The sequence below is a fragment of the Echiichthys vipera genome, assembly GCF_963691815.1.
Source record: "Echiichthys vipera genome assembly, chromosome: 6".
In the NCBI taxonomy this organism is placed as follows: domain Eukaryota; kingdom Metazoa; phylum Chordata; class Actinopteri; order Perciformes; family Trachinidae; genus Echiichthys; species Echiichthys vipera.
Window position 1 is genome coordinate 23,516,434 of NC_139831.1, and position 111,288 is coordinate 23,627,721.

Sequence of the window (111,288 nt, forward strand, 5' to 3'; positions counted from 1 at the left end):
GAAAGGAAGTTGTAATAACCTAATGGTGTATGTAGTATATAAGTATAAGAGTGTAGGTGTGGGTGTAAAATACAAGAGTGAGTATATGACTCTATCATTCTCCTTAATAATAATAATAATAATACAAATAATAACAATAATAACAAGAATAATAATAATAAAATATAATAATAATATTAATAACAAAAGTATAATAAAACATAATCAAAAAATAATAATAACAACAATAATAAAAAACAATAATAACAACGTGTGTCATGTGTAATGAATGAAGCAGAGTTTAGTTTGACTGACTCTGACTTTAAGCTTCACTTTGAATCAGAAACTAACCAGAATAACATGAAAGCATGGTGAAATCATAGATCATTATGTTTATACATCCATAGCATGTGGTGGAATTAGCAAACTAGCCGCCAACTGAGCAGCCACTCTTGTCACAGTGTCACTGGTTAGAATTCAGGAATAAATACTTTAATTGTTGCAAAAGCTATTGTACTAGTATCAGAGTAGTAGGAGGAGACCAGACCAGAGGAGAAGAGACCAGAGGAGACCAGACCAGACCAGAGGAGACAAGACCAGAGGAGACCAGACCAGACCAGAGGAGACAAGACCAGAGGAGACCAGACCAGACCAGAGGAGACGAGACCAGAAGAGACAAGACCAGAGGAGACCAGACCAGACCAGAAGAGACAAGACCAGAGGAGACCAGACCAGACCAGAGGAGACGAGACCAGAAGAGACAAGACCAGAGGAGACTAGACGAGACCAGAGGAGAAGAGACAAGATCAGAAGAGGCTAGACGAGACCAGAGGAGGCGAGACCAGAGGAGACCAGAGGACACAAGACCAGAGGATACCAGACCAGACCAGACCAGAGGAGACCAGACCAGAGGAGACCAGACGAGACCAGAGGACATGAGACCAGAGGAGACCAGACCAGACCAGAGGAGACCAGACCAGAGGAGACCAGACCAGAGGAGACCAGACGAGACCAGAGGACATGAGACCAGAGGAGACCAGACCAGAGGAGATGAGACCAGAGGAGATGAGACCAGAGGAGACCAGACCAGAGGAGACCAGACCAGAGGAGATGAGACCAGAGGAGATGAGACCAGAGGAGACCAGACCAGAGGAGATGAGACCAGAGGAGATGAGACCAGAGGAGACCAGACCAGAGGAGACCAGACCAGAGGAGATGAGACCAGAGGAGATGAGACCAGAGGAGACCAGACCAGAGGAGACCAGACCAGAGGAGACGAGAAATAAGTCTATTTCTCAGGTAAAAGGTAAATATAAAAGCATTTTGTCTCTTAATAAATATAATTTTAATTAATATCTCTTTTTAACTGTTTTCTGTTGTCTGCATTTGTCTTTTCAAAGAGAAGAGGGGAGAGGCAGGTTGAGACCTCTCCCATTAAAGCTAAACATCAATTTAACGTTGATTTTTAAGAAAGAGAGGAGAGGAATGTTCAGTTTGGACTCTTGAAAAGATGAATTTGAATTGAGTTCTTGTTTAATTACAGCTGTAGTGATAAACAAATAACATTGTTTTTTACTAGGACAGCACTTTGAAGATTGAGCCACATCTCGTCAACCACTTTTGCCGTGATCGACAGTTTTAAGAGGAAGTGTTTCAAATAAAAGGTCAAAATGAGAGGAAATGTCTCAGTTTGATTTCTATGGTTTTTGTTTTACCTCCTGGTTCATCTTTGCAGTTGATTTTGTCTGTTGGAAAACCAAAAATCACTGTATGTTCATATTGTTTCATCATGATGTTTTGTACGGAGCACACGTTTTAAACAAAGCTGCTTATACAGCCATCAAGGCCAAAACCAATTCCAATAGCAGCACAAGTGATATTCTAAGGTGCAGTTTCATATAAGAAAAAAATGAAATGAATGGGTCTCTGTCTCCCGCTGGAGCTCCAGCTGCAGTTTGACGGTTGCAGTGTGTTTTCTTACGCCATGACCGCTGCAGCTCGCTGCTCCTAACCTCAACAATGAGATGACAGATTCTGAAGCTCAGAGGAAGCAGAGTTAAGTTTGACTGACTCTGACTTTAAGCTTCACTTTGAATCAGAAACTAACCAAAATTACATGAAAGCATGGTGAAATCATAGATCATTATGTTTATACATCCATAGCATGTGGTGGAATTAGCAAACTAGCCGCCAACTGAGCAGCCACTCTTGTCACAGTGTCACTGGTTAGAATTCTGCCCATAGTTTTTTGGTGTAAGAGGAAAGCAAGAACAAATGAACTGTCTCAGGATGTAAATTACAGAAAAAGCAGTTAATATTATTGTCTTTTTTTATTTTTGTATATAATGATTAGCTGGATAAGCGGCCAAAATGGGTTTTCTCAGGAGGGTGGCTGGAGTCTCCCTTAGAGATAGGATGAGAAGTTCAGCCATCCGTGAGGAACTCGGAGTAGAGCCGCTGCTCCTTTGCATTGAAAGGAGCCAGTTGAGGTGGTTCGGGATCATCTAGTAAGGATGCACCCTGGGCGCCTCCCTAGAGAGGTGTTCCAGGCACGTCCAGCCTGGAGGAGGCCTCGGGGAAGACCCAGGACTAGGTGGAGAGATTATATCTCCACACTGGCCTGGGAACGCCTCGGGATCCCCCAGTTAGAGCTGGTTAATGTGGCCCGGGAAAGGGAGGTTTGGGGTCCCCTGCTAAAGCTGCTGCCCCCTGCGACCCGACCACGGATAAGCGGTTGAAGATGAGATGAGATGAGATTAGATGAGATTTCGCAAGAAACCCCCCTAACCTGATTTGTAATTTAAAACTTGTTCGGAAGCATCCAATTTTTCTGTCCAATCAATGTGATCTGTGAAACGATTCCAATAAACAGAAATATTAAGGGTAGCAACAATATCTTTTTGGAGTAAGACACATGCTTTTTATTATTATTCTTTTGGGTTAGTGAGAAGACATTACATTCCCAGAGACCCTTAAAATAGTGATTTCCTAATACAAAAGTTAAATAAGCAGTGATACGCTGCTGGCTGTTTAGGGCAAATAAACAGGAAAGGTCGATGATTCCTTTTGCAGTACTTTGAATGAAACAGCCTGGTATGTGTTTCTACAGGCAAAAAAAACAAAACACTTGTGTCCCACCAATCCTGACATCGGATCTGCACCTGTGGTTGGACTATAATATAAATTGAGGACAGTTCAGATGATGTGATGACTTTAATTCATTGTTAATATCTAATTCAATTCAATTAAATTGTATGTATAATGCCAATTCATAACAAAAGTTATCTTAGGACACTTTACAGACTATTTATGATTTACATAGACCCAACAATTCCCCCGTAGAGTACGGTGGCAACGAAAACCTTCCCTATAACAGGCAGGAACGTCAGACAGACCCAGCTCTGTGGAGGACGGACATCTGTCTGCACCGGTTGGGGAGGAAGAAAAGGAGAGAGAAAGAAAAGAGTAAAGATGGACACATGGACAGAGAGAGACAAAGACAGACACTAAGACAGAGACAGACACACTTCCTTAGATAAGCCTGTGAATGTTCTCATTCGTCCAGATCATCGTTATCCTCAAAGCAATTTCAGTCAAAAGCAACTGGACTTGGTTATTTGTCTTGGAAGACGTTTCACCTCTCATCCAAGAGGCTTCATCAGTTCATGTACGCATCAGTCCCAGCCTGGTCAGATGCGTACATGAACTGATGAAGTCCCAGCCTGGTCAGATGTGCACATGAACTGATGAAGCCTCTTGGATGAGAGGTGAAGCGTCTTCCTAGACAAACAACCAGTCCAGTTGTTTTTGACTGAAATTGCTTTGAGGACTTCCTTAGATGCAAAGACTTCCCAATTAAGCTACAGATATTTTAAATAAGCAATGTTTTGAGGACACGTGGTTTGCTCTTTTTTTAATCACTCAGCAGCAAAACCATAGACTTTATGAGTAAAACCAGCGACTTCCCCATCATTAACCTACCGGGAATACATCCATACACTCAATCTGAACACACGCATGCGCGGTAAACCAGCGTTAACGTCGGCTCTGCCAGCGGCCGGTCTGCAGCATACCTTAAGGGCGCGGCCTCCCGGAGAGTTTCAGGGCACGCCCTCTCAAATGACCTTTCACTCGCCCTGTTTCCATTACAAAAAAAGGGCCCTAGAGGGATTTACGAGACTCGGAGGTGACGTTTCTCTCTGAATGGGTTTCAATCGCCTGTGATCAGTGATAAAGCAGAGCGCCAAAGTCAGAGATCCAGAATAGGTGTAGTGTGATTTCAGGTGGCCCCTATTATTCACTACGTCAACTTATGTACAAGTTACATGAAAGAAAAAACTCCACCTTAAAGATTCGAGGCGCTGTAAAAGTGTTTGTTGACAGACAGGCTGTCACCCCGCTGCGCTCTGTGTGTGTGTGTGTGTGCGTAAATGGGAGAGAGAGGTGTGGAGCATGCAGCAAAGTACCACAGGTCAGAAATTAGATCCGTGCACAGCTGATTTTCTGCGCTGTGTTCTTCTACACCACTGGATTAAGTGTCTGCTCTACTTCACCGTGTTGTGGTGGCGTCTGTCCGACCACACGTCACATCCCGCTCAGAGCTGCATCCTATCAGAAACCGGCAATTGAGTGTCTTTGATCTGCAGTCAGGGGTAAGTGCCGGTGTCCGTAGATGTTTGAGTGGAGCCACAGGTGACACCTCGGAGGGGAGCGAGGCTGGCTGACCGCAGTGGACGGACGGAGGTCAGCTCTGACAACGAAGCCCCGTGTGGGTTTTCTAACGGTAGTAAGTCACTGCTTTTGTCCGGTTCTTTCTTTACTTTCACTTTCACGGAAGCCTAACCTCATGCGTTAAACTCGAGAGAGACACAGTTAAGTGTCCTCTTTGAGAGCCAAACGGCCTCATTTGCATTTCAGAGAAAGCACGGCTTTAGTTCACCTCCAGCCGGGACTGTCACGACCAGCGACCCTGTTGGTCCAGTTCCCGACGGACGCTTACACTAGCGCTGCATTCCTGAGCATTGGGAAGTGGGTCTCATCCGAAACTTGGGATCTCCCACGGCACTGGAACGCAGCATTAACGCCTCCTTAAAAGGAAAGAAAGGGTGAAATTACATTTGGTATGTACAGTTTTTTGCCAATTTTGTATTTTATTATTCTTTACATTTCATTTGTTGTTAGAAATAAGTACTGGAAACATAAAACGTTTATAGGCTACCTTATACACATGTTCGGGCACAATATATATGACTGTTCTAAAATGACATATTGAGCCTGTTATGTGCCTCATAGTTGGTGTTATGTGTTAATAGAAATGATTATTATTACTTATATATATATATATATATATATATATATATATATATATATCATTTGCATTTCTATGGACAGACATATTCCTAAATGGATTTGTTTCTAATGGTTATTTCCCCCTGGGCTGTAAAGCTTGGTTATTCCTCAATCAATTAAAAGTATAATTGACTCTGTTGATAATTATTAATTACCTACTCGAGAAAAAGCCAGATTTCACGATGCCAGCTGTTAATTATCAAATGTTAGGTGTTCTGCTTTTCACAGATGTTTAAGCCTATAACAGGAAATAGAAAATCTTTGAGTTTAAGATGGTGAAAAGACCCATGAAGACGTCACCCTGGGCTCTGAGAAATACTGTTGCACATTTAACAATAAAATACACAATCGATTCATTGAAGAAAGAAAAATGCATTGCATCTGATTTAAGTAACTTTGTCTTCAAGTCATGCTGCATTAGCACTGAATGTTTGTTTAAACCAACACGGCTCTGTACCTTTGCTGGATCATGTGTGTGCTTCAGGAGCTCATGTGCCATGTTCTGCTCCTGTAGCCTGTTTTTGCTTCATGGATATTTTTCTCATTGATTTCCACAGCTACTTGAGCCTCAGGGGCTGCAACTGGTGTGAGCACAATGGCAGAAGCAAGGTGCACAGGTAGTATGTCCACAGTCATCTCATCATATGCCTGTTACTCACTGAGTTGACGTTAGGTCAAATGTAAACACAGAATCTGAGTGGAAAACTTATCTCCTCATTTTCTACATAGCTGAACCATGGAAGCATTAAACAGGTTTATGTTTATGGAGGGGTTTCGTAGTTCAAGTTCTGACGTTAAATGCAAAATAATACCAGCTGAAATTGGAGAGCTTTTAATGAAATTCACTGTTTTTCGCTCTTTTTTTCACAGTAAACATTGTATGTTTTTTTTATTCCTCTACAAATAACAGTTAGTTAAAGTTGCGATCTTCTGATATTTTTATTAGTCAAAAGGCATTTGTAGCATAAGAAGAAGCATTTTAGTTTGCCCCATTTTTAAACAATGAAATATATCGTGATGCATATTATCTCTGAACAAAAGACTTTGGTTTGTGTTTCTTTCCCTCTTTCCTCAGTGCCCTTTGTAGACAGACATCGAGTCCAACTAATCCAGAGAGTGAAACGTATCGGTCCAATTCTGGCTGAACTGCTGGCACATAATGTTATCAGTAGAGAAAGTTATGATGAGATCATATCCATCCCTGACTCTCGGGAGAAGATGAGCGCGCTCTTCAGCGGGCCGTTGGAGTCGAGTGGAGATCGAGGAAAAGAGGTCTTCCACAAAATCCTGGAAAAATATGAGCTACATCTAATGATTGACCTTTATGATGATTATGAAATGGAGCAAGTGAGTATATCCTTATTTCTAGAAGTGTGGATATCACAGGTTGTAGCTCTCATGCATATAATTACTGTTTTTGAGACTCAATTGGTTAATACAATTGAGAATTAACATTTTATGTGAATTTATATATGAGTTTAGATTATTTAGAATAAACTACACTGAAGCCATAGCGTATGATTCACATCATTTTAAGTATTTTGGAAAAATGGAAGTTTTTCCTTTACGAATGTGTAGATGTTTTTTAAAAAATATGCAAGCACAGTGTGTATGTTAGGGCGCACTCACTGTCCAACCAGTGCCGTACCCAAGCACGTTTCACAGCTAAAGTCTAGTTCGTTTGACCAGTGTGAGCAAGCGTACCGCGCCTAGGCGTCATTTTATGTGCACCTGTTCGAACATAGAAAAAAAGAAGGACGGACCATGCGCAGACATTTAAAACAATGGCAGCGAAAGGTTCACGTTGGTGTGATGCGGAGGTGGAGTGTTTACTGCAGATTTGGTCGATGAAAATATTCAAAAACAGTCGATACAAGACGCACAAAAATGTCTCTAACTTGGCATTACTTGGCATTAATGAAATGCAAAGAGATTAGACATCCTACCCTGAATATACTGTATGATATGGCCTCTCTGTGTTCCAGGTATACACAAGGGTGTCTCAGATGAGGCGCTCTAAATCACTGGCGGGTTTGAGTTCAGAGGAGTTTGACAAATTCAAGTCACTCATTGCATCGGAGAAAAAAAAGGTTTTAACGAGCATGAACAGGACCGATCTGGTTCAGAGTTTGTCAGACATGAGCTTAGAAACCGAAGGTAAGGCAAAGAAGACAGAGTATGTGAAATATATTATCTATTTTGTTCATATTGCAACTAGTCTGGAAAACCAGACCTAAATCTATCCAGACGTAGGAGCAGACCGACGAGCGATAGACCTTCCCAGCTCAATGGGCGGCACCAACACATGCATTTCAAATTACCACTGCATGCAATTGGATAGCCCTACGACCAATCAGAGCAATAAACAAGGTGATGATTTTAGCGGCGCAGCACTGTCACCATCGGTTACTTCCCACGGTTACTACTCACCCATAATAGATACATTTGATGGGTGAGTTGTGATTTTCTGACATAGTTAATGAGCTCCAACGGCGCAGAAGCGGCTGCAGAGCGAATTGAAATTTGGTAGCGATGCGTCTGGATTTCCAGGGTATATTGCAACAACAAATGCATCTAAAACCACTGAACAATGTTGGAAAACCTTAAAGTAGCTCTACACTTTCCATCTTGTCACTGTTACAGATGCTTAAGTAAGATGAAATGATTTGTATCATTAATGTTCATAAATCCTGATAGATGACTTGCTTGTCTTACTAATGACTTGTCTTTTCCTGTGTCCACAGAGCGAGACGGGGACACTGAGAGACACAGCTGCCCACTCCTCTCACTGGTGCCTTTTGTTATTCTATTATTTATATCTCTATTCTATCTCTATACATTCTTTATTTTTCTGACTTTGATAGAGAGAGACACACTATAAATTATTATTGGTGTTTCTTGCTTTTTTATATTAGAAAAAAAGTTGGACTGGTTAAAAAGCCACACATTGTTCAATCAAGAGGCTCCTTGCCGTTTTTGTAGCAGTCTATAGAAGAGTTATGAGAGAATATGGCTGATGTACTCTTACAACATCCATATTTCAACAACAGAGATGTGACTTTTGTCCCTTAAACATTTCCCTTGAATTTCCCAGGTGGATACGAAGGTGTCTGATATAGAGCTGCTTTTAAAAACACTGAAGGATTTGAGTGACCGCGAGTTCAAGAAGTTCACAGGGATCCCGGAGAGAACCCACCTGCCCGGTTATCAATACATTACAGACAGGCAGGACACAGTGCTGTGGTTGGTGCAGAACTACGGCCAACAGTATGTAGCGACGACCAAGCAGGCTTTAAAGAAGATAAAGCGGACTGATCTGGTGCAGAGGTTGTCAGACGGCAGCTCAGGACCTAAAAGTAAGACAATAGATACAAAACATCCTAAAATAAACGGACTTCTAACATGTCCTTAATGTATGAGCTTTGTTTTCCTTATCAATTTCTATAATGTGATTATTTTAATATGAAGTATGAAAAAACTATTTGATGTGATGGCTCAAAATATCTGATAAATGATATGCAACTTGACAGAGTTTGAGAGTAATTCCATGTTGACTGTCTTTTTCTTTTCTTTTTTTTCTTTTTTTTACAAAGCAGTATTGCCTGAATTACTCGTTTTTATTTATTTTCTCAGAGAAACACTCTGGGGATGAAGACCGGTCTGCGCTGATCCTCAAAGTGAGCATTGTCATATCTGTGTGACCATGCAGAGCACAGCTTTTTATTTAATAACACTTAGACTTCTCTTTATTGATCCCTTTGCGATGACTCCCGCAAGGAAGTCGAATTTCCAGCAGCTTACAAAAACACGAGGGAGGTATAAAAAAATACAGTATAGGATAAGCAATAAACACCTCAGCTAAATAGATGCAGAAAGTATACAGTATAAACAGTAAACAATAAACTCTTAGTCAAATAAATATGAGGTAAGATGCATCATCAACATTAATTATGATAATGTTAAATTAAACCAAACTCATGATTTAATTTGAATGTTTCTCACAGAGTTAAAGCTCGGTTAAGACAATCAGAATCAGTAATAATTAATAATCCCAGGGGGAAATTGATACTAAAGAGTAGAAGGACAAATGAATCATCCTCTGCTCGAGCAAACATAATCCCCAAATGTATCAGCAGTTTAGGTGACCCTGAAGAAAAATGTTTCTTAAAACATTCACATGCCTGAATACTTGATAAATTGCAAGCTGATTAAATATATATTTTCTCATATGCATATACTTGTAATGTTCCAGGTGGCAACAATGATGGCTGTTAAAGAGCTGCTTATGGAAACGCTCAATGATTTGACGCACGACGAGCTCCAGAACTTCAAGTGGTTTCTGCTGTTCACGTTCTTCCGGAGGAGCTTTGCCGTAGAGTGCATGTCATGGAGAGAATTGCAGACGAAAGACACAGCCAAAGCACTGATGGAATTCATGGTGAAGAAATGTGGTCGGCAGTCTTTGGAGGTGACCAAGGAGGTCTTCATGGACATGAACAGGACTGATCTGGTGCAGAGGCTGTCAGAGACCAGCTCAGGACTCAAAGGTAAGAGATGGACGATAACAGTCTCATGAATCTTTACATTTAACATAGCATATCAAATATACAGTTGAGATCAAAATTAGAGAACAAAGTATTCATTCTTGATTTAATCTGAAATACTGTGATTTTTTGCCCTTCATAATTTGATAGAATATCCGCTGTGGTTATACCACTGCTGCCCTAGCGTGTTTTTGGAAGTAACCAACTCACCTATACAAAAACCTTTATTTTGTAAAATAATGAGCAAAATTAGAGAACACTTTCAGATCCCTCCCAGTTATTATCTGGCACCTGTTGACAATGGACTTGTCCAGATGAAGGCCAAAAAGATGACCCTCTCAGCCACTGCAAGAGAGGTTGGCGATCTAAGTCTGTGATTTCAAGAATATTGAAACTTTACAGTCCCTCGGTCGTCCATGTGAAACAAGTGCAAGAGAGGACAGGGTTATGTGAGGATTCTTAAGGTTCAACACTGCAGCTGGAGTTGCTCGCCAGTTCAGTGCTGAACAGGGCAAGGATCTGTCTCTGCACAGAGTGTCTCGTTATTTAAGACTTTTTGGACTGAAAGCCCACTCTGCAGTGACCAAACCTCTTATCAGCAGAAACAATGAAAAGGCTAGATTTGCTTTTGCTGAGGAGCATGCTGTGTGGACAGAGGAGAACTGGTCCAGAGTGACTTCAGTGATGAGAGTACGTTTAATTTATTTGGGTCTGATGGAAACATTATCTTTGGCGTAGAACTAGGGAAAGACTGAACCCAAAGTGTGTGAAGAAGTCAGTTAAACTTGGAGGAAGAAGTATCATGGTTTTAGAGATGTTTTCTGCAGCAGGAGTTGGGCCTCTTGTACAGCTACATGTCAGCCTGAATACAAATGTTTATGTGAACCTCCTTCAGCAACATGCAACACCTTCACGGCAATTGTCTCCCAATTAGCTGAAATTTTCATGCAAGACAATGTCCCCTGTACAACAGTCGAAGCAGTTCTTGAAGCTAAGAATGAAATGAAATGACCAGAACTGAGTCCAGATCTAAACCCCATAGAGAATCTTTGGAAAATTGTTGGCAACAAAGTAAAGTCTAAGAAACTCACTCCAGTTAGTGAACTGTGGAAGAGACTGAGTCCGAATGGACCAAGATCAAACCAGAGCAGTGTGAGAAACTAGTGATGTCCTGTGGGCGCAGATGTGCTGAAGTCATTCAAAGCTGTGGCCTCTACACTTCCTGTTCATTTTTGATGCCTATAGAAGAAAACATTGTTGAAATTTTCTCTTCTGACACATTTTTTCATAAAAAAAAAAAAAAGGTTTTGTTGAAGTGCCTTGGTTATTTAAGAAAACATGTTAGTACAGCAGAGGTATAGATGCAGAGAAAAAGACTTCATCATTAACACTGAGTTTAGTAGCAATCAGGTGAAACTGGTTATTGATTTTTATGATGTTACTAGTAAGAGTTCTTGAGATTCAGAGCATTAATACAGCACTAAACTTATATGTGCTATGTAGAAAAGGAGTACTTGTTCATGCATGTGTCTGAAAATGTTGGTATTTATTGTATTTGGGAACGTTCTGTGAGAACTGTGGCGGCAATCTCAGCCCACATGTCAGTATTTCCAGTAACGCTCCTTTTAAAATATATTTTCTGTTCATTTTTGCAAAGAATCCTTATTATTATTATTATTATTATTATTATTATTATTATTATTATTATTATTATTATTATTATTATTGTTGTTGTCTGCTTATAAATCCTCATACATTTATATTGCCTGTCTCCTTAGAGAAACACTCTGTGGATGAGAATTGGCCTGCACTGAACCAGAAAGTGAGTAATTTCACATTCGTTTGACTTTAAACTAAAGCTGAAACAACTGATTACTTAAACATAAAAAAAAAAAGTTGCAACTAATTGGATGACTGATAAATCATTAAAGATTGTCACCTTGGACTAAACAATATTGTGCGACATTTATCAAATTGTTTATCCCTCTTGTTCTTGGGGTTGCACTGGGTGGGGAGGGGTCAGTGAGGAGCTAAGATTTAGTCCTACATCTGATTGTTAAGTTGCGTGTCCTGCCCCATGTGCCTACAAATGTTCATTCATGGAAAAAAGAAAAGTGAATGAGTGCTAAATGAGTCAAATCATAACAAACGTTATCTCAGGACACTTTACAAATCCCCCAAAACACAGTGTTGAAGAAAACCTTCCTCTTAAAAACTGGTAAATGTTGTCAATTGGACAAATATCAATTATATCGTGACCTTGTGTGATGCGGCTGATATACTCTTACCACATCAACAATCTATAACCATCTCAGCAGAGCGTCTTTTTGCACTTTTGCTCTGTTCACCTTGCCTTTTGAATTTACCAGGTGGAAGGGATGGCGTCTGTTATAGAGCTGCTTTTGGAAACACTGAAGGGTTTGAGTGTCAGGCAGCTCCAGATGTTCAAGTATTTCCTGAGTGTGTCTGACTTCCACAATCATTCCCCGAACATCCCAGTGTTTCTAGAAGAGACAAGAAGAAGTGACGACACAGTGTTTTCAATGGTGCTGACCAGAGGCCAAATGTCTGTGGAGGAGACCGTGGAGGTTTTAAAGGCGATGGACAAGACTGATCTGGTGCAGAGGTTGTCCGGCAGCAGCTTAGAACCCAAAAGTAAGACGACAAAGGCAAAACCGTGTTAACAATGTTAAACTGATCTATAGGTGTGTGTCGTGTGTGCCAGAGGAATTATGTTCTTTGTCTGTCCATCCGTCCGTCTACATCCGTACCTCTGTCCCATTCTCGTGAATGCGATATCTCAGGAACTCCTGGTGGGATTGTCTTCAGATTTGGCACAAATGTCCAGTTAGACTCAGAGATGAACTCATTAGGTGTTTTAGGTCAAAGGTCAAAGGTTATACCATGACCTCACAAAACACACTTTTGTCCATAACTCAAGAATTCATGCCCTAATTATGACAACCTTTCACACAAATGTCTAACAGGATACAATGATGAAGTGATGACATCTTATATCCAAAAGGTCAAAGGTCACCTTCACTGTGACATCATAATGTTTCCCACCATTATTCAACGCCATAACTCAGGAACAGAAGGGGAGACATTTGATTGGATACTGAACTGGTGACGTTAATCTTGAAACTGTGCTGATTGTTTAGCTCTTCTGTGTTTCCTGGTTAAAGGTGTGTGTGTGAAGCGTCCACACATCATTTTATTAAATTCCTTCAAAGTCTTCACTACATATTTTACCTAAGTCTGAAGAGTTTGGATGTAAACTGGAACTTGACACATTGATGGAGGCAAACTGTGATTCTAGATCTTCTTCTCTTTAGATTCTGAATAAATATTATAATAATAATATTATATATAATAATACATTTCTAATTCAGAGAAAAGACACATCTGGTATACAAAAGTATATTTGATGACTAGTATGAGAAATATTCTGGGAGAGGAGGTAAAAATGACTGTTGTGGAGGTTGAATTGTAATTTCGTGTATCATTAAAGCGATTTTTTTTTTCCTGATACTGTTTATTGTCTGATGTTAAATGAATCACTCATGACTGCCACTTTTCTCCTCAGAGAAACAATTGGATGAACGCCGACCTGTACTGATCCAGAGGGTGAGTAAAGTCACATCTGTCCGACCCGATACACTTTTAATTCAGCAGAAGTAGGTTAAAAAATCGCCATCTTGAACGTTAAAAATAATGATACAACACAAACTTCTGTAGTACACATTTATTTATTTTTCACAGAACTGAAGCAGCATTCAGACTGAGCTCTTTAATATAATTTAATATATCACTGAGGATGAGATGAGGACGTAGGAAAAGGGAGTTTCCTTTAATTAGTTGTGTTTCACAAACAAACAAACAAACAAAACTCAGCAGACTCATCAACAAAACAATTAACTTACTGATCAAAGCAGCACTCTACACTTTAATGAATTACATTCATCATTAATAACATGCAAATAGATACATTAGTAATTGTTAAGTGAATTTATTTCCCATGAATGTTTTGATTATATCAGGTGGCAACAATAGCGGCTGTCAAACAGCTGCTTTGGGAAACTCTGAAAGATTTGAGTGAAGACGAGTTGGGGCATTTCAAGAAGTTTCTGAACTGGATTTTATGCCGGAAGTACATCCCAGACACCTCATTGGGTGTCAGAGCAGACGCAACAGACACAGTGGATCTGTTGGTGGAGGTCTTCGGCCTGCAGTCCGTTGAGTTCACCAGGGAGATTTTCAGGAAAATGAACAGAACTGATCTGATGCAGACGTTAACAAAGCCCGGCTCAGGACTCGAAGGTAACAAAAATGAGACCAAAAAACTGTCACAAACATAATCACACGTCTTATACATGTCTAAGAAATATATTATAATAATACATGGATAAATAAAAAAGGGAATCTGCTTGAGTACAAACTCTGTCATCGCCAAAGTAAACAATAAAAACTGGGACAGGGATCAATGAATTATTAATGAAACTATTAATGATAATCCCCCTCCACTCACTTTTGTTTCTGTCTCCTAAAATATTGAGTATAGGAGCAAATTTTGTCCCTACAGAGGTGTTTTCACATTCCTCTCCTGGAGGAGGAGATGTCTGTGCACTTCTCTGCAATTTGAAATCCAAACGTATCCCAGCCAGCTGTATCATTTTGCAGGCTTCCCTGTAACCTCAGGCCTGCCCATCAACCTCTGGTAGAAGCTAGAACACAGTTACCGAAGAGTCTCAAGTTACCGCAAATACGTGCGGGAATGCATGCACCAGCAGCAGAGGGGGGGCAAGGCCAGATGCAAAATTTGAGGAATATATTATATATAATATATCTATATAATATAATATTGAGGGAGAAAGAGTAGATGTGCTGGGTTTTTTGTGTGTTTTTTTTTACTTTCGACGCAGGAATAAAATTTAAATCATGGCAGTGTAGTTTTTAAATTAGGGCTGGTACTTTAATGCGTTAATTACCCTTAATTAATTACAGAAAAAATAACGCAACAAAAAAAAAAAAAGCGGAACATTGCTTATTGCACAAGTTCCCGCCCGCACCGTAATATGACGCAAAGGACGCAGAACGAGAGAAATTAAACCGATGAGAAGCGAGATGAGTTGTTGCTGGGTTCAGTGGGCGGACATTTTTAGTTCTAGAAAACGACCAAGTGGAAACCTGGACAAGAGCACGGTTGTGTGCAAATTGTGAAAGAAAGAATTTGCCTCCCACCTCAACTCCAAACATGCTGCAGCGAACATGAGCACAGACAACGCTCCTAGTAAGGACTGTCATTAGTTGATGGATCATTTTTGTTTCTGTGTTTTAGAAAACATTGGAGAAAAAGCACTCTATGTTAAACTGTTTATTTTAGGCCAAGGATATTATTCTTAATATTGTTGCAATGTTAGGTTTCCACTTTTCCTGAATATACCGTACTAAGCCCAGTTTTATTATTTTAAAAACAAAAACAAATGTGTTTAAGACGTAAAAGTTTACAAAAAGTTAATGCTCACTTATAAATAAATAAATATGAATAAATGTGGCACTGTGTGTTAAAAGACAGATAAATATTTGCCCCCCCTTTAAATTTTGTGAAGCTTAAGTCTAGAAACATTTAAACTAGTGTTTCGATTGTCCATAGTAGTCTATAAATCTGGGTGAATGTGCTTTGAATGGGTGATATTAGTGCTGCATAACTCAGCTCCATCAGCAGAGGGCGCTCTAAGCTTAACACTTTGTTGGGTGTCAGTAGAGGCAGGAGAGCAGAAGGAGTCGTCGTCAGTACGTGATGAGCGAGTTTAAGTGTATGCTACAGCGTCGATTTTCACTGCACTGTTTTCATATTTCCTACAGGAAATAAATGTGTTATTCCAAGAGTGAGCTACCCCTCATCCTTAAACGTGGAACATAAACACATTGTGTTGTTTTAAACTCATTTTTGTGTCTTTTCATTGATTAAGTCATTTACCAAAATCAATCTAAACTGGAAGAAGTTGCTTCTTGTGTCAAATATTGATATGCGATTAATCGTGGTTAATGAATTACAAAGCCTCCAATCCATTAGACTCATTTTTTTAATCTTGTCCCTCCACTATTTTAAATACTTAAAACGCGTCTGGAGTGGGACTTAAAATACAACAGCTCTCTCACAAAGGCTCATTTACTTTGAAAAGAAAGTAAACCTACTCAAAGCCTGCCAAGGAAAACTGAACTCATGAACTTCCATTTTCTTTGGCGGGCTTTTTTGTATGTTTATTTCCTTAATTGAGCCTTATTAATATTCTGTGAAATTAGATTGAAATCATTTTCCGCGTACTTTCTTTTCAGAGAAATGCTCCGTGGATGACCCTGAACCTTCACCGTCGGAGGTGAGTCTCACTTTACACATCACAGCTTTCATTCAGTAGATGCAGGTGGAAAACCCTCCTGTTCTTCAACATTATTCATGCGGATACAAATGAAAGCAATTGTTTTAAATTGGATGGTTCTCACAGCATTATGGTTGAGCTCTTTATAATAATGTCAGCATGAACTTAGATGACTATTTTTGAACTTTTCCAAAAATGACCTCCATAAAGACAGATATTAAAGGCTGAATATGTAGAATCTTTATTAAACGCTATAACTTTTTTTAAATAATGCACCCACGGGACGTTTTGAGAGGTACAGTATGAAAGTATTGCTTTTCCATTAAAAAAATATACGGGTTTGACAAAGACTTTCTGTCACGTTCTGTTTACATCGTCACAGCCAATAGCGTTGGGCTTTGCGGGTTGCCAGGTTTGTCTGTTGTCAGGCTACCGAAACAAGGAATCATTTTGAGTTGAGAGCTAGCTAATCGATGACACACCACTCAAAGAAAGACTGGCTAACGTTAAATACAGTTGTGAAATGAATTGATTAGTGTAAATTAGTCATTCCCCTGTCTGATTCATCACGGACATGGAGGAGGCTGATCACTGACACAATCGACAACAAACCTGGCAACCCGACTGCTGGAATCATTTTTTGTTGTTGCGACTACGATCTTGAGACACTAGATTGTGGTGTTCTCTCCATAGTCAACCTTTAAGTTATTTTATTTGTAATATTTAACTATGAAACCATGGTGCTACCTCGAGCAACTCATGAGTCACTGTTACGGAAACAAGAACATATATTAGATCAGGTGGCAATAATCAGTTTACAGGAAATAAGGGAATCATGTTTTGCTTGGCTGCTGCTAGAGAAATGAATACACATACAATACTCTGTATTTGTAAATAAAATGAGGTAACAATAATTAGAGGAATAGATCATCTTGAGTGATCATGGAGAAAAAATCAAATAATAAATCTTAACATCCACGTCTTAAACACTGTCACTGATGAAATAGCATTTCAGCGATAAATTAATTAACTGTCCAATTTCAGAAATGACACATGCTTTTAATTTTTCAGTATGCAGTGAGGGCAGCTGTGCAACACATTCTTTTGGAAACACTAAAGCAATTGAATAGTGAGGAGATTGGGAAATTCAAGTGGTTGCTGCAGTACACACAGTTCGTGAAGGGGCTTCCAGGATTCTCATGGAGGCAGCTGCGTGGAGCATCGAGTGCAGAGGCACTAGTGAATCTGATGGTGAAGAACCAGCAGGCTGCGCAGGTGACCATTGAGGTCTTCATGGACATGAACAGGACTGATCTGGCGAAGAGGTTATCTGACACCTGCGCGGTAATTAAAGGTCAGAGAAAGAAGACAAAAAAATGCTACATACACAATTATTTGTTTACAAATGTCTACTAAATACATTTTAGAATTCATAGTAAAACTGGGTTCAAGCAACAACCAACCAGAGCTGAGCAGTCTCTGACACGGTGTCAATAACTGCTCAGCTCCAATCAAACTGAAACCAGTCAGCACTGATCAAATATGAATCAAGATCCTGTTACCGTACCGCATGTTCCCACAAAGGGTTTTCAACACTTTAATGTCTTGTTTAGAGGTTAAATGAGAAAGTTTGTGCGGCTGCTGTGCGGGGCTTGCTTTAGCCTTGACTTGGTCACACAAACTAATTTTTCAGCAGTCAGTCATAAGTAATTTCAAATTTTCTTTCCCCTCAGAGAAACATCAGTGTGAACTGCTCCAGAAAGTGAGTATTGTTTCATCAGACACACTTTACACAACGCCTAAGCCTCTGTTTAATTGCAACAGGTTGAAAGTGATCCTTATCTTGGCAGTGAAGAGGGGGAAAAAACTAAACTTAAAACATCACATGACAGAGTTAGAGACAGGAGTCAATAAAGCACAATTACTGATAACTGTAGTGACAAATTAATGCAGCGAGTAAACTAATCTCTGTTTCACCCTAATCTGGAACTCTGCCTGACCCTGCCTTATATTTAGGTCAGTACCCAACGGATGAGGGGAATGAGGATTACTGTGAGTCTGTTGTGCGCACGTACAGTTTCCTCATTTGATTAGAGAAAACTGGCACAGCCTAAAAGGAAACTGCGGGACTTCCCATGTGTTGCGTCCCCAGATTAGTGAACTTGATAAAAGAAGAGGCCCATTTACTAGAACTGTCAAGATTGACATCATTTATCACCTAAAGTAAACATAGGCCCCCTCATGCTTTGCCTTTATACGCCACTGTAACACTCGTTGTCTTTTCAATGCAGACTTTCTGTCTACGTTCACACACGATTTCTTTCGCTCACGCGTGACCCATATCTGATTTGCTTTTGACAGTGTGAACAGCACAAGTCGCATTGAATCTGACATTTTCAAATCCAAATTAGGCCACTTTTGAATGTGCTACTGAGTCGGATATGTATAGGATTTTTTTTTTAATGCGACCACAATCTGAACAGCTAGGCTGCATTTAATGTGACTTTGACATCATTCTGACCCGCACTGCACTTTTTTCTAAATGAATTACAAATAAAGTTGATTGAAAAAAAAGCCAGGGACATAATCAAAACAAACATGGAGGACAGCAGTGAAGCAGGAGGCCAGTGGAGGGATTGTGAAGTTTTAGACCTTATTAGTATTTGGGGTAGTATTTCTTTCTCGTCTTCCTCCTTCGTGATATCACCTGCTCACAAATGTTTCACCTGCCTCCACAAACTGTTTTCAGCATTAAGCCACAATGTCCTACAATACCGGTTGCGGTTGCCATGTTCGCCTCCGTAAACACGGTTGTGGCGTGATGTCATCGATGATCAACTGCACATGTGGGTGACTTCAGGAGCGTGAGCTTGTCCCACAGCAGTCTGTAGACGGGCCACATTTAAAGACATAATGAGAGCAGCCAACCAAAAAAAATCGAAATAAATAAATAAATCGTAATTGTGCATTAAGACCTGCAGTGTGAACGTAGCCCCCGTGACTCCGTATTCTGTCGGCCGCTTTCGCAAAAGCTTAATTTTTTAAGACAAAGACAAGGTTCTCTTTATTGTCGATTGTGTGTTCAGGTTTTTCCACCACAATAACCAGTTCATAGAAATGCAAGTGCTTTGAAAAAGTATTTGCAAAGTATTTGGGTCACTCTAAGGGCTGACTCTTTGGACTGACTTGCCTCTTGAACTCAATGTAAGAATGAGTCAGAAGAATAAACTTGTTTAATGACCCATCCACCTCTGCTTCACATCCAGCAGCAGAGTGGTTTGAGGCTCACTTGATCCATCAGACCCTTGATGACTTACTGCTGTTTATCCATCCACCTGCTTCAGACTGTACCAGTGTCATTTACATCTGAATCTAGTCCCGCCCTCCATTCTCCAATTCAAATGCAGGGGTTTTAGTATCTCTTGTAAGGGTCCCTGAACATCACATATATAGAGTGTGTTGATGCTGTTGCACACGTGAAATTTCGTTTTTTTATAAATTTGCTCAAATTTTGAAAAATCTGTTTTTGCTTTGTTGTTATGGCGTATTGTGTGTAGATTGATGAGGAATATGATGGATTTTATCTATTTTTCATTGAGTCTTTAATGCAACAAAGTTTGGAAAAAGTGACAGGGGCAAATACTTTTCACAGCACTGTACATGACATTAATCCCACTGTGCTGCTGCAGAAATGCAAACACATGGAAATCCGAGAAATCAAATGTATGATTGTACCTAATGTGGTTTATTAGCTGTTACAGTACGCTCTTAGTGACTTGAATGCTTCCATTGATAATTGAATACATTGATTTTACATCACTTTCACATTAATCCCCTCTGACTACTTTGAACCCATCAGGGAGTCACCATGGCGTCATCAATGGAAATTCTGAAAATTTTAAGTCACAGAGAGCTGGAGCAATTCAAGGATATCCTGCAGCACAGTAGAAAGAAGAAAGGCCTCCCAAGAATCTCAGGACACCGACTTGAGACGGCAGGCAGCGTTGAAATAGTGGATCTGATGGTGGAGTTCTACGGCCAACGGTGTGTGGAGGTGACCATGGAGGTTTTAATGAAGATGAACAGTAGCGATCTGGTGCAGAGGTCGTCAGACATCAGTCCAGGATTCAAAGGTGTGTCTCAAAACTTTGATGATTTACTTTGTCACTTTTTTTCTTTATCCTGGCAGGAGGCTGTTTGAACCTGTGTATTTTTTGTTTGTTAGAATCATATATAGTGTAGCTGACCGTTGGCCTGCTGTCAGGGCCTTGGTTATCTATCTATCTAGTAGTTTACTGCGAACCATTGGTTGCCAAACTGGGAAGTATGCTAAGTTACATCGAGGGTATGCAAAAAAATAATATTCATATAAGAGTTGGAGGGTGATGTTCTTGTAAATGTAAACAGCATGGAGTACACACTACATGGCAGTAAGCTGGCTAACTTACTAATAGATAGCAATTGTTAACATCATTTAGCGTATACCTAGCTTGAGCCGTGTGCATGTGAAATTGTAACATGGGGGGGGGGGGGGGTCTGTGGGGTGTGCACGAACAGCTCTCACACAGCCCTGCGCTGAGTGGGCAGGTATGATTTGTTTTGTTCTATCGGCGCATAGTTTCAGTCAATATGATAGAGAAAATGTTGCTGCCTTCAGCTTTAACATATCGCTCTCATATTAGAGATGTAGCACAAAATGCTGTGACACAGAGGTTACCATGTGATTTTGTGAAAACGATTAAAATGATTTAAAATGAATGTGTTCACAAGGGCCGTCAGGAAGCTCGGAGGTTGAGGGTTGTGGAAGCATTACGGTAATCTCTTTCTTTCAGTCATTCACTTTATCTGTCCTTCATTTATGTGTTGCAAACAGATGAGTTTCTTATTTGCAAACATGATTGTCCTGTGCAGCAGGCCTCCAGTGACTGGACTAAACTGGAACCTGAAGTGAACAGTACAGATGCAGATGAGGCCCCAACTTACAGGTAAAAATATACTGCATCACAGCAAACTGGAACTACAGCAAACACTTCAGCTTGGTTCTAAAAAACTGAAACATGTTTGATGCAATAATAGCGCTAATGCTACATTTTGCACCAAATAACATGAAAGCAGATACTGTCTAAGTTTACATTTATTCCGCTGCATCACTTCAGAATATGCAGACTCACTTTGTGTCATTTACATTTTAGCCTACAGTCTGAAGGAGGGACCTTTGAATGCAGTGTCTCTCGATTGCGCTGGGTCTGTAAGGAAAAGGTCAGCTTTAAGTACAAGTTTTGCTCCTGGGAGGAACCTATGGAGAGGATGGAGGACATCAACTACATGCCTGCCGGGCCCATAATAGACATCACAGTCATTACTGGGAAGTTCCTTGAAGTACACCTGCCACACTGGATCTGCATAGGTAAGTGGACATGAAGAAAATAATCTGATAAAATGTACTAAGAATTGATGCAATCCCTTTCTCCTCACTGATTGTGTGTGCTTGCGTTCTTTTGCAGAGGATAACCCTGCAATATTAGACAAGTTTGCAACCCTACACATACTTGACTGTGGAGATGTTGTGGAAAAAGTGTCTGAGGTGACACAGTCTCATGTCAAGCTATCCGAACCAGTTTTCTCTCCAAGAGCCGTCCTCGTGAAACTCGGCCTTCCTGTGAAAATAGACTGTAACGTCTTAATATATAAGACCAACACAGCATTCCTCACACTCCATGTTTATCTGATCCCATGTGATACTGGCCTACAACAGGTTTGCTGAATACCTTACTGTTAACAATGACGCTAACCATTACAATGATACACAATGACACCACATAAAAAGATAAATACACAGCACAGACTTCGGTGTGCTCGGTTGTTTTCTACAGGAAATGGACAGAAGGGAATTATCCTATGGCTATAAAATCATCCGAAAGCCACACCCAGAGAGGTCCCTGAAAATGCTTGATCGTTTCATCCTAACCGCAGATTTGATGGGTGCAGAAATTTCTCCTCAAGTACGTTGAACTGCTTTTCAATCTATGGAAATGATTCAATATTAAACAAGAAACTTACATACTGTCTCATCAAGTTGATGAAATCTAGTCTCATGTCAAGAGAAAAAAAGTCAATATTTTACCAATATGTGTTAATTTACATCAGGCTTATTTTGTCCTGTTCCAAAGTGAAAATATCTCCACGGTTTTGGATGATCGCAGTTGAAAAGCTCTAGTACACAATCACTATCTTTCCCTTATGTTTTTCTATTTGTTTCACAGGCCTTAAAGCTCAAATATAAAAGCAGAAACCCAAATTTCTTCGAAGTGTTCATCGATAATCCAGACAGGAACTTTGTGCTCAACCTCAAACAAGAAAATGAGCTTCAACCAGTGTGGACCCATGCAATTCGAAAAGGTCAGGTTCAAACTATACAACGAGAATATATCTACACTGCTTCTGTTCTACTTTCATTTTATTAAAGATGGATCATTAGTGAAGCAGATGCCTACTGTTAGATGAAGACAGAAAATCAGCTACATAGCCATATTTTCTTTACCTCTGCTTTTTTTTCAGAGGAATACCAGAAGTCTAACCATAGACAAGGTAAGACATTTCACATTTTTCATTTTTAAGAGGTCAGAGTGTGGAAAATTTCCAATGTGCTGTAAATCTGCTCTGAGATGGGGAAACACACCCAAAAAAAACACAAAGTCAGGACCAGTGCAGCGTCTTCTGTCACAACTACAGTTGAAATAAAGAAGAAAGGTTGAAAGTGAATGTACAGTAATCATGTTACTGAATGATACCCCCGCTGCACGTTTATGTGGCTAATTATCAAAGGGGTCAGATACACTGAGTTTACAATGCAGCAGCATTGAAGACTTTAAATTTACATTTTGCCGTTGGAAAATGACTCGAACTATATCTTTAGTTTATTGTTTTTTTCTTTAAAACAACTTGATGTAACCACATATGAACCTAAACAGATCCATCTTTCTGCCATCAGGGGAACACTTTGTGGATAAACACCGGTACCGTCTGATCAACAAAGTGAGCAACATAGGACCGATCCTGGATAATCTCATGAGAGAGGGCGTACTCCAACAAGAAGCATATGACACAATCTCTGCCAGCCCGACCACTCAGGAGAAGATGAGGAAACTCTTTAGTGGTCCCCTGAACGCTGCTGGACTTGCAGGCAAAGACATCTTCTACAAAATCATCAAGGAGAAGGAATCATATCTTGTTGCCGATCTCAAAAGAGAGACGTAAATGTGAAATGAGACCAAAGACACAGTCTACCTGAACGAAACGGATGTTTTTATACCTTCACGATGTGGATACATTAATGCTATGTCTCTGGGTTTTTTGTTTAAACAGAGCTGACTGATAAATTAAAACTGAAAACTAGATTCAGCAAATGTTTACCAGACAATCATGTAAGAGGTTTGTGTTTTTATTCAACAAATAATGGACTGAATCTGTTTTTATTTTCCATATCATTTTATTTGGTTTTGTCTTGTTTTAATCACTTTTAGTCTACCCAATAAGAATATGTTAACATTTGAATGGTCATTTAAAATGCTTTCTATTTTGAAAGTTCTATAGATTTATATGTAAATGTTCAGATTGTATATAATTTTATAGGAAAATATTTCAGTTGTATATAATTTTAAAGGTATTTTTTTATAGGTATTTTATGGTGCAAATATATTCATGTAATAGTTTAATGTGTGCTCGTATTTCCAACAAGGTTTTTTAAAAATGTCTCAACATTCATTTAGTATGTCATTGTTCAGGGACACACGTCTGTACTGACACTGAGGTGGGCGTTTGCCAGTAAGTGCATAGTCAAGTTTAAATGCACTTTTATTCAAGGGTGTTTTTTGCAGAACTTTGTGCTCAAAAACTATTTCACAAATGCCTATTAGAACTGAATGTTTCCAGTAACCAACTACCTCAATTTCTATGTTTGTATTGTAATATGACATTTGGAGGCAAAGCTGTGCTGCAGGTTCTCTCTGAAATGTTATGAAGATAGAGATAGAGTGGTTATGAATGTAATTGTGAGGGGACCTTGAGTGCCATGAAATACACCATTAAGTCAAATGTTTTATTATGGTCATCTGTCTTTCCTTTTGCCTGACTGAGAAAATGTTACTGAGGTGGTCTGTGTCCAGGGTTTTATGTGGAGAGCAAATGTTTTTTTTCACATACTTTTGACTGGTTTTGTCGACCCCTTGGTTCTCTTCTTAAATCACCTGAAAACAACAGCAGTCTGCTACAGTTAAAACACGCAGGACCCCCCCCCCCTGTGAAACAGCCATGTCCGGTATCATGTCCTGTGATTTACAAATAATGTCTAGGTGTGTACTTAACTTGCAGCTTGTTACCGTTTTTTTTTTTACTGACTTTCTTGTATTCAGGTGCATCATATGGCATCACGATCATCCATTGAAGTGAATATTTAGTAGCCATGTGGCCAACCAGTCTCTTCACAATATGATTCCATCCGATCTTATATGTACAGCAAAGTCAGCACCTATGCACAGTCCCATTATGTTTTACTGACATTTGTAGTTATCTAATAAGGTAAAACATGTTTATTCTGCATTCTGCTGAAGTTTCATTCAGCATGGCTTTCTAGCCCTCAAAACAGCCTAATTAAGCCTCAAAGTTGATCTTATATGTAGGAGATACTACCTCCTGCACACGAGATAAACTTGCCACAAAAAAATTGCCTTGCCTTTCAGGGCTTCCGTAGGTACCAATGAATGATCATAGCTGAAAAAATATGTCTTTTGGAGGTAGAAAGAACTCTACCTAAGGGTCATCTGCCAGTTGAAGTAACAGGAAATTAAGTGGTTCAAAGTGATGCTTAGAGAAGAAGAAGAATTACTTTATTTATCCCGCGGCGGGGAAATTGAATTTTTTCACTCGTATTATTAATCATGTTACACACACACAGGCCTGAAATACACACACATGCACAGACAGGACCTATACGTGCAATTAAGGAGAGATGTTAGAGCGAGGGGGCTGCCAGTGACTGGCGCCCCGAGTAGTTGGGGGTTCGGTGCCTTGCTCAACAGCACCTCGGCAGTGCCCAGGAGATGAACTGGCAACTATCCACAGAGGGACTTGAACCAGTGACCCTACAGTTCCCAGCCAGACAGTAGTCATGTTATTTCTATGATATGATCGGTGCGCTCTATATGTCACAAATGTACCTTTTTTTATCAGCTAAACTGAATAACCGTTTCCCCCAATCCTTCAGATAGCACTGGATTAAGAACCATCATTCATCTATAAGAAACGTGTACGAAGGTCAGATGGATCAGTATTCCAGGTCTTTTTTTTGAAGAAATGGATGATGTGTGCCCTGGACTAAAGAAGAGAAGGGTCACCCAGCCTGTTAGCAGCAACAAGTCCAAAAGCCAGAGTTGAGTTAGTGCCCTTGGCAAAGGTAATTTACACCCAAAATAACACCAAATCTCTGCAGTAGCATGATAAGAGCCTTCGTTTTCTGTGTAGGGACTCTTCTCATGCTACTGCAGAGGTTTGGTGTTATTTTGAGCAGTATTAGTGGTTAAAAAAGCCGCTTTAATGCCTTCAGCATACTGCCCCGAGCTAATCACTGTTAGCTCTCGGATTTCTCCGTTAACCAGAATTACACTTTCAAAATTGAAATAAGTGTTTATTTCAAATTCAAATTCATGAGGTAAAACATCAAATAATGTGCTTTTGTATTGTTTTCCATGTAATACAGGTCATGAGTAATTCAACAAATCACTTTCATTTAACATACTGTCCCAACGATTTGGGGTCTTACATCATGACATACAGTGCAACAACCTATATACTAATGTGTGATAGCATGTATTTACATTGTACCCAACTCCTACCCCCATGCAGCCACATACTGACACCCAGTGGTGAAATGCAACATTACCATCATTTAATAGAACTTGCAGCAGTGTATTGACCAAATGCTAAAAAAAAATAATACTGAAATTGAATTTATCCACCTCCTGAGTCACAGGTCAAGTGCTGAAGTCAAGCTGTCAGGTAAACCTATATATGTTTTATTTTAAAAATGCATTAGCACGTCCAGCTAAGAGGAGTCCTTGGGGAAGACCCAGGACTAGGTGGAGAGATTAGATCTCCACACTGGCCTGGGAACGCCTCAGGATCCCCCAGTTAGAGCTGGTTAATGTGGCCTGGGAAAGGGAAGTTGGGTGTCCCATGCTAAAGCTGCTGAACCTGCAACCTGACCCCGAAGATGAGATGAGATAGCTCAAGTGGCATTCATCAGTGTTTCCCAAACTCTGCCCCACTGCACTAGTGTTGTACCTTAGGTGAATTAAACATTAAAGTGGTTTTGCTGTGAGATTTTCTCATGCTAACAATATGCAAGGGGGTAAAAAAAAAAGAACCCTGGCTTCATGTGTTGATTGCCGTTGGGTTACCTGAACTCAGGCATGTACCTGTAACTGGCATGTTAATTTGGGTCGCGGAGCAAAAACGGTTGACACAGGTTTACTTTTAGCTACATTCTTGAAGTTCGTTGAACACATTAAAGCTATAGTTTTCATAAGCTTCTTGAAGATCTGCATTCAGCTGGAAGCCAAAGTGGGAGGTAGAGTGTTGGATTGAGTGTTAGGTGCCTCATAAGTGTGCAACTCCCCATTCCCTCGCCCATTCATTACCTTCGTGTACTCCGCTGACATAAAACAAGAAAAATAAATTGCGGTTTTATTGTCTTTCTTCACCTTTTTGTTTTTATTCCATTCAGTGGAGGGTGTGTGTCACAACAGTGCCACACTTTGAGGAATTTGTAAACTTGTAAGTCATTTATACTGGCTTTTTTTTAAATCTTCTTTAATCAGGTAGGACAGTGTAGAAAGATAGGAAGTGTTAGAGAGAGAGAGAGAGTTGGAGTGGGATCCGGATATGACCACAGGTCAGCAACTGGCCCTGCTGAGGTGCAGTAGGTCACCATGCAAATACTGACAGTGGAGAAATGCAGCATTACCAGTATTATATATAATTTTACAGCAGTGAGTGCAACAAATGCTGTTGGGTTTCAATTCCTAAGATGCTGTCAGATCTGACTGAATTCCTCAGGAAAACAGAGAGTGTGCGAGAATCCTGCCAAATAACAGATTTTAACTCTTTTTCTAAAATAAAATAAAAACTCAGAAACATTGTGTGTGATATGCTATTGAATTTATTCCAAGTCCTGGTTCACAGGTCAGGGGATGCAGTAAAGGTGTTTCCAACACCAACAGTGAGTTTTGTGCGTGTGTGCGTGTGTGTGTGTGTGTTGATCCTTGGAGTTGAAATGGATGACATAATTCGTCCTATAAATTAACCACATTTCAACATAAACAGAACAGGATTACTTGAATGAATTACAACATGTCTATAAAAATACCATGTCATGCTGATTGATTGATTTCACACTGGAAGAGTTCTTTAGAAGTCACCGACCATGAGGCTAAATGGGAGGATTGCAATGACAATCGATCTCACACACATACAGCCATGCTGAGGATTATTGAACAGAACACACACATCTAAAGTATTCAACATACACACACGCACAAATGATTTTACTTTAGCTACAACCTGGAAGACTTCCAAACAATTCAAAGTTATTGTTCTGATAAGCTATTTGGAGATCTGTATTCATCGTATTAATCCCGCCAGTTACCGGGTAAGTGTGCAACATTCCATTCCCTTGCTTATTCATTTCCTTCCTGTACCCTAACGAGATCAATTTATTATCGTTTTTATCTTGACAACAGAAAGCTGTCCAGTATTCACTTGGGATATTCACTCTTCCATTAAGTTGATTTTGGGAAGGAATGACCCCAGTCACCACATAGGCATGATTGTTTTGATCTATTTTGCACATTTCCAGGATATTGTCAATTACCTGACTCTCTGCCTCATGGTACCACATTTTGTTGTCCTGTGACCACTGGGGTGCAGTGTTGGTGAGGGTAAAGGTGGAATCTGCCTGCAATTTATCACGGGTATGGGAGATAGGGTACAAGTGACCCCTCTCATAGCAATGTGGTTCAACGGCAAAGTTAGTAATGTCATAGTCCTTGTCAATAGCCTGATGGCCCCCTTGGCCTATGACTTCAGAGCTCATTGCTCCATTTCCTTGTCCGTCGAGCTGCAGTTCAGATCAAAGACAAAAAAAGGGCAGAAAAGAGTCAGAAGAATCAGATTAACCCCTCAACTTTTGTCTCTTTTTTCCTGCTGAATGTGCAGTGTTATTCACAGTGGGTTAGACATTCATCATCAGAATCACTGCGGCCAAAATTCGAACTACTCAGACGTTGAAAACTCACATCATGATGAGAAAGGGCTGAAACACATTTTGATTTTAAATGATTTCTTCCAGGGTCCAGAATACTATGAACCCCTTGGCCTTTGGAAATTTAAACATCACATCACATACCGTTACACATGGGAATCACATGCACTTCATCAAGGTAATTGTCTGTTAAGGTTACAATCTATCAAAATTTGAGTTAAAACAATGGTGACTGATATATTAGTCACTAATGAAAGCCCCTAGTATTACAATCTGAGTGTCTCCCTAGATGTAAATAAGCTGCCATGTTAGTGACTCCTCTGACAGCGGATGGTCTGCTGGATGAAGACGTCACTAACGGTTATGCTGCATTCACTTATCGGGAACTTCCAAATTGAATCAGGCTTGTAGCAAGGGCAAAAGTATAATAGGAATGTGTTTGTGGATTTTAGTGCGTAACATATAGGGGACGGACTGGAAGTACTGAGGTGAACGCGTTTCAATAAAGTTTACAGAAGAGTTGAGAAAAAAAGTCGGCACACATAGCAACTGTGAACCTGAACGTGACAGGATGGAGGCCCTGAAAAACTGGATCGCCTGCAGTTACATCTTATGCCAAGGAGGCCGCTAGAAACAGGATATCTCAAATATTACGGAGTACGACTTTCAAGCACTTTGGAGTCTTTCATGCAATGATTCTTCAGGGCACACACACAGGCTTTCAGTTCTCTGTGCGTTCTTGGTGTTAAGACGATATTGGCCAATCATAAAATGGTATGAAATGTTTAATGGTATGCACATCTATATTAGTGGAATATTTGCACATGCATCAGTGTTAAATGCACCTGCCAGATCAAATATCATATATATGGAAGAATCTTACACGTAAGGTAACTTCGTTTTTCAAGATATTGAAAATGGTCTTATTGGTCTGATACTTACTGGTCAGTAGGTGGTGCTTTTACAATTTTAAGCACTAGCATAACCTGCTCATGACCTAAGCTGCGTTTCATTAGTTGTTCAACGCGCCCTCCTTCACTTCCCCTCAGCCCTTCGTATTACGTTACAGCACAAGTCACACGAAGGCCACTTGAAGAGCAGAGGGAAATTGGGCCGGGGGAGCAGCGTAGGATGAAATGCACCTGCCCTTGTTCACTTCAGCCAAAACACCAGGTGAAGGTTTAGAGCTTTACTGCTTCTTACAAACAATCAAAAATACCTTAAGACTCATTTCAATGAGATGAAGGTGTTTTCTAGGGATGATTGCAAGATATCTGCACCGTGGGCCCAGCTGCATCATCTTTGATTCAGAATCTTCTGTCTGTGAACTATATCATGATAATCATCATTATTGCTATGATATGTTGCAAATAACTTTTATTCCATGCGTTTACAGATAATGTTGAGAAGAAACCACACAAGTCAAGTGTGTAGCTATATATAATCTAAGTAGACTGAATATACACTGCAGCTAGTCATTTTTCAGTAAACTAAAGATTATGAGCTATATGAGATTTTGTAAGAAACTATCTGCTAAATAGGCGAACAGCCCATTCATGAAGCGCACACAGGAATACAGACTTATAATAAGATATTATTTATAGAAAACTGAAATAGAAGAGCATGTCAGATAATGACATTTTTTAATGATGATGAAAAAGTTGCTTTATTTTTGCATATTGTTCTTTAGTGGTGAGCAATCACATAGTTGTACATCCTTTACTGCCACCTAACCATGGTTAGGTTCCTGCACCAAATGCATAACTACAATGCATTGTGGGTGATATCCAACTCTGGGGTGACCATCCTTGTTTACCCGATCACAGCCCTCTGAGGGTAGATCTCATCAAGTTCACTTCAGTTTTTCAGACAATTGGAACAACACTTAAGATGGCGGCGGAGATTCCCCCGAGTGCAAGTGCTGAGGTGAATTGAACGAATTTTGAACCACTATCCGGCTGTTAAGACCAGGTCCTCGATAACGGCACTCTCGTCGTATGCCACCCCGGGGTTAGCGGCCGAGCGTGTTGCTGCAGCACTCACTTGTTTGTATTTTGTCCTAGTGCCCAGAAGCACATTTGCACATTCACTCCCACACATGCGGGGAAGAGGATATCACCTCCAAAATCAATCAATCATAAGGCTCATAATTATCTTAAACCCTCTACTAGAAAAATGTAGGTATGCATAATTTTAGACCCTACCAAAATGGAGATATGGGCAGGAGAAGGAGTGTACGCAAATAAAAAGAGCCGGAGTGGATAACATTCAGCAGCAAGGCTCCAGCAGAGATACAACTCTTCTGCTCAACCTTTTTGTGCATTGTGTCCAATGTTATTTCTATTGTGTTTCGTGCTTGGTGCTCAGGCATGGACTCCAAAGTTTTTTACGACACTGCACTGCCGACTTTGAGCGTGCAATACACCTCACTAGCCCACTAATGAAAACCAAGAAGGTAATTTGCATCAAAAAGCAAAAAGGAGAATATCGAAACAAAATGAAAAAACTCAACCCACCTGGGGTTCGGTCATCCAAGCGTGTCTATGGTAATTCTTTTTTTCATTTGGTCCAGTGATGAGGTAGGCGGAGTAGACGGGGATCCTGCGCTGAGTGTCGTAAAGGGTGGCGTAGCGGGCCGGTGGCAGTTCTGCGGCCTGTTTTTGTAGCATTGCAGCACCTGCCAATATTGCATTTCGTCGCGATTGTCGTAGTGATGCTGCTGCTGCCTGTATACGTCGCTGTGCCTGTTGTTGTATACCCACCCGTGTTTTCGCATCTACCGCACTCTCGTACCTCTGGCAGATCCATTTGTAGGTGTTTGGATTCAGGTAACCTGGAGCAGGTGGGGCAGTATGGGGGGGGGGGAAATATTTAGCACAGTTCTGTCCAAAAGGATTGCCGCCGGTGACTTGGGCTTGGTCCACCACCTCCCCCTCCACCAATGAGACAAGAGCCAGCAGCACCAGCAGACCAATCAGCTTCATGGTGATGATGAAGGTGATGATGATGATGATCAGTGTTCTCCGTCAGCTTCAGCAGGAGAGTGAGGAGAGCAGCTCAGAGTGGCAACTTTAATACACAGCAGACACACACACACACACACACACATACATAAGCACAGGCATGACCATCGAGGGTTGTCCCTGCCCACAACTGAATTTCATGGACAAACGTTTGACACCTCAGCATTCAGTCACCCCATCACACCAAATTTCCATACTCCGACTTTGTCTGATCTCACTGTAGAGAGGCTAACGGACATCAGATACAGAGAGAGAGATGGAGGGAGGGAGAGAGAAGGGAGCGAAAGAAAGACATAGAGAGCCAGAAAGAGGCAGACGTAGAGCCCTTTACACCAAATCTTCTGCCTGACTTCTCAATATGTCTATGATTATATATCTATTTTCTTTCATGTTTTAAGTTTTGATTATCTGTGTAATTACTTGTTGCATAGTGTGATTGACAATAAAGTTCACTTCGACTTTGACCTTTTGCTAGGGCAGTGAGCTCATCCATGCAGTATCACACTACAACTGGTTTTCGTACGTTAACCACGTCTGAGTGTGTGTGCGTGTGTGACAGAGAGAGACAGAGAAACAGGGCTGCAATCTGTCCCCTACTCTATTTAACATTTATATTAACGAATTGGCTAAAACGCTGGAACAATCTTCAGCGGCTGGTTTCACACTACATGACTTAGAGATCAAGTGTCTGCTGTATGCAGATGACCTGGCACTAATGTCTCCTACCAAGGACGGACTACAGCAGCACTTAAACCACCTGCACACGTTCTTTCAGACCTTGGTCCTAACAGTCAAACACAAGACAAACATATTTCCAAAAAGGTCTGGGTATCATGATCACAACTTTTAATTCTATTTAGATAGAGTTGAACTAGAACATACAAAAAATGACAGATATTTAGGCCAAAATATCAGCAGCTCATGCAGCTTCGACACAGGTGTGAATGACCTGAGAGACAAGGCAAAGACAGCTTTTTATGCATCCTGATTAACATTTGGTTAAAACTCTAGACCCCATACCTCTGTACGGCACTGCAGTGTGGGTACCACTTTTTATATTTTTTTAAGATTGTTTTTTGGCAGTTTTTCAAGCCTTTATTATTAAGGGCAGATATGAAATGGGGTGAGAGAGAGGAGGAGACATGCAGCAAGGGCCGCAGGTCGGAATCAAACCTGTGGCCACTGCCTTGGGGACCTTCAGCCTCTTTACATGGCACGACTGCCCTAACCACTCAGCGACCAGCCTCACCAAACATCTGAACTTTGACAATTGAGTGAAACATCCAATAGAAACACTTAATGTGTATTTTTGCAAAAGTGTGTTACATCTTCTCAGAAACGAATTACACTGTGAGTGTCGATGAACGGGTGGATGTGGGTGTGCGTTTTCGCCAGTAGGGGCACTATGACTATGAGTCATTATTGAGGTGGGGTTGTGTTCAGGGCAGAGGTCTTGTCATGCATGAGAAATGTGTGGAAGATTGGATAATATATGCTCAAGTTACAGCTATTTACTGTTTGTTGTGAAAAGGGTATATTTGGCGCCAAGCCCTGCCCTCACGGTGCAGTGAAAACTCAAAGTTTTCAGTATTGTTTGGTCAGATATGTCTTTCGAGGATACAGGCTGATTTTATAATTAAATCTGTGTTAAATCTCTTGGAGGAGTTTGTTAAAGTATGAAACGTGCATATATCAAAAAAATGAATTGGGACAATACCCCCTCCAAATTAAAAACTGTAAAAAGAGCCATCAAATTCTACAACAATTGAAAAGCAAGCGGTGGCAGAATATCTGACCATTGTGACTGATAAGACTTTAAGAAAGACATGGACTAAGTACAGACTCAGTGGACACAGCCTGGCTGTGGAGACTGGGCGTCACAGACAGACCTGGCTGCCCAGGGAGGCAAATTATTCCTTCCCAAAAATTCTACACAATTGTCAAGAATTTGGAAAGATCAGAAAAGAAATAATCAAAATACCTATTTGGCAAAAAACAGAATTGCTGCATATTAGTAAATAAAATACCTGTTGTCCTGCCACGACCTGAGGGACATCACATTTCATTATTGTTCTTTTATGTGTATATTTGCTGTAACTGTATTTTGTTTTGGTTTGTGATAAATAGCTCATGTGTATCATTGTTGTTGATAGTTTTTTACTTTGGAAATAAAAGTGCTGTCTTTCCATGTCAATAAAGCGCATTAAATTGAATTGATTCTCACCTTCTGTGCATACCCAGGTGCTAACAGCCAAAGCTGTGTGTGTGTGTGTGTGTGTGTGTGTGTGTGTGTGTGTGTGTGTGTGTGTGTGTGCGTGCGTGCGTGTGTGTGTGCGTGCGTGCGTGTGTGTGTGTGTTTGTGTGTCCATATCTTCTCCACATTGCCTTATGTATCATCAACATCAGCGCTGATCATCACATCCCTTCCTATGTGTGCGAGTGTGTGTGTGTGTGTGTGTGTGTGTGTGTGTGTGTGTGTGTGTGTGTGTCCATATCATGACCACATGACCATCTAGATAGAACTGTCCCACACAGCTGATTTTCATAGACAAATGTTTGACACCTCATCACACCTGATTTCCATACTTTGATCTCACTGTGAAGCTAACGGCCATCAGATACCGACCTGAAGCGTGTTGGGTTAGAGAGAGAGTGCCTGCGATCAACCATTTCATGAAAGGGGACATATGAAGTAAACGTGGTTTCATTTTGTTCTACCTCGGGTAAAGCTGACAAAAGCACTTTAAAGTGTTTGTGCCTATACTAACTGTGACCCCACATTTAAAATTGAAATTCCACACCTGCATGTTTTACCTTCAGCAGATGGCGGTCGGCACATCCCCACATTAAGCAATGTACTGCTGTGGACGGGGGGAAAGAAAATCTTTATCAGTGTAAGTGCACGATAAATTTACTTTCGATTGCCGTCAGACAATCCTGTCCTTTGGGACTACTGTACATTTGCTCAACTGTAGAACTTCCATCTTCTTATGAGTAAGCATGCGCACTGCAACAAATAGGCTGTTGGGCTTCTGCTTTCATCGCTGTGTCCTGCTTTTAATACCTGTGTTATTGATTTGTTTCTTTTGTGAAGGACATTGAGCTGCATTTGATGTATTTTATGTATAAACAAACTAATATCTTATAATCTTTCCCAGCCCCCCTGGCATGTGGTGTCTCTCTTTCTCAAAGACAGCGTCTTGTTTGATATGGATCATATATCTATGAGATATACCCCACCTAAACTTCTCAAATGGTTTTAATCTTAATTTTTTATGAAAAAGTTATTCAAATTTTGCAGAAAAGTCCAAAAATGCCCACATGGTGCAAGCACAGACAGAAAAATTGATATATGGCTTATTTTTTCCCCTCAGATATCCTGCTCACAGACTAATGACAATGAAACACGACTACAAACAAGAATAACAGACACTGTCTTACTGGAAAATACATTTATTGTACATGTCTGTGCAGTTGGTAACGTGATACTACATCATGATTATCTATGTACTTTATCCTGTAACCTCACTGGAAGACTCTACACTGTTGATGTAGAGGCCCAGTCTGGTACAATACCTACTTTACTCCTGCTGAGACGACCTTCTCAATTTGTTCCACACAATTTCGAACCATTGCACTGCACATATCAACCCGATCACTCACAGTCTCAGTATCTGACCTTTTGAAAAGTGTAGGATGTGTGTAAAACACTGGAAGTACAGCAAACAAGTTTCTACCTACAGTGATCTAATAATAAGCTCACTGAGCCTGAAAACTCATAGAACAAGAAAAGCGGGGTGACCCCTGAGAGCGAAGAAGAAACTATGTAAGCACTGAATCTTCAAGCACGTAAGCACAAAAAGTCTCTTAAAGCTGGTTAAAAAGCAACAACGACTCCAATCTTTGAATCAAGACACCGGGAAAAATGCCTAGTTCATCAAAGGACAGACATTTTTTTTATATACAGTAATACTTTACCTTACAATTAATCGTTGTGCTTTTTGTTGCGCGACGAGAGGATCATTTCACGAAGGTTATAGTAACATAATGCGTCTGTATCAAAATAGCACAAAATATCAGACAAACAGGAAAATACAGCGTTTTGTAATCTGAGAGAAAAATACTACTAAAAATACCTTTTTGGGTAAAGTTCTGTCAGATTGTTATAGTCCATAGATTGAACACACCCAAGCAAAAATAAAAAGTAAACCTGTTCTGAATAAAGCCACCACAGCTACCTTAAGAACTATTACATTGATATGATGTGTTACACAACAACTACAGAAGCCTGGCATTCTCCGACAGCACTTGTCCTACTTCCTAACATGTTAAGTGCCTACAAAACTATTCCACATATTGTACATTATGACCCTTTTATACAGTATATCACAATTTCACATTTATGCATATAAAACAATTATGGACAAAAAAGTTCTAAAATAAATTTCAACTGGATGATTGACAACATGTCTTTGACGTAATGTTGGTCCTTTTTCAGTGTCCAACACTTTCGTCAAAGAACAATGAGTGCTTCTACCACAAGCTAACATTTATTTCAATAGCAGTACACAATTCATGGATCAAAATCTAACAATCCTTAACTAGATAACAGATTCCCATTACTTTATATCTAAAACCCACTCATACAAACCTGTTTAAAGGGATGGTTTGGATTTTTGGGAAGTGTGGTTGTATGAGGTACTTGATCATATTATCTACAGTAGATGGCGGTCGGCACGCCCCCAGTTTGGAGAAACAGGCAGAAGAAAAGGCACAGGAGCAAAGCAACCACCAGCTGTGGTACAAAAGCCTTTCAACGCTCTCTTCAAAGCCTCCAGATGCCATTGACAAAAACAGTTCTTTTTCCCCGCAGAACACAGAAGTTGCTGGTCACAGCTAGTTTCTTTGTATTATTGTGTTTTAAAGGATTAGGATCTAATAAATATCACAAACAACCTAATCGATCGAGGCAGGAATAGACCGGTAAAGCTTGTGCTCTGCGAGGTAGTATTACTGTTTTTGGTGGCTTTGACAAAAACATACAGCAGCTTCTGTTCTCCTCGTGTAAACTGGGCTATCTGACAGCAATATAAAACAAGGAAAATATTCTAAATATAACGTTAACATAAACTGATATTTATTTTTTTAGGTGGCTAAAATATGTTATGTGCAGTACATTTATTAGATTCCTTCTACCTGTTTCTCCACACTAGGGGCTTGCCAACCACCACCTACTGTAGAATAATAATGCACTGACTATGGATAAGTGCCTCATGCAACCACACTTAAAAAATAAAAAACAATCTGAACTGTCCCTTTAAAATGTAACGATTAAGAGAAAAGACAAAATGTGTCAAAGTCCATAATGACAGATGTGTTACTGTAGTCCTGCATTATCTGCTTCAATGATAGAGGAAATGAACATCACTCTCCAGTGTGTTACCTGTCCTTTCATTTCTGCCTCCATGCTGTCCATGAAGCGCAATGTGACCTACAGGTTGTGGTTCCTTCACAGTGACGGAGCGGCTCTCCATCATGAGGCCGCTGATACAGAGTACTGACGCTGCCTTCGCAGGCTGAATGTGCTTGTGACCTAGGCACACGGTGGTGAAGCTGTATAAACAGGGGCATCAAGGCAGAGCTGCTGTGTGCTTTTATGCATCTGTTGCTGCACAGTCTTTCACTTTAACACTGGCTGGTCTTTTCTGGGCAGAAGAAACCCTCCTGGTCTTTCCCTACTGCACCCATATCGACCTGCTTCTCTCCGCCGGCCTTGTTGTGTTCCTTGCTGCGCTGGCGCTCAACACTGTGCCACATGCCGTAGCCAAAGTAGATTAGGAAGCCTGAGAGAAGTGTTGGAAGAGATGTGAGATACTTGAAAAATACTGGCTAAGGTATTACATCTTTGAGGGTAAAGTACCACTCATATCTGTTTGCTAAATATGAAGCTACAGGCAGGATACAGATAGCTTAGCTTGTCTGAACAACCAAATCCATCTACCAGCACTTATTAAAAGTTCATTCACATGTTCTTTATTGGTTTAATCTGCACAAAACATATGCTATTGTGACCATTTCTTGGTGACAATCACTGACTTCTTCAAGTTTCCAATGGTTGCCTGTTGAAACTCACCTACAGCCATCCAGACAGAGAAACGTACCCAGGTATCTCCACTCAGCTGAACCATTAGGTAAATATTGACAAATACGCTCAGAATGGGCAGAAAAGGCAGAAGGGGAACCTGTGATGGCAACAAGCAAAAAAAAAAAGCCAAAAAAAACCTACCATCAATTTATTTGTATTGGATTGGTCTCATCCAATATTGCAGGACTTGGTTATGAAATTGTGCACTTATTGAGCTGCCACGCACCATGAAGGAGACCTTCTTGCTAGTCTGAGGCTGTCTGCAGACCATGAAGACGCAGCAGCTGAAGATTAGGAGACACACGCACAGCAATGCCAGGATCCACACTTCCATACCAAGGATGGAGTAGATGTGGTACGTTGTGAGGTAGCTGACCACGCACACTACCAGCACTGTGGTTTAGAGGAAAACACACCTAATTGTGACGCCTTTTGTCACATGATTAAAACAACAAAGAAATATTTAAATCGACCTGCTTACCGAGCACAGAGATGGACATGTTGACCACACTGGAGGAATGCTCAGAGGGTGCTACAGGAGGGTGCAGGGCAGCCTGCAGGGTGGAGCTGCCACCCTTCAGCATGTTAAGGTGGGACTCTGACTCTGTCAGGTCAGACTCACCCTCCTCAGAGGACAGGTAGCCCCTCTCACCAGTGCCTGCCCGCTGTTCTAGGGTTCCATCTGGCTGGTACCTGGACCACAGAGGCATTAAGGGTTAAAGGTAAACCTACAAACCACTTTTATTTTGAAAAATATTGTAAAAAGTGAGATTTTCCCTTTACATTTTTGTCCTAAAGCATGTTGAGCCTGTGCTTTTTTAAACAAGCCATCAGGACTTCAATACATCTGTGATGTCACAACTTTACTATATAGAGGGTAAAATACTGCTACAGTCCTGTTACAGTCATTCCCCGTCTGCAATGAAGGTGCAGAGAGCACAGATGGGGAAGATACAAAAACGCTGACCAATCAGATCAGACTGGGCTTTAGTAGGTATGCCAGGTATATTCAGACAAAAAGTAAAAGAAACATAATGTGTTTTTCAAACATTAAATAATGTAAACATGTTCAAGGAAAAGCCTAAAAAATGTTGTACAAGAATTAACCTGAAAATGAGCATAACATGAGACTTTTAAGGTGGTTGGGTTTTAAAAAACAACTGAGGTCTATACTGCCCTACAAAGCCAAAATGCAAACAATGAAATGATTTAAACAACAAAAAAATGGCTCTAAGATTGTTTCATGACCCAACAAATGAATAGTTGGCAAATCTATGATAGATTATGGTCTACTGGTTTGACTCAGTATATTTTTTATCCAAATCAATCCTACCCCCCATACTATCAGGCCCAAATCTGTGCTGAACTCATGTAATTAATGATTTCTGCACTTAGGCTTTGTAGGGCAGTATAAATCCAGTTCAAACCAGAGAACGAACACTGTGTCCGTGTTTACTGCGTCTGCGGTGATGAGTCACCTTGGTGCAACCAGCAGAAGTGTACAGCAGCTCCAGAGTTTAGAAAGTACAGAAACCTAAGTAAACGCCTTATTCACTCAAGCAGCCGCTTGACATCCATACAATGGGAGCATTCACAGCTCTTACATCACCAGTGTGAAGCAATAAGACAAGGCGTATGTTACACCAACAGGGTAATCATACCTGTGGGCTTTTAGAAAAGCTATAAAGGGAAGCTATTTCACAATGTTTCACAAATAAGATTACTTAGTTATTTATAAACGTACCCACCTGAGAATCAGTACACACACAGCAACCAGTGAGTAGGCCAGCAGAGTACCAATGGACATCATGTCAACCAGTGCTTTGAGGTCAAACAGGAAAGCCATGATGGCTACAGCACGCAAAGAAAATGCAGTTAACACAAACACTCCTCCCTTTTAAAAGAATATTTACAAGAACTATGGTCACTGCTGTAATCATTCTCACAAAAACACATGAAAACATTTACACCCACCACAATATTCTTGCAATTATAAATGGGGAAGCTGTTTCCTTCAGGTGCAAATTAAACTCCATGCATTCATGTTTCACAACGAAAAGAAACAAAAGAGTTAAAAGTTCCCCCGGGCAGACAGCTGCAATCATCTCGGCACCGAGTGTCGTTTGATGTGCGATACACTGTGGTGTTCCCTCTCTTGTATCACAGCACCAGACTCCGGTACAGAGCTGATCTCGGCAGCACAGTTCAAACATATTAAAACAAAACCAACAAAGTAAGCTCCCCTGCCCCGCTCTAACAGTTGCTCAGTACATAGCCTGTGATCTGGGATAGATGGTGTGCTGGTGTCCCTGCCAGAGTTCACATCTGCCTGCCGCTTCACCATCCACCTGACAGATCTTAGCCCAGACACCTGAGCACAGCGACCATGATGCAACCACATAAAGGACTATACTTTAGAAGTAGACATCTTTAACAATGAATGAGCTCCACACCAGTCCCCAAAGGCCAATTGTTAGTATTTCCTTTACTTTGAATATCTAATCAAAGTCGACTAATTTTACTAAAACTAGTAAGTCTATTGTCTGTTTTGAGCATGTTTTCCCCAAGATTAATGACTGCACACTGCATCGATCTTCTCAACTCTCCACAAGAAATTGAATAAGTTCCTAAAATGTTTAGCCTTTCTCATAAAGATGTCAGAATGCAGTCAAAAAAGAAAGCATATTTTAAAAAAAGCTACAGTGCTCGAAGTGACTAAAGCGAACCCAGATAATGTCCATGAACTTATCAGCCTTAACTATGTGTGTAATGTTTTCTCACATGCTTTTTGGAAACACCATCACCGAGTTTAACATGCAGTCATTACCACCAACGTGCAGAGACAAAACAAAAAAAACCCAAACAAGTCCACGATACAACCACATGATAGTCGAGTCCTCGTCTCAAGAGCTTACCCGCGGTGGTACCTGCCGCCATGGTGGCAGCCACAGGAGACTGCCGTTTACTCACTTTGGACATAAATTTGAACAGAATACCGTCTCGTGCCATGGCAAAGAGAATGCGCGGCAGAGGGAACATGGAGCCCAACAGGCTAGGGAGAAGAGGGTTCATGGTTAAGTTGAGGGCATTCTGGGAAAGAAAACATGACACCTGCACAAGTGTGAAAGAACAACATGTGTATATGGAGGAAAAACCTCCTACAAACTGGATCATTTAAAGAAGAAAGTGTTTGAGGATAGGCCAATTTCCAGAAGGAAGAAACAAAATGATTATCTGCATCTTTGGCTGCGTCTTTCACAGTTGATTGGTGGGAAAAGATTAGCAGGAGTAATGTCACTGGACGCTCCCCCGGCTCTCACCTGCTACTACACCGGAGGTCATAGTGGCAATAAGTGGGGTCTTCGTCTTAGGATTGATTCGGGCTAAGACTTTGAAAAGCACCCCATCCTGTGCCATAGCATAGATTACACGAGGCATGGGGAAAATGGAGCCCAGCAGACTGCATGAGACAGCAGAGACATGCAAGACCAACACGTTAGTCAAAAGCCCCAAACACAGACACACACACACACACACACACACACACACACACACATACACATTTTTACACCAACAATCACATCATAAAAGCTTCAAGGCATGCTTAAAGTCAAGTGTGTCTTTCTTTCCTATCGGCACTTATCACATACATTTAAATAGAGAAAAGTTAGATTGTAGCTGCTTTTAAGGGCAAATTAGATGTTGCTAATGTCTTTAAACAGTCCAATTTGTCTGTTTGAAAATAGATTTTAGTTTGTGGTTTTTTCCAGGTTTGAGTGCTGGTTTGGAGTTGAATTTAGGTGCCCTTGACTCCTACCTTTACTTCTTATCCAAAAAACTGTAGTGGTTAAAGTGGAATTTGATGAGATGGTGACTGTGAATGGAAAACTGAGGGGGGAAGTGATACAGTAAACCTTCAGGGAAGAAAGACAGAATTAAGTCACACCAATATATTTTTTTATAGACAAACTTGTCCACCTTATTTATGATACTTTAATTATAAAGGGATAGTACATTACACATGCAAGAATCTATAAAAGAAATAGATTTAAGCACTGCGCCCGCTACGTCCCATTGCACAACATGAATCAATCCAATAATAAGACAGATAGACAGAGATATGTGGTCAGAACTTTTGACCAAATCTCTTTCACCATTATAAGCCATTTATAGCACATCATTGAGAAATTAAAGTCACATAATAGATTCTGCTGACTCAAATACAGTTAACATCTAAATGGTGTCATCTATGACATGAACATTGATCTCTTGTCCTCAACTTATTTATAGACAAAAGGAAATCCAGTGGGTACCTGGTGGAGAGGGCGCACAGTGAACCTGCGGCGACCACATATTTGGCAGGGCCCCAGCCCACATATTCAAAGGCCATAGGCAGAGGGCTCTTCTCGTCAAGCAGGTAGTAGGGCATCATCAGCGTGAGCGCAGCTGACACACCAAAGTACGCCAGGAAACACACGGTCAGTGACACCACGATGCCGATGGGAATGGCTCTCTGTGGGTTTTTCACCTCCTCACCTGTCACACACGCACAAACACACACAAACAGTGGTGGAAGTACATTTACTCAAGTGCTGCACTTAAGTATAGATTAAAGGTATTTGTACTTTACTTGAGTATTCCAATGTTATGCTAAATCACACTCCACTACAATACAAATATTGTACTCTTCCACTACATATGTCTGACAGCTTTATTACTTTTTCATTACTTTTACATCCATTTCCTGTCTTAAATATTAGCACAATCCTGAACATCTACGGCAGGAAAATGCAAAATACAACATTAATGCAGCATTAATATAAATCCAGAAACACCGTATATAACAGTAAAACACTGATACTTTAAGGATATTTTTTTCTGATAATATTAATAAAGTTTTACTTTATTAATAAGGTTTTGAATACAGGTTTATTATTTTTTTCACAGTCTGGTATTAGTACTTTTACTTAATTAAATGAACACTTTTTCCTCCACTGCACAAATATCTTTTCATTTAGCTTTGGAATCACTCTATATCCAACACCAATCAATGGCTCACCTGTAGTTGCAATGCAGTCAAATCCAACAAAAGCATAAAAGCAGGTGGCAGCTCCAGCTAATGTCCCACTGAAGCCATAGGGCATAAAACCTCCAACTCCATAATCACTGCTCACGTTGGCCGTCACTGACAAGTTCCTGAAACATACAGAACATGTAGACATCAACAACAGCTTTGCAAAAAATGGGCTTTGCAAACACATAACTGTAATGGTTAATGAAAGCATTACCTTGTAATTATGGTGACATTTATAAGGGATTCTTCAGTTATATCCCAGTTGTACGTGTCTCCTTTAACAAAGCCGGAGATGATGACGAACAACAGTACGAGCACGTTGATTGAAGTGAAGACTTTATTGACCCAGGCCGATTCCTTCACCCCGAACGACAGGAGGCCTGGGATGAGCAAAAAGGCAACCAAGCTCAGTGCAGTAGTTTGATGTTTGATGTAGTTTAACTGAAATGCTGGCACATTTTCAATCAATACTGTATCAATGGGTGTCACTTAACCAAAACAACTCAATTGGATTTCAAATTAAACAGCTTCCATATGAACAAGGATCTACAGTCGTGATAGCAGCTCTGTAAACTGTATTCAGACACAAGGGTGCTTTGAGCTAAATGCTAACATATTGATGCTAAGCAGGTTTATTGTTTTCCTTGTTCACCATCTTAGTTCAGCGTGTTAGCATGCTTCCATTTGCTAATACTGTGTATTTGTTCATAAACCAACGGATTGGACAAATTACATTTTTAACCTGATGATTGCGTTGGATAGAGCCTAGGATGAGAATTTCCAAAGTTATTATAATTTATCGTGACAGGTACATGAAAGTGTTGCATATCTGTAAGCAGATATGGTGGAACCGTGTGTAATAAACATATCAATTTAAGAATTTGTTAACAAGGAAAAAAGTCCCCAAAAAGCAGAGTTTACAATCCCCTATTTTTTTCTCTTTTTTTCAGTAAAAAAGGAGCTGATCTTTTTTTATATGTTTTTATGAAAATATTTTGCAAAAGTTCTACATCTGTGTAGCAAAAAAACAACCAAACACTAGTGGATTGTTTCTGGATCCCACTGACCTATAATGTAATCATTGGGTTGGCAGGCCGTTGGATATAACACATGATAAAGATTTCAGTTTTAGCTGGAAGGTCATAAAGATTGAATTTAACCAAAACAAGTTCAGTTTAAAAACTTGGACTGTAATGAATTCAAGGAAATGAAAATGTAGTACCCGCCAAGTCATCAATAGCTACTGACTAAACCCTCGGCTACTGTGGGGCTTCTCAGTGACTTGAGGTCACTTGAGGAAACAAGTTGCACCGGACTGTTCCCAGAGAGCCAGTGCGTTTACATGAAGTTTAAAAACCCTCCTTGTATTTGACTTTGGGAAAGAGAAGTGGGGTCCTGCTGAAGACCAGCTGGGTGATCAGATGGGGGAGGGGGGTGGTGTTGTCTCCATGTGGACTCTGATAGGGACCCTGCCCTATTAAACACATATCGCAGTGTCCTGCCATCACTTAATTGGATTATGCCGTGCAACCGTGGCTCATGAAAGTTGGCTGTGTCGAACATGATTTCCTAATTTCCCTTCTTTTTCCGCAGCCCCTGTACCGATATATCGACTTTATGATTTTTAATCTGTATTTGTTGTTATACCAGAAAGCAGCAGTATCAGGCAGACGGCAAAGAAGTCGGGATACTGAGCCAAGCCAGGAGAGTTCATGCTGAAGTAGGTTTTACAGAAAACCTCTATGTGCCCTCCTATCATTTCATCAAATGTGCCACTCCAAGCCCTGGCAACTGAGGAGGTACCTGCGAGAAAAGTGAAAAAAAGAGAATCCATGAGTCAGCATCTTCTTTAAAGGTCTCGTATTATAATACAGAGGGTGAATAGCGGTAAATTCAGACAGCCAGTATGAGAAAAATAATGTTTTTGGACATTAAAGGATGTAAATATGCTGTGGTAGAACCCCAAAATACAGGTGTGAACCTGAAAATGAGCATGATATGTCCCCTTTAAACAACGTGATTCAAAGACTGCCTTTAACTCACCAATCACATAGGAGAGAATGAGGTTCCAACCAGTGATGAAGGCCCAGACCTCCCCTACAGTCACATAGCTATAAAGGTAAGCAGAGCCAGTCTTGGGGACACGTGCTCCAAACTCAGCGTAACACAGGCCGGCCATGACGGAGGCTAGGGCAGCGATTAAGAAGGAGATGACGATGCTGGGCCCTGAGTTTCCCTTGGCCACCTCGCCGGCCAGAACGTAGACGCCAGCGCCCAGAGTGCTGCCAACACCCAGGGCGATGAGGTCGACGGTTCCCAGGCAGCGGCACAGCTTCGAGTCGTCCAGGCTGTTCATGTCAACCACTTTCCTGCGCACCAGAGAGCGCCCGAATGACAGAACCTGCTCCAGCATGTCGGCAACTGCTGACAGAAGGAAAGAAAGAAGAAATGGCTGAAAATACCTGTGCAGCAGAGGTCTGGCCAAGATACATTTAACTTCTAGCCAGGCCATGAACTTAAATAATTCATGCTCTGTGGTAGAAGCGGATAGTTTGATTAGATGAATAAAAAATGTGTATGTGAGTAGGTATAGGTGTGCAGCACAGGTAACACACGTAAAGAAGAAATATTTGATCTCCCCCAGCCAATAGTACTATCTTTATCTCAGCATCAATATTTGCACTTTTTTTAAAACATTCAATAGAAGGTGCAAGAATTTTGAAACCAAAGGTCAGGTCTGTGAGCACAGTTGTAACTCCACCTGCGTTGCCTTTTGAGTGGCTCTTGAAGCTTGTTCTCCAGACAGAAACTGCTGAAAAGTCAGTTGCATAATGTGAGGAAGAAACAAAGGTTGCATTAGGACTGTTGAGAGAGAGAGAGATGTTCTACAAACTATGACATGCATTTTTAGGAATGCTGCCAAGTGCTGCAGCATGGTAAGGCTCATACAGTAAATGTCCCATTAAAATCCATTGTTTGGCGTTATGGTGCAAATCTAAGGGCTCAAAGAGCTGCATTCATAAGAGGACCATGAATGCACCGCTAGAACACAATAAAGACATTCCAGTACCTTTCTTTACTAATTACATAAAAAAGACAAACTGCAAAGTATTCTTTGTTTTCATTGTCTTGTGTCTTAAAATGTCTCTTTTCATTAGTGAAACTGAGGATCCTGCCTGAGACGCTTGCATGAATACAATAAGATGAATGAGGAATGAGACATGCCCTCCAATGAATAGTTTCTAGCTTGCTTTTGAAGTTAAAGTATCTTCTTTGAACCAAAACTTTGATTATCTCGACCGTAAATTAACACTGACGACCATCCAAATATGCATTGACCTCCATTTAAGCGTGGTGGAAATAAGTTTTGGATCTGACAGCTCATTTACATTACAATGTGGGCTGTATTACAGCGTCCCCAAGATTGCAGTGAATTAAAAGGTGACAATTGCAAAGAGCAAAATCAGATTTAAACAAGTGAAGATTCAGTCTTGGAAACTGACAATGGTAAAAGGCAGTAATTTAGCATTTCATCATTATTCCAAACATATGTTTTCCTATGTACAGTGACAGCAACATCTTGGGCATATCTTAAACTGACATGTTGAACTTCTCTGCAAATACGAAGTGAACAAAAGGTCACAAACAGCTCACAGCTACCGCACAAGTTTGACCAATAAGTTCCAGCATTAGTTATTCAAGATGTTTCCCCAAACATTGTATTTCACTGGACACATGCACCTACCTGTTAGAATGACACAGTATGGATATGACGGGTCTGGATTCAGACACTGAAAGAAAAAAGGCTGTCAGAAATCAGAAGTGTTTCTTCCAGCTTGCACAGCCGATCAGCTGCATGTGAAGGGCAGGTAAAAAGTCAAAGATCCCCTGCTCCCATGAACTGCTGCCTCAAACCTCTGCTTTAGCACACTGCTCAACACTGATTCATATGCTGGCATGTGCACTGAGCAGAGCAGTACTTTTTACGCCTCCCCTCTGTCGACAGTGTTTCTTCATAGGATCTGCCCTTGCCCTAGACTCGAGCCTCACGGTCCACCACTGCCAGGGGAGTGACCTCCCCTCATGTCCCCTGAACGGAGACGTGAGGGGAGGAGGGGGCCCCAGGGAATAACTTTGTGTGTGTGTGTGTGTGTGTGTGTGTGTGGGGGGGGGGGGGCTCACCTCCATGCTTGAGATTTGAGGGAGTAAATACTCTGTGGAGAAAACATTGCACCATAAGCCCTCACAGCAGGTCTGAGAGGAGAGGAGAAAGGAAGGGATCTTGAAGGTAAAATTTGTTATTTCTAATGCACATAGATCCCAGCTGCCCAGATGCTTACTGACTACTGATAAATGGTTAGGCAACTGGCGTTGACAAACATTGAGGCAGACACTTGTGTTTACCCAGTGCAGCCCACAGGAGTGCTGCTAAAAGCATGGGTGCTGATTGGTCAATGAAGGGTGGACGAGCTACAGTACTGGGGGGTTAAGTCCTCCTAATGGAAGACAGGTATTGCTCAATGTTCCCTGAGTTATTGGACCCATGGACATAACAAAATCAATAACACAGCTCACTGTGGTACACCACCAAAAGCCTGGCATCTCCACGGCAACTTCAGTTACAAGTTTGAACTCCCAGAGGGAATAAAAGGCACATTTTTCCATTAAACACTGCCCGTGAATTACAACTAAGAATGAGTTTGCAGTGGAGAGAATTTCTGCCAAGACCAGCTCAAACCAGCTTAAGACCTCAGTGGGAAGGTGGCAGCTGGCCGTCCAATCCACAGACCAGAGACTTGACGGCATGACAACAGCCAGCCCTCTCTCAGTTTGTCCATCCAGCCAAGCAGTCAAATATCATGGCCCACCGCCCACCAAACCTCAGCTGCAGGGCTGATTATCTGACCTGCATGCTGATGGGAAAGAGCCAAAGTTTTCCTTCACGGTGTGGGCAGACTGGAGACACTACTGTTAATGCAGGCTGTTTGTCTTAAACACACACACACACATTGATCTACAAAATGAACTAACTACATTTATCAGATTTAACGCAAATACAGCGAAGGTCTGCACTGACAAGACAATATGGCTGCCACCAAATGACTGAGGGGCATGAAATTGAGAAATGGCAGGTAATTAATATTATCTTTAGCTGCCAAATAAATCCATTAACATGTCAAATATTTACCAGGTGAAATGTGCCATCATGCGGTGAGTTAGCTAGCTAGAAAGCTAACTAAGCTAATGGGGACAGGCACTTTGAGAATTTGAACAGTGTGTAAAGTGGTGGGTAGGTGGCCCCTCTGCTACTTTCTACACCGCAATTTCCGGCGCCCTTGCTAGGACCACGACCATCGTTGAACTCTGCCTTCGTTTTGATCTCCTGCTTAAACCACCTCTTTGTAAGTTCCCGCTACAGTAGGTTCTTTCTGGACAATATTTTTGACGTGACGACACACACACACACAACCTCAAAAGTTAAAAACAATACCGGCGTGGCTGTTGTGGCTGGCAAAAACTCAATTGCATGCTCCATCAAGCTACATCCCAAATGGCTAGCAAAAACTAGCAGAAGGAGCTAACAAATTCTAAACTGTGCACTTTGCTTTAGGCTACTATGTGGTGGTAAATCAAAAAATCATTAAAACAAATGTAGAATATATATACCCCAGTGATATGATCAATCTTAGATAAAGAGTGCTGCTGAATGAAATTTAACAAACACTTGCCATAAGACCTATTGCTTTTTTATGTGTATTTTCTCTTATTTTATGTGTATAGGTTCATGATTAAAAGGTAGCCTAGTGTTAATGGCTTGATGTTTAATGTCAAATTAACTAGGCCCCATACTATATCTGAAAGCACCTTCTTACATATCATACATTTTTTGTAGCAAAAGAATATTACAAAAAAACGGATTACATATGATCTGCCACACGATCCTCCTTGACCACAAACTACCTGCTTTTGGAATGAACATTAAGTCTTTATACATGCAGGTAGTCACTGTAACCATGGAAATGATGGAAAGGAGTCACTGGCTCACCGTATCTCATTGTTGACATGCGCTAATTCTGTGAAGCCAATTGAATGCATTTGCCCTCCAATGGCTGAATGACCTAGCTCCAAAAACGTGGATATGCTCAACAGATTGAGTGGTGTTTGCCTTGCGGACACCGGGGCTGTTCGCTCCAGTTAACACTGGTGTCACCAGGAAATGTTAGAGTGAACAATTACTGATAAGGCGGACAACAGCTCTGAGAAGAATCAAGACAGCAAGAGTGACCTCCAGACTAAGAACAGCAGTCTTTGGGGCAGGAAGATATTTAGACTTCAATTTGACAAGAATGTACCAATGTGATGTAGATGTACCAAAGTCAAGTAAAATACACTGATAACACAGACTGCAGTGCTCACTGGGGGAAAAAGCAGCAAAATGGGTTTAAATGTGTTAAGGCCAGTAGCTATTAGCCATGGTTTACATGTTGAATCTAACGTAATGGCACAAAGTCTCTTCATATTACATTTTAAGAACCGTCTGGGGACTGAACCCTGAAGACTTTACCTGTTTGTAGTTTAACTTAATACTCTTTTTATTAAGTAGGAGGATAGAGTCCAAACTGATTTCCTGTCTATCTAGGTCACTGTACAAGCATTGTATACAGTACACTACTTGCAGGCTTTTGTGTTGTGGGTCTAAAAAAAACTACTGCATTTTAAATGTAATGAAATTATTGTTTAGGAAACTACACAGGCCAATGGTTTGGATGTGAGTCAAGGTACAATATCAGCGTATTATAGGGGAGACCAGGGGTGGTTGATGCATAGTTTGCATGTTTAGTCTAAAACACAAGGAGTGAAAAAAATGTGTGTGTGTGCATGCGCGTGTGTGTATGTAATTTGGCTTGCGCGCATATCTTACGCTAACATTAGGCTACAAAACTGAACAAAATGTTGTAGCATGCACTGGCTTCAACAATTTAAATCTAGTTTAAGTGTGTCTTACATTACGCATTTGAAAATAATTACAAAACTGAAGAAAATGTGCAGCTTCAATTATAAAAGTTTTTTCCTCCCAAACTTGGCTGTGTTTGCCACAAGGTACTATTTCTTCATATGTGGACAGTATATTGAATGCTATTAATCTTTTTGTTTCTAAACATTTGGCAACAGTTACAGATTCCTTTTAAACAGACTATGATCTGTGATGTCCAAGAATATTTTGGGCTGCGGGTTAATTGTGGCCTCAGGCTGACTTTATAACAAGTCCCTCGGGATACACTGACTTCCAAAAATGAATTCCACACTGAAGACAAACATGTGGGTTACAGTAAAACTGGCTGGATATGTGTGTGTGTGTGTGTGTGTGTGTGTGTGTGTGTGTGTGTGTGTGTGTGTGTGTGTGTGTGTGTGCGCGTGCACGTGTGTGTGTGTGTGTGTGTGTGTGGTTTCAAATCGACCCTCTGCACTGTCATGATCATTTCATATCTTTTGGTGGCCTTTTATGAGGCAATCACACCTTCGAGACACGTACTGGCGGTAAAACAGATATCCCCCATGAACAAACATCAGTTCAGTCATCGAGGCTGGATTGTTTTAATTAGTATAGGCACATCATATGATTACTCATGTAAACAGTGGAGAGTTATCTGATCTCTGTGATACTATCAGAACCAAATTGGTTTGTATAATCATTAGACAATCAAGCTTTTTTGGCTTCTCATACATGAATACAGCGCAGTTGGAGTGGGCGGGCAGCAAGGCTGTCAGGCGTCAGTAAGTCAATCACTTCCGCTTAGTTTAACTAATTACTTTTATTGTGTTTTTTTGTCTACTGTCCTGCAACAGATGGCTTCTTTGCTCACTGGTGTGCAAAATACTGATCAATACAAAAATACATTTGATATTTGGTGTCAAAACAAAACAATGAAGGAAAAAAAATGAAACATTTTGGTGCAGGTGTGCTGTGCAGATAAAACAAGTGTATAAACTTAATTTCATCATATGCGATCCATCAGTGTGTTTGTACTGGGGAGCTTCTCAAGTGAGCGTCACACTGTTTAACAGTGCACATTTAGTTAAGTAAACTCAGGATATGTTATTTTATGCTCAGAGTTTACAATACTTTTTCCACCCAATTTTGCCTTTATATAACACTTCAAACCATCTGCTGCCCTACTTTGTGGCACACCCATGAACATTTTTTTTTTAAAGTACAGAGGGACTCATTTTAGGCCAGATACTATCTCAAATATAAGCTGTGTCTCTGAATGTCTCCTGCTGACAGCTTTTACAGAAATTGCTGGGGGGTTCAAAGGCTGTGGGCCTCCCCGCAGACAAAGCCTGTAAAAATAGCACTGCCTCACCCCTCCTTAGTTTACATGCTTAGTTTAGCTCAATTCATGGATGCATGAAAAGGTGCTGGAAGCACATCTACTCTGTCTCCTTTATTGAGAAATGATGGAACCACCCACCACCACTGCTTGTGCTAGGTTGAGACTCGTTCGCTGATTACATTGTAGCATCTACCCGAGTTTGACTGGCGAAAGAGCAGCGTGCATCAAGATGACGAGAAACATTGAAGAGATTCAGCCATAGACCTACATGTTTGAGCCGGCTTCAGACCGGAGGCAGCGGAGCAGCCGTCTCGCAGATCCCCATGGGTGGATGGCTTTCTTACGAAGCTTAGCCAGCGGACAGTCTGGGCTCAAATCCCCACAGGCCAACGGCCAAAGAGCCCAGACTGCCTGCTTGCCCTCTGAAACTATTGTTTTGCCGTCCTGAACCTGGTGTCCGACACACCAGACTCAGGAGTCTGTTGTCGTGTAGTTAGCTTGTAACTCACAGTGGCATATCAGACACAGGCATACAGTTTTTTAAGGACATACCAACTTCCCTTTCAGGAGTGAAAAGACCTCTCTAGTGACACACTTGTACGTTCAAGTCAATATAGTCAAGGTCAGATGTTTTAGGGGACTTAAACATTAAAAAAAAACTTGCTTATTTATAATTTAAAAAAACACTAATAATTTCAATGAATATGTGCAGTATTAAACATTTTCCTCTTGTCATGTCTTGAGGTCAGTAAGTAGTATTGACTTACTTTTATGTGAAGCACATTGAATGACCTTGTTGTTGAATTGTGCATAACAAATAAGCTTCCCTTGCCTTTCTTTTCACACGAAGTTCAGGGTTCATCAGCCTGAACCGCCCTGGATCACCCCCACAGGCCACGGCTCTGCACGGGGCGGGCTTTAGGACCCAGCGGTGCAGCTCCGTCCTCAGGCAGCAGCAGCAGCAGCAGCAGCAGCAATATTATGGCAGCGTTTACCTGCGCTACTGACGAACAACCTTAACCAGGTTGGCCTGACCAACAGCATACTGTGGTACCATTGCACACATGTGCGGTTGGTAGTTGTGTGGTGACAGGTTCAGTGGTAGGAAAGCTGCGGCTCATCTCTCAGCTGCCGATGGAGCACATCCGACTACCAAAGGTAACCGCGGGGCTGGCTGCAGTGATTAGCTTCAATTTCCGCACTGTACCTCCAGTGTCCCGTCAACAAAAGCAGCCATAAGCGCTAACTATGACTGCAGAGGGTTAACGCAAATAATGAAACCAACATACCGGTTTAATGAAAGGGGATGTGTTGTGTCGGCCACGTATGCAGCCAGGGTCCTCTGGGTGTGATTGTGTATCAGTGCAGTAAACTGTAATGAGTAGAGATGTGTCAGAGCCGACCGTGTCCTGAACATGAGGCTGTCCGTGTTGTTGTTCCTCTTCCTCCAGGTGGAGAACGTCAGGCTGCTTGACAGAGTCTCCCCCAGAAGAAGTAGGGTGGGCACCTTGTACCTGACAGCCACACACACCATCTTTGTAGAGAACGAGGCTGGAGTGCGCAATGAGACATGGGTGAGCTCAGTACCCTCACAGAGTCCACGCAAGGAGCCAGAAACCAGTGATTTGAATCTTTATTGAACATAAACAATACAAACTGAATAAAGCGAATGAGCAGTAAAAAGGAAAGCAAAAAAAGACATGTCTCAAATAATAGAGTTCATGTTCAAAAGGGATAGGAAGAAGTTAAACACTTTTCAGGTCCTACCCCCCCCCCCCCCCCCCCCCCTTGTTTTTTTGTTTTTTTTATAATTCTTAATAATAAAGTTAAAAAAAATCAGTTTGAATCAGTAGGTATTTGATATTTGGCTTGTGGGTTCAAACCAGTAACAGCAAAACAGTGACAAAGAGAAGAACAAGAGATGGCGTTCTGAGATTTCTCCACCCTGGGGCCCGTTTTCTGAAAATAACGTTTTCCCCAAAAGCCACAAATCCACCAAAACGATATAAAACTTTTTCGGTTACAGCAAAACGCGTCTCGTGTGGACGGCCCCTGAAACACTCCTGCCCCCCCCCTCCTGAAAAAGTACTCTACTGTATTGCACTTTACACACATACACACACACACACACACACACATACATATACAGTATATAAATATACTCATACATTTGTAAGATCCCGACCGTACAGACATCCTGACGACTCGCTGTTTCACTTCTGTAGTCACTGTGTGCGTCCGTGCTGTGTCATGTGTTTGCAACCTAAAAACATACAGTTTTTATTGATCTTACCAGGTGCTTCACAGTTTGGTGTGTAGTTCAGAGAAACAAGCGGCCACAGCCTCAGGATGTTCTCTGCTCATCCACTGCAAGAACTTCCAGCTTCTTCACTTTGTTGTGCCTAAAGAGCGAGAGTGCCATGATGTTCACCTGTCCCTGCAGCGTCTCTCCCAGCCAGGTAAACACTAAAAAACTTCAAAAGATCAATTTGGTCATGTTATTGCTCAGAATCTGACTTAGAACCAAACCAGTGTGTCAGAATTTTTTTTATAGCTATACCGATTTTTGTTCATTCTGTGTTTCACTTTGGTCTAACTCCTACAAACTGGAGGTTTTGTGTTTTGTGTTGTGTGTTGCAGAGCGTTATGAGGAGCTGTATTGCTTCTCCTATAAGCCTAATGTTGATGAGGTGGAGAGACAGCACGAGTGGGACTTCTTGGACCTCAAGGCTGATTACAGCAGAATGGGACTGCCTAACTCCCTGTGGAAACTCTCCCCTGTCAACCAAAACTACAAGGTCAGTGAGTCGACAGCTATGACCAGTTGAACTTATTTCATCCTAATATGGACATGGTCCAGGCTTAGACTTCTTTTATGTTGTGTTATTTTCAAAGGTGAGTGACACGTACCCCGCTGACCTGTTTGTGCCTGCGTCTGCCACACCTCCGATCATAGTGGGGAGCTCCAAGTTCAGAAGCAGGGGCAGATTTCCTACTCTGTCCTACTTCTCCAAAGAAAATCATGTAAGTCGACTGCACACATTAAAATGAAAGACCAGAACCGGTTTTTGTACCAGGTGTTAAACAAGATTTGTGTCTGTGGTGATTGATACGCTTTTGGAATAAGTCGAAAGTGGGCGTTCAAGAAACTGCCATTATTAAACAAAATTGAAAGAGAAGCCGTGCCATACACAGGAGATCATTAAGGTCCTAAGTCGGGCTGTTGGAGAGCATCTGTCACCTGCGTTGTGTCCCATACTGTTGGCCCTCGGTGGCAGCTTTTCGAGCGATTCAGCATGTTGAATCGGCGGTGGAGCCCGTCGGTGGGGGGTTTGAAGGACGAAGACTAACGCCACCCGCTGGTATGGAGAGTTATTTCCTCTCACACAGGTGCAGAACATATGTGCTAGTTCGTCGTCCCTGCGGTGTGCTCAAGTGCAACTTTTTGTACAAGCATTACAATATAATGATAATAATGATATATATATATTTTTTGTGAATGCGGTCTTTTGGCTAGCAGGCACCACGTACTGTAATACGTATGTATTTCTTTTTTTGAATGGTGCTTTCTATTTTGTGCTCTGTTGTTTTACCTTGCTACCTGTTCTGTTTGATGCTGTAGAGTTTAGTCCTGCTTAAGTTGTTGTTCTTCATCTGGTTTATTTGTATTTTAGAAAGCCTTTTTTTCACATGGATGTCGGGGGACTGCAGATGAAAAAAAGGCCTTTTGGCTTATCGGGCATTTTTAACCCATGTATGATCATGTGTTTCATTAATTTGCACTGCCCCCTCCTTAAATAAGCTGTATTGAATCGAACTGAGACATAAGGGACGTGAAGCAGTCAGTCTTCGTCACCGCTAGTTCTTTGATGTTGGTTTGTTGTATCTAAACAGATACTTTATTGGGTTTACAAATGTCCTCTTAGGAGACATCCATTCTGTCATTAAGTCATTACCCTTTTCTATATCTGAATCAGGAATAAGCCTGAACATTCATAATCTCTTCTATTAATCCTTGATCGGACAGCTGGGAGTGCTTTATGTGCGTGAGGTCAGCTTCCCAAGGTTGAAGGACCCGTGTGTGGAGCTGGGTTCGTACCAAGGGGCTCCTCTCTGGTTCATGAGCCAGAAGGGAGAATCACACAACGACCTCTGGCCCTCTCCCTTGTGGCTACTAAATGGAAATAAGAGAAATTGTGTGGTTGATTAATTTAAATTGAACACGCAAGGAAAAGAAAATGTACTGTGAATTTGCATTCTCCCTGATTCTCACATATTGGTTTTTTTTTGTTCTTTGGCATCCAAAGTAATGAATCACTTCAAGTTCAAAACAGCTGTCACACAAGCAAACATTCCTATATGAAGCCTGATGTGTGTATAAAGTATGAAGTGCCTCTTGCCTCCTCCCAGGCTGCCATCTGCCGCAGCAGCCAGCCCCTGTCAGGTTTCAGCGCTCGCTGCCTGGAGGATGAACAGATGCTGGAGGCCATCTTGAGGTCCAATCCCCGCAGTGACTTCATGTATGTGGTGGACACCAGGCCTAAGGTAGGCCCGGAACAGCCTGCGAAAATACAAGTCTTACAGTACTATGCTGTGTATTCAGGTGGGCTTTATTTTCCATTCTGTGTTTCACCAGCTGCATGTGCTCACAGCAAAAGCCTTGAAAACATCCTGGCTATGTGCTGGTGGAACCATGATTAAAATGATCATTGAATGACATTTGTGTATTGTGTATTATTTTGCTTTTGAAAAAGTATGTTCTGACCATGTATCCATTATCCGTCTAGCTGAATGCAATCGCAAACCGAGCTGCAGGAAAAGGATACGAAAATGAAGACAACTACTCCAACATTAAATTCCAGTTCATCGGCATTGAGAACATCCACGTCATGAGAAACAGCCAACAAAAAATGCTGGAAGGTAATTATGAAATGATTTCTCACACTGATTTCAGATTAATTTACAGTAGCGCATTCATCACCGTGTCAGAAATGTTTCACCACATCAGTGTTTGTGGAACAAAATGTATATTTTCTGGCATCAGCCTGTTTAAAGTCTGCTGCTTCTTCACATTACAAAAGCAAAGCGCGACCCCATGCTACCCCTGTGGCTTTCATATGCACTCATGCAGACCGGACTGTGCTGCAATCAGGCCTCAAATGAGCCCACAGGAGAATTTCTGGGTATTGTGCAGGGGTGCTCCTAGGAAGACTTTGAATCCATCTGGATTTTATTTCTGAGCTATTTTGGTTTCCCGGAGTGGACGATCCGGGACCTTATCCCCCAAAGAGAGACTGAGGGCGTGAGAATGATGTGATTTCAAGTCTGAAAAGTTATAGCTGTTCTTAGTTGTGATAACTCTTTGCCCCCTGGCAGAAGAAGGGAAGTCTTTAAACTTTAGAAACAGCGACTGCCCTTCAGAGCCTGCCTGACTCTCTCTCCGCCCGATTGCACACTTCAATGAGATTTTTGAAGACCCCCTAGCCTGTCAGCATTAGCTCAAAAATGTCTTAAGTGGAAGTCCCCCCTACAAGTGTTATAAAATGTTGAACGAACCCACTCACCTGCTTGCTCTCCTATCTGTGACCCCAGGAGGCTTTTATAGGTCAGCACACTCATGGAGGAGTGAGCAAATATTTTCATTCAGTTATCTAAAAGTGTGTTTGAATCATGACTGTTAATGTGGTAAAGGGTCCTTAGCAAATGAAATGTCATCTGAGGAAAAACGAGTTCATGTCACTCCGCCCCTCAGTCAACTTGCAAATATTTATGTTGAACCCTGAAGATGGAAAAATGAAAAAGCTTTTGTTTTTTACAAGGTAAACAAACAGAATGCAGGAAACCATATGTAACAGAAATGGATACGTATATAATTGCCCTGCCTGTGTGATTGTGTTTGGGCCTTAGACTGTCATTGTATAAAAGAAGTGGAAGTAGGCACCGTGACACCCATTGGTTTGTGGACTACTGTTTCATATCTGCAGTGTTGGGCATGTTACATTAAAAAAGTAATCAGTTACAGTTAGTAGTTACTTCTCCCTTAAAGTAAGTGAATTAGTTGGTGAGTTACAAGTTATAAAAGTAACTAGTTACTATGGAAAGTAACTATTGTGTTACTTTCAAGTAAATTTTAAAATTCTCCAATGTGTCAAAGAATTTGGACCCCACCTCCACCCCTAGTTAACGGAACATAAAATACATGTGCATGTCGGATTATTTATGATAAATCTAAACATTATAATGGAATGGATACTTAATACAATAAATGCTAAACATTTTAGCCCATCCCCTCTAAAACTTCCTGCTTTAAATGACGCAAAATGACGATTATGGCGGCATTTAAAGGTATAAGAGGTGGATACGGCTCTCTCCTGTCTCAGGGGAAAATGAGGGAATGCACGACCATTCAAAAATATAAAGATGCAAAGCTTAATGCAAATGGGTGAAGTATTTCTTCAAGTTTCCAACATTTATGCTAGCTAGCTTGCTTGGTTAGAAAGGTGCAACCAAACACTGAACAAGACATTTTTAGGCAACCAGAATTTTACGATTATTATTATTATTACTGCAAAATGAACATCATGCTGTATTTAAGAATACTTGAAACTAGTGATTGAGACCATAAACTCATTGGGACAATGTTTTCTGAGGTAATAAGTCAAGTGAAAAGTACAGTCATTTTCTCATTGACCTCTCTACAATAGGAGGTCTTTTTGCAGACAGTGTAGTCTCCCCCTAGTCCTGAACATTAGAAAGAATGCAGGTTTAAGACACTTCCTCGTTGGCTTCACTTTTCAGACCCGGAAGCTACGTTCGCTCCTTTTATACAATCATTGGTTTGGGCATGGCTTTGTCTTACATTCATATTATAATATACACAATAACACAACTAACAGTTGTGAAGTGAAAACGTTTACCTGTTGATGGGTCTAGACTCTAGAGGAAAAGTCAGGGGATCTCCAATGTCATTCGGATTCATTCTCTGGGGAACATGAAAATCTGTTTCAAATTGCATGGCAATCCATTCAACAACTGTTGAGCTATTTCCAAAGTGTTGGACAGACGGGCAGACATTGGCTGGGGTCTGAATTAACCATCATGTGGGAAGCTGAAGGAAAAAACAGTGTGACCCATAGTTTCTCACGCTGTGCACAGATTCATCACTGTGGATGTGATGTGAAATTGAATGTGAGGTTTAATAAAGTCCAGTGATCAGGTATGCTCCATGTTTCCTGCCAGTGAGACAGCTGTGTTGTGGTTACAGTGTGTGAGCTGCGTTCCCCCTCCATGTCTGACTTCCTGGAAGGTCTGGAGAGCTCAGGCTGGCTGAAGCACATCAAAGCTGTTTTGGATGCAGGCATCTTCATCGCTAAGGTCAGTCTGGAGGTTAATCCCTGCCGTCTGCCTCACCACAGCACTAAATATTAGCTTAGGTGTTTGTCTGGGGGTTGTAACCTCGATCTGTCTGTACACTCACTTAGCCAAAACTGATACAGCCCGATTCATCAGTCCTGCAATCAAATACTTTAGGCTACCCTCTCAGATGCACATGAGGTGGACATAATTATAGACTTGCATTTCTTAGACCAGAGGAGTCAAATTCATTGTAGTTCAGTCAATGCTATGGAGTTTGATTTTTCTGTTGGTATGTTTTTATCTTTTCAATGAATAACTGGCAGAAAACCCAGATTTGTTTTCATTTTAAAATATTTCCATTGCAGGAACAATATGGTTAAAGATAAAGGGAGAACACTCTGGCACAGACCCTTCATCAGGGGGTTTCACCAAGTTTACCCAAAAAGTTGTTGACTTCAGAAATGTGCACTTGACAACAGTAGATGTCTTGAGATGTATTATTTACATTATTTACATGATCTGATTGTGTTGTGGCACTGGACAGACTGTGTATTTGTGTGTTTACATGTGCAGGCTGTTGCAGAGGAGGGTGTCAGTGTCTTAGTTCACTGCTCAGACGGTTGGGACCGCACCGCCCAGGTGTGTTCGGTGGCCTGTGTGCTGCTGGATCCTCACTACAGGACCCTCAGAGGACTCATGGTAGACGCTGAACCTTTTTTTTCTTTTTTGTATTTAAGAGAATTGCACCAGCTGTTCATCTTCACCCACTGTCATGGCACACAATTAGCTAGCTAGCCAAATGCTAATTAATGCTTTTTTGCCGCTAAATGACTGAAATTAAAAAGCTTCAACCACACACTCTTGTCCCGTTTTAAGAAAGCACAATGCTATCACACCTCCCGACATACAGCCAATCATAATGTGTCATGTCACCTGGTTGCCTGCACTCACACAGAGGGGAGCGGAGAACTCTCTGAAACAGACCTCAGCCACATTGTTTTGGAAAAGAAAACATTGGTTACATACTGTTACCCCAGATTATATGAAAATAGGGGTTTTTGCTCAATAATATCCTAATACACATCCCCTCCCATATTGCTCTGTTATAGTAGCTACCAAGACCATGACTATGAGTCAACCCACAACCGGTGAAGTGGGGTTTTATATGACCACTGTGGCCACCTAGTCCTCCAAAGTCTTATTTGATTGGATTATTTTGTGTAAATGCCAACAATTAATACAGGCACACAGGATTAAGACTAGGAAAATGTAGCACTGTGAATGTCACGTACTCCGCTGGTACACTCTATATCATTTCCATGTATCCAGTTACATTCTGGCTTTATCTGCTAGTAGCTCGTACTGGGTTCTTGAGGCTTGTCCTTCATCAGAAGGATTTGAGTAGGCTAACTTGGAATTGACAATGAGCCACTATGGAAAAAAACATAATAAAGAAGCCTTCTTTTGGATTATTGCCCCCTAAAGTCTGAGGGAACTGACCCCACACAGAGGGTGAAGAGGTTCAGTCATTCTGCAGGGATTAACTGTGCACTATGTCTGAACCTTTTGAATCATGACATCCTGAAATTGTACAGAAACTATGGTCCTCCTTGTGTTTAAACACATTCATTTTTTTTCTGCTCTTAGGTTCTCATGGAGAAAGACTGGGTCTCATTTGGACACAAGTTCTCCCACAGGTTTGAATATTACTTTTAAATCGTGTAGATTTAAGAGGTTTTGATCTAACCGTCCTCTCGTCTTCTCCAGATGCAACCACCTGGTCGGAGACCCTAAAGAGGTATCTCCTGTCATCGATCAGTTCCTGGAGTGCGTGTGGCAGCTCATGGAGCAGTTCCCCTGTGCCTTTGAGTTCAACGCGAGGTTCCTCATCACCATTCACAGCCACATCTACTCCTGCCAGTATGGCAACTTCATTGGCAACAACCAGCGTGAGAGGATAGAGCTGGGGTGAGATTTAAACCTACGGGCACCATCACTTTCTTTTCCTTTTCACACTACAGACATCTTGTCAGAGCCATCGCTCTGAGAGAAGACTGACTACTGAAGAGAAGTGACAGCCAGTAGTTTATAACATCAGCGCGTTTATGCAAATGAGGATGACTCTGTCCTGGAAACAAAAAAGCCATAAAAGGTTATTCAGAATCTTTCTTCTATCAATCATGATTGTATATTGCGTTAACCTGTCTTTTATCTTTTGACACACATACAGATTGCATGAGAAGACTCACTCTTTGTGGAATTATCTGTGGAAGAATCGGGCAGACTACATCAACCCTCTGTACCGACCAGACCACAGCCAGACACAGGGGCTCCTCCGGCCGTCTACTGCCCCCTACTGCTTCAAGTAGGTCCACACAAACAGTATCAACACATGCAGCTCAGGTTTAAAATCCTAGTACGTGTATGTTAAAAAACAGTAGTCTGAGTTATAGGACTGTTTAGTAATTGATAATAAGCCTGTGAATGTTCTCATTCGTCCAGGTCATCGTTATCCTCAAAGCAATTTCAGTCAAAAACAACTGGACTGGTTGTTTGTCTAGGAAGACGAATACCACATATTTCCAGTTTAATGGCATTTTTTACAGACAGAAACACGGCTGTGCCATGGGTTCACCAGTGTCCCCGATTGTGGCAAATCTGTACATGGAGGAGGTAGAGGGCAAGGCGTTGAACTCCTTTAAAGGAGTAACCCCAAGCCATTGGTTCAGATATGTGGACGACACATGGGTTAAGATCAAATCCAAAGAGGTGCAAACTTTTACTGAACATATCAACTCAGTGGACAGAAACATCAAGTTCACCAGAGAGGAAGTTAAAGACAACAGCTTGCCCTTCTTGGACTGTGACGTCCATATGGAGAATGACAGGAGCCTCCACATAGGGGTATACAGAAAACCCACTCACACGGATCAATATCTACTTTTCGACTCTCACCACCCTTTGGAACACAAGCTTGGCGTTATCAGAACACTGCAGCACAGAGCTGATAACGTACCCACTAGCTCACAGGCTCAAGGGGAAGAACGCAAGCACCTGAGAGGCGCCCTCACAACTTGTGGCTACCCCAGCTGGACCTTTGTTAAAACGGCAGCTGCCTCCAGAAAGAAAACCAAAGTGGTTGAGAAAGAAAAAGATAACAGGAGAAACAACATAGTCATCCCATATGTGGCTGGGGTATCGGAGAAACTCAGGAGGATTTTCAACAAACACTGCATCCCTGTGTATTTCAAACCCGGTAACACACTCAGACAGAGACTAGTACATCCGAAGGACAGAACACCACACCACCACAAAAGCAACCTGGTTTATGCTGTCCAATGCAACGAGGAATGCAAAGATCTTTACATTGGAGAAACAAAACAACCACTGCATAAACGCATGGCCCAACACAGGAGAGCTAACTCCTCAGGCCTGGACTCGGCTGTCCACTTACACCTCAAGGAGAAAGCCCACTCCTTTGATGACAGCAATGTCCAAATCTTGGACAGAGAGGACAGATGGTTTGAAAGAGGAGTAAAAGAAGCCATCTATGTTAAAGTGGAGAAACCATCGCTAAACAGAGGAGGGGGTCTGAGACACCACTTATCTCCAATTTACAATGCCGCCCTTTCGTCCCTTCCCAGGAGATTCAAAAATCTAACCTCAAAGGACAACTGTTCACACATGGCCCGGGTGACCCCAACGACTGTCGTTCAGACTCAATAGAGCACTAACGACGTCGAAACCAACTGCCCACCAACGACTGTCACTCTAACGACGGGCGTGGGCACTTGGAGCACAAAGGGTTTCAGTGACATCATCGGCCTTGTGAGAGGTTAAATACCAGGATCTCCACACCAGTTAGTTGGACCAGTCCCAGCCTGGTCAGATGCGTACATGAACTGATGAAGCCTCTTGGATGAGAGGTGAAACGTCTTCCTAGACAAACAACCAGTCCAGTTGTTTTTTGACTGAAATTGCTTTGAGGATAGTAATTGATAATGATAAATGAAGGAACAAGAGGTGACGTGTTAATTTCAGTGTTGGAAATATCCTGCTTCATATAGGTTTTGGCGAGGGCTGTACAACCGCTTTGACCGAGGGATGCACCCTCGACAGTCTGTAGAGGATTATCTGAGCGCCATCCAAGAGGAGACACAGCAGCTGGAGGAGCAGCTGGCTTCACACAAACAGGTAGGACGTGGCCATAAAATCATACTGCTTGTCATTTCAAACAAGAAAAAAAAATCTACTGCAGTGTTTTTACTTGTTATAGAAGATGACTGTGGTCATTATGCCTTACATTGTCAATAGAAAATTGCTGAACTTGAGCAGGAGCAGGATTTGAGAGTTACCCAGAAAGCCGCTGCCTTTGATAAGAGCCCTACAGCGTGGGCGGTTGGTAATGACCTCCGTCTGGCCAACACCCCTCAGGACTACAACGAGGACTTCATCACCAGTAGCCCCTGTCAGCCTCAAGCACCAGACAGCAGCCTGATCCTCCTGACACAGGATTCAAACCAAACATCTGAATCCACCCTCTCCAACGGCAGCGACCAGGAGTCGGGGATCGCGGACGTGAGCTGCCGTTCCCCTCTCAGCGAGGACAGCACCAGGGATCCAGACTCTGATGAGGCGGCCTACTCAGCTGCCTGAGCAAATGTAGCGTTTGGTGGAAGGTGGAGCAGCGAGCAGCCGTCCACTGTGCCACTGAACAAACACTGCTGTACCTTTTGCAGTCACCGTGTAGACCAGCTTTGACTAACTCCAGTGAGAGAAAGTGGGGTTACACAAGTGACTTGCACTTTTGTTTGCATTTGGTTTGTTGCCACACACATACTAGTGGATATATGCTCATTGTCATAAACCCATACACACAGAAAGTTAATGCAATTAAGAAGTGTGTCAACTCACCAAGTTAACGATTAGCCATTTAAGTGTGTGCTTGCTTTTTACTATGGTCATGTACTTTTATTTATTAGGAATTTGGCTTTACAATGTAAACCTTATCAGAGGCACGTTTATTTTAAAGCAATATGAAACAACTGACAGAGCTGCAAAGACACTAAATCAGCATTTTAGTTTTGTCATTTGCACTTAAAGATAGCAAAATGATGCAATAAAGGGAGAAGAATTAAACAATGACACAAACAAAAAATAGACAAACTACAGAGATAAAAAAAACAAACAAGTTGAAGCTCAACAACAAAAAAATGGCAACTGTGTTCAGCATATAGGCGGTGGACACACTGCTAATGGCTAATTGGCATTCAGAATGACTGTAGCAGTGTTTGCAAAGATTTAGTTTTAATTTTCCTGTAAAAGGTTTTCAAGAATTGAATGTACCTAATTAAAATGCTGTCGCCAGATGGATTGATTCGCATGATTCGCATATACAATGAGCTTGCAAGATCAGGATGGTCTCGCGAGGCTAATGTAGCAGTGTTTCGACACCAAATGACACATTGGGACTGAACTCGGCGCACCACAGTGACCTCTGCAGGGTTTTGGAGTTATTACACTCCAATAACCAGTGCTTAGTTGTGGTTGACAAGCACCTTGTGTTCCACACTTGTGCATTTCAACTTGAAACAGAATATCTTGTGATATTAACACTGCAGGATGTGAAAAATTATCTTTGTATCAAACAAGCAACTTCATACATTTCTGTCCGAGATATATTTCACCACCAGATTTGCTGTGCTCAAACCAAAATTCTTACCAAAGGGAGTCGCCTCTCTCCTGCTGAACACTGAACCAGCAGACTAGAGCATGTGAACACAAATAGACTGCTGCTTTGGGCGGCAGATTGCTGATCGGCATTTTGAATATTGGCGCCATCTCTAATTAAAACTGCTGACTTTACTTGTGTAGTACACATTAGGTGCACTCCAGTACTGCAAATGAACAATGCAAAAGATTATCGAGCAAAGCATGTTATGATGTTTTTGTACGATGACGTATTTTTTTGACTACTCGCTTTAATGCATGTTGTTTTTATTTATATGTGAGGGGCTAGAACAGATTCTGACCTTGTATACAATACTTTATATTGCTGTGTTTACGTGTTGAGGTGGAATAAGAGCCAAATTTGTCAAACTGATCTGAATGCAAAGTTGTGTAATTTGTGTCAATTTTCTTTTTAAATAAATAAATAAATTGTTCATTGCATTGTCCCAATTATTCTTAATTGTTTACATGCCTGAATTGTGTAAGGCCAGTACACCTACATTACAAAACAAAACATCTCACTTATACCTTATGGCAATGCAGATAGCTTTGGTTTTATTTGCTCAGGGTTTGAGATTTCTGGGTAGTTTTCAAATGACTTTTTCAGCAGAAAGTCATTCTAGTAAAAAGGTTGACGTGTGAATTGTGGATTATTTAGAGTGACTGGGACACTGATGTTAGATAAATTACTGCGTACCTTGTGTGGGGGTTTAGGCAGAAATTGCATAGACTTAATGTCTCAATCTATGAACAAATAAAACCAGAACTGTCTGCATGGCTGGATACCACAAGTAGCACATGAGAAAGTATGGTCTTTTGTGATTTGAACAAACCTTCTCAAAATGTTAGTCAGAATTTGACACATTTGACACATTCTATAATTTTTGACAGAAAGGGGTTATTGGAGACAGCAGAAAGTTTGAGGGCAGTGGGGACAGAGCCAGACATGAGGGACGGCTTTATGATTTGGATGAAGAGTGGGATGGCGGATGGAAGACAGGTTTTGATGAGAACTGATGGGATGGGATCTAGGGTGCAGGTAGAGGTTTTCATTCCCTTAGTGAGTTGAGGTAGGTCCATGGGTGATGGGTAAAATGTATTTGTGTCAAACTAAAGAGTGTAAGTAAATATATAACAAGATTAGGGAAATAAATATGAACAGAATAAAGTAATGTGTGTATAATAGATGATGAGGTGATGGCTGCTGCAAAATGTAAAGGCCCCATATTGTAAATAAATAGTGAGATTTCCATGTTGTTGTTGTTGTTTTTTTTTACTATAAATCAGGTTGAGTTGCTATACAAATAATGTAAAAGTAGTAAAATGCTCGATCCACAGAGAAACAGCCTGGAAACCAGACAAATGTATTGAGGTCATGTTTCATTTGATCTGGCAGGACTGTTTTCAGTTCTGTTTAACTTTACTTTGAGAAAGTTTGTGACCCAGCTGCCTTTTTGTTCCTGCATCAAATGTAATCAAGCACCACCTCAACTTGCATGTGTCATTTCATGGCTGTGATTGAACGTGCCTCTGTCGATCCATCCAACCATATGGTCTGCACCATTGATAGTGCCCTTTGAGTTCATTTGGTGATGTCAGGCTAACAGAGAAATGCACAAATCCTGTATTCAGAAACGGTGTCTTTAAACAAGCCGTCAGGATTTCTGTACGGTTGTGATGTCACAACTTTACTATATGTAGGTAGTGTGCCGCTACAGTGACGTTACAGTCATTCCCTGGCTGCAGTGATGGTGCAGAGATGCTGAAGATCCGGAAACGCTGACCAATCAGAGCGGAGACAGACAATAAAACGGAGCGTTTCAGACAGAGGGTGAATACAGGTATATTCAGACGGACAGTATGAGAAAAATAATGTGTTGTTGAACATTAAAGCATGAAAACATGTTCTAGTAGAAAACTCAAAATACAAGTATGAACTTGAAAATGAGGACAATATGGGACACAATAAGTGTGAAGGTTTAATTTAATGTCGATCAATTCTTTCAACAAGATGTGTCCAAACACAAATTTGAAATTCCACAAATGCTTGAAAAAAAGAGTCCCAAATAAAATAAAATAAAATAAGACAGTTAATGGAGCGTGCGCGCATACATACGCGCATCACGCTCCCGTCTCTACGTGATGACGTCGTGTTGTAGGCTCGGCTATGATGGCAACTGTGGGTTGACATCGATACATTACTGAATATAAAGTGTTTCAAAGTTAGCGGAAAAGCCCCGACACAGTAACGCAGACCAAACTAACAGTTTCCAGATAGCACACACTCAAACACACACCCGCCCGGTTTGGGGAACGGTAAGTTCACGACGCCACAGTGAGCTTTTGCTGTATCAAAGTGGCGCTGCTGAGTGAGTGAGTGAGTGTGACTGTGTGTGTCTGTGTGTGTGTGTGTGTGCAGCTAGTTACTGGTCTCTCTCATGTTTCTGCACACCCTCGTATGTGTCTGTCGAGCTCGCTGTGCACCTGAGGAGCGTGTTGGACGTGTGCACAGACCTCCCACCCCACAGCCTCCTCTGTCCAGCCCGTGTTAGCTCAGTCTGTGGGCTGCTAACTGCTGCAGGTCATCCGGCTAGCACCAAAGTGCTGCTCAAAACTGCCTGCGACGAGCTAATGTTAACAGCATCCAGACAAACACGTCCTGCACCTCTACCTACAGCTGTTAACATGTCTGTTTTCTGTCTAACCGACTTGTTAACTTGAAGTGTCCCATCTTATCCCTTATGTTGAGGCTGCCATTGTGATTCTGAGCTTGTGTCTCCTGAAATTCACATTATAATGTTATATATGTTTAGCCAAATGGTTTATCAGCATTTCCTAGGTGCCCGGGGATCATCATTTTCTCCTCTCAACTCTCCTCATGTGGTCAGCATGTTGGGGTAGGTCTACAGTGTGACCCTACTGTCTCCCTTCTTTTCTTGCATCCATCTCTTCACATGAAGTGGCACTATGCCCGCAGCTACTGTGGATCACAGCCAAAGAATATGTGAGGTATGGGCCGACAACCTGGAGGAAGAGCTGAAGAGGATTCGACATGTCATACGAAAATACAACTACATTGCTATGGTGAGAGGCGCTCACACTGGGGTTAAAAAAAAACCCTATCTGACACAAAGCCAGATTTTCATTGTGCTTACCAACTTGTTTGTCTTCTTCCAGGACACAGAGTTTCCCGGTGTAGTAGCCAGACCGATTGGAGAGTTCAGAAGCAACGCTGACTATCAGTACCAGTTACTGCGCTGCAATGTGGATCTGCTCAAGATAATCCAGCTGGGACTCACGTTTATGAACGAACAAGGGGAATACCCGCCAGGAACATCGACATGGCAGTTCAACTTTAAGTTTAACCTCACGTGAGATGACTTTTTTAACGCGGCATTCAAACGCAACCATGGCATGTACATGAGCATTTGTGTCTCAGCATGCTTACAGCACACACAGATGAGACGTTAGAGTACCGTAAATATTCATCTACGAAACACGTTACATGGTTTGCAGTCTTCATTGTTCGTACTGCCCTGTCAGAATGCAGACTATTTTTATAACTATGACCTTTTCGGTTGAAATAATACCAGTGGGACATGTTTGTGTTTGTCTGCAGAGAAGATATGTACGCACAGGACTCCATTGAGCTCCTGACCACTTCAGGGATTCAGTTCAAGAAGCACGAGGACGAAGGCATCGAGACGCTGTTCTTTGCAGAGCTGCTGATGACATCAGGAGTGGTGCTGTGTGACGGGGTCAAGTGGCTGTCTTTTCACAGGTATTCTGCTTTTTCAATTAGTAGATATTTTTGCATGCAGGCAGTTATATACTATACCGTAGACAGCTGCATAGCCACGTCAATCATATGCTTTGTCCCCAAAGTCGGGTCTAGAAATAGTTTCTTTCTGTTCTGACTTTCGTTACATGCACACTTCTTTATTCTACCTGCACAAACATCGACCACTGCAACATTTTCTTTTCATGACAGATCAAATATGAGGAAATGTCAGTGTGTTATAATGTAGTTTAAGCTAATTTTCTGTACAGTAAAATCACATCAGACTTTACATGGTCATAGTCAGGCAGACCTTTGAAGGAAAACAATTTCTTTATTTAATTCATGAAAGTTTAAGATTTAAAGTTTTAAGATTTTCAGTGTGTTACAATGTAATGTGAGCGGACTTTCTTTGTAGTTTCTCAGTAATGTACAGTGAAACTTCTTAACATTTTATATAGGGCTGGGCGATAATTCCACATGATCATTTATCGTCCTTCAAATGAATCGTATCGTGATGAAATCATATAGTGAGATGTCCTGAGACACAATAATGTCGTCTACATTAATGACAAGCACATATTAACTCGAATTTCCAGAAAATCTGATGTGAAATATTTTGAGTTTATATTTTGCATTTAAGTTCTTTATAAGATGTGATGTTTTAAATTCACACAGGGGAAAAGAAAAATGTTCTTTTACCATGTGGTTATTTCTTATGGATTATTTATTTTATTTTATTTAAATTTGCTGCTCAAGAACATTTTCATTGCTATATTGGTCTCTAGTGACTAGTGATACATTTATTTTTACCAGTATTTTCTACACTGCTACATAACATCTTCATTTCATACTCAGTTTCCCACTGTGTCTCCATGGCAAACTGAGGCTAAAGATAACCAGGCTTTGGAAAATAAACAAAGCTTAGGTTTGAAACACCAGTGTCATCTCTTTCAGGTATTCAGAATCTTTACCAACAGGCTTTAAAGTTGTAATCCATAAGATTGTCGTCAAGTTAATTGTCTGTTAAGTTACTTTCTATCAAAGATTGAGTTAAATCAATGGTGACTGATCATATGACCCACAAATGAAAGCACTTCTACTTGCCTCTTTGCCGAGAAATACCATCTTGAGTGTCTGTGGCATCGTTCCCTCGCTAGCCGTTGGTCTGCCCAGGTGGAGCGCTCCACAATTATGCTGCGCTCCATTGTACTCTGAAATCTGGGACTTCTGACAGGAAGAAGTGCAATGACACGAAATGTACAAGTCTGAATTTCGAGTCCGGCTCGCTCTTGACCGACGAGTCTGTCCGGCGCAGGTAGATTCATTATTGCTCACAATACATTATTACTCACAATGAAAGATCAACAGACATATGGAGCATATGAAGGCATCCCGCCGCATCGCGCAGGTGAGAGCTGCCAATCTACGAGAGGTCTGGCTGCTGGCGCCACTCTGAGACAACGGCCATCTCTGATAGGAAATAAACACAAAAAATACTAAATAAAATCATACAGACACTTCCTGTGAAGCAATCTTTTTTGCCAACTTAACACATCACATGGGACACGCACACACTGACCCAGCCCAAAGTTAAATATGAACGAACTTAGGCCAGCCGATTCGCCCGTTGTCGAACGATTGATCGGGTGTTGTCAGTTGTTATCACTACATTAGATATGAGGTGGTATGGCCCGACTCTACAGCACCTGCTAGTTGCCTCAGAAGCCCATTAACATATATTGTAATTGTAAAGTGGATCAGCCATTAACGTAGCTGTAAAAGGCTTACCTGTGGCTCTCTATGATGACGTATGACAAGAAATATTAATTAAGAGAAGGGTTGGTTTGGGTGTTGGGTCAGACACACACAGGACTTTGACACTGGAGACCCGAGTTTGTGTCCAATGTGAGATGACGACTTTTTAAGTTCACTTTCTTCTAGTTGTTCTTTAGCATTTTAATCCAAACCATGTAGTTAATTGCCTAAACCTAGCCACATATTTTTATTGTCTATACTTAACCAAGTAACATCCGTTTTGTTTGAATTAATAATGTGACGCAGACAATTAAAAAGTGATACCAAGGGCTGATAACGGCGACTGTTATCATGTGAACCGATTACAGTCTTCTGAAGGTGCTGGGAGGTGTAGAAGGAATCTTCATAACTATGAGGCTGATAACCGCTGATTACGGCCATTTAATGGAGTGATAACATCTGAAGCGTGTGCTATAGACGAGGTTCATGTCTTTTTTTGACAGAATAATTAAAAACATTGTCAAAAAGTACTGATAATCAGCTATATGTAGCTGCACTGGCATAACAACATTACAAGAAATCAGCGTATGTAGCGCATTACTTTAATATATGTTAATTTAATATATGTGTGCGTACAGAAAAAGACTGCTGCACCGAAAATGTCAGTACGATTTTATTTTGTATTTTTCGTCTGCATTTCCTGCCCAAAATTGGCGTTGTCTGAGAGTGGCGGCTGCAGCCAGACGGTCATGCAATTTACTGACCTCATGCAGTCGACACTTTTTAGGTTTCTAAGAGATGAGGTCCCAGAGGCATGTCTGCAGTTACATCTTACCGCCAAAGCTGCAGCTCAAAACAACAAACAGAGTTCTAACGGATTACAACTATAATGTCATGTTGTTTTTATATTATTTATTATTAGTTTTTTTGTTTATTCCGTTTTTATCATCATATTTCTTTATTTGTCCCAAACATTTCCATTGATTTCTCCTGAATTTTCCTGTTAAACTTAATGGATAATCGCTCTGTTGTGAATGTTTTCTTCAGTTCCCATAAGCCACTGATTACTCAAAAAAACAAATTCCCAAATCATAACATCTGTTTTGGGTTAATGCAGTGGCTTCATTTACTTATTTGCCCTTGCATGTGCAGATACAGCCATCAGAAAGCCAGTCTACCTGCATTTAATTATCTCTGTGTCATGGCAGATTGGAAGTGACAGAATCCCTTGAAGCATCCTGCTGTGTGTGCTCTTTAAAAAAAGAAAACACAGTTAAAAGGTGTACATGTGTTTGTGTATATCTGTTTTGTAGTGGCTATGACTTTGGATACCTGATCAAGATTCTGTCCAACGCTAACCTGCCTGAGGAGGAGGTGGACTTCTTTGAGATTCTTCGCTTGTACTTTCCAGTCATTTATGATGTCAAGTACCTCATGAAGAGTTGTAAAAACCTGAAGGTACCTAAATAAATAATTCAGCCGGTAGCACAGAGCATCTCCTGTTTTATTAAGTTAAAGCTTCACACCTTGCTATCTGTTGTGATCTGAGTGTGGCCCTCAGGGTTTGTACTTTGACTAGAAGCGTGCGTCTTGAGTGACTGACAGTGTTTCGTTTTCAGGGCGGGCTGCAGGAAGTAGCTGAGCAACTGGAGCTGGAGAGGATCGGACCCCAGCATCAGGCCGGCTCTGACTCTTTACTCACAGGCATGGCTTTCTTCAAGATGAGAGAGGTAAGCTCCTCAAGTCAAAGAGAAGAGTTGTTAAAGCTATGGTCTACATTCTGAAAATCAGTTGAGCCTCTGAGTCAACCAAACCCCTCCCCTCAGTGTTACGATTCCTCCCCCCAAGCTCAAATCCCCTCCCTCACCTCCTAACGACATGCAGAGCCAGAAGCCGGCCGGCTAAAAACACACATGGCTAATGTATGCTAACATGTGTTGACATAGGTGTTTATCAGACCGGGGACGTTCACAGTCATAGGCCAGTATTGGCACAGACTAATGGAGGCTATTTATGTAACACCTACCACAATAAAACACAAAAATGACCTGTTCAACGAAAAGTCTCCTGTCTCAGCATCTCTTTTCAGTCCCGAATCCTGGCGTAGCCTTCTCTACTGCTCAAAGGAATCCCCAATGTTGACTGGTCTTTGGTTCCTATGTAGGTCACATTTCTGCCTTTTGCTCGGTCAGCTTGCGTTTTGTCTAACCCTCGCCATTTGGGTGAGCAGAGGCTGTTTGCCGCTCTTTTCCTTCTCCATGGTAACAGAAGCTCCGGTAGCTGAGCTGCTAAGCAGAAAGGGGAGTGGGGGAGGACGAGGATCAGGGAGACGAGGGGATTGGATGGAAGGTACGAACCAAAGGGAGCCCCCTGGACCAGGTTGCTCCCATTGGTCAATTTCTATGCAGGCCTACGGCTGATAGACTACAGGACCATAATCGCTGTATAAATGTTAATAATAATTACCAATATTCCAAATCGTTGACCATAGCTTTAAGAGTGAGTGTGGTAAAACTCGAATCTCACAAAGTCAGCCCGAAGTATGACTTATGCCCCTTTCAGACCCGCAGCCCTTTACATCAGTCTGAGGGCAATTTAATATGCAAGTCTCATGTCTGAATAATCACTGTGGTCATGTTTACGTGAGCGCAATCTCACTACATTTCTGTATCACTTTCAACACACAAGTCTGACTGGAATGCCATCAGATTAACAAAGACTGCAGCAATGTTTTCAGTGTTTGTTCATGTCAAACGCATGGATGGATAAACAGCATTTTGTATGTGAGCAAATAAGAATCAAACAGGAGTCCCAACTTAACGTGGAAATTATGAAATGGGCAGAATTCACTCTTTCATAACTTTACATGATAAAATTGATGCAAAAATGCATTAGTAGATTCAATATGAGCAGAGGTGGCTAGAGAATTACATCAAGCTCACAATGGTCATTGAGGCTTCAACAGCAACATACATACACTTTTTTAATCCATCAGTGATGCCGCCTGAGAGAAAAAAGAAAACATTATTCTCCCTCGCTGTTATCCCTCGCCCACACCAGGTGACAAACATCACCTTTTTCCATAAATGTGCTGTCATATCTGAGTTATAGACTGTATGAAAGAAGTGGACGTAGCCACTGTGTTGTTATCCGTTGGTCTGTGGACTACTGTTTTGAAGCATTGAGTTTGGTATTTTGGCTGTCGACATCTTATTTTTTTGCAACCAGAAGCGACAGGAAGTGACCTGATTTGGACGAAAGGGCGGAGCAGAAGGAGGCTCACTAAGCCAGTGTCGTTTCAATGGCGCTGTGCTAAGCTAAATGCTAGGGAAGCTTTTCTGATTTTGAGCAGGGACCCTGGAGCCAGTCCACTGCAGTGTCACAGAGCTGGTTGAAACCTTGCAACGTTTCCCTTAAGTTACCAACAAGGTGTGACGGAACGCTGAACATTTTTAAACAATTTTTAGGCGTCCAAAATCTTAAAATGAACTTTGATGAAGTGAAAACAAAACCTACTGTGAGAGGCAGCAAAAACAAGTTAACAGCTATTTAAATGTACACAGTGGCGTGGAAATGCATTGCTTCTGTCAAATGGGAGCATCATTTAAAACATGAACATCATGCTGTATTGAAGAAGACTTGAAACTAGCGACGGAGACCATAAACTCATTATGAAAATGTTTACTGAGGTAATAAATCAAGTATGTTTGATTTTTGGCCCTCTAGAAACTATGCACTGAAATATTTACACGTCTCAGAATGCTTTCTCAAATATATGCTCTGCAAGCGGGATAAAGATGAATGAACAAAACAACACAGCTAATGTTTACAGATTCAAACTTTAACTTACCTTGCCTTGACCTTATAACTTACCACCACATGGAGCTGGGTAGAAACGCACCAATGTCTGTATTTCACATGATGATACTAGCATAAGCATTCATTTATGACGGGTTCCATGGATAACTTTAAGGAACTTTAGAGATAAACAATGACGCATTAAATAATATATTGAATGAACATGCAAGTGTCTGTTCTCAGTCTCCTCTGTGTTTTCTCTCTCCCACAGATGTTCTTTGAGGATCATATCGACGATGCAAAGTACTGTGGTCACTTGTATGGGCTCGGCTCCGGCTCCGCCTACGTCCAGAACGGAACAGGGAACGCTTACGAAGAGGAGGCTAACAAGCAGCAGTCGTGACATCACTCTGAAACTGTCCCATCTTGTGGTTCCCATGCACAATCGGTGCGACGCTGAAGCCAGGCTTCGCCAAGTGTATGACGATAACGGGAGAATAGAAACATACACACATCATTTAGCAAGCTGCTTTTCACCTTAGACAACAATACGGTGGTCAAAAAGAATCACAGCAGGAGTTTAGTCTTTTATTCCTACAAAGCCGTGTTCTGGTTGAATTTAAGATGCTTGAAAAGATGGGATTTTAGTTTTCCTAAAATGTTCTGTAGACATGTTTTGCACTTTAAAGCTCCAACCTGATTTTATATGGAAAGCTAAAAAATGTTTCTGGTGTCTCTCTCCTCTTTGTTGCCTTCTCTACGTTCCCATTTTACATTGTGAACATATAAAACGTTACTATCACACCACGCTCAGCCTTAATATTAGCTGCATTCTTATCTTTTATTTAAACTTTAATTTATTGTGCTGGTCATCTGACATTCAACACTAAGGCGCCACATGCCGCGGTGCTCGCCCTCTGTCATTGGATCTCTTTTACGATAATGAGAAAGGGAGCTCTCAGTCAGCGCGTTTACGTTCACATGAATCTTTCATTGAAGGTTTGTTTTAATTTGTTCATATAAAGATAATGTTTATAATGACCTGAATAAGCTCTAATCCCACTGTGAGAAGCCTTTAACTAACAAGATGGTGTATTCTGCTTATACAGCGTGTAGATGGGATACTAAAGCAAGTGCACACGTTTTCCTCCTTACTCTCAGTTGCTGTTTTCCTGTTTGTGTTCATTATAAGTTCATAATAATATACAGTATGCACTAGATGCATACAAATTGTTTTCACTGGAGGAATATGGATCGTTATTTGTGCATGTAAATGAATGAATGACCCAAGCACACGTGAACACAGATGCACCACCTCTCTACGTGGTCTTGCGATGATTTCAACCAAATTCACCACACCTTGAAAAACAACTACAAAGTATTAAAAAAGAAACACTCACCTGCTGTTAGACTTGCGGAGGTTACCCTGAACTACTCTGTTGAGAGTACAATTTAATTTTCAAGTTTCATTTTCAGTTTAGTTAGTTTTAGTGTTGTAATGAAGAAGACAAAACTTTTACTCGATGGGAAAACAATGACATTGCCTTTTAACGTGCATACTTTTTGTTCCAGTGGAGTTCATTTCACTTGTAATTCTGGCCCTTTTGAATGACCTTTTTTTTTTTGTGATGCTTTCAAGTTCGTTCATGCTGCGTAGAAGAGCTGCATGTACGTAACCGTTTGAATAAATGCTGTGTTGTTATAGTAGTATCCTGGACTTCCATAGGTGTGTGTTGAAGTGTAGGTTCATGATTTATTAACCTCCCTGAGCTTCAAAGATACTTTTTTGTTCTTTCTGCAGCACATCTTTCACACTGTAATGGAGTAAAAGAAGAATATGCAATATACAAAAGAATTGTTTTTAGATTATTTTTTAAATAAAGGCTTAAAACTTTTCTACCATGAATCGCTCTTGGCCTTTACATCCCTTTAAAGGTCCCATATTCTGCTCCTTTTCAAGTTCTTACTTGTATTTAGGGTTTCTGCTAGTGTTCACATGATTTAATGTTCAAAAAACACATTATTTTTTTCCTTGGTATTCAGAATATAGATGGTAGTATTCATCCTCTGTCTGAAACATGCCGTTTTAGCGCATGTCTCTTTAAGACCCTCTTAAAAACCTGTCTGCTCTGATTGGTCTCATAGGTCTAGGTCAGGGGTGGGCAATTCCGGTCCTGGAGAGCCACTGTCCTGCATGTTTTAGGTTTCTCTCTGCTCTAACACACCTGATCTGGCTCTCTAGGACCGGAATTGCCTACCCCTGGTCTAGGTCTTCCACATCTGCACTCTTGGCGTCCCTCCACCGTCAATGCAGTCGGGGAATGAATGTAAGAGCACTGTAACAGCACTTTCTACCTACATACAGTCTAGTATAGTTGTGACATCACAACTGTACAGAAGTCCTGACGGCTCGTTTAAAGACACAGTTTCTGAATACAGGCTATGTGCATTTCTCTGTGGATTGATATTGTTGATACATTTATAGCATTCACTTTCATAATCTCTAAAATTTAAATTGAACTTCACTTTTACAATATGGGACCTTTAATCAATGACTCAGAATTCCTCTATGTGCAACAAAGTTGAGAAAGGAGGCTGAAGATGAGCTCATTTTATTCTTATAAGGCATCACAACTGTACAGCACATTGCCTCACACATCCATACTGTCTCTTGAGTCAAACAGACAGAAGAATAGAAAAATATAGATTGACACTGTCACAATGAAGCTTTTTTTATTTAATTTTTTTTAAACAAGCAAACATTCTACCAATTAATTTTCAGTGATGTTTTAATCATCTCCAGCCCTCAGAAGGTGAAAATATACTGTACAAGCAGCTGGAGCTGTTTTTGCTCTGCAGTAGATTCACAACATCATGTGGCGAGTTAGAAAAACACTCGACAGTATCTTCTGTTTGATGGTGAGATCTGCAGCAATACACAAAGAGAGTCGGGAAGCTTTTTGGCCGGCAGTTGGACGTGTAGCTTGCGACCAGACAGCAGTTTTGATATTTGGCATGGGGACTCTCGCTGCCGCAGCACAGAGCAGCACCGGCTTTCAGGTGTTTCAGTGTGACAGCACAGCAACATCCTCACTCATGCTATAACAAGTCAGAAGAGCCCTTATTCAAATGTACTAACGACCACTTTTTTTTTTGTTTTCAAGCAAAGAACATCTTGTGGTACGATTCACTACAACAAGGTGTGTTTGTGTTGACATCCTGAGATGAGAGCATGCATCAATTCAACTTCCACAACACACCGTCCCCCCTCCAAAAAACACCTTCACTGAATAAAAAATGGCTAAAGTAATATCACATCACATGAACACCAGTACTAATCTATACTTAATGTGCAAACATTTGGCAAATTATAAAAGCATTTACGTATGCGCTAAGCTACAACATAAAACAAATAAAGTTGTCAATAAATGGAGAGCTTCTGTTACTGTAACATTCAAAAGCAGCACAGACTGATCTCCTGTATCTCCACCTAGTATACAAAGTGCAAAAACACCTCTCTCATTAACGTTCTGTGCTTATTCACATACAAACAAAGGAAAGTGGGATTGTTGGAATGCAATTTTGATTCTTTCTGAAGCCCAAATACTTTCAGATCTCAGCAGGAATTGTCGCTGACAGCAATAAGAGTAATACTTGTTGTTTTTTTTTAATACATGAAATCATTTGTGTACATTTCTCAGAAGCAGAGTGCAGGATAACAACAGATATTGATGATGTCACCACCACGACACGGTCCGATAGGCACACACACGGAGGAGGGGGCGGCATACACCTGTCGGATGAAACACATCGTAACATGTTGGTTTTTTATCTTGATACGTGGATCGTTTCTATGTGACTGTAAACTCACCTTTTCTGCATTGAAGTTGTCACCTCTATCTGCAACTCAGGTCACGCCTCATTTTCTATGGTCATCCCTGGGTTACTGGAACCTGAACAAACGTGTTATTAAAAACAGTTTTAACTCTTGATAATTCAACACAAAACATGGTTTTCTTGGGCTTATGCAAGCAATCAGCAATGAAGAAACCCCTTATTAGGAGTAGCCTGTAACAGTGATCTTACCCTTCCTGTCTTTATCTGTTCCACTGTCACTTTCTGTCCAGGAGGGGGTGCTGGTGAGCAGTCGACTCTGAGACTCCCTCAGCGGCTTGGAGGGGAACTGGCGGCCCTCTGCTCCACTGGAAACACACAAATAAGCAGGATGAAGCCATCGAGGGCCCGCTGAGGAGCATTTATGACCCAAGTTCCTTCTTTGAATAAAATAACCATCTCATATATATTATGATCTGAATGATGTATCACAGTGTGGTGGTAAATTTGAATATTCCTTTTTCCTTGAGGGGCCTCCTCACCCTGCTTCCCCCCCAAGATATCAGATCTCTTTTTCTTTTCTACCCATTTGTGTATTTTAATGTCTAAACCTTGTAATTGCATTTCAAGTTTCGGAGACAGCCAACCGCTCACTGTCTCATGATGTATTCAAACCCTTTTGCATTCTGAACTGTGTTGATTAGACCTCTTAATTATACGGCAGGATGTCTGGGCTGATATCTGTGAAAAACAAGAGTGTGAAAAGACCCCTTGAGGAGGGGGTCAACCCCACAGTAGACAAGGGATGTAATACACATTCAAGGGGTGGGCTTTCCCTCATGTATAAATGTTCAACGTTCCTTGATGCTTATGGTCTCTCTTCATTCCGAACCGCTCGCATGTCGATTGACCTTTTCTTTGCAAAGAAAATAAAACTTTGTCGGCCGGCAAGAATTCGTTATTTCATTCTTCACCAAGAGCAGAAAATTTCCACGACAACAGCAAGACACGACAAGCAAAAACAATGGTTTTCATGCACTGGTTCTTTTTGAGATTTGGGTCTTTATTGCTTCCACAACATGTCTTTCATCAGACTAGTGAAGGAAACACATTTAGATGTTTATTTTACTACACTACACTGTCTGTTTGCGTCTGCAGGTTTCTCCTAAATTCACCAAACTCTCAAGATTATATAATGCCTCAGGTGCATATTAAACATGATATAAAAAAGAAATAAAAACTTGTAATACAAAATAAAACATGTACTGTAAGTAATCACCTGCGGATGTTTCACGGTGATATAGTATATTAATTACCTTCTTAAACTTATTCACCTGTAGTGTCTCCCTTTGAAACTGCAAGGCCATAACTGCTGCAAGGTGATTCTCCCGCATCATTAAACCAACAGGGTTAATAAACCACTAGGGGCTGAGTTGCACTTGTGCAGCTCTTTTGATTCTCTGCTTCACTTTTGGATATGGATGTGTGTGTTCATGTGTTACTCACCCCTTGCTGGCAGGGTTGGAGCCGGTGGGTGATGAAGGCAGCTCCGGATCCAGATTCACCAGACATGTTGGGAACGAGCAGCCGTCCCCTAAACTGGAAAGCCAGCAGAAAACGCAGAAGAAATATGTTTAAATAAGTAGCTGGTAGGCTGCACGTTGGTGCCTGGGCCTTTCTGTGTGGAGTTTGCATGGTCTCCCCGTGTCTGCATGGGTTTTCTCCGGGTTTTCCGGTTTCCTCCCACAATCCAAAGACATGCACGTGTTAGGTTAATTGATGGCTCTACAAAATTGCCCTTAGGTGTGAATGGTTGTCAGTCTCTGTTCGTCTTTATGTGCCCTGCGATAGACTGGCGTCCTGTCCAGGGTGGACCCCGCCTCACGCCCGATGTCAGCTGGGATCGGCTCCAGCCCCTCCGCGACCCCGAACCCGGGATAAGCGGTTGAAGATGAATGAATGAAAGTAGCTGGTAAGAAATCTGTTCAAAGTAGGTGAGATTAGAAACAAAGATAGAATTATATGTTGTGTGTTTTATTGTATGTATATGGAAATCCTGGCGAATAAAGAGTGGAGATTATGTTAAAGCCAATCTATGTAACTTCTGATACTGTTGCTACTGTTGTTTCCATTATAGGATCATGATCAATGCTAAAGATAGTGTAACCGCAGCACACGTAGAGTCATAAAGGGAGTGAACTGACTTAAGTAATGTCACAAATACAGCAATATCCATCCATCTGAGATTAGCACAGATTTTTCTGAGAATTCTTCGGTCAATATTAAACCCTTGACTTCCAATTGTTAGTTGTTTTTGACTTAAATTTCTTTGGGGATAACGAGGACCTGGACAAATGAGAGCTTTCACAGGCAATTGTTAGAAGCTTTTGTCAATAAATGGTTTTAAATTCCAACTTTTGCCATATATGTTAAATTTTGACTATATATGTATGCCCTTAGGTTGCCAAGTAATTACAAGATTGTTTTCGTTACGTATTGTATCATAAATAAAATTAAAATAAATAAATAAAATGTAGACGACAAGTCTAAAAAAAAGTCCAAAAAGGCTAAAAATATAATATATATAATATAAAATTCTTAAATCAGTCATAGGAGGGCCTGTCTAAAGCAGTCATGGTTCAATTTCTTGAAGTCACAGAAAAGTGTTTCCAAAAATAAGGCAAGAAGAGAGTCATAGTATCGTATGTCGAAAAAGTCGAAAAAAGTCTAAATTTAATATGTCCAAAAAATGCTTAAATCAGTCATAGGAGAGCCTGTCTAGAGCAGTCATGGCATATGCAAGGGTGCAATTAATTGCTTATGACTTAAGCTTTTCATTCATAAGAGGGGATTGTGGCATTTTGTCTTTAAAACATTCTATAATCTCACTTTAATGTCACTATTTCCACATAAACTTCCCTTGTGTGAGTGAATAAATCGACTGTTCTCTTGTAAATAATGGAACAAAATGGGCTTCTGTATCCAATTACAACTGAATCTATAATTTTCTTTTGTTTATACATTCATGTAAATATTAGGGGTTTATGTTGTAATAATCCAACTGTGATTTCCAAAAAAGGTCTTTATTCATATTAGCATTCCTTCCATCAGCATGAATTACTCATTTTTCAAAGCGAAAGCTTCTGCATGAATTCACAGATGTTGTTGTTGTTGTTGTTGTTGTTTACTGAAGCTAATGCTCTCTTGCCTCCTCTGGGACTTTTCCCTCTTTTGAACCATTTTGTTTCAAAGTAAGTGACAGCGCTCCCTAAAGCCCGAGCTGAGGAGCAACTTCTTTAATTCAACAGAAACCGTATATAGTTATAGTTCTCGATGTAATTGAGGCTTTAAAAGCGTTCAGGATTAGATTTGAACTCAATATGATATATAATCTAAAAACATGTCTTCATAATGAACTGATAGATCCGTGAGCAATTGATTTTGAAATCTGAGTCACAGAATCAGTTTTGTTGTAAATACAATTGGACTGAATACATATTTTTGCCTATATGAACCAAATCTTAGCTTCTCAGCGATTAAAAAGTTGGATTTGATTTGACTGATCTCATTTTTAGTCACTGTACACACAAGCCATACACAAACAAGCCTGTAGCTTCTGACCTGCTTGTCCTTCAGTCTAGAATCAAAATGAAAGGTTATCAGAGCTCCTAAACTGTCCAACAACCTGCCAGGGGAACTTCTAAATAATTAACAAAGACATGCTTTGTCCGACTTGTTTCATTACTTTGCCCCCCTGAAGGCTTATGCTGTGTTCACTGCACCAGCGTTTTTTTCGCACGATTACATACAAAGTCACTGCATTGACGTGAATCAACACAAAGTCATGGCGGCACGTAAATGATGTGTAGGGCACGAGTTGAAATATTTCAACTCAGGCGATTAAACTCAGGCGAGTAACGCGACGCAAATCAAGTTCAGGTATCCAGTGTGAACACAACATTATGTTTCTTTTTTAAAGGTCCCATATTATGCTAATTTTCAGGTTCATAATTCAATTCAATTCAAAGCACTTTCTTCATCCCCACGGGGCAATTTAAAATGGTGCATTACAGTAGCTTTTAAAAGGACATAATCAACAAACATATGCAGCACACGTACTGCACATAAGACAACATGTTTACATGCTTTAATGTTCAAAGAACACATTATTTTTCTCATCCTGTCTGAATATACCTGTATTCACCCTCTGTCTGAACCGCTCCGTTTTGGCACCTGTCTCTTTAAGAGCCCTTCTATAAAAGACCAGTCTGCTCTGTTTGGTCAGTGTTTCTGGGTTTTCTTCATCTGCGCTTTTGGTGTCTCTGCAACGTCATTGCAGTCAGGGAATGACTGTAACAACACTGTAGCAGCACTTTCTAACTATATATAGTAAAGTTGTGAATATAGGCTGTGGGTATTTCTCTGTGGATTGAGAATTTTGATACTTTCACAGTGTTAATATAGCACCTCCACCTGCTATATGACATGTAAATCTCACTTTACAATATGGAAGCTTTAGTATAATCTTATTTGATGTTTATTTTTAGGATTTTCTTTTAAGGCTTTTGACAATTGCGAATAAGACCTTACCCAGAGAAAACAGGAATGGGCCAGTATTTAACTTCATCACCGAAGACCTGGCTGAAGTTCTTACTGATGCCGAGACTGAAACCGTTCTTATCAGTGCCGTGTCGAAACACTGGAGCACGCACAGCCTCTGAGAGAACACACACGGAGAAGAAGAGTCAGTCTGACATGAAGATGGATGAATGCAGGGCTCCCTTTCAGTCTTTATACAATCTATAATTCAGACTATTACCAGGAGCTCATTCAGACCAAAACACATGAACGATTCCTGCTGAATGGCTGCATCAATGGAACAACTCTGAATGAAAGTGCCTTTGTTGTACAGGAAAAGCAGATCTGAGAACTGTGCCACCAAGTGTGACTTTTCTTCCTAGCAGTGTCTGTTACTAAGCTGCTTACTGCTGTGAGCCTTGTGTCTTTGCATTACACTGTAACATACTCTTCTGGATAATCCACTCTTCCCTACACATAGACAAAGTAAGCCACTGTGCACAAATAATGAGAAAACGCTCCGTCTGATAACAGCCCAGAGAAGATCATCAAATCACCGCGCCGATGAGGACGGTGACTAGTGGTGGGAAAAATGCAATGAAACATCCTTCATCATTAGCGTGAAGACGACACTGTGAGGAGGCTGAGAGCAGACACTCACAGAGCTGAGCGAGCTGCTGTCCAACAGAGGCTTTATATTTGACGCATCCACAAACAGAACACACACACACACACATGAAGGCATGAAGTGCGCCACCTACCGAGAGTGGATCTGTTCTTGCAGACAAGCCAGCAGTGATAGATGAAAAGCGAAGCCAGGCTGACTGAGAACATGGAGGCCGAGAAGAAGAGGAACAGGATGTGGAACTTGGCCTGAGTGTCTGGGAGGCCTTTCTGAGAGGAAAACAAGTAAAGCAAGCAAATATCAACACAACTGCACGAAAACTGGACGATACGGTGATCCGAGTGGGGTCTGAGAGATTTCTACCCTATTGATGTTCTAGGGGAGCTTATTAAATCGTTTCTATCTCAGTGGCACTAACTAGTTGGTTAGTTCATACCAGGTATTCTTTCAGACGGAAATGTGCTCTACCTCCAGCCTTGTGAAGAAAAAGAAAAGTCAAATGCCACATATTCAACACAGAATGCATCCATAAAGATCCAGATTTGATTAGAGTCATTAGGTGCTAACCAAACCCTTTGAAAATACATAATGATAATGATAAAAAAAAAACAACCAATGGTTCAGGTTGTGGTGGACAAAGCTTACCGTCCAAAACTTAACGAAGTACTGAAGATCTGTAGCAGTTATAAAAAGGCAGTAGAGAAGGGAATATGACAAGAACAGCATGAAAAATTTGTAGTTGGAGAATCCCACACAGTTGTTCACCCTGTGACGAGGATGAAAGGATGAAAGGATGCAGGTCAGCGTGGGATAACGTTCTCATTAGTACATGTTCAAATCTCTAAATGCAGAGATACAATATACAGAAATGTTTTAAAGGTCCCATATTCTGCTCATTTTCATGTTCATACTTGTATTTTAGGTTTCTACTAGAACACGTTTACGTGCTTTGATGTTCATTGTCTGTATATACCTGTATTCACCCTCTGTCTGAAACACTCTGCCTGTCTCTTTAAGACTCCCTCCTGAAAAAACGATTCAACCTATATATAGCATAGTTGTGACATCACAGAAGTTCTGACTGCTCGTTTAAAATCACAGCTCCTGAATACGGCCTGTGTGAATTTCTCTGTGGATTGAGATTTTTGATATTTTCTAAGCACCCCGACCTGCTATATAATAATAATAATAATAATAATAATAATAATAATAATAATAATAATAATAATAATAATAACAAAGACATGGAAATCTCACTTTTTACAATACAGAACGTTTAAAATGATTTGGGTTTTGGGATGGGTTGGTGGGTTTTCTTCATGTGTTCACAACTATTCTAGGCAATTTCTTTAAATGACCCATTTTCCAGCCTATTTCAGTGTGTAACCCAGGTAAATGCATCTTGACTATTTGGCAGAACTTCATAATAAAACCTTTAATCAGCAGGTTTGTGTTGTTTGCATTTGAGGGCCTGGTATCTTCAGCCAATCAGGGACCGAAATTGAGCCAAGGACACAAGGGTGACCATGGCATAAGAGGCTTCAACAATGGCGGCTCATAATGAGGTCCGCTTAGATGCTGCAATAGCATCAGTTTTATCAGAACCAGAGGATATTTTACTTCATTAAGATAAGAGAACGGCTCTAAAGGCTTCTCTCCATTGTAAAGATGTTTCCTCTCTTCTCCTGCAAGAGTTTGATTGACAGATGGTTCATCAAATCACCTGCCAGGTATGTTTTGAAAGCGCCTGCCCTTTCCCAATCTGTTTCCACTGACACCTTCTTAGATTAGGTTCTGTGTAACAAACAGTCTGCAGAGTCAGGTTACCAGGTTACCAGCATTACAGAAAAACAACTCTAAGATCATGTTGCTTGATGAGCCAAAGGCATATTGCATTATGACTTCTGATACTAAGCTTCTTTCATGAATTTCTGCAATACATTATTGCGAAGAGAGCAGACAAACAGAAACCGAATGTTATCAGATTGGTTTTGTTTCTCCCTGCTTCCAAAATACGTCGTCTGGCAGAATGAGAGGTTACAGTATCTAAATCAGTCCACTAAACAAGCTCTTTGTGCTTCTATGTGATGTGTGTTTACAGGCCTTGTTCACTGGAATGGGACTTAGCAGTGGTGCTAAAGAAAAAAAACATGCAGTCTGAATATTTTGGTAATGAAAATCAAAGTATGTAATCACAAAGAAAGAACAACACCACGTGTCACTGACATGTGTTTCATATCCTATAGTCACTACATACCACGGGCAGTGATGATCCATCTTCAGGATGCATCTGTAACACAGCGGGGTCAGACGTCAGTGTAATTGAATCTTACTCCTGCCACAATGCAATATATTGTGTGCTCTCTTCTCTATAGGTGCGTGAGCGGAGAGCCGTACTTATCACAGACTGAACAATGGTGACATCGATCAGGCTTCAGCAGCTGGCAGCGGTCGCAGAAACGGATTGCTGAGAAGACACAGTCAATTCAATCACACAGCCGTCAGACGCAGCAGCTCTAACACTTGACCACGGACTCACAAAGTGACGGGGGTGAAATGAGTTCTGAGAGCTGCTTGTCAGTCTAGACCGCTACTGTTGTTCTGCATCAGCAACAGTGTACTGTACCTCCAGAGTTGGTGCGGGTGTTGATGGGGAGATACTTGGCTATCCTCCTCAGGATCTCCTGCTGAGACTCCCCCCGATCTTCACGCTCCAGCAGCTCTTTGTCAGAGTAGGACAGGTGAAACTATGTAGGGCAGAACACAGTGGGAAAGACAAAAAACACCTGTGATTTAGGAGTAGCTCATTCTGTGAGCAGCGCAGTTTATTGCTGATGAATCGTAACCTCACATTTGCCAAAAGAGAGTCAAATTATTTGTCCGTTAAGCTACACGCTGTATCAGTATTACAGTTATGTCTGTCGCTGTGAAGCAGCACTGTATTTCTATATCTCCCATTTGTTTTGGTTCTCTCTGCCCTGGCAGGCAAATGGGAGCAAAGCAGCACAGAGCTGCGATATTACTTTCAGCAATTTATGACTGAACACCGGAAACAAATAACTCTGATGATAACAAGCAGGGCGGCACACATGAAATATGACTTTTATTACAATCTCCTCAAGTGATCCAGCACTCTGTCTCATAAAGGAAAGCTTCCTCATGAGGTGCCAGCATGCACGTGCGCTTCACCTTAGTTAAAATTGAAACGCAAAGGTGGCAAAAGTGTCCTCTCTAAGATGAATGCATATGTGTGTGTTGACCCTGCAGAGCTGAAGTGCTGTGGTCAGGATTGGAGCCATTACACTACAGCTTCAGGCACTTCCACTGGAAAGTATTATTAGTCTAAGTGCAGCGTTCAATCACACGGGGAGGCTGTAACCTACATCTGCACTTCCCACCATGCCTCATCATCCCAGCCGACAATAACGCTGCGTCGCAGATGGACACGCTCACCTCCTTCAGGGGGTTCATGGGCTGGGTGAAGATGGTTTGCCAGTACGCCCAGACAAACATGATGAAGATGACATGGTACACCAGCAAGTATATGACTGGAAGCAGAAAAACACAGTCATCATCATCATCATCACCATCATCATCATCATCACCATCATCATCATCATCATCATCATCATCATCATCATCATCATCATCATCAATAACATCATTGTGATAACTGTAACATGTCTTTATCTACTTGTGAAATACCTGCCATATGGATATGATCACATATGGCCACTCCCTTTCATAAAGGGGATGATGTAGTTGAACACAATAACTATGGATACATTTAAATTATTTTATCTACTGCAAAAGTATTTGAAAAAATAATTTATGGTCAATTGTCTCAGTAAGTGTCAATTCAACTTTCAATAGAATTATTACACCATTACTGCTTAGATTTTGTCTCCGCATCTAAAAATGGGATCCACAGGTGCATTTTCATTGATTTGGCATTTCTCTTTTGATCTTGTCGACGACTCCCTTCTTTTAGATTAACGTTACTCTGTTGTTCTGTCATGTAATGTTTCACTTTGGTTCAATTTCTTTCGTCATAACAGAAAATATTGTGGTGTCATACAAATAAGAACATCTCATACACTGTAGTACAACAACGAGGCGTTCCTCAAGGCACTACTCTTGGTCCATTAGATTTGTTCTGAATGTCTTGTTCAGCTTTATGCAGACGACACAGTTTTATACACATTGAAAACTAATTAGCTACAGATGGAATCAGCTTTGCAGTCTGATTTTAGCACCCTACAACACTTGCTGCAGTTAATCTCACATTATGAAAAAAAACATTAAATCCACATCTTAAGTTGTATTAATGTCTTATTGCCCTTTTTGATGGTAAACCTCTGCAAAACACATTAAATACCCAGGGCCTATGGGTCGACTCTGAACTTCCATTTAAAAGCCATTGTTACTATATTGTTAAGAAAATGAGCCTACATATTGGTATTCTTTATCAATCCAGCAACTGCTTTTCATTGACTATTATTTACTGCTTGTGTTACAACTCATTTGACCAATATTGGATTATGCTAATCTCCTTCTTCTTCTTCTCAATATAGTTTATCACAGACTATGTAGATTTGTACTTGGCTGTCCTTTCATAGCTCTGTACAATGATGAGAAAGGCTGTGTGTTAAATGATCTTCATTGAAATGTCTACCTGTAAATATGCAATCCATATCATCTTAAAACAAAATGCCCTGTCTTCTTATTATAAACTCAGTTGCACATGTTGATAATAAAAACTCCTCTATATTAGTGTTTTATATTCACTGATAATATTTATTTTCTATAATCTATTAATGAATGATTCATTTCCATGCTCAGCTTGGGAGTATTTCCGGATTTTGTATGTTATATGTTTGTATGTTATTATTTTTTGTTATTTTGTTTATTGTGGATTTTGTCACCTTTGGTGTTGTTTAATTATGTTTTTATTTTTATTTTGTGCTCTTTTGTGCTGTCTGATTGTGCTTGTATAATTATGGCTGAGGACCCCTTGAAAACAAGATGGCACATCTTAAGGAGTTATTCCTAATAGAGAATTCCCAACACACTGAGTAAGAGCCTGTGTTTAAACATACAACTGAGGTACAGGGAAAAAAGTCATCTTAAGACACACTTCCAGCTGATTATAGTGTTTTGATGTGGGCTGCCTCTCCCAGACTGGAGGCTGCAGAACCTCCTCTGGCCTTAACTCAACTCAATATGTAACAGATGCAGAACAGTTGAGATCCCTATTGATGTTAGACAGCATTACAAAACACGTACCCTTTTCTCCCGTGTCTTCAATAGATTCTGAAAAATGGAAAATGAGAAGACACAGTCAGGTCTGTGTTGATTAAAGAAAGGCAAACACTAACCACTCTGCCCAAATTAATAAAGGTCAACATGGGGGGAATTAAAGCTTCATTTTTCTGTCTTACTTCTGATACATGATACACATTTGACTGACAGTCAGTGTCTGAATCCAAATGAGCCAAAAAAATGCTGACTCTGAAAACCTTTAATACCACGCCAGTCACAAAATCAATATACAGCACACTCCCAGTCAATTAGTTGAACGTATTGTTCCTCACATATAGAAAAGCTTTACTGTGCATTGACAAAAGACACAACAGGAGCATCCTGCACAGTTTGATGAGCACCCCAGTACCTTCACAAACGCACACACAAACATAAAAAGACACAAGTGGAGACCTGTTGGAGATATTAGCTGACACTGTTTTATATTTGTCCCAATATCTGAGCATACAGAATCATCCATCTTCAGCAGTTAGCCTGTGAAACAGCACACACACACACACACACACACACACAAAGCAGGAACTGAGGAAAGGTGAGCCAAGGAGCTGAATTAAGGCGTGCAGCCAAAAACCTGTGTGCATGCCACCTTGCCAGCATTAAGAGCTCCAGAGTCTGACGGTGAAGCATAAGTGTGTGTGTGATTAAGAGTATGTGCAGGAATGTATATATACTCTCTTTCTCTTTCTCTTCTATTTGCATTCTTGCAACAAAAACAATAATACATGTTTTGACTTCAAGGGGCCAAAGAGCACCTGATTCCACATTTTAAACAGTCTTGGAAAAAAGGGCCGACTGTTCGAAAGCTGGTGTTCGGTGCTGTCAAAGAAAGTGGGTCAACCGCAGATCGCTTGGGGTGAATTATGTAAGCCAGACAATGGGATTAACTCAGCTGCCGAACCAAAGGTATCAGCTGATGATACTTTCACACAACCGTCTCTGTGTCTGTCTGCAAGAGCACACGCCGGCCCTGAGCCACCACTGCCCTGCCCCGTTGCTGTTGTTTACATCTGTCTGGCCCATGTGACTCGAATGCATCACAATGTCGCTGTTGTGCTACTGGATTCAAAACAAAATGGTTTTTAAAAAGCCTGACGAAACAATGATTTTGCTTTTCTGTCACTCTGCAGCAATGAAGGGTGTCTCAATATCTCATAACAGACACGTGGCGTCCTGTAACTGTAGAAGAGGTTCATCCGAGGACAGAGGCTGGCTGCCCTCTGGTGAGCAGGGGCAACAGCAGTGTAGAAACTTTTGGATGTGGGGGGTGTCCCCTTTTTAAAGAAAGGGGACACTGTGGTTCTTGGCAATAATAAACTTTACATTATTAATAGCTCCATTGTTTATTCATCACAATGAATTAAAGCCAAATAAACAACTTTAAATATTTGAATATGTAATAACATCAATAAATACAGTAGTTGTCTTTTATTATACTAACTCCACTTAGCCTACAGCCAAGGATGGATCGTGACAAGATTAGACCCCCACCCCCACAACACAGCAAGACATCCAGACATTTGTTGTCTCTTTCTGATCCTTTTTTTTCTCCTTGTAGTCTTTTTGCTTCCCTTTGTGGTTGTTTTGTGTCGCTTTGGTATTGTTTTTTAATCTCTTTGAGATCATCTTGTGTCCATTTGTGGTAATTTTGCTATCTCTGTGTGGTTGTTTTTCATCTCCCTCCAATACTTTTTCATCTTTTCTGGTTATTTTGTGTCCCTTTGTGATCGTTTTTCATTTCTTTGTGATTTAGCCTCCCTTTGCGGTCATTTTCATTCATTTGTTATTGTTTCTCCTCCTTTTCTGTTTTTTTTCTGTCTCTTTGCTGGTCATCATTTGGTGTCCCTTTTTGGTCTTTATTACCCCTCGTTTGTGGTCATTTTGCCTACCATTGTGGTTTTACATACTTTTGTGGTCGTTTTGCATCCTCTCGTGATGGTTTGTGTCTCTTTGTGATTATTTTTACTCCCTTTGGGGTTGCCTGTCATTTCATGTGGTCATTTTGTGTCTCTTGATGATCATTTTTCATCTCTTTCTGTTCATTGACAAGACGCTCTTCAGTAATCCATCCATGGTACCAAGAAGCCTGATAATTATCACCTTTCTGACCTGGTAGAGGGGACAATCACTTTTTAGGAGATGTTCGTGCCACCCAGGCCACCCCGGCCCAACCTCTGGCCCCACCGCTGCTGGTGAACCTGGTAATCAGGTGTAAAGAAGAACATTAAGATGTACCTCTTCAGTTAAAGCTGGATAGCATGTCTGTCAACCCCTCCCTCCCTGCGTTTTCCTCTGTTTGGTCTCATTAAACCGTCTCCATTTCATCCACCTTTTTGACAGAGGAGATCTGCTTTCCTAGTGGTCTGACAAGCTGCCAAATGGAGCACATGAATCGGCTGTTGAGTCTCCTATGAGACATCCCAGAAACCATTACTCACTATCCAGGTCAACTCTGTGTTCACCGTTCACCGAGAAGGCTTGCTGTGTGTAACCACACCATCCAATGTTCAGCAGCCGCAGAGAGCGTGAGGGAAGCAGGCAGGCCTGACTCAAAAGCCACAACAGTCAGACTTCTTGCCAAAAGATAATGCTGGTGGTGTTGTAGTGGTGGGGGATATACATTCAGATAATGAAGCTCTGTGACTATGTGACTTAAGCTATTACAGTAAGTCTTTAAGATAGTGCTGATAGAGTGGTAGTGGACTCAGATAATGAATCTCATGGCCTAATCCTATTCTGTCCACCCTGTTATAACATATAAAGTCCTTCACAATAAAAGCAGGTTGTCAAAATGCTTCTTATTCTGTCTGTGTCTGTGTTGAAAATATATTTTCTCACGTTTTCCATGCACAAAACACATCATTGCCACTGCCTCGTATCAATATCCTGACAATTCATACTTAAACTGTTGTTGTCATGTGACATGTCCACACACTGCATCAACAACGAGCCAGTCTTCTGCATCCAAAGCCTGGACCACAAACTGCTGAAACACAAATGTCTCCCCACCCCATCACCAAAAACAACAACAAAAACACACACCAGTCAGAGGCATTTCCCCCTCTCTCTCACACACACACACACACACACACACACACACACACACAGACATATGCACACACACCTCCTCCTCATACTACCCAGACAGCTGGTTGTCTTACCTATGCAAAGCTGCAACACATAGGCGTAGTATGACCACGCCACTATGAGGGCGATGAAGAGGACCGGGATCCAATACAAAACTCTCTGACAGCCCTTCTTGATACTACGCGAGCCCGACGGTGCCATAGTCTAGGAGCGGATCATTTCTCGTGCGCACTCGTGTATTACTATCCTTCCCCCTCCCTCTCTCTGTATGTGAGTGTGTGTCCTCCCGTAGACTGTCACTGCATCGTTGCTCCGGCTCTGATCAGCCTAATCGGCAGCTCAGACGCAACATCCTAACAGCCTCCCGCCCGCCACCGCCGCCGCTACTGCTGCTGCACTGCTCCCCTCTGATCGTCCTGCTCCGATCACTAGTAGCTACAGACTACAACAAAATACCAGACAGCTCGCACACACACACACGCACGCACTCACGCACGCACACACACACACACACACACACACACACAGGCGTGCGCGCAGAGTCAGCACCGCCCCTGCTGCCTCCCCACAGGTTGCCATGACGTCCGCGGGATGCTGCAAGCCTGGCACATTTTTTTCACCGCGAGCAGATGGGTTCAATAAGTTCATACACACTCACACACACACACACACACACACACACACACACACACACACACACACACACACACACTCACACACACACGCAATTATTTTAGGACACAAGGACAAGGAGAAGCGTGCACTATTCTTATTTTGTTTTGTTTTTCCAAACACGTCTTAATATCATTTTTTCTTATAAACTATTATCCATCTGCTGTTTGCAGACCATAATATGTTAGAACAGGTTTGTTTACCTCCGAAGTGTAGTAGCACATTGTGTTTGATCATTACCTGACTCTGTAGATGGATGTTTGCAAGATGTCTGCTGCTTCTGCTGCTTCACAACTGCACCTGCAACATATTCTGCAATCCTGCAGTATACATTTGACAAGCCCACCTGCCAAGCTTCACTCTGTAACTGTTCTTCACCTTCACATATCATAGATTAACTTCCCCTTTCTGAATCGACATTGTCTCTAAAACACTTTCATAGATGCTGTATGAATGTGAGGATAAATTAAGCTTTGACTTTCCACCTGTTGCCAACTGACAATATGCACATCTCAGTCTTAGGACGGATGGCTGGATAACATGGTTATTCCATGTTATTCAAAAACAACGGAGCAAAATGTATCTGAAACTGAGAAATATGATACAACTGACCCCAAATCACCAGTTTAAAGGATATAGTAACATTCACGAAACATTCCTTCTATTGCATATACACATTTAGCTGTAATACATTTGAGAGAGAGAGAGAGAGAGAGAGAGAGAGAGAGAGAGAGAGAGAGAGAGAGAGAGAGAGAGAGAGAGAGAGAGAGAGAGAGAGAGAGAGAGAGAGAGAGAGAGAGAGCATTCTCCTGACCTTTGTAAATATCTGGGAACAAGGATTGATTTACTTGTCTTAATGAGCTCTTCTTCTATAAAATACCTTCACATTTTAAAAGAACCAGGCAGGGGTTGTCTGATCAAACACAGTGAGTTGCATTGAACTGTAGGATACAATCTTTTACGAGTTTTATCCATAACAGGGGAATAAAATCACGACATCTCTGCCTCTTGATAATTATTTCTTGATGCAAACTGGATTGTTCACACTGAGGGAAAAGTGAAACTTGGGTAATGTAGTTCGTTTGATGTCCATGGTGAAATCACAAGACAGGCAGGGATAGTGCATCATGGGTAAGAACGTGTGGCCATTCATTTTCCTTTCAAAAAATAACCCCCAATATTACAATTTTTAAACTTTCTGACAAAAACCCTCCTGTGGCAGGGACTTCGGACAGTCCAGGCTCTGTGGTGGAGGGCGAAAGAAACCCAGAGAAGCACACAAGGTGCTAGATCATTTAGATCCTATTTAACAAACCTGAAAAGATTCAATGGCTGAGAATGAATGGATGAAACTTAACTTTTTATGACATCCCAGGGATCCTTTACAGAGTCTATGAAGGATTCCTTGATCTTACATCAAGAAGTTCAAGATTAGAGTGTGAGACTGCACATTAATACCCCGCTGAATTAATCATTTAAGGATAAAAAGTCCCTGATTAGAGTCTCGTACACCCACACAGCCTCAGGTTCCTGATGATTAACACTGTTAATGATTTGCCTTCAGATTGAGAATACACCAGCTAATGTATTCTTCTGTACCCCTGCCATCAGTCCACTGTAGCTACAAAGAAAAGAAGGTTAACAGCAGTTTGCCTGGTGAGGACGGCGTGCACAGATTACAGTTTAGTAGCTGACTAGGGCGTGTGGCGTTTTTGAGACAGAGGACGACAGAGAGCACAAAATAACCAAGAATTCCAAATATTTTATATGATATTTATTGAAGCACGTCGTTATAGACGCATCAGTGTAACAGTCGAGGCCTGATTTAAAAGATACGATGAGAAGTTTCCAAAACTACAAATACGTTAGTCTGATTAACGTTACAGCATGTAACATGTTATCTCTCTCCACCCAAAGCAAACATTACACCAGGAAACAAGAATTGCTCAGTAACATACTGTACAGTTGTACAAGAGAGGATTTCTAGGAAGAAGCAGAGAAACTCTTCCTCAGAGCGTAAAGGGAAGGTCATTTTCAATATATTGCTCCAAAACTAATTTAAGCTGAGTGTCCCAAGAGAGGAAAAAACATATGGCTTCAATTTTTTGCATATTTGTCTATAAAGAGGTCATCCCTGCCAGTGGCATGAAAATAGCACTTGTCTTTTACTAGCTAGGAAATGATTAACGCTGTTAGCTGCCTGTAGTTAAACAGTGAAAAAAAGCCACAGACTGAGTGAGTTTGTTCAGGCCTGCTGCCTCTGGGGGATCATGGAGGATTTTAGCTGCAGCGCTTTGGGAGAGAGGAGAAGGAGGAGGAGAGGGAGGAGGGGAGGCGCTGTCCTTAGCTGATCCGTGCAGGGGGCTGCAGGGCCAACAGAAGTATGTGAGCAATGCCGCCCCCCTACAGAATCGAACTCGGGACAAAAGGAGAATGAAACCCAACAACACACACTGGCAGAGCAGTAATAAGACAACGTCGGATAAATGAAATCGGTGTTAGCAATCTTAAACTGATAAATATTTTTACAAATAAATTAATGAAATAAATAGTTCAGTGTCTTCTAAGCAGGCAAAAACACTTTAAGTTTCATAATGGGTCGTTCTTGTTCGACAACTTGCAACAGCTTCCCATTAGGCTGATGCCATCCTGTTTCAACCACATCCGGTTTATTTTAAAACTTCTAACAAACTGCAATAAGACACTACAACATGCATTAAAGATGCTGTCTTAGTAGAGAGGACAGAGAAGCCCAGCTTGTCCAGTTAAGATATGCGCTGATGATGAGGTTCTCATCTGGTGACAAAACAGAGAGAGAGAGAGAGAGAGAGAGAGAGATAAATACGTAAGTCCAGTGTGACACTTTGTAAGCAAACCAACAAACTGTGCTGCCATTATAAACCATCTGCATTGTTCTTGCAATAGAACTGCAGTTCAATTATTTCTTCTCTATCAGCCACTGAGAAACTAGAATACGTTTCAGTACAGAGAAAAAGAAACCCGAACACCTCTTAATCAAACGTCGTAGAGTGCAGCAGTAGTTCTGCAAGTATGCGGAAAACAAATCTGGGTCCTCTGCAGGGACCACAGCTGTGGATCTCCAGCACCCAGCAGTAATTTGAGCAAATATCTGCAAATTTCACTTGTTTACTTTCATCTTAAACAAATATATCAAATAAAACACTCCTCATAAATGGTAGACAATACAAACAACCGTGGCATCTTATGCTGATGGATGATAAGATTAATATAATTTTCATGTCTGTATTGTAAATATGAAGCTACAGCCACCTATCTTGGCCCAGCATAAGGTGAAATGTAAAGACCCCATAACAACCCACACAGGATGCACATAACCCACCGTGAAACCACCGCATAGTTTTTTCACAGATTCACAAACAAGATATGCTGTGTTAAATGGGAGTTTTAGAGGTGATAGTAGGTGGATTTTGTTAACTTTGAACAAAGACAGCTGCGTCTTCCTACTTCCATTCTCTGTGCTAAGCTAACTGGCCGCTAGCTATAGCTTTATATCGAACAGACAGATATGAGTGGTATCAATCTACTCATCTAACTCTTTGCAGGTAAACAATTTAAGGTTTCACAAAATGTCAAACTATTCCTTTAACTTCTTACATTCATTAAAAAAAAATACATGTACTGTATAAATGCTGTACGGAAGTGAAATATTAATATTAACTGTTTCATTCTGATCAAAATAAAGACCAACAATGAGGGAAATTACAGGCAATGTTTCTTGTTTACCTCAAAATCCTCTAAATCGATATTTTTCATGCATGGTTTGCAAACATATCCAGATCGAGACCTGGAAGAAGATTATCAAGCCCTCTGCCATGAGGTGCATTTCCTTTGAATCATTTATACGGCTTTAAACTGCACTGCTCACTGCTCATGTGCAGTTTAAGCTGGTATCTGGTGGCAGTTGATCAGGCGTTAATATTACAGTGTAACTCAATGCTGCTGCAGGCAGGCAGAGTGGGCCTCAAAACACATCTGAAAAGACTGACTCTATACTGAGATAGTGTGCCTGGGAAACTCTGTCAGGAGACATCTTAAAGTCCCACTGCAGACACATTTTAAAGTATATAAAAACTACTCTGTTATAAAATATATTTTGTTTAACGTGTTTTTTCCGTAAAGGAAGTAAAAAGAAAACTCAAGAGAAGTGGCTGGAAGCACATCAACACATCAGAGTGATTCAGCCATACATGTTTCAGACAGGAGGCGACAGGGCCCCTCGGGTGCATCGCCAGCTCATGGCGGGAGCGACTCGCACTATGACGCTCGCGGAGCTCGCAGGTAGATGGATGGACATTGAGCCTAGGCTGGCTGAATGGAAATCGTCAACTAGCACACGTATCAGAACAGTAAATTTAGGTAGTGTTTGTTTCCATTGTTTGTTAGCTTGTTCGCTTGTAATTAGCAGTGGGCTTTCTTTTTCAAGTTTCTTCGCTGGTGTTGTGTCGAAGTTGTGAGACAGCGATTGGTTAATGGATTAGTGACGTACCAACTAAAGCTGCGTAGATACTTTTGAATCTCAAATTGCAGCCAACTGCACAGACATCTCCTCCAACAGGAGAGGAATGTGAAATCACCTCTCCTGTGATAAAGTTTCCTCAGATACAAGCCACTACAGTTAGTGTCAGACATTTTAAGAGGACAGAAACAGAAGGAAAGCACATTTTTGAGTGGAGGGGGACTTTGTGTCTTTATGTGGCATTTGTCATCCTCACTTTATGCATTGTTAATACATTTTTATTTCATATTATAACAGAGAATGCTGACAGTGTGAGAAAATACTTACTATTTGCCTGAAAGCTCCTTCTTCATGCAGGACTTAAAAGAGGTGAACTTCTCCTCCACTCTGACGCCCTGTGAATGAGTATGTTAGTGTGTGTGTGTGTGAGTGTGTGTGTGTGTGTGTGTGTGTGTGTGTGTGTGTGTGTGTGTGTGTGTGTGTGTGTGTGTGTGTGTGTGTGTGTGTGTGTGTGTGTGTGTGTGTGTGTGTGTGTGTGTGTGTGTGGTTGTTTGTGTTTTAGAGAGAGAGAAAGGGGAATACTGTGAGAAAATAAATTGCATGATGTCTCGCTAGATGGCAGTATAATTTCACAAAAATTGCCAACTCAGAGGTGAGATTTGTTTCAGGAATGAAAAGTGGCAGGAGTGTAATTAAGACATTATGGTATGGACGTATTTGAGTTTACCACCACCTTAAGAAAAAGCCACATAATTACTACTTACTCAAAGCTGTAATTAAACAGGAAAGGTGGTGTTTGTATTGCTAATAGCTGCTTAAGGAGGCCTAATTGCGTGAAAGTACTCTGTTACCTCTGAGACAGATTACACATTTAGAAGTACAAAGACTGACAATACTGGTATTTTTCACATCAGCCAGTGATGCTGTGGATATCAGACACCAACACCTCAGTCACCTTCAGAGTCATAAAAGAGAGGCAGATGGCATCTAAATGGTCTATGCTGTCTCACCCCGCTGCCGCGGTGCAGCCGGTCCTTCATGACACCGATGAACTCTTTGTTGCTGAGTTTATCGTCACGGTCCTCATCAAAGATCTTGAAGACGGTGTTGACCAGGTGGCGGGTCAGCTTGATTCCCGTAGCCACGTAGACGGCACGGGTAAACTCCTCTGAGAGTGAATAAAAACAGGTGACCAGGTGAGAGGTGGACAATAAAATAGTCTTTATTACAGATTTATTTCCTACCAATATTAAAGGTCCCATATTCATCCTCATTTTGTTAGGTTCATACTTGCATTTTGTGTTTCTACTAGAACATGTTACATGCTTTAATGTTCAAAAACAAATTATTTTTCCTATACTGTCTGACCTGTATTCCCCCTCTGTCTGAACACTCTGTTTTAGCGCCTGTCTCTTTAAGACCCCCTCCTGAAAAATTAGCAGTCTGCTGTGATTGGTCAGTATTTCCAGACTTTAATATTAGTACTTCCATTAGTATGCTACTTTAAAAAAGATTGTCTTGCTTGAGATAAAATCACAAAGATTGAATGTCACCGGAGGGGTTGCTCACCTCAATTGATAAACCCACTGTAAACAGAGAAAAAAATGTAAAACCTCTCAAAACTAACTGATCAACTACACACTGTGAGACTTTACCTTGACCAATGGAGCGGTTGGCGAAGTTGTACATTTGCATGGCGATGGCAAAATCCTCCAGGTTGTTTAGGAACTGAAAGAAGGACCTGAACTCGTCAAAGGTGATTCCCTGCAAAGACATGACAGCAATAAAACAACACCTTTATTCAGGAAACATAAAGCTTGTGAAATGCAACATGAGAAATCATAAAGTGCCACATAAAGCAAACGGCTGCATGTGTCAACACTCCAGCAAAGGATAGTGCTACAATTCACACAACACATAATCTGCTTCCTTTCATCCCGCAGGGGAATCCTTTAGTGTGTGTGGGACCTTGAAGCCATCAGATAGATAACACACCCAAACAGACAAAGTATACATTGCTGGATTTTCCCTGTGCAGTATGGACATGCTGAGCTGTCAGCGGCTGGGGGAGGATTGTAGCTTTTGGGAAGAGGTCAGCCCGTTTGCAAACTTTTCTAAAGCAGATTAACCTGATACTTGAATAAACAAAAACAACAAAAGTGATGAATCCCCAAACATCTCAGGCTTGGCTGATGACTCAAACACTGAGCCTATTGATCTCCACTCAACCGTCCCGCAGCTACCAGCTCCTTCTCTCGCCGGGGGCCTCGCCAAACAGGCAACACACTGCCTAACAAATGGAGTAATGACTAATCTGTGACGCTTTGCTGTTTTAACAAGGTGAGGGCCATAAAATATCTCTTAGCCTAACGATGAGACCCACTTGATCGTCAATGGAGATCTAGCAACAGGCTATTCGAGGTGGCTGAGGAGCTGCTGGTGTCTTTTCAGCGTGCTAAGAGGAAAAACACATTAAAGCTAAAATGAGGATGCTTCACTCAACAGCTAACTCACAGGTCGGTACCAAAAGAAACAAAGGAATAAACAGCAACAGCGTGCAACATTGTGAACACCTTAAATGTGTGCGGTGTTCCTTTCAAGTATAACCTCAGCCTGAAGCTAAATTGCTACAGTTCACGTGCATTGCACTTTGTTGTTGCTTTGAACTCTATGAAAAGCTAAATAATTAATTTAAAGGAATAGTTTGACTTCTTGGGAAAAACACTTCTTTGGTTTCTTTCTGGGAGTTAGGCGTGATACCACTCTCATGCCTGTATGCTACAGATGAAGCCATAACCAGCAGGCAGTTACATTAGGTGAGTGTAAAGACTGGAAACTGGAGTTAACCTAATTCTCAGCAAAGTAAACATAAAAAAATCTTCCCAGCAGCACCTCTAAAGCACAATAATCAACACATTATATGTTGTTTGTTTAAGCTGTACAAAAACTGAAATTCAAAAACAACTATTTGTGATTTTACTGAGAGTGAAGTCATGAAACTTTTGCTTTTCATCTGGTGCGCATGCGCGGAAAGTTGCATGCTGCCTGTTGCTACTCCAGCCTTTGGGTTCGCTTTTTTAAACTTTCTAAACAATTTCCTCCTGGGATTATTAAAGTATTTCTGATTCTGATTCTAATTCTTGGTTGAGTGCAGAACGTAGCAGCAGCTTTTTTAAAACGTAGGAGCGTCGCCCTATCTCCTGCTCCACTCTGGTCCAATTCCACTCTTGTACTGCTCACACCATACATTTGAAGCATGTCCGAGCCAGATCCAGGCTAAATAAAGTTTAAAGTTAAACTTTGTCTATCTTCAACCGGCTCTATGTCACGACGGTGCACGTCATCCGGTGGACTTTTCGGCTCAAATGAGCAAGGAGCACAGGCAGCATGGTGGTAGGGCGGGTGCTGTTAATCTGATGAATACGACGCAGCGTTTTTCTTTTGTTTGAAGCGAGCGGTGAACTATTTGAGTTGAGTGGGGTGAAAGCCTGTATCTTGCTGACTGTATCTTTTAGTCTTTTTTAGTCTTTCAATGTCTAATTTAGGATGTTTAGCTGGTGGTGGGCTGTGCCATAGTTGGACTGTGAAAAACTATGGCAGTAATTATGTCCTATTTGTAATGCTGAAAAGAGGAGTTGATTAATCTCTCTTGTATTTCCTGATGCTGCAGTTTTTGATGTTGTATTGGGTTACATCATATGGTGAAGTGTTACTGTTGTTTTGTCTACATGTTGTACTTTAACATGAGGAACTGATGCTGTCAGAAGTTACATGTGATGACAAATGCGAGGGTGAAAAAACATTGCACCTTTTCATCTGGTATACAGTGGCGCACATTCTCCAAATACTCGCTGACGTCGTCCACGTTGGTGTAGCGAAGGAGGATCCGAGCAAAGTCTTCCTCGCTGATGGTGGGCAGGCCTTTGGAGTAGGAGAGGAACTCTATCTCAAGCACCTCTGTCTGCAGGTTGTCCATGAACCTGGAGGAGCGAGACAGACTGCTGACAGGAAACACCACCACTCACATGCACAAAGGAACACTTAACATAGCCACAAACTAAACCACTTAAGGTTTAGATGTTTGAAAATGATCAATGGCCAAATTACATATTACAATATGGTTATTGATCATTTTCTCAGGGGCATCATGATTTATCATAGATCAGACAAAAGCTTTTGAACTCACTCGTAAAAATCTTCAAATTTCAACTCGGCTTTGCCTTTTTTCCCAAAGAAATGCACCAGCAGCGTTGTCTCTGTTGTCTCATCCACATGCTATCAGAGGGGGGAAATGACTGCATTATGACTCCTTACAGCTTTAAAGGTCCCATATTACCCTCATTTTCAGGTTCATACTTGTATTTTGGGTTTGTGCTAGAACGTGTTTACATGCTTTAATGTAAAAAAAAACACATTATTTTTCTCATCCTGTCTGTCTGAATAGAGCTGTATTAACTCTCTGTCTGAAACGCTCAGTTTTAGCGCCTGTCTCTTTAAGACCCCCTCCTAAAAAATCCCAGTCTGCTCTGATTGGTCAGTGTTTCTGAGTCTTCCTTAGCTACGCTCTCAGTGTCTCTGCACCGTCACTGCAGCCGGGGAATGACTGTAGCAGCACTTTCTACCTGTAGTAGTGACATCATAACCGTGCAGAAGTCCTGACGGCTCGTTAAAAGTTTTTGAATACAGGCTGTGTGCATTTCTCTGTGGATTGAGTGTTTTGACATTTTCACAGTATTTAAATAGCTCCTCGGCCTGCTTTATAATAAAAAAGACATGGAAACTCAGCCAGGATGCGCTGTTTTCTAACATACATCATGGTAACACCAGGTAAACATTAACAATGACATTTAATGTGTTTAATGTTAATGGTTAATCTTTCACTGTGTCTGAAACCAAACAGTGGGACAGAATTTCTTATTTCTGCACAATACAAACATGAGCCATGCAAAAGATTCTTTAAACATAATGCAGAGGAAATCTCTTACTGATAAGAAGATGCATAAATCCACAGTGCTTACATTGAACCTACAGGATGGAAAGTCAGAATCTAGTGCATAGTATTACTGTATAACTGATGTAATGAGGGCATTGCTACCTCAGTGAGATCAGAAAACAGAACTTGACTTGTGCCACGTCTGAGAACATCCCACATGCCCCGGTCCTCCACATGCTGACTGTCTTTTTTAAGAACCTGTGGCAGCAGTTGAAGCACAGCTGTTAGAAGACAAAATACATCTGGTGCATGCTAAAAGATTAGGAGAAAAAAGATGGACGGACAAACATCACTGACGCAGGCAGCAGGACAGAGATACACAGGCTAGAAAGAAGACGTATGTATAAAAACAAAAAGTCAGAGACAGAGGGACTGACATCCATCCACACTCAGACAGGCAGAACCAGACCGGGGCTGACACCAGTGTCTCTGAGAGGCCCATCACCGCTGACATGAGCCTGCTCTGCAACCATGCATGCAGCCTCTTGGCAGGACGTCGAGCCAACGCAGCTAACACATGTCCAAAGCATGCAGGGCGTGAGAGCTGAAGGGTGATTCATGCCAGGTAAACTATGTAACTGAACCCACCCAATACATCATCATTTGATGCTAAGCTGTGAAGTAAATGCAGGTTATCAGACACCTTTCACCTACTGCAGTGAAGCAGGTTCAGAGTCTCAACATAAAAGTTAATGGTGCAGATTTTACCAATACATTAAAAGACAAACACTCTCTCAACACATTTTGTGATGAAGGAAGATACTGAGCATGTTGTTCAGGAAAAAGAAGCCACTCTGCTATTTTTTCTTCAATGAGGTCAGGCTCCTGATCTCAGATTAACCAATCATTATCATTATTACAGTTTACACCGCAGCCTTCGTCCTGCTGTGGGACTTATATAACTGCAGCTACACTGAAACACCACTGTCAACAACAGTGTTCGTGTAACTGGCATCATGTGCAATAAAAAGATAACAGCAAATCTGTGTGAGTGTTTTTCACTCCCAGTTATAAACCAAACCATATTGGTGCCTCCCGCTCTCATTCTGATTTTATCATTTCTGTCTCTCTCGAGTCTTAACGCCACCTCATTCAAAAGTAACATCCGCACACAGAAACAGGCAGCCACCGTCAAAATGTGTTCTTAAGTATGGATTGCTTCATTTCATAATATTCATCTATCTTATCAACTTTTCTTCATGTCTAAAGCCTGAGGGCAATAAAACAGCTCTTCCTCTGCGCCTCATCACTTTTCTCCAGAGAGAGAGATTTACGACATGCTCCCACAGCTAATTACTGAACAACTCTATAATGCACCACGCTGTTCCCATCTCCTCCTTGAAAAGATCCTGAAACGCTTGTAATTAAAATATGGTGGGGAAAGCCCAACTGCAGCACTGAATACACGCCTGGTACGTGTTTTTGAAAAGATTTGACTTTTGAACTTTTTGCTGGAAAGATACCTACAGTACGGCAGAAGAAATCAAAACAAAAAAGACACACCTAAAGGTAAAGCCCTGATGGGTCTGATGGCTCTACTGTGTGTGTGTGTGTGTGTGTGTGTGTGTGTGTGTGTGTGTGTGTGTGTGTGTGTGTGTGTGTGTGTGTGTGTGTGTGTGTGTGTGTGTGTGTGTGTGTGTGTGTGTGTGTGTGTGTGTGTGTTTGTGTGTGTATTTGTGTGTGTGTGTGTTGAGTGCTTTTCACAGTTCTCCTCCCTGACTGGCATCTTCATGGTCAACCCCATCACAAAAGGTAACCTGAGTCCAAATACCACTCCTGAAGAAACTGTAAAAATAAAACATGGGGGTCCGGGCAAAATGTTGTCAGTCTTCAGGTAAGAGCTTTTTGAAGTGGAATCTCTGGCCCAATGCTGTCAAAAGCTACATAAATCATCTGCATTACCACACACACACACACACAATGTCAGATAATGTTTGAGTACACAGCGGTGTATTTCAATTCCAGTCAGTGAAGAGTCAGAGTCAATGAAGTTATAGGTGGTGTCAGCCTCTGAGATGCATGTGTGTTTTCTGTGCATGAAGCTTAGGAAGAGCACATGCCAAAAATACATTCAACAAGCAGGACTGTTCATTTTCCTCCAGGGAAAGAGAACAATACATACACTGTGCGGCTGGGATTTGTGTTGACCGTACAGCTGCAGGCTCTGGAAAAAAGAAAGCAGAGAGACAAGATTAATTTATACTTCACAAAAGTATTTTAGATCAGGAAGATGTTTGGAAATTGTTTTTGAAGCTGTGGATTGATTTTTTAACTTGTCGCCGTCAAATTTACATGACGTGACTTCCAAGATTCTTATTGAGTGAACACAAAGAGTCTTCATCCTCGACTTTGTCTTCTTGCAAAGCATCATTATATTTCCAAATCTAGAGTGCCCATTCTAATGATCTTTTTGATGACTATACGGGCTTCAGATTTATGCAAGACTGTCCAGAGATGCTAACATTTGTCCCGACAGAGTAAGCCCCTCCATGTTGTGTTTGTGCGATAAGACCTCAAAGAGACGCGCTTATCGCTCTATTCAGCGCTGCCTGTTTACATCCACCTGCATGCGGCACAAGACAGCCCTAAAGAGATGAAAGCCTCAGACATGTTTTACCCTGTATGACCACATTCACCTCTGTGCAGCCTGTGTTCTCTCTAGGAACACAAAAACCTGCCATGTTAGACAATGGTTCAAATTTAACATTCAGGTAAATGTCAAGCTGCACTAGTCCTTTTTTTCTTTTTACTAATCAAAGATTGTGTGTAATATGAAATGGTTCACTCGTGGTGACAAACAGAGAACCACATGACTCTGTTGTCCAGCTCTGCAGAGCATTTTAGCTTCTTTCAGCTTGTTGTCTTGTTTTTATTCCGCCACAAAACTATAAAATTTCGAGGTGCTCTAAGTAATCTAATCCTCTCGCTTCCAGATGCAAAAGGCAACTTTCTTCATTAAAAACTGTGCACTACTTGCAGCACCAAACGGTAGATGGACAAGGTTTGCAACCAGCTGGTGAACATGACGTAGCATTTAGCTAAAGAGCCACATATTTTTGTAGGCAATGGAGAAAAACGAATCAATAATCTAAAGAAGCTAAAAAGCTTAGAACTCTTTGGATTCATAATTACCACAAAGCCCTTTTACATTACACGTTGTCATTTGTTCCATTCTTAATATGATAAACTATTGATAACAGCAGCTCTCTTAGATTAAAGCGACTCATACCTGCTGGTCAATTCTTTGCACATCTTCAGCAACTTCCTTTCTGTCCTTTTTCTTACGGAAAATTTCTTCCAGCTGGCGAGAAGATGATAAATTATTATACAGAATGTAACATATCAGATGAAATGCATTTATCTGATAATCAGGATGAGGCTCGTTACCACCAGGAACTCCCTTTTGTCCACCATTTCATTCCCATCTGCATCAAACATGTTGAAAGCAATCCTGAAGCCTGCACGGGGCTCTGAGATTACACAAAAATGGGTAGTCAACTTCTCATTTCTAAATACGTTTCAAGAGCATTTGTAATACACACTTACTTGTTAAAATGCAGAGCAGGAAGAGGTATTCTGTGTAACTGATGACACCTGGAAACGAAAAGAAAAAAAATGTCAAGCTGAGAAACAAAAACCAACATGTTTCCACACAAGATGGCATCAAATTGCATTGACCAGTTAGCTGAAGGTGTTTACAGATGTTCAAAGAGATGAATAAGCCATCCAAAGAAACAGTGCACGCCTTCAGACAAGAGTAATCTTCTTGCGTTCACTGATAACATCTTAAAAGGTGCCTTTTACTTCATGCCCGGTGTTCCCCCTCACACAAACACAGGCTTTACAATTGAGCTGACCTATCTGGACACAAACCCAAACAAATTTAAGGCCTACGGCTTCTGATCGTGTTTGGGTAACAAGGTGTAATACATTCTCAAGTGATCTGTCACTGATTGAGAATGGCCGATTCAGGTTGTGTGTCCCGTCCTTCAGATCCTTTTGTTGTGTGACACGGAGAAGGGAAGAGTAAGTGTCAGGAGACATCTCAGTCGACTCAGGAGGCTTCTTCCCTCCAACTCTGAAAGCATTCCCAAGCTTTTGTTTGCTCGGGGAGATAGAGAATCGAGCGCAGATAGTTCTGGGTGACTGCTCGGGGTGTTATGGGAAAAGAATTCAGGCACAGGGTTTGCTGCAGGAAGATATTTCCAGAGAGAGGAACACTCAAGGGAAAAAAACTAGACTGGCAAACAAAGATGTCATCTTTGCTTTAGAGGTTGAAGCTATGCTGCTAACAAGATGATGCGAAGGCAAATGAAACATGTACAAACTGAGGTGTGAAAAGAGAATTAGTGATGCATGCCATTAGACAAAGTTCATCCCAGCTCTCTCTCTGCTTGGCAGGTAAGGCCCTATAATGACAACAGATATCTGGCTTCAAAGCCTTTAAGGCTTAAATGGGTTGAAGAGAGAAAAAAAAACTTTTAAGATTCCTGCCATGTTGCACCAATACCACACACCTTCACTCCTGGAGGGAGGCCGCCCCTCCTCCTCCCTGCACCCCAGCCTCTGAGCTCAAGTAGATGTTGTTAGACAATACAAAGAATTCCACAGAAACACTTCATACAGAGTGGCAGTCCCAGAGATGTAATCCAATGCCATTCTTAGGCTTCATAATGTCCGTGGTGATCAGGGGGGTGGCCAATGGGACATGTCTCGACATAGCTGGGTTCAAACAGCTCCCTCATTCTCTAAAGCGAGGCTTTGTTCACAGATCAATCCAGTCCTTTTTTTCCCTGACAAAGCCACAACGTTTAACAGCAGGATTAAAAGCCCCAAATCCCAGCATTGGCACTTAGCTAAAGCAACAGAGGAGAGAGCAGAACAGTGGGATCTGATGCTCCACTGGCTCGTATGACCTACTGAGTGGGAGTGTGCTGGCCCAGGTGGGAAATTTTTTTAAAAAAAGCTCTTTACTCACACTGACAACATCATTTTCTTCACGCGACGTTACCATGAATCCGGGTTTGCAGGTGAAGAGTGCGGCCGCTTTAATTAAAAGGAGATTCTCAAGTGCCAATACATTTTCTGTTGATCAACTAATTGAATAATTGATCTGATTGTTTCAGCTCTAACTATTTTTATTGTGTATGGCATAATGAACAGAAGGAGGAAAAAACATACTGACATTAGCAGTTTGAAGACGAGACTTTCCTGTCGACGAGTCGATGTAAATTAGTGATGCAAAGTGATGCAACTTTACTTAAGCATGCTCATGATATTCCACACATGTACAATCATTTCCAATTTCCCACCCAAAAAAATGTGCAATATAGTGAAAACAGAGAAGTTGTAGGGCTGGGTGATAAAACCATAAATTGTCAAAATACAAATAATAATATATAAAAGTCTCTCTTATATGTGTCCATGTTGTTTCTAACACAATGCAGAAAAAACTGCACTTTACACTCTGAACCTTGCACATTATGTTCATTTTGCACTAAAGTTCTTAACAAAATGAAATAATAGTCAGTACTTTTCATTTGTCTCTAGTATGCAAGTATTTATTACACACAGGAGTTTACAATAATAAGCTTTACCACGTGGTTATTTATATTCATATGGACTATTTATTTATTGAATTATCAGAAAACGTACTATATCAGGATATATATTGAAAGCGAGATATGAAATTGCTTATATCGGGATAGAACATTTTTGGCCCAGCTCTCAGAAGTTGTTTGATTGATTTCCCAAAACTGCTGGTGTAGCCTTGAGTCTTTTACCAGCTCAGCTAAACATGCAAAAATGTATACTACTAAGCATACCGTTACAATAAAGTCAATAAAGTATACACTTAAGTCTCCAAAACTAAATGAATAACCTCAATTTCCCTATAATTAGTACCAAATGATATACGTCTTTCCAGGAAACTTCAGTTATTGCATTTTTTTATTTGAGAAACTGGGGGGGATCATTATTTATATCATTAATGAACCATTCCCTCCTGCAGAGGTTACCTGAGAATAAATCTACAACATGTTACCAGACCGATGGAGAGATAAGATAATGTTTACGACACACTCACTCCTCTGGATTATACGAGGCTAAAACCCACAACAGAGCACACTCTGAACAAGGCATGGAGGGCCTTTAAATAAATAAAAGCATAAAGGGGAATTACTTCAATTCAATGTGATACACTGAGCGGGTTACTTTACCTCGTTCACGAAGATTTCTAAACAAATTAGATGATCCTTTCCAAACAGGCGGGGTATCAGCCAGCATCTTGTCTAAGTCCTGAGGGAATAGAAGAAAATCCCAAATCACTCATTCATTTCTAAATCCTGAGTAATCACAGCGTAATGCAGTGTTTGTTGGCATTACGGTAATTACAGAGGTTTTACACAGATGAAGAGATTCTGTGCTTTGATGAAAGAACAACTCACCTTTTTCGTGAGGGACTTCCATGCTCTCCTACCTGGCCGAAACAAAGTTAACAGTCAGTGCATGATATATGTGTGACTTACAGTGGTGGCATGTAAAAAGTACATCATACTCGGGTATTTCCCTTTCATGTAACTTCTACTCTACTGCTCCTCAGAGGGAAATATTTGATTTTTTGCTTCACTAAATTTGTCTGACAGCTTTAGTTGCATTTCAGATTACCTTTCCTGTTCAGTGAAAACAACCTTTTTTTCTAATAAACTGAAGGATGAAGTGTTCCTTTATGTGTTTAGTAAAATCTTCCCTACTTCTACAGATAAATAAATTACTTGAATCAGAAAATGCGGCGTCACAAAGCTCAAAACGTCTGTTTTTCTGACACCATGTTGTCAAAAGTTGACTTTTTAGAGATACGGGGTTCTTACAGGACGGCGACAAACATATGATGCTCTTATAGAATATAATGTATCGCTGTAGATTAAAAATCCAAACAGTTAATAAAGGAGTTAAAACAAGCTCAACCTTTAACATCTACAGCAGGAAAATGAAACGTACACATTAACGCAGCAGGAATGTTCATCCAAAATCATCATATATAACAGTAAAACACTGCATAATAAATACTGATAATACTGATATACTTTTACTTAAGTAATATATAGAGCAGGACATTTCCATGTAGAGGAGTATTGCCACAGTCTGGTATTAGTACTTTTACTTAATTAAAGGATCTGAGTACTTCCCGCGACTATGTTTCAAAGTTGAATCCTATATAAGGATCATTGAGTCGGGAAACAAAAGTGAAAACAGGAGTTTATGTGTACAGAAAGACAAGCTGAGCACCACCATGAACACATTCCGATGGTCAATAAAGCAGTAGATAAGATGGAGGTGTTGTAAAAAAAAAAAAAAAGGAAAAAAAACCTGGCTGGGAAATAACTTTGATAACAGTGACAAATAACACTCCCCTGACACATTTTAGAGCCTGTGTCTAAAGCTGGGATTATCACTGCCACAATGGCTTGCTGTCTACCAAAGCGAGGTGTCTCAGTGAGCTCGCTCTCCTCAACGTGAGCACATATTTGATGATTTCAATTGATCTTTCATATCTTATGGATCTGATATGAATAATTTACATGACAGCACTTTAGGTTTTGACTCTAATGTTTCACTTCTAAATAGCCAGACATCCACCATCCTCTGTTTCATTTGTGGTATCTGAAATAAAACCATCACTGGTGCATTGTGGCCATGTCCAAGGCCTTCCTCAACATCCATAAGAGTGACACATGTCTTTTTACCGCCACAATAAAACCATAAAACACCATGATAACTACTTTGCAACACATTAGCCACCAGAGAGCAATGACACACGCTGTGATAATATATTTGTGCCCCTTATTTGCCTTCCTCATTAGATGTCAGTAAAGAAATGTCCAAAACATGCAGGTCACACGCCTTAAATCATAATTAATCACAGTAATCACAATGTCTTATCATTACATTTATGACATCCATACTATGTTGTTTGGTCTCTCTGGGTCTCTGCAAGTTTGTTGCCACATAAATGAGCCATAAAAGTGGGGTTGCTGGTAAAGATGTCTATCTTTATGCAGGTGTTATGACTGAAGCTCTGCAAGACGCAACTTATTGTCTGGTGACACTTCACAGGCCCTCAGCAACAAGTTGTGTTCCAGGAAAAACACTGTGACGTTTTCAATCTCAAGTAATTGGGGGATGAAGGGGGTTTATCTGATGAGTTGATGGAGGTGTAATTAAGCAAATGGTTGCTGACAAATGTGGCTGATAACAGAGACAGCGCAGCAGTCTGTTACAGTCTCAGTGAACGGAAATGGGCCGCCACCTTCTCTTACGCTACATTCATGTGAATAATTGGAAAAATGTGTTTTCGACTGAGAAAATTCACGCGACTGTCCTCGGAAAGACAGCACAGATGTCAAATTTATATGACATGCAAACGCATGGCGGACAAAAGTAATCAGGTTGATGGTAAGAAACATTTAAATAAATCACGTATTGCAGATCAATTTTTAACTCACGTGGAATTTGTAATATGGTGAACATGTATCTAGGTTAGTTAGAAAGTTGTTTATCTGCATTTACCCTGATAATAGGTCAGGTAAAGTCCTATTTTAGAGGTTTTAGGGAAAATACTGTTGCAGAAACAAGTCTGGGACTCAATCACTAATAAAAGCTTCAAACTAGAAATAAATACTGGAAACAGCTACAAACTTGTTGTGTAAATGCTCTGAGAAATATAATACAACACGTCTTCTGTGTAGCGTCCATGTTGTTTCCACATTAAGACTTAAAGCTCATGAACACACCGAAGTTAAAGAACGACATCCCAACTCAGGAAATGGGACCATCCGAGAAGCAAGTGAAAAAGAAAACTCACATCAGAGGCTGTGTCCTCTGCCTTTTAGACATCCTGAACTAGCCTGAATCCACGCAGAAACTTCTCTAGGAACCAAGGAACTTTTCTTTTACTCTACTGTTTCAACAAGAGAAACCAGGCTCTAAATATAGTTCTTGACCCCATGTATAATTCCTCTGGGGACCAAACTTTGGTCAAACACCTGTCAAATCCCAACTGCTACAATCTTTCAAATTTGCCTCATCGTTGAGATTCTTCACATGTGCAGACGATTATTTATTACTGATTAATCTGGTTTAGTAAGTGTTTGATCTATAAAGAAAAAGAAGAAAAAGAAAAAGCCCTTAACATACAGCTCAAGGTGATGTTACAAGCTGTTTATGTCAGGTCACCGAACCAAAATCACAAAAACATTAAATTTAGGATTATAAAACTGTCCCATTTTAGAAGCTAGAACAATCAACTGGTTATCTAAACTGTTGTTGTGAAGTGGATCTCTCGGTTTAAGCCTTAAACATCAATAATGATTCCTCTCTTCCTCCAAGGGATGTTTAGCATTGTGAGAAGGAGTTGAGTAACAGGAGCGCACTCACTCTTGGGTTCATTCACGGTGACAGACTCGATGAAGTTGAGTGGCGTCATGTAGAGCTGGCCCTCGTACTCCATCGAACTGAACAGACGAAATCTGTTTTCATAGGACGACATGTACACATCTCCATCATCCAGACCATAGGGCCGAGCCTGCAAACCACACACACACACACACACACACACATACACACGCACACACGCCATCATGACATATTGCAAATCATCTCAACAGCGATAATACCGTCTGAAAGATGCTTTTTATAAAATCCACGGAAGCTTTTCTTGTCACGAAAAGCCTCACTCGCATGGAACAACAAAGAGGCCCATGCTTTAATTCAGTAATGGGGCGCATGTTATGTCAGTCCTATTTTTCATCCCTGTGCACCAGATAATGTCCCTACAACTGTTCAAACCCTGCCAGATCAGAAGGCTGGATTGGTGAAGACAGAGTGGATCTCTCGGTCAGGTGGCGCAGTGCCAGGTCCACTGGGCACAGAGCAAACACCCAGGGAATGTGTGCCCCCCTCTGCTTAACCATTAAACCCCCTCTACCCACCCCCGCCTCTCATCAAATGTCAGCCCCTCCGCCAAGCCCCAGTGTCCAGTTTCCTGTGTCCCTGGATTCCTGTTGCCTGTGGACACCAGTCAAGCTTTCCTCCGTCCTACCGTGTACCTGTAAACAA

General features: G+C 41.1%; 6 protein-coding genes across 9 annotated transcripts in view; 3 read left to right on the forward strand and 3 right to left on the reverse strand.

Annotated features, from left to right (window-relative positions):
- The first annotated feature begins 4,969 nt into the window (after positions 1-4,969).
- LOC310948353 (uncharacterized protein) lies at positions 4,970-22,171 on the forward strand. Its single transcript, XM_083915446.1, has 20 exons — positions 4,970-5,099; positions 5,886-5,945; positions 6,404-6,675; positions 7,314-7,485; positions 8,073-8,119; positions 8,423-8,684; positions 8,962-9,005; positions 9,581-9,875; positions 11,651-11,694; positions 12,242-12,527; positions 13,459-13,499; positions 13,913-14,192; positions 16,212-16,252; positions 17,324-17,606; positions 17,986-18,014; positions 20,112-20,385; positions 21,023-21,237; positions 21,445-21,659; positions 21,757-22,007; positions 22,126-22,171. Exons 2-17 carry the CDS (start codon positions 5,924-5,926, stop codon positions 21,127-21,129), a joined length of 2,499 nt encoding a protein of 832 aa, XP_083771572.1. The 5' UTR covers positions 4,970-5,099; positions 5,886-5,923; the 3' UTR covers positions 21,130-21,237; positions 21,445-21,659; positions 21,757-22,007; positions 22,126-22,171.
- Positions 22,172-35,084: 12,913 nt separating this feature from the next.
- On the reverse strand, positions 35,085-46,786 carry slc7a2 (solute carrier family 7 member 2). 3 transcript variants are annotated; one of them, XM_083915194.1, is made up of 13 exons: positions 46,556-46,786; positions 45,572-45,622; positions 44,854-45,231; positions 44,458-44,613; positions 43,025-43,190; positions 42,796-42,932; positions 42,050-42,272; positions 41,057-41,196; positions 39,485-39,587; positions 38,218-38,429; positions 37,963-38,129; positions 37,725-37,833; positions 35,085-37,434 (listed from the first exon to the last, which is right to left on the reverse strand). In XM_083915194.1, the coding sequence occupies exons 3-13, from the start codon at positions 45,221-45,223 to the stop codon at positions 37,277-37,279; spliced, it is 1,941 nt and encodes a 646-aa protein (XP_083771320.1). In that variant the 5' UTR covers positions 45,224-45,231; positions 45,572-45,622; positions 46,556-46,786; the 3' UTR covers positions 35,085-37,276. The 3 variants fall into 3 exon arrangements, with proteins under 3 accessions (XP_083771320.1, XP_083771319.1, XP_083771318.1); XM_083915193.1 differs by lacking the exon at positions 45,572-45,622; XM_083915192.1 differs by lacking the exon at positions 45,572-45,622 and having other exon boundaries at positions 44,854-45,234.
- A 5,350-nt stretch (positions 46,787-52,136) lies between these two features.
- Positions 52,137-64,528, forward strand: mtmr7a (myotubularin related protein 7a). The gene is made up of 14 exons (XM_083915031.1): positions 52,137-52,304; positions 52,598-52,720; positions 53,443-53,605; positions 53,787-53,944; positions 54,042-54,170; positions 55,557-55,691; positions 55,934-56,066; positions 58,411-58,520; positions 59,076-59,201; positions 60,150-60,199; positions 60,270-60,470; positions 60,733-60,867; positions 62,570-62,696; positions 62,817-64,528. Exons 1-14 carry the CDS (start codon positions 52,281-52,283, stop codon positions 63,156-63,158), a joined length of 1,956 nt encoding a protein of 651 aa, XP_083771157.1. The 5' UTR covers positions 52,137-52,280; the 3' UTR covers positions 63,159-64,528.
- A 1,905-nt stretch (positions 64,529-66,433) lies between these two features.
- Positions 66,434-75,243, forward strand: cnot7 (CCR4-NOT transcription complex, subunit 7). The gene is made up of 7 exons (XM_083914791.1): positions 66,434-66,548; positions 67,193-67,316; positions 67,410-67,603; positions 67,852-68,013; positions 71,082-71,226; positions 71,388-71,498; positions 73,838-75,243. Exons 2-7 carry the CDS (start codon positions 67,200-67,202, stop codon positions 73,967-73,969), a joined length of 861 nt encoding a protein of 286 aa, XP_083770917.1. The 5' UTR covers positions 66,434-66,548; positions 67,193-67,199; the 3' UTR covers positions 73,970-75,243.
- Positions 75,244-76,290: 1,047 nt separating this feature from the next.
- zdhhc2 (zDHHC palmitoyltransferase 2) lies at positions 76,291-91,341 on the reverse strand. Its single transcript, XM_083915003.1, has 13 exons — positions 91,084-91,341; positions 87,890-87,916; positions 86,057-86,151; positions 85,230-85,350; positions 85,001-85,070; positions 84,861-84,893; positions 83,249-83,369; positions 82,740-82,872; positions 81,991-82,117; positions 78,907-78,999; positions 77,653-77,768; positions 77,438-77,519; positions 76,291-77,359 (listed from the first exon to the last, which is right to left on the reverse strand). The coding sequence occupies exons 1-12, from the start codon at positions 91,208-91,210 to the stop codon at positions 77,479-77,481; spliced, it is 1,104 nt and encodes a 367-aa protein (XP_083771129.1). The 5' UTR covers positions 91,211-91,341; the 3' UTR covers positions 76,291-77,359; positions 77,438-77,478.
- Positions 91,342-93,475: 2,134 nt separating this feature from the next.
- micu3b (mitochondrial calcium uptake family, member 3b) overlaps positions 93,476-111,288 on the reverse strand; it is a 20,106-nt gene continuing 2,293 nt past the window's right edge. The window contains exons 2-15 of one of the 2 annotated variants that reach the window (XM_083915050.1): positions 110,608-110,755; positions 107,619-107,650; positions 107,391-107,469; positions 104,719-104,766; positions 104,560-104,642; positions 104,402-104,473; positions 103,295-103,336; positions 101,275-101,370; positions 100,366-100,454; positions 99,988-100,159; positions 97,835-97,943; positions 97,190-97,347; positions 96,507-96,574; positions 93,476-94,477 (exon numbers count right to left, since the gene is read on the reverse strand). In XM_083915050.1, coding sequence (XP_083771176.1) covers position 94,477; positions 96,507-96,574; positions 97,190-97,347; positions 97,835-97,943; positions 99,988-100,159; positions 100,366-100,454; positions 101,275-101,370; positions 103,295-103,336; positions 104,402-104,473; positions 104,560-104,642; positions 104,719-104,766; positions 107,391-107,469; positions 107,619-107,650; positions 110,608-110,755 — 1,197 coding nt within the window. In that variant the 3' untranslated portion in view covers positions 93,476-94,476. The remainder of the gene's footprint in view (positions 94,478-96,506; positions 96,575-97,189; positions 97,348-97,834; positions 97,944-99,987; positions 100,160-100,365; positions 100,455-101,274; positions 101,371-103,294; positions 103,337-104,401; positions 104,474-104,559; positions 104,643-104,718; positions 104,767-107,390; positions 107,470-107,618; positions 107,651-110,607; positions 110,756-111,288) is intronic. The other variant, XM_083915051.1, reaches the window with a different exon arrangement.

Excerpts from the sequence above, each read along its gene's own strand:
- LOC310948353 (XM_083915446.1), top strand. The coding sequence starts at position 5,924 with ATGGCAGAAGCAAGGTGCACAG. Across the intron at positions 7,486-8,072 it reads CATGAGCTTAGAAACCGAAG|AGCGAGACGGGGACACTGAG; the intron begins GTAAGGCAAAGA and ends CTGTGTCCACAG. Across the intron at positions 20,386-21,022 it reads CATCAGTCCAGGATTCAAAG|GGCCGTCAGGAAGCTCGGAG; the intron begins GTGTGTCTCAAA and ends TGTGTTCACAAG.
- slc7a2 (XM_083915193.1), bottom strand. The coding sequence starts at position 45,223 with ATGCTGGAGCAGGTTCTGTCATTCGGGCGCTCTCTGGTGCGCAGGAAA. Across the intron at positions 43,191-44,457 it reads CCTGATACTGCTGCTTTCTG|GCCTCCTGTCGTTCGGGGTG; the intron begins GTATAACAACAA and ends TGCTCATCCCAG. Across the intron at positions 38,130-38,217 it reads CATGTCCATCTCTGTGCTCG|TGCTGGTAGTGTGCGTGGTC; the intron begins GTAAGCAGGTCG and ends TCTAAACCACAG.
- mtmr7a (XM_083915031.1), top strand. The coding sequence starts at position 52,281 with ATGGAGCACATCCGACTACCAAAG. Across the intron at positions 53,945-54,041 it reads CTGTCAACCAAAACTACAAG|GTGAGTGACACGTACCCCGC; the intron begins GTCAGTGAGTCG and ends TTATTTTCAAAG. Across the intron at positions 56,067-58,410 it reads CCAACAAAAAATGCTGGAAG|TGTGTGAGCTGCGTTCCCCC; the intron begins GTAATTATGAAA and ends TTGTGGTTACAG.
- cnot7 (XM_083914791.1), top strand. The coding sequence starts at position 67,200 with ATGCCCGCAGCTACTGTGGATCACAGCCAAAGAATATGTGAGGTATGG. Across the intron at positions 67,317-67,409 it reads AATACAACTACATTGCTATG|GACACAGAGTTTCCCGGTGT; the intron begins GTGAGAGGCGCT and ends GTCTTCTTCCAG. Across the intron at positions 71,499-73,837 it reads CTTTCTTCAAGATGAGAGAG|ATGTTCTTTGAGGATCATAT; the intron begins GTAAGCTCCTCA and ends TCTCTCCCACAG.
- zdhhc2 (XM_083915003.1), bottom strand. The coding sequence starts at position 91,210 with ATGGCACCGTCGGGCTCGCGTAGTATCAAGAAGGGCTGTCAGAGAGTT. Across the intron at positions 87,917-91,083 it reads TGTGTTGCAGCTTTGCATAG|AATCTATTGAAGACACGGGA; the intron begins GTAAGACAACCA and ends TCCATTTTTCAG. Across the intron at positions 84,894-85,000 it reads CATTGTTCAGTCTGTGATAA|ATGCATCCTGAAGATGGATC; the intron begins GTACGGCTCTCC and ends GCTGTGTTACAG.